This window comes from Rhinolophus sinicus, linkage group LG09 (assembly GCF_036562045.2).
Source record: "Rhinolophus sinicus isolate RSC01 linkage group LG09, ASM3656204v1, whole genome shotgun sequence".
NCBI classification, from domain to species: Eukaryota; Metazoa; Chordata; class Mammalia; order Chiroptera; family Rhinolophidae; genus Rhinolophus; species Rhinolophus sinicus.
This window is the reverse complement of record NC_133758.1, coordinates 59,113,392-59,255,665: the sequence shown is the minus strand read 5'-3', so window position 1 is coordinate 59,255,665 and position 142,274 is coordinate 59,113,392. Positions and strand designations below refer to the sequence as shown.

Below are 142,274 nucleotides of genomic sequence, written 5' to 3'. Positions count from 1 at the left end.
ACGGTAGGCCCAGGGCTGCAAGATATTCTAAGGAGAAGTGGAAAAACAGTGTTTTAAATATGTAATCGCTTGTTTTGTTTTTTAAGCATTGGAATATTCAAAATTTAGATTAAAGAAAAAATTGCAAGAAGTAAAACAAAACACTTCTGCAGCTCAGGGTTGCCCCATAGGCATATTAGCAACTTTGGACTTTGTGCAGATTCAACCCTGTCTGCCCATGACCTTATTGAAACTTCATTTAAACACCCTGTGTGCAGATCCCTGGACACCCTTTTGCATGTGAATGGTGCCACAAAGATTCCTCCATGTTACTGGGGCTGTCTGCCCCATAAGTCTGTGAGCCCCCTGCCTTACTCAGTTTCCTGACATTGTTCTCCACTTCGTGAATGCCAGGAAACTTACTGCTGACCGGGGACAAGTGGCTGGCCAAAGATTCTTTACCAAACTCATCTTGCAACCCAGCCTGGAAGAAGATGCCCCATGAGAAGGAACCAGCCCTGAGGCCGGCCCCTCCACATCTGGGCCTCTTACCACTACGTGCCACTCAGCATTGCCAGGCTGACCACCAGGGTGCTCTCTTCTCCCTTTAACTTTCTGCCCCAGACTTGGAAGCAAACTTTCTCCAAGGCTTTTCTTGCACTTCCAAACCAAGAGATCAGGGGAGAAAGCAACAGTGTAGCAGTCTGTCTTCCAGTGATGCTCCTGGCAACTTCCACAGGTCTGGTTCACAGCTAGCTCTGACACTCCCAAACCCAGTGCCAAAAAGCTGCAACTAGTTCTTGGACCCATTTTTAATTGGCATACGTGCTAAGTAGCAACTGTCTTTGTTCATCATCCAGCACCCTACTCAAGTGCACCAGTGGTCAGCTCAGGGACCACATTGTTCGAGAGAGCCCTTGCCTCCTCCAGATCCAGCTGTGGCTTCCCAAAGGGATGTGACAGCCACAATTTCCTCCAGTCACCATACTCGTATGCACACAGTAAGGGGCATGTGAAGAGCAGTTCTGCAGGCTTCCCACCTTGATTAAGAAAGGAGAAGGGATTTCTCTTTTTCTACACAGAAATACACAAAGCAGAAATAGAAATAAAACTCTGTGCTCACTAATAGTTGTCTCTTGCCAACCTGTCATCTGACAGGACTATAGATGCTGGAATACAGTGACTCCAGCTACTTTCCTAGTTCTGTAAGGAGCCATGAACCCAAAGCTTCTGCATATTCACCACTATTCAAAAGCTTGGTTCTCAACCCCGGCTACACACTCAAATCACTGGGTAAGCTTTAAAGATACCACTGCCTTCTCCTAGGCCAATTAAATCCAAAACACTGAAGGCAGGGCCCTAGCATGAGGATGTTTTAAAATTCTAGCTCTCTAGGCATCCAAGGCATCTCCAGAGTGGAGAACGGCTGCCTTAGGACATGTGGAAATGTAGTTTTGGTAGCTTAGGCTCTGCTGTGTGGAGGAAATGAGCTCCAGGGGCTCCCAGTGGTCAAAGGGGCAAGCTTTCCAGCATCCCAGTTTCCAGAATGCCCATGATGGTGCGAGCCATTCCAATGGTAGTGAGGCTGGGAGAAAAGGGAAGGTGGGGGCACCACACTTTCCTAGACCGTTTCACAGGGAGGGAAGGGTGCCTGAGTGTCATTCTCTTTACCCCTCTGCTCCCAGCTCCTTCCAGAAGCAAAGCTGGTAGTCTTGCCCATAGGTTATCTTAAAGCAATAGCCAAAGAAATCAATCCCTCCTTACTCCTCCCCCCAAATATTGAAAATATCTCACACTTTCTATTCACACAAGGGAGTTGCAGTGGAAGGCAAAGCAGTCAGAACTCAGTAGCTCTCTCTACCCGGGTTGAGGTGGTCAGGTAGATGGAAGTCTCCAGCTGGGGAGAAAAACCTTGAGCCACATCCCCTGGCCAATAAGCAACAATGGGCAGACAGAACCAATGGGCAGGAGAGATAAACGGGACCAGGGAAAGTTTCTAAAGTCCTGCAGGCCCACTAGTTAAAAGAGCTGTGTGTGTGTTTGGGGGTGGGAGGGTGGGGCAGGAGGGGAGAGCTGTCCTATAGTTAACTCTAACTCATTATCATAATAAACACTTCCCTAGGCAGCGATTTAAGATGCCAATGAGACATGTGACACATGAAGTAGGTACGCTGAGTAGGCTCAGTGCAGGACCCAACTCAACATATTTTGGGGAGGGGGGAAAAAAAGAGGAAGTGGTGGCCCCCAACCCCAAGAGCCTATAAAAGCCATGGTACCTGTAAGCCTCTGAACAACACACCATTCTTTTTTGGAGTGTGCTCTTCTTTGGTATATCAAGCTTTCACTTTAATAAGCATTTCTCTTTGCAAAACTGTTTTGTCCACTCTCTTGATTTCTATCCTGACAGGGGCAAGGACCCCTGCGCTGCTAACAGAAGGATTTACAGTGGTATCTCGGTTTCTAACGTAATCCGTTCCGGAAGACCGTTTGAGTTCTGAAATATTCGAAAACAGCCGACAGTTAGGTCTCAGGATCTTACACTCAGCCGAAGCCGCATGACATGTTTGACTTCCGAAGCGTGTTCGAAAACCGAAGCATTTACTTGCGGTTTTACAACGTTCGTAAACCGAAATGTTCGTCAACGGAGACATTCGAAAACCGAGGTACTATTGTATATCCCTTAGTCTTGTATGCTGTGTGATTTTGAGCTGACACTGAAAAGGTGTCCATTCTGGGAAAAAGCACAGAGTATGGAGGAAGTTTGAGAGCAGTTGCAGAGGAAGCTGGGGTTTTATTGTGCGGCTAAGCCCTATTTTCAGGTTCATGGACTTTAGGAACTAATCGCCTTTGACCTTTTTAGATCAGCAGTTTCCTTTTTTTAAAAATAAATTGTACGTAACATAAATTTTACCATTTAAAAACCTTTTAAGTGTACAATTCAGTGGCAGTAAGTATATTCACAATATTGTGCAACCATCACTATTTATTTCCAGAACTTTTTCCATCATCCCAAACAGAAACTCTTTAACAACTAAATACTAACAATCCATTCCCCTTGCACCCAACTTCTGTTCTATTATTAGTCTCTTGTGATTTTTCCTATTCTAGGTGCTTTCATGGTAAGTGGAATCATATATTTATCTTTCTATGTCAGACTTATTTTACTTAAAATAATGTCTTCAAGTTTCATCCATATCATAGCATGATTCAGAATTTCATTCCTTTTTGTAGCTGGATAGTAGCATTCCATTGTATATATAGACCACATTTTGTTTATCCATTCATCTGTTGAATCTTGGATTGTTTCCACTCTGGCTATTGTGAATAATGGTGCTATGAACATGGTGTATGAGTATCTCTCTGAGTCATCAGCTTTCAATTCTTTTGGGTATATATGTAGGAGTGGAATTGGGTCATATGGTAGTTCTATGTTTAACTTTTTGAGGAATGGTACAACTATTTTCCACAGCAGCCACACCATTTTACATTTCCTCCAGCATGCACAAGTGTTCCAACTTCTCCACATCCTTGCAAACATGTTTGGTTTTTGTTTTGAATGATAACCATACTGATGGGTGTGAAGTGGTTTTCATTTGCATTTCCCAAGTGACTAATGACATTGAACATCTTTGCATGTCCTTACTGCCTATATATCTTTTTTGGAAAAATGTCTATTCAAATGTTTTGACCATTTTTGAATTGCATTGTTTGAATTTTTGGTTATTGAGTTGTAGGAGTTCTTTGCATATTCTGATATTAATCCCTTATCAGATACATGATTTACAAAAGTTTTTTTTAATTCTTATTTTTTTCAATTTTTTATGAATTAAAGTTTATTGGGGTGACAATTGTTAGTAAAGTTACACAGATTTCAGGTGTACAATTCTGTAATACATTATCTATATCTCACATTGTGTGTTCACCACCCAGAGTCAGTTCTCCTTCCATCATCATATATTTGATCCCCTTTACCCTCATCTACCAGCCCCCTCCCCCCTTACCCTCTGGTAACCACTAAACTATTGTCTGTGTCTGTGAGTTTTTGTTTCTCATTTGTTTGTCTTGTTCTTTTGTTGTTTTTGGTTTATTACCACATATCAGTGAAATCATATGGTTCTCTGCTTTTTCTGTCTGACTTATTTCGCTTAGTATTATAATCTCGAGATCCATCCAAGTTGTCAGAAATGGTACTATTTCATCTTTCCTTACCACCGAAAAGTATTCCATTGTGTATGTATACCACAACTTTATCCATTCATCTATCAAAGCACATTTTGGTTGTTTCCATGTCTTAGCCACCATAAGTAAAGCTGCAGTGAACATTGGAGCACACATGTCTTTATGGATAAATGTTTTCAGATTTTTTGGGTAGATACCCAGGAGAGGGATTGCTGGGTCGTATGGCAATTCTATTCGTAATTTTTTGAGGAACCTCCACACTGCCTTCCATAGCAGCTGCACCAGTCTGCATTCCCACCAACAGTGTATGAGGGTTCCTTTTTCTCCACAGCCTCTCCAACACTTATTACTATTTGCCTTGTTGATGGTAGCCATTTTAACTGGGGTGAGGTGGTATCTCGTTGTGGCTTTTATTTGCATTTCTCTGATGATTAGTGATGTTGAGCGATTTTTCATATGTCTATTTGCCATTTGTATGTCCTCTTTGGAGAAATCTCTCTTCAGGTCCTCTGCCCATTTTACAATTGGGTTGCTTTTTGTTGTTGTTGTTGAGATGTATGAGTTCCTTGTATATTTTGCATATTAGCCCCTTATCGGAGGCGTTGTTTGCAAAAATCTTCTCCCGTTCAGTTGGCTGTCTCCTTGTTTTGTCTATGATTTCTTTTGCTGTGCAGAAGCTTTTAAATTTGATACAGTCCTATTCATTTATTTTAGCTTTTATTTCCCTTGCCTTTGGAGTCAAATTCATAAAATGCTCTTTGAACCCAAGGTCCGTAAGTTTAGTACCTATGTTTTCTTCTATGTAGTTTATTATTTCAGGTCTTATGCTTAGGACTCTGATCCATTTTGAATTAATTTTGGTACATGGTGACAGATATCAGTCCAGTTTCATTCTTTTGCACGTGGCTTTCCAATTCTCCCAGCACCATTTATTGAAGAGGTTGTATTTTCTCCAATGTATATTTTCGGCTTCTTTGTCAGATTATCTGTCCGTATTTATGTGGGTTTATTTCTGAGTTCTCAATTCTATTCCATTGGTCCGTGTGTCTGTTTTTCTGCCAATACCATGCTGTTTTGATTATTGCTGCCCTGTAGTACAAGCTGAAGTCAGGGAGTGTGATAACCTCCAGCACTGTTCTTTTTTCTTAGGATTGCTTTGGCTATTCGGGGCTTTTGTGGTTCCATACAAATCTGAAGATTTTTTTGTTATATTACTTCAAAAAACGCGATTGGTATTTTGATGAGAATTGTATTCAATCTGTATCTTGCTTTGAGTAATACGGCCAATTTAACTATGTTGATTCTTCCAATCCATGAGCACAGAATGTCTTTCCATTTCTTTGTCTCTTCATTTTTTTTTAAAAAAATGTCATAGTTTTCAGTATATAGGTCTTTCACATCCTTGATTAAGTTTATGCCAAGGTATTTTATTCTTTTTGCTCCAATTGCAAAAGGAATTGTTTTTTTAATTTCTTTTTCTGAGATTTTATTGTTAGTATATAGGAATACAATGGACTTTGTACGTTGATTTTGAAGCCAGCAACTTTAATGTATTAATTGATTGTTTCTAATAGCTTTTTGGTGGAGTCTTTATGGTTTTGTATATATAGCATCATGTCATCTGCAAAGAATGACAATTTAACTTCCTCATTCCCAATTTCGATGCCTTCTATTTCTTTCTCTTGCCTGATTGCTCTGGCAAGGACTTCCAACACTATGTTGAAAAGCAGAGGTGATAGGGGACAGCCCTGTCGTGTTCCTGAACATAGAGCAAAGGGCTTCAGTTTTTCACCATTAATTATGAGATTAGCTAAGGGCTTGTCATATATGGCCTTTATTATGTTAAGGTATTTTCCTTCTATTTTATTAAGTGTTTTAATTATAAATGGATGTTGTATCTTGTCAAATGCTTTTCCTGCATCAATTGATATAATCATATGATTTTTGTCCTTTTTTTTGTTTATGTGATGTATAACATTGATGGATTTGAATATGCTGAACCATCTTTGTGCCCCTTGGATAAACCCCACTTGGTCGTGATGAATAATCTTTTTAATGCATTGTTGCATTCGATTTGCTAGACTTTTGTTTAGGATTTTTGCATCTTTATTCATCAGACATATTGGTCTGTAGTTTTCGTTTTTTGTGTTATCCTTACCAGGTTTTGGTATCAGGGTAATGTTGGCCTCATAAAATAAGTTAGGGAGTATTGTCTCGTCTTCAATTTTTTGGAAGAGTTTGAATAGGACAGGTATTAGTTCCTCTTTGAAGGTTTCGTGGAATTCACTAGTAAAGCCATCTGGTCCCGGACTTTTGCTGTTGGGAAGGTTTCAGATGACTGATTCCATTTCCTTACTGGTGATCTGTCTATTTAGATTTCCCAGTTCTTTGTGATTCAGCCTAGGAAGGCTATATGTTTCTAAGAACTTGTCCATTTCTTCTAGGTTATTGAATTTGGTGGCATATAGTCCTTCATAGTATTTTTGGATGATCCTTTGTATTTCTGTGGCATCCGTGATAACTTCCCCTCTTTCATTTCTGATTTTATTAATGTCTTTTGTCTTTTTATCTTAGTGAGTCTGGGTTCTCAATTTTAGAATACCACCACAAAGAAATAATGACAAGGGTTTGTCAATTTTATTAACCTTTCAAAGAATCAGCTCTTTGTCACATTAATTTATTCTAATGTCTTTTTGTTCTCTATTTCATTTAGTTCTGCTCTGACTTTTATTATTTCCTTTCTTCTGCTGATCTTGGGTTTCATTTGTTCTTCTTTTTCTAATTCTTTAAGGTGTAACGTCAGGTTATTTATCTGGGATTTTTCTTGTTTCTTGAGATAGGCCTGTAATGATATAAATTTCCCTCTTAAAACTGCTTTTGCTGCATCCCAAAAATGTTGCTTGGATGTATTTTCATTCTCATTTGTTTCTATCTATCTTTTGATCTCTCCTCTTATTTCTTCTTTGACTTGGTCATTCTTTAAATGGATGTTGTTTACTCTCCATATTTTGGGATTTTTCCTGTTTCTTTTTGCAGTTCATATCCAATTTCAAAGCCTGGTGATCAGAGAATATGCTTGGCATGATTTCAATCTTCTTAAATTTGCTGAGGCTAGTTTTATGTACCAATGTATGGTCTATCTTTGAGAATGTTCCATGTACACTAGAAAAGAATGTATAGTCTGATGTTTTAGGATGAAGTGCTCTATATATGTCAATTATGTCCATTTCATCTAATTTGTCATTTAGGGCTGCTATTTCGTTATTTATTTTCTGTTTGGATGATCTATCCATAGTTGTCAATGATGTATTTAGGTCCCCTTCTATAATTGTGTTTTGGTCAATTTCTCCCTTAAGTTCTGTTACTAGTTGCTTGGTATATTTCGGTGCTCCCTGATTGGGGGCATAAATATTGATGAGTGTTATGTTTTCTTGTTGTACTGTCCCCTTTATCATTATGAAACATCCATCTTTGTCTCTTGTCACCTTTTTTATCCTGAAGTCTGTTTCATCTGACATCACTATGGCTACACTTGCTTTTCTCTGGATACCATTTGCTTGGAGTGTCAATTTCCACCCTTTCGCTTTGAGTCTATGTTTCTCCTTGTAGCTGACATACATGTGTCTCTTGGAGGCAGAATATGGTTGGGTTTACTTTTTTAATCCAATCTGCTACTCTGTGCCTTTTTATTGGTGAGTTCAGTCCATTTACATTTAGGGTGATTATTGATATGTGAAGATTTCCTATCGTTCTATATTTGGTTCACTGGTAAGACTGTGTCTCTATTGTTTCTTTGCCTTTTGTTGTTTTCTGTTACTTCTATGTGGTGGTATTCTATGATTTCCCTCTCTGTTTCTTCTTTTATTACATTGTATATTTCAGTTCTAGATTTTTTTTTAGTAGTTACCATTAAGTTTATGTAAAAGAAAATTTCATATTTAGAATATTCCATTTTCTTCAGCACGCTTACTTTCTCCATTCCCATGTTCTGGTTCAGGCCTTTACTCTCCCCACTTTTATGTTTTGGTTGTCAAAAATTATCCCTATTTATGCTGGTCGAATACCTTCCTTCAGTATTCCTTGAAGAGCAGATTGCGTGTTAGAAAATTTCCTCAGTGTCTGTATGTCTGGAAAGGTCTTTATTCCTCCTTTATATATAAAGGATATCATTCTTGGCTCATAATTTCTCTCTTTCAACAGTTTTAATATTTGAGACCACTCCCTCATGGCTTGTAGAGTTTCTGCTGAAAATTCTGATGATAACTTAATGGGCTTTCCTTTATAGGTTACCATCTTCTTTTCCCTGGCTGCCTTGAGGATTCTTTCTTTGTTGTTATTTTTTGACAGCTTCAATACAGTGTGCCTTGGAGAAGGCCTGTTGGAGTTGAGATAATTAGGTGTTCTATTTGCTTCTTGGATTCGAGGATCCAGTTCTTTCCACGTTTGAGTTCTCATTGACTATTTGTTTGAATATCCTCTCTGTTTCTTTCTCGCTTTCTTCTCCTTCTGGTCTGACCATTATTCTTATATTACTCTTTCTGATGGATTCAGAAAGTTCTTGTAGAGTTCTTTCATTTCTTTTAAGACTCAAGTCTCTTTCTTCTTCCATCCGTGTCATTTCCAGATTTCTATCTTCATTGTCACTGATTCTTTCCTCCATCTCATCATGTCTACTACCTAAGCTGGCTATTTCATTCTTCATTTCTTTTATTGAGTTCTTAATCTCCAGACATTCTATTTGGTTCTTTTTAAAAATTTCAGTCTTTTTGGTAAATGTTTATTTTGTTCTTTGATTGTGTTTCTGAGTTCATTAAACTGCCTGTCTGTGTTTTTTGCATCTCATTGAATTTTTTCAGAACTACAATCTTGAATTCTCTGTCATTTAAGTCACATATTTCCATGTCTTTAAGTTGATTTTCTGCAGACTTTTCATTTTCTTCCTGAGCTCTTTTTACCTTGGTTATTCATGGCAATTAATTATTTATTATTTCTCTTCCTAGACATCTACAGGAGTTGGTTCTGCAACAGGGTGCTAGAAAGAGGTCTTTCTTTTGTTTTCCAGTAGGTGTTTGTAGAATGTTTTATTTTCTCTCTGACTGTAGCCTTTTATTCTCTCTCACACTGTAGTGTTATATTTTCTCTGAACTATTCCTGCTTCTCACTCAATGGGGGGATTCCCTGGAAGGCGGGCTTCTGCTCTGTAAATAGTTCGCGTAGGTCATTGGGTGCCCCCTCTGTGAGGAGCAGGTGGAGAGCTTTTGAAGTTCCAAAGCTCTTCCAGCTCCAGATTCAGAGCCCGTGTGTTTCAGCAGTTCTGTTTACTCCTGCAGGATCCGCCCAGATAGATGGGGATAGGGTCAGGGTGGGTTGTGAGAGGTGGCCCAGAGCAATGGTGGCAACCACCACCACAGTCAGTCCTGCTTCCACAGCTCCCTCCCCTTTGCTGGACCTAGTTGGGTTGCGAGTCCATGGCAGCAGACCATAGTTCTCAGAACTGTATATATTCTGTTCTTTTGATCTGACACTGCTACCATTCCGCTTCTAGCACTGGGCCGGTGGGGGCATGGCGAGCTCTGGGAGGATAGAGAGGGGGCAGCTAGGCTTCTGTTCTCTGCTTGGCAGTGAGGGCTTACACCATCGTTTTGAGCCTTCTTCCCTCAGTCTTTGCTCCAGGGTGTCTGCCGTGAGCGTTGCGTTCACCGTGTTATATGCTGTTCCTTCAGCCCTGTGGGCCATAAACAGAGCTCCAGCAGTCTGAGTTCTTCCCTCTCCCACAGCTGCGGTATTTCTGGAATGTAGGGAGCTCAGAGCTAGGTCTTTGTCCTGCACCTCTGCGGCTCCGTTTCCACACTTCTCCCTTCCCTCCTTTCTCCCGCTCGAGCAGTTTGCCCACCTTTAGATGATTTCAGTAGGCACCTCTTAGTTTTTTGCCTGTCTGCTGTGCAGGGAGTCCTTTGTTGAGTTATAGTTGTTCAATTTGTTGTAAATTCTTGGGGAGATTTCAAGGGGCTCACCTCATGTCACCATTTTTATGACATCATCGCCCTCTGATTTACAAAAGTTTTTAATTTTGATGAAGTCCAACTTACCAATTTTCTCTTTTGTTGCCTGTGCTTTTAGTGTCACATCCAAGAAATCTTTGCCAAACCCAGTGTCATGAAGGTTTCCCCCATGTTTTATTTCCTAATGGTTTGATAGTTTTAGCTATAACATTAGCTCTTTGATCCATTTTGAGTTAATTTTTTTATATAGTGTTAAATAAAGGTCCAACTTCATTATTTTACTGTGGCTATCCTGTTTTCCTAGCATTGATTTGCTGAATAGATTGTCCATTCTCCATTGACATTCTCCATCTTTGTCAAAAGTTGACATGTATGTGAGGGTTAATTTTTGGATTCTCTATTCTATTCTGTTAGTCCACATGCCTGTTCTTATGTCAGCACTACCCTGTTTTGTTTACAGTTTTGTATTAAGGTTTGAATCATGAAATTAAATGTGAGGTCTCCAACTTTATTCTTCGTTTTCAAGACTGTTTTAACTATTCAATGTCCCATGATATTCCATATGAATTTTAGGACAGGTTTCATCTGCAAAAAACATCATTGGGATTTTAATAAGGATTGCATTAAATCTGTAGATAGTTTGGAGTAGTATTGTCACCCCAAATAATGACTTTCAATCTGAACATAGGCTCTCTTTCCATTTATTTAGGTCTTTGTCAGCAATATTTTGTAGTTTTCAATTTACAGGTCTTTCGCCTGCCTGATTAAATTTATTCTTCATATTTTATTATTTTTTGTGCTATTATAAATCGGATTGTTTTCTTAATTTACTTTTTGGACTGTTCAGTTAGTATTTAGAAATGCAACTGTTTTTTGTATGTTGATTTGGATTCTGCAATGTTGCTGATTTAGTTTATTAGCTCTAATGGCCTTTCTGTATGGATTCTTTAGGGTGTTCTACATATAAGATTGTATCATCTGTAAACACAGATACTTTTACTTCTTTTCCAATTTTATTTATTTTTATTCCCTAATTGTTCTGGATAGAACTTCCAGTAATATGTAGAATATAAGTGATGAAAGTGGGCATACTTCTCTTTTTCCTGATCTTAAGGAAAAGACTTTCAGCTTTTCATCAAGTATGATAGTTTGCTGTGGGGGTTTTCATATACAGTCTTTAATATGTTGAGAAATTTCCTTCTATTGCTAGTTCATACAGTGTTTTTAGCATGCAAAAGTGCTGATTTTCTTTTATGATGACATATAACACATGATGATTTGCTTGTTTGTTTTGTTTTAACACAGGACACAGGTAAGTTTTAAGTGAGGTGGGTCCTCAATTACTGATCATTATGAGGAATTCAGGAATGAGATCACAGTGTTGCATTTTCTTTGAATTTTTAAAGAACAGCCAGAAAACTGGATTTTGTGGGGTATCTCCCAATATTAAAATATTGGGTGGATTTCTGTAGGGGAAGTGGATCAAAAAATATGGGCAATATTACAATTTAGTGGTGGAGGGGAGGGTTAAATGACATATTTGAGATCTTTAAGTTTTTTAAAAGGCTAAATCTCTTAGGAAACGACAGTAGGTCTTACACATAACTGTAGCTCATAAGATATATGGGGAAATATTTTTACACTAGTTCAACTCTGGCTGCACATTAGAATCACATGGTTTCAGGACAGGTTTTAAGAGCCTGGGTCCCACCCAAGTTATGTAAATTCAGCAAATCAGGTAGGGTCCAGGCCCTAAAATGATTCTAATATACAGCCAGGCTTAAGAGAAAGGAACCTTCTTCCAGCCAAATTTTGGCAAGTAATTAACTTATTCTCTCCTCCATTTTTTATAAGTGTATTTTTCTTATTATTATTAGTTTCGGGTGTACAAAACAATATAATGACATTTATACACCTCACAAAGTGATAACCTCAAAAAGTCCCATCTGATACTGTACATACACATAGCAATTACAATACCATTGACTATATTCCTTATGCTGAACTTTACATCCCATGACTATATACATTCCATGACTATATTAAGTTTGCATCCCATGACTATGTTAAGTTTGCAAACTTGCCACCACGTGCTTACATTGGCAGCACTGTACAAACAGCTCGGTAAGATTTCATAACCTTGGTATATCGGTGTCTCACAGCTGTGTTCGTGTTGATGTGTGGTGATGTCTTGCTGAGTGGCAGTCATTATTGTTGTTGCATGTTTTTGTGTGCCATTGAGAGAATGTCTGAGCTTGAATTTGAGCAATGAACAAGCATTAAATTTCTTGTTACACTTGGCAAGAGTGGGAGTGAAATCAGGGACATGTTAGTCCAAGTTAATGAGGGTAATGCCATGAAGAAAACGGCAATGTACAAATGGATTAAACATTTTTCTGAGGGGAGAGAACATGTCACTGATGAAGAGAGGTCAGGGTGGCCAGTAATGAGCAAAACTGACAAAAACATTGCAAAAATTCATCGAACTGTGCATCAAAATCGTCAGCTGACTGTGAGAAGCACAGCAGTCCAAGTAAACGTTGATAGAGAAACAGTTAGGAAAATCTAACTGAAAATCTTGGCATGAGAAAGGTGTGTGCAAAAATGGTCCCGAAGGAGCTCTTGCATCACGACAATGCACCAGCTCACACAGCACTGTCTATGAGGGAGTTTTTAGCCAGTAAACAAATAACTGTATTGGAACAGCCTCCCTACTCACCTGATCTGGCCCCCAATGACTTCTTTCTTTGCCTCAGATAAAGAAAATCTTGATGACATTCAGGACATCAAGGGTAATACAATGACGGCTCTGATGACCAGTCCAGAAAGAGTTCCAAAATTGCTTTGAAAAGTGGACTAGGCGCTGGCGTTGGTTCATGGCTTCCCAAGGGGAGTAGTTTGAAGGTGACTATAGTGATATTCAGCAATGAAGTATGTAGCAGTTTTTCTAGGATGAGTTCACGAACTTGTCAGACCTCGTGTGTGTGTGTGTGTGTGTGTGTGTGTGTGTATACCAGGGTTGCCAAAAAAATGTATACACATGACTTGTATTCATCTTTTGTTATCAGTATATATTGAGTATTACAATTTTAATACAGTTTTTTCCTTTCTTAAAATGTGTATACATTTTTTTGGCAACCTGTGTGTGTGTGTGTGTGTGTGTGTGTGTGTGTGTGTGTGTGTGTGTGTGTGTTTAATTATAGTTGACATTCAATATTCTTTTATATTAGTTTCAGGGGCACAGCACTGTGGTTAGGCATTTATATAATTTATGAAGTGATCCCCCAATAAGTCTAGTACCCACCTGACAGTATACATAGATTTTTACAAAATTATTGACCATATTCCAAATACTGTATTTCATATTCCTGTGACTATTTTGTGACTACCAATTTGTGCTTCCTGATCTCTTTACCTTTCTTACCCATCCGTCCAACAATTCTCCAATCTAGCAACTATCACTTTGTTCTCTGTATCTATGAGTCTATTCTGTTTTCTGTTCATTTATTCTGTTCTTTAGATTCCACATATGAGATCATAAGATGTCTTTCTCAGTCTGACTTATTTCACTTAGCATAATATCCTCTATGTCCATCCATGTTCTTGGAAATGGTAAGTTTTCATTGTTTTTATGGCAGAGTAATACTCCATTGAATAAATGTACCAAAATTTCTTTATCCAATTGTTTATTGATGAGCATTTCAGTTGTTTCTATAGCTTGGCTATTGTAAATAGTGCTGCAATAAACATAGGGGTACATATATTTTTTTCAAATTAGTGTTTGGATAAATACCCAGGAGTGGAACTCCTGGGCCATAAGGTAGTTTTATTTTTAATTTTGGGGGGACTCTCCATACTGTTTTCCATAGTGGCTGCACCAATTTGCAATCCCACCAACAGTGCATGAGGGTTCATCATTTATTGATGATAGCCATTCTGACAGGAGTGAAGTTGTATCCCATTGTGGTTTTTATTTGCATTTCTCTGATGATTAGTGATGTTGAGCATCTTTTCATATGTCTACTGGCCATCTGTAGGTCTTTGGAGAAATGTCTATTCAGGTCCTCTGCCCATTTTTAATGAGGTTGTTTGTTTTTTTGGTGTTGAGTTGTATGAGTTTTTTTTAATAAATTTTGGATATTATCCCTTATAAGAAGTATCACTGGCAAATAACTTCTCCCATTCAGTAGGATGTCGTTTTCTTTTGTTGATGGTTTCCTTTGCTGTGAAAAAACTTTTTAGTTTGGAGTCCCATTTGTTTATTTTTTGTTTTGTTGCCCTTGCATGAGAAAATATATCAGAAAAAATATTACTAAAGTTAATGTCTGCGAGTTTAGTTCCTGTATTTTCTTCTATGAGTTTTATAGTTTTGGGTCTTATATTTAAATCTTTAATCCATTTTGAGTTTATTCTTGTATATGGCATAAAAAGGTGGCCCAGAGTCCTTTTTTTTTTCATGTATCTGTCCAGTTTTCCAAGCACAATTTATTGAACAGACTGTCTTTACGCCAGTGTAAATTCTTGCTTCCTTTGTCATAGATTAAATGACCATATAGGCATGGATTTATTTCTGGGCTCTCTATTCTGTCCCATTGATCTATGTGTCTATTTTTATTGCCAATGTCATGCTGTTTTGATTACTACAGGTTTGTAGTATAATTTGATATACCTCCCACTTTGTTCTTATTTATCAGGAGTTCTGTGGCTATTTAAGGTCTTCTATGATGTCATACAAATTTTAGAAATATTTGTTCTGGTTCTGTGAAAATTGTCACTGGTGTTTTCATAGGGATTGCGTTGAATCTATATATTTAGGTAGTATGGACATTTTAACTATATTAATTCTTCCTATCCATGAGCATGGTATATGCTTCCATTTATTTGTATCTCCTTTAATTTTTCTCTTCAATGTCTTATAATTTTCTCAATACAGGTCTTTTACTTCCTCAGTTAAATTTATTCCTAAGTATTTTTTTCATGCAATTGTAAATCAGATTGTTTTCTTAATTTCTCTTGCTGACAGTTCATTATTAAAAATGTAACCAGTTTCTGAATATTAATTTTGTATCCTGCTAATTTACTAAATTTATTTAGCAGTTCTGTTTTTCGGTGGAATCTTTGGAGTTCTCTCTATATATATATCATCTGCAAATAATGACAATTGTAATTCCTCCTTCCCAATTTGGATGACTTTTCTTTTTCTTGTCTGATTGCTGTGGCTAGAACTTCCATTACCATGTTGAATAAAAGTGGGGAAAGTGGACATCCTTGTCTCATTTCTGATCTTAGGGGAATGCTTTAAGCTTTTCTCCATTAAGTATGATATTAGCTGTGGGTTTGTCATATACAGCCTTTATTATGTTGAGATATGGTCCCTGTAGCCCACTTTGCTGTTTTTTTTTTTAAACCATAAATGGGTTGCTAGATTTTGTCAAATGTTTTTTCTGCATTTATTGATATGACCATATGATTTTTATTTTTCATCTTCTTTACATGGTGTATCACGTTAGTTTGTGGATATTGAACCAACCTTGCATACCAGCAATGAATCCCACTTGATTCGGTCTGCTAATATTTTGTTGAGGATTTTGTATCTATATTCATTAGGAATATTGGCCTATAGTTTCCTTTTTTTGTAATGTGTTTGTCTGGTTTTGGAATCAGGGTAATGGTGGCCTCGTAAAATGAGATTGGGAGCCTTCACTCCTTCTGGATTTTTTGGAATAGTTTCAGGACAATAAGTTTTAATTCTTTTTTGAATGTTTTGTAAAATTTACCTGTGAAGCCATCTGGTCCAGAATTTTTGTTTGTTGGGAGCTTGTTGATTATTGATTCATTTTTGTTGGTAGTATCCAGTCTGTTCAGATTTTCTGTTTTTTGTTGATTCAGCCTTGGAGGGTTGTATGCTTCTAGGAATTTATCCATTTATTTCAGATTGTCCAATTTGTTGGCGCATAAGTGCTCATAATATTTTCTTAACATTATTTTTCTATTTCTGTGGTGTCCATTGCCACTCTCCCCTTTCATTTCTGATTTCATTTATTTGGATCTTTTTTTCTTGCTAAGGCTGGTTAAAAGTTTGTCAGTTGTGTTTATCTTTACAAAAAACCAGCTCCTGGTTTCAGCGATCTTTTGTATTTTTCATACTGTATTTTATTTCCACTCTGATTTTTATTATTTCCTTCCTTGTAACTCAATTTCGGCTTTGATTGCTGTTTTCTTTCCAGTCCCCTTAGGTGTAAATTAGGCTGTTCTTCTTGTTTCTTATGTAGACATTGGTATGAATTTCCCTCTTAGGACTGCTGTTGCTGTGTCCCATAAATTTTGAGTCATTGTGTTTGCATTTTTGTTTGTCTCAAGGTATCTTTTGATTTCTTCCTTGATTTCATGGACAGTATTCTAGGTAAATATAGTTTTTATACTGACAACCATTTTAATTAATATACGCCTTTTAGCTATGGTGGGTAAAATACATTATTACTTCAAATATGTTCTCAATCCCTTGCTTCTTCTCTTCACCTTCTGGTATTCCTATGATGCGCATGTTGTTGCGCTTGATGTTATCCCATAGGTCTCTTAAACCATTTTCATTGTTTTTTTATTCTTTTTTCTTTCTGTTGTTCTGTTTGGGTGATCTCTGCTAACTTGTCTTCTAAGTCGCTGATTCAATCCTCTCCTTCATCTAACCTGCTGTTAATTCTTTCAAGTGAGTTCTTTATTTCGGTAATTGTGTTCTAACTGGTTGTTCGTTATGATTTCTACATCCTTCTTTATGTCGTCTCTAAGTTCCTTAAACATTCTTATCATCAGTGTTCTGAACTCTGTCTCTGATATGTTGGTTACCTCTGTTTCGTTTGGTTCCATTTCTGGAGGTTTCTTCTGTTCTTTTATTTGGGACATGTTTCTTTGTTTCCCCATTCTGGCTGACTCTCTGTGTTTGCTTCGATGTATTAAGTAGAGCCCCTAGAGTTCTTAGTTCTTGCTGGGTTATCTTATGTAGTATGTGTCCTTTATATTTGACCTGCACTACTTCATTCTTCTCCTCTGCGTGTGCTCCAAAGGTGATTCTTGTGCTGTGTATATTGTCCTGTTAAAGAAGATCTTTATTTGCTTTTCTGCTTGTGAGTAGGTGGGGTTAACTCCTAGGCTGACTAATTGTGAGACTTGGCTTTGCCCACCGCAGGGTGTTCTGCTGCGTGAGGGTTGACCGCTTAAATGTGGTTTGGCCTCTATGGGCTCTTGTGCCTGTAGAGAATTCCCTCTGGGTGTGTCACTTGTAGGTCAAACCCGGTAGTACTCTGGTTTGGTCTGGAGTTGGCCTCTGAGTATGTTGAATCTTGTGCCTCTTAAGCTGGGCCCTGGTAGGGCAATTTCAGAACAAAGCAAATCACCAAGCACAACAACAACAACAAAGAAAAAATCAAATACATTCACATGTAAAAACAACCGACAACCCCCACTTAACACAGGCAAAGATATCAAATATATAAAGACAAAACAAAACAAAAAGCAGCACCAGCGTTGGCTTAAGCCCACCAAGTAATCTCCAGGTTGTCCTCTGCTGTACCAGATTCCCCTGCGCATTGTGCAGGCTGAGCCCGTCACCTGGTGCCCAGAGTGACGTTGGGACTGCAGATTTAGATGCATGGGGCTGAGGGGTCTGGATGGTAGTTTCTACAAAGTCAGTGCAGTTTCTGCCCTTGCCTGCACATATGCGCACTGAGAGTAGCACCATCAGCCCTGTGTCCAGTTCTGAGTCTTAGGGCACTTCTTCCGTGTGTGTGTGTGTGTATGTGTGTGTGTGTGGCGGGCGGGAGATTTCTGAGCAGCTGAAAGCCCAGAGCTGCATCTGCCACTTACTGCTGATCCCTGGGAGTGCCTCCGCAGTTATAATTGCCCTGCTATAGGCAGGCCAGAAAAGGTGGTGGCTGGGGGTGGAGGAGTCTCTTCTCTCCTAGCCCAGCAAAAATCACACTCTTCCCAGCCTCTTCCCTGGGTCAGAGCTACACACCAGTCTTCCCAGAGCCTGAGCACCAAGGCTCCTCTGCAATCTGACACGACTCCTCAGTTCAGGGGCCAGTTTAAGTCTCTGGAAGGGCAGGGGTAGGATTGGAAGAGTTGGGGGAGGGGCCCAAGGTATGGAGTTTGTGTCCTTTGTCTGGCCTAGGGCCCAACTGGAGGTCTCAGCTGAGGTTATTGCCTCAAATGCTGGATATGCTGCCCCCTTGGCAGGAGAGATCAGCTGTGGGATGCAGGGAAAGAGCCCACCTCCTGGATTTTGTGTCCTCTGTTCCGTCCTGGGATCCCCTGCGTCTCTGCAGTTGCGGATGCCGGCTGTGTTTCCACCGCCAAAAGTGCGGACCACGTTTCCACTCCTCTCCCTTCCCTCTTCCCCTGCTCGCTCAATTTGCCCACCTTCAAGTAATCCTTGCACGAGTCTCTTAGCTGTTCTGCGTGATGAGCAGAGTCCTTTGATGGGTTATATATGTCCCGTTTGTGGTAAGATTTGGAGAACTCAAAAAGTGCGCACCACTGCCGCCATTCCTATGACGTTCCCTTGTAGTGTATTTTTCATTTCAGTTATTGTAGTCTTTATTTCTGATGGTTATGTTTTCTGTCCTTTTTTATGCTTACTATTTCTGTTGAAATTCTCACCAAGTTCCTTAAGCATTCTTATAACCAGTGTTTTAAACTCTGTCTCTGGTAGGTTCATTGCCTCCATTTCATTTAGTTCTATTTCTGGAGATTTCTTTTCTTTGTTTGTTTGTTTTGTTTTGATTTGGGGATGTTTCTTTGTTTCCTCATTCTAGCTGCCTGTGTTTGCTTCTATGTGTGTGTCTGTCTTTGTTGCGTAGCCATATGTAGTGTCTCCTATGTCTCTCAGTCTTTGTTGAGTAGCCTTATGTAGTAGGTGTCCTGTATGGTTCAGTAGCACAGTCTCCCTGCTCACTTGAGCATGTGTTTCAAGAGTGTCGGTTGTGTGTATTCTCCTGTTGTAGTTGAGCCTTGATTGCTTTTGATGTGTCCGTGGGTGGGATTGACTGACTCCCAGGCTGACTATTGCCTTAGCCCAGTGTGTATGAGCTGCTATATGTGTGTGTATGTGACCCCTCAGAGGGGTATTCATCTCCATGGGCTCGTGTGGCTGTTGAGACCCCCCCATTGGGTGTGCAGAGTACTCTAGTGTGGTCTGAGGGCGGCCTCTGTGTTATTTCTGGTCTCTTGGGAGGGGCTCTGAAGCAGGCCAATTTCAGCCTCGTCTGTGACCAACCTGGTATGACCTACAAAGCTGTATGTGGTTGGTTGTTGCCTCTGCTGGACCTGGAGGTGTATGCATGTGGCCTCACTATAAACCGAGGCCAGTTGACACCAGTATTGTGCCTAAGGCAGCTTAGCAAAAGTTTCAGGGTTCCTCTAGGCCTGTTGCCACCTGCTGGCTGCCCATAAGGCATGGGCTAGTCTGTTTAACCTGGTGTTGAGTTTGCCTTTGGCGATGCATCACTCGTCAGGGTGGGGTCCGAGAGAGTCACAAGGCATGGACAGTGGTTTTTACCAGGTTAATGCAGATTCAATTTTTGTGCCAGTGCCTGACTACTTTGGAAAACACCCTAAGAACACTGTGGCTAGCCACTGTGTGCCTCAAGCCCAGAGATTTCCACAACCAAGACAGGTTGCGGTGCAAATTGTGGCTTACTGCCAACCCCTGAAAGTTCCCTGAGCCACAGTGGGCCCTCTGCTGCTGTAGGCTTCCACAGCCTGTGTGACAGGGCTGCCCACCTGGGCACCAAGAGTGCTCCTGGCAATGCAGCTCTAGGTGGGCACGCCATGGTCCCAAGGAGCTACAGGGGTGGGCGGTGGTTTTTACAGTTAATGCAGTTTTGGTTCTTGCACCAGTCCTGAGCCTGTGCCCACTTTGCAAAAACACCTTGAGAACACTGGTCAAGCACTGCTAGCATCAGGCCCACAGGTCCCTGAAAGCTGCCCAAGAAAGACTGTGACATTGTTTGTAGCTCACTGCCCAGCCCCAAAAGTTTCCCGGACCACTGTGGGCTGTCTGATGCTATAAAAGGCTTCCACAGTTTGTGGTATGCAGCTGGCGCCCAGGAGCCAGGAGTGCCTCCAGCGATGCAGTACTAGCAGTGTGAGGTGGGGCATCACAAAGGTCATGCTCACGCATGGATTTTACCAGACCAATTTGGTCTCAGATTTGGTTCGTTGGGTGAGGGTTCAACATAGAAAAGACGGCACCCTCCTGTAGGCTACACATGAGGCAGTCTCCATACAGGGACAATGGCTCCTGTCCCTCCAGCCCTTGCTCTGAGAAGCCACACAACTCGGTCTTTCACTGTATGTCTCTGGTGCCTCTCAAGTTGTCACCCCTCCACTGGAGCCCATGTGAGTGTTTGTAAGCAAGTGAGTCTGGGTGTGGGACCTTTTAAGAGGTGGTTTCCAGCCACCTTCCTTCTCGGTAGGACTGACAGTTCTCACTGATTTTTCCTGGGAACTCCCCTTTCCAGCACAGGAACTCCGGGCTGGGTAGGACTCCTCCTCCATCTTCTGGGGGAACTCCTGCCACTGAGGTGTTTCTCCCAATACTTAACCACTATCTGTGTTTGGGGTCAGCCAGTTTTACATCTCTGCCCCTCCTACCAGTCTCAATGTGGCCTCTTCTTTATATCCTTACAGGGCTCTGTTCAACTAGTCTTCAGATGATTCTTAAGGTTGATTATTCTGATTTATTTATAATTTTGGTGTGATCCTGGGAGACAGTAGGCATAGCATTTATGTAATCCACCATCTTGGACCTTCTCATCTTGTTTTCTCCTATTTATAGAGGGTCGTTTGTACCTTAAAAGGATTAAAACAAGGCAGTAAAGCTAGCATGAAGCCAGCTTTAAGAAATAAAGAAAAGGTAAAGTTAATGACAGACATTGGAGCTAATATGTAGATAGGATACGTTAAGAGCTGAATTGTGTCCCCTCCCAAATTCCTATGTTGAAGCCCTAACCCCCAGTACCTCAGAATGTGACTGTATTTGGAGATACTTTGTTTCCCCGAATACAAAACCTAGCCGGACAATCAGCCCTAATGTGTCTTTTGGAGCAAAAATTAATATGAGACCTGGTAAGACTGGGTTTTATATTAATTTTTGCTCCAAAAGATGCATTAGGGCTGATTGTCCAGCTAGGTCTTATTTTCGGGGAAACATGGTAGACTCCTTACAGGTGTAATTAAGTTAAAATGAGGTCATATGGGTGGGACTGGTGTCCTCGTAAAATGAGAAGATTGGATATACCTGAAACTAATATTGTGTCAATTGTAACTGAAAATAATTATACATAAAAAAAAGATTAGGGCACAGAAACACATAGAGGTAGGACACAGGAAGAAGATGCCCATGTACAAGACAAGGAGAGGCCCTCAGAAAGAATCAATTTGCCGATACCTTGATCTTGGACTTCTATCCTCCAAAAATTGTGAGAAAATAAAATTCTGTTGTTTAAGCCATCCATTAGCAGTCCTAGCTACTAATACAGGACTTATGTAAGAGAAGAATCAATGAAAAAAAAAACTAAGTGGGATCTGGATATGATAGTAGATCACAGATGATAGATGTAGTAGGATCAGGAAAAGGCCTCTAGAAGGACACATTATGGACAGGATCAGAGTCGGCATCTCGATAAATTCAACATGTGGCAATTCTGGTCAATTATCATTAGATTCATGATAAAGGTTAAGAGTATGAAGGTCAATTTTAAGGATAAGATCATTTCATTGTTGGTGTGGGTCGAAGAATGAATAATGGTCTGTAACCACAGGATTAGGATCAGGGTCAGTATAAGTTCAAGGTCAGAATGGGTCATTTTCAATACAGCGGCAGGATCAGTATGAAGGTAATGTTACTTCAAAGTCAAGCTGAGAAAAGTCAGGAAGATTGTCAGTGTCAAGGTGAGTAGAGCAGGGTCAAGGTCAGGTTTAAATGAAAGCAAGACAGTCAAAATGATAGGTCAGGGTCAGGATAAGAGTCAGATTCAAGAAAAAACTCAAATTCAAATTCACTTCAAGGTCAGCGTGGCCAAAGTAAGGAAGATTGTTAGTGTGAGGAAGAGGGTCATGCTAAGAAATAAGGTCAGGTTCAAGGTCAAGTCAAAACTTAGAGACAACCACGATGGTGTACTAGGTAAGCGCTGTGTTTACCTTCTCTCACAATCACATCAAAATTACAACTGATCTACAGAACAACCATTATTGAGAATCGCCTAAAATCAAGCTGAACTGAAGCCTTTCAACTAAGGACTTGCAAAAGCAGCCACCTTACTGGCAGGAATGTCAGCGATGCCGCGTGTGACCATTAAAGATCGGGAGGGCTATTTCGGCTGTGGGGGTCCCCCCACCCCCTAAAGGAGTGAGAGATACTAGTCCCACCCCAGCCCAGGGTTCCAGTGCAAGAAGTCCCCATAATGTTTGGTTGTGAAAAACAGCAGAGATTGTGACTGAGACAGCACCGCTGCACTCACAGGTGTTCCTCTTTAAAGGAACTATGTGCGGACTTACCCAACGGAATCACTCACTCTGAGCTCCAGCGATGGGGCAGTAGCTGGAGAGGTGGCAGGGAAAAATGGTAGGGAATTGAGTTGTCTGGCTTGGGATGGGGGCTGGAGAGGTGGCTTTCTCTTGGATGGAGGAACTGGCGAAAGCCACTGTTTCTTTGTTGAGCCCTCCTCTCTCCTGGAGTATGAACACAGGCAGCCACCACTTCTGAGTCTCCGCTGTTTGTTTGCCCCACCCTGGCAATTTGAGGCTTGGTCCTGCCCAACTTTCAGGCACACACAGGCTGCTTTCTGTGGCTTTTTCATGCAGACTGTTTGCCTTGGCTCAAGCTGCACTTTCCTAGGGTCTCTCAAAGGTTCATGGAACCCAGTTCAAGCAACATCTGGCCTGAGTGTGTCCTGTACCTCTAGCTGAGCAGTCCTAAGCTGGCACTAGTGGCAGCTGGCCTTGGCTTGTGACTTGGCTTCTCAAGGTGCTTCCAAGCACAACACGGTGGCAGACATCTGTGGGTATCTTTCTTGCTTCTGTTAGGTGGCCCCGGGTGGGGCACAGGCTATGGTTGAAGTAGATCCACAGCGGATCCCCTCCAAGGTGGTTCTGGGGCTGGCATGCCCAGTGGCCAGCTTTAAAACAAGCTAGAGCTTCATGTAGCGGTCTCCAAGTAAGACACACCCAAGGGGTAGGTTAGACAGGCACCAGAGTCCTGCTGAGGCAGATCCTGCTCTGTAGGATCAGCCCCTGCACAACTTCCACTATAGTCTAGGCCAGTCCTCACAACCCATGAGCCCAAGGGTCAGTCCCTCACATTGATGTGCAATTATCAACCAAGGCTCAACTATAAGAGGAGGACACACAACCCACACAGGGGCACACCTGGAGCACGTGGCTCAGGTGACCAGAAAGACTGTACCACTGAGCCACGCAGCACACCTACTACATAAGGCCACTCTACTAAGACTGGAAGACACAGCAGCCCTATCTAATACATAGAAACAAACACAGGGAGGCAGCCAAAATGGGGAGACAAAGAAACATGTCCCAAATGAAAGAACAGAACAAAGCTGCAGAAAAAGAACTAAGCGAAATGGAGAAAAGCAATCTATCAGACACAGAGTGCCAAACACTGGTTGTAAGAATGCTCAATTATCTCATATAAAAAATGGAGATGGAAACCATAAAAAATGGTTCTGAACCAGTCGGAAATAAAGGATACAAGGGGCGGTTGGATGGCTCAGTTGTTTAGAGTGTGAGCTCTTAACAAGGTTGCCGGTTCAATTCCGACATGGGATGGTGGGCAGTGCTCCCTACAACTAAAAATTTAAAACAGCTCCTGGACTTGGAGCTGACGGGCCCTGGAGAAACACACTGTTCCCCAATATTCCTCAATAAAGTCTTTGGAAAATAAAAAAGAAAGGATACAATAATGGAAATGAAGACTATATTACAGGGAATCAACATATTAGACGAAGCAGAGGATCCAACCAGCGACATAGAAGGTAGCAGAAAACACCCAACTAGAACAAAAAGAAAAAAGAATCCAAAAAATTGAGGCGAGTTTAAGGGGCCTCTGAGACAGTATCAAGTGTACCAACATTCGCATTATATGGGTTCCAGAAGGAGAAGAGATAGAGCAAGGAATTGAAAACCTGTTTGAAGAAATAATGACAGAAAACTTCCCTACCCTGGTGAAGGAAATAGACATACAAGCCCAGGTAGAACACAGAGTCCCAAATAAGATAAACCCAGAGGCCAACACCAAGATACATCATAATTAAAATGCCAAAGGTTAAATACAAAGAGAATATTAAAAACAGCAAGAGAAAAGCAGTTAGTTACCTACGAGGGAGCCCCCATAAGACTGTCAGCTGTATTCTCAGCAGAAACTTTGCAGGCAAGAAGGGAGTGGCAGGAAATATTCCAAGTGATGAAAAGCAAATGACATACTCTACCAAGACTGCTCTACCCAGCAAGATGTCATTTAGAATAGAAGGACAGATAAGGAGGTTCCCAGAAAAGAAAAAGCTGAAGGAGTTCATCACCACCAAACCAGTATTACAAGGAATCTTATTAGAGGGACTTCTTTTAAGATGGGAGGGGGTTAAGGACGGGTGAATGGGGAAGGGATGAAGAAGAACAAATTGGGTGTTACACAGTAGTCATGAGGATGTAGGTTATAGCATAAGGAATATAGTCAACAATATTGTAATTAACTAGGTATGGGGCCAGATAGGCACTAGGTCTATCAGGGTGATAGATGGGAATGGGGTTGGGGTCAGGGTGAAAAAGGTGAAGGTATTAAGAAATATAAATTGATAGTTAATAACAGTATGGGGAATATAATCAACAATGTTGTGTAAAGATCATGTGAGGTACCAGATGGGCAATGGACTTATCAGGGGGATTACGTCATAGACTGTGTAGATTCCTGACCAATGCACTATACACTTAAAAAGCTGAAGTAGAATAATACTGAATGTCAACTATAACTAACTATATAGGTATATATAGTCACAGGATGTGGAGTACAACATAGGGAAGATAGTCGATGGTATTGTAACAGCTATATGATGTCAGAGGGGTAGTAGCTTTGGGGGGTGGGTTATCATTTTATGAGGGTTTTAAACATCTAACTATTATACTGCTCTGTACACCTGAAAACTGAAAAGAAAAAAAAAAAACTTAGAAAAAGATACAGTCAGGATGCTGCTTGGCGTCAGGGTGAGGATAAAGTGAAACACTGAACAAGGCTAAGGATTAAGTCCAGGGTCAAAGTCATTTTAAGTTCAAGGTAGCTCAAAAATCAAAACTATCATCAGTGACAGGATGAGAGATTCAAGACCAAGTATAACCTTAGGGCATAACATGGCCAGGACAATTATCAGGATGTTTTAGATTGAGGTCCAAGGTCATGAAATGCATCTGTCAGTGTTTGAGTTCAGTATCACAGTCAACATCAGTTTCAAGGACTTAAAAATGAGGGCGAAATATGGTAAGAATAATGGATAGGGTAAGAACAAGGGTCAGAATTAGGGCCCGACTCAGGATGCTGATTGAGATCACTTTCAAATTCGAGGTTAAGTTCATGGTCATTTCAAGTTCAGAGATGGTTATGGTCAGGGTGCTTGTCAGTATGCAAGGTTCATGATCAATGTGAAATCATATTCACAATCAAGTTTTAAAAGGGTGAGACATGGTCAGAACATTAGTGATCAAGGTCAGCTTCCAGGTCAATTTCAAAGTTAATCTAAGGTCACTTCAAGGGGATAATCATCAGGATAACCAGTGTTTGAAGGACAAGTTTGGGGTCAAGTAATTCAAGGTTAAAATTAGTGACACAGTGTGAGACATTGGCAAGATGATCAGGGACAGGATAAGGGTCTATTTTAAGGCCAACTTCAAGCTAATATAATACAAGGGTAAGTTCAGCATTCACCGTGGTTAACATGTCAGCATCAGGTTGAAGGTCAATTTTAAGGTGAAGTCCAAGTTTATTTCAAGGATGTGATGAACATTAGTGTGTCATTTAGAGGCAAGTTCAAACTCAAAATAGGGTAATTCATAAGGAACATGATATATTCACAGAGTAACCGGACCAGGGTAAGGTCAAGGTCATTTCAAAGCCATGGTGGGTTGAGATCAGGTTCATGGTAAAGGTCCAGTTTGAGGTAAAGTACAAGGTCAACTTAAAATTAGGGTGAGACATGGTCAGAATCAGGATGAAGGTCATTTCAGTATCAAGTTCAAAGTCAGACAAGGTCAGAATGAGTTTTAAGGTCATTTCAAGGCCAGGAGGTGTCAAGGTCAATGTGAAGTCCAGGAAGACCTTCAGGATCATGATGAAGTTAAGAAGTTGATCATCAAAGTAAAGTTCCACATTCAAGGTCAGATTGGGGGCAAAATCATGGGTCTTTAGAGTGTATCTGGCTGAGCATCAGGGTCTGGGTTACGATTAGTGAAATGAGATAAACATAAACTCAGCAAGATACATTCACCTCAACAGCAAGATCTTATTGCGAGTTTGAAGCGATTAAGATGAGTCTAATTAGTGGTAAGCTCAGTCTCAATCATTCAATTAATGTAATTCCTAATTGCATGTTAGTGTACACTGAAATGGCCATAAGCAGTGCTACATACATTCATCTCTATAGCATTCTTACTGTGAGTAGGGTAAATTAGCATGAATCTAATTAGTGCTATTGGAAAGCTTCAGTATTAATGCAAACAAGCTCAGTCTCAGACATTCTTCTCAAAGGTAAAATCTTACAGCTGGTTAGTGTTAAGTAACATAAACATGAATAACACAACACATTAATCTCAAAGACATATTCTTACTGAGAGGTAAGAAAAATTAGGATCAATCTGAATAGGAGTTTGGATTAAGACCTCTTCCTGTTAGTGCAACAAACTCGGTCCTGGATTCCTCATAGCTTGTTAGAGTAATGTGAGATGAAAGTAAGCACAGTATTGTATTTCACATTCATAGTGTGAGACAGAGTAGGGATGAAACTAAGGAGTACTACTGAAATGAATTTGGACTAGTGCAACAAATTCATTTTCATTCTTCTCAAAAGTAACTTATCGTTAGAGCAAACTGAGATGAATGTTAACACAACACACATTCATCTCAATTCACATTCTTACTGGGAGGTAAGGCAAATTCAAATTAACCTGAGTATTACTGAAAAAAAATCCTTACTGCTTGTTGAAGCAAATGGACTTGTTTCTCTCAAAAGCTCATGCTTATGTTGAATCTAAGAATAATGTGGAAAAAGATATTATATTAGTGCAGAGTTCAGTTCGAGCCATTATTTCTTACCGTGGATAAACCAAACTTAGATGAACATAGTGTGTATGTATACAATTTACGTATATACAATGAAATCAAGATCAGCCAGACCCTGGGCTGATGGGATATTAGACTGGTTAGTCTCAGGTTGCAGAGTAAGTTTGTCAAAGTAGAGTTCAATGTTAACTTCAAAGTCAGAATTATGGTTAAGGTCAGATTTAAGGTCATTTCAAGGTGGCTATGTTTAGGATCAGAGTCAAGGTCAGTTTAAGATCAAGTTTAAAATTAGGGTGAGCTATGACTGGGATCAGGGCCACTTATAAGGTAACATTCAAGCTTATCTCAAGATACAGGTTAACGTCAGGAAGATCATCAGTTTTAGGATGATGGTTGAGATCAAGAGGTGAAGGTCCATTTCCATGTCGTGGTCAAGGTTAGGACCAGAGAAACATGATCAGAGAGGAATAGTAGCCTGGTTTGTAGAGGTGAACATCACACAGGGTCCATAAACCATGGCTCAGTCACTGGGCCCCTCAGTCACTGAGGACTCTGCTTCTCTAGAAGCCAAACACAATAACAATTAGACCCAGCTCAGGAAATGGGACCAGAGAAGATTAAAACCATACACCACTAGCCATGGTAGAACTGTAGTCATGAGTGTCTAAGAATGCTATTTTTTAATGCATGAAGTATGAGCCAAGAGCAGGCACAAGAAAAGAAACAAACTGAGGAGCCTTAGAAGTGGAAATGTAGAAAAGCATGGCAAAGTAGAATTGAAGAACTGAGTCAACAGGGCACTTCTGCAAAACCTATACCTAACACACTGACTGAAACACTGTTTCATAAAATTGGTTCTAGGTGGCATCTATTCAGTTCCAGTTGGTGGGTTAAATATGCTGGAATAAAGGGCCCCTGCTGCCAAATCTTCCTCTCCTGTGAAAAATCAGAGATCCAGAACTATGTAATATCTGAGTACCAGCAACTAGACCAATTAAAAAACAAACAAACAAACAAACAAAAAAACCAACACAAAGGCTAAGTTACACTCATAGGCTGTGGGTGGTCCATAGGTCACCAGCAATTTGTGGTTGCTCCTCTAAAGGGCCAATGTGTTCTCCACTCAGGGTCCCCATCAATACTGTGATTAAAAACAAAAAACAGAAAACAAACTAGGAATAGGTAACGCAGGGCTGGATTTGAGGCTTTCTGCCTCAAAGCACCACCACATGCCCAGTTACGGAGGGCTGTTTTGCTTGGTAAAGCATGGTTATGATTAGCTAACATGGTGTCTACTGAGCTAGTGGTATGGAAGAAGGAAAAACGACAGGGCAAAGGCAGACGATCTTTGCTCTCGTTACATTTTATTGGCATCACGTTCATTCTTTACAGAAGAACTTGGCCTACACTCTAGAATGTAGACCTTTGGAAAAGGGGGAAGTGCTCTGTTAAGCAAGCTATAGTGCAGGAGAAGATCCTAGAGAGGGGGCAGAACTTCCAGGATTCCACACCAAAGAAACAGGTTAATTAATAATGGGCAATATTGGGGAGTCAGTGGAGAAAAGGAGAAGGTTTGCTAACCTAAGGATACCACAACCCTGAAAGGAGTGCCTTCTATAACAAAGGTAAAATCACTAGACAGATCTGTTAGGATATTCCTTTTCCTCTTATAAGTAGGATGCTGATCTAATAGGGGAGTTTCAAAGTGTGGAGCAGGAAAAAAAAGGGGGTGGGGAATGAGAATTTTAACAGCCATTTATCTACTGCACACACCACTGTATTATGCAAATCAACCTTTTGGAAAATTTAGATACAGAAGGAAACTAGACAGTTTTCCCCCTGGAGAGATGAAAGGCTTTTTGGCTCTTAAGTCTTTGATAAAAGGCGTACATAATTCTTGTGTCTACTGTACAGAATACTGCCTCTAGCTGGATTTCTGAATTCTGAGTTGCTAACACTGCAATCCAGACAGGGTTCAACCCTCCATCTTACACTCCTGCATTACAGGACTTAAACACATAATCCAAGAACTTCTTACACTAATTTACACATTTTTAATTGGTTGCATATATTAACATGTACTATAAGATTCTTTTCTAAGAAGCATTACATAATAAATGGATACTGTAAAAAGATCTGATTAGTTAAAAGTAACAAGCATTAACAGATACATACAAAACTCAGCTTGATCAGACTGGGTGTGAGCCTGTAATGAAGCATGGGGCACCAGCCTTCCCAAGTGGTAGCCTTCACAGGAGGGGGGGTGGGGATGGGGTAAAAAGACCACAAGACCGTTAAAAAAAAATCAGATAACTAATTAGACACAGATTAACTGTAAACAGTTCTCTCTCCCTGGTGGATAAAAAGAATAAGCTTCGGATGCCAACTCTACGTCAGAATGATGTCTACAGCTGGCCCATCCTGCGGCCATACAACGGCTGATGTGGTGGGTGGGGAGACCATGATGGGGCCATCCCAGGCCTGGGCTGGAGTCTGCCTGGGCTTGTGTCAGGTGTGTAGGTGTAGGGGTGTGTGTGTGTGGTATGGGTGGGGGGGTGAGTGAGTGTATTTGGTGGGATTTCTTTTGGCAACTGGATCCAGAGAAATCACATTATGTTTTTTTCAGAAGAGGAGAGGGGGTCTGTGTTGGAAGGCCTAAGTGTGTTCTTGGTTTGTGAAGGACTCTGTGCTCTGCTCTCACTGCTCATTCAGCAACTGCAGCTTTCTGCTGAGGCCTTGGCCCGGTCATTCTTATCCAGTTTGATCGGTTCAGGAAATTCATTGTACAGCTCCACCTCTGTTTCCTGGGCAGGGAGAGAGAAAGAAAGGTTTGTCACTCAGGGCACAGGGGAATTCCTATGTTCAGGTCTGGCCCTTAGAAGGGCACTTCCACCTGGGCACAATGGGTAGGGAGCAGGGACAGACCTAGCAGTGAAGGAAGGGCTCTTGCAGAAGGCACTCAACCCTCAAAGACCAAGCAAGAAGAAGACAGGTTTTGTAATAATTCCAGGACAGTGTGAAGAGAGAAGTTAAGCAGGAATAGTAGCAATTGACACTGAGCAGTCAGGACAGAAGCTGATTCATTCTCTAAATCAGATCGCAGGGGCAGCTGGTTGGCTCAGTTGGTTAGAGCTCAGTGCTCAACACCACGGTTGCTGGTTCGATTCCCCCATGGGCCAGTGGGCTGCATCCTTCGCAACTAGATGGAAAACAACAGCTTGACTTGGAGCTGAGCTGCGCCCTCCACAACTAGGTTGAAAACAAAAACTTGACTTGGAGCTGATGGGTCCTGGAAAAACACACTGTTCCCCAATATTCTCCAATCAATCAACCAATCAATAAGAAATAAGTAAATAAATAAATCAGACCACAATCTGGTGGCCTGAGGACCATAGCCACCTCACAGATGCTTTCAGTATGGTCCATATAGTCACCAACACTTAAAAAGAAGTTATACTTTACATGGCTGGATTTTTGGCAACTCTTAGCATTTCCACAAGGCAAACAGTGTGCTGAAAATGAGTGCTAGCTGTCTCTCAGTCCCAAAACAGTCCTCAATTTTCCTATATGCCACTAATTTTTCTGGATTTAGGGTCTATTTTCTTTTTCATCCAAAGGTTTAGGAGAGTTTTGTCTTCAAATACTGCAAACCAGTTGTGGATGAATTTTATCATCATCTGTGGTGAGAGATCACAGGAGATGGACTGTGGTCAGTTTAGTGGGATTTTTGCTGAATTAACATTTTCCCAGTGAGGAGGTTTCTACTTCCTGGTGTAGGAAAATAATTTGTCATTTAAACACTGAGTACCCATGTGCCAGGAACTGTTCTAAGATTTGGAGATAAAGCAGGGAATGTTTCTATTAATTAAAAGTTCTCTAGGAATTGGGGAGACCAGTTCAGGGATGCTGCAGATGCCTGATCATTGCTCTGTACACCTGAAGCTGAAGCTGAATAATAATGAATGTCAACTACAATTTTATATATATATATATATAAATATCTCTCTCTATATGTATATATATATATATATAGATATATGTGTGTGTATATATATGTATATGTATTATGTATGTGTATACATATATATTCACAAGAAGTGGAGCACAGCATAAGGAATAGAGACAGTAGAAATGTCACGGCTGTATGCGATATCAGAGGGGTAGAAGATTGGGGGAGAGGGGTTATCACTTTGTGAGGGGTATAAATGATAAATGTCTAACTATTACAGTGTTTTGTACACATGAAACTGAAAAAAAAGTCCTCTAGGAGAAATTATTCCATTCACAATAGGTATATATAAAAGTGAAGACCTCTGTGAAAGCATGGATGGACTTAAGAGGGTATTATGCTAAGTGAAATAAATCAGACAGACAAATCCATGTGATCTCACTTTTATGTAGAATCTAAAAAACAAAATAAAAGAACAAAACAGAAACTGACTCATACAGATACAGAAACACTGTGATGGTTGCCAGAGGGGAGAGGGGTAGGGGAGCTGGGTGAAAAAGGTGGAGGGATTAAGAAATACAAATTGGAAGTTATAAAATAGTCATGGGGATGTAAAGTATAGCATAGGGACTATAGTTAATAATGCTGCAACTATGTATAGTACCATGTGGGTACTTGACTAATTGGGGGGATCACTGCATAAATTATATAAATGTCCAAACCAATATGCTGCACACCTGAAACTAATATAAAATAATACTGAAAGTCAACTCTAATTGAAAAAAATTATTTTTTTTAAAGGGTAAAAACCTCTAGGAATACATACTTAAAAAAATTAGCTTCCCCAGTCCTTTAGTAATCACTTACCTATTCTCTGTTTTGCCTATTTTGGACATTTGCCTATTTTAATAGATTTGCCTATTTTGGACATTTCATTTGATGGATGTTTGTTTGGGTTGTTTCTACTTCTTGGCTATTATGAATGTTATGAACATTCATATAAAAGTTTTGTGTAAACATATTTTCATTTCTCTTGGGTATATACTTAGAAAAATTGTTGGGTCTTACGGTAACTCTTATGTTTAACTTTATGAGGAACTGCCTGTTTTCCAAAGTGGCTACACCGTTTTACATTCCCACCAGCACCTAGGAATACATTTAATAAGAAAGGCAAAGAATCTGAAAAATTATAAAATCTTACTGAATGACGTAACGGAAGACCTAAAATAATAGCTATTATGGACTGAATGTATCCCTCCAAAATTCGTATATTGAAATTCCAACTCCTAGTGTGATTCGTATTTGGATTAAGAAAGTAATTAAGGTTAAAATGAGGTCATAAGGGTTGGGCCCTGATTTGATAGCATTAGTATGTCCTTTTAAGACTACAGAGCTAGCAGGTTTTCTCTTTCTCTCCTCTTTCCCCACCTCTGCACGTTCCCCCAGAGGAAAGCCCACGTGAGGACACAGGAAGAAGGCAGCAGTATACAAGTGAGGAAGGAAAAATGAATTTGCTGGCACCCTGATTATGGACTTCTCGCCTCTAGAACAGAGAGAAAATAAACTTCTGTGTTTAAGCCACCCCCATCTGTGGTATTTTATGGCACCCAGAGGATAGTAATACAATAAGTATAATGCAATTCCAATCAGAATCTCAAAGTTTTATTTTAGGGGAGGGTGAGGAAGAAATAAGGTGGGACTAAAATAAAATCTCTAGGTCTTAAGTCTAAATGGAAAATGCACCAATTAAAAAATAGCCAATTAAAAAAAGAAGAAAAAAATATTTATATATATGAACAGGACTAGTGAGGGGAGAGGGAGATTTGCCTTATCAGAAGTCAGATCATACGATAAAGGCAGTAAAATCAAGATGGTCCAGGTAGGGCATTCGTAAGTCGCCAGAACAGATTGGGGAGACCAGACATAGATCCCAATACACACAAACATTTACTATAACAAAGGTAATGTTTCAACCCAGTGGGGCAAATGGTTTATTTAACAACTAGCTAATATCTGAAACAATTGGTTATCCTTTTGAACAAAAAAGATGAGTCCCTATTTCGGGCCATAAGCCAAAGTAAATTCCAGTTGAATTAGACAACATGTAATCTAGACACAGGAAACCCAGAAATTGAAAATGACATACCCGACTAAAAAATTACTTTTTTCCTACAGCCAAAGAATATCTATCTAATCTATCTATATCTATCTGTCTATCTATCTGTCTATCTATCTGTCTATCTGTCTATCTATCTATCTATCTATCTATCTATCTATCTATCTATCATCTATCTATCTAATCTAATCCATCTAATCTATCTATCTAATCTAATCTAATCCATCTAATCTAATCTACCTATCTATCCATCCATCCATCCAGACAGCAGAGTTGGAAAAATCACTTGCAATACAGGAGAAGTTAATTTCCATTAACAAAAAGCTCATGAGAACTGACAGGTGCCCAGGCAAATACTTATATACTGGTTATCTGCAGTAGAGAAAACCCAAAGAGTGGCAGTGTCAGCGGAGTTACAGATGATGCCTACCACTTACTGTTAGGGAGGTAAGAGAAAAAAAGACCTGCATTGCTGGTGGGAACTGAAGTGTTACTGCCCTTGCGGAAAACGATCTGGCACTATCTCTTAAAAATACACATACTTTTCAAAAATCTTAAAAAAAAAAAATTCCTTCTTTGGGAAAAAAAAATACACGTATCTTTCAATCTAACAATCTTACTCCTGGGAGGCTAGCTTGTAGAAATAAAAGCATTATAATAAGGCAATAGGGACAGCAATATTTGGAAAGAAAAACTCCAACAGTGATGGCAGGGAATTGCTGGAAAACAACTCCCCATATGTATTTAGATTTGCATGCAATTATGTGAACATTAGGAAAAACTAGGTTATTAATCTAGGTGAGAGGGTGGGTTAAAGGTAGGGGGAAAGAGGGAGGCAAAAGGTCTTACATCTGAATCCTTGTCAGTTCCTTCCCACTGTATCAGTGTTTTTCAGCGGGGGCTCTCCTGGCATTCTGGGTGGACCAATTCTTCACTGGGTAGGGCTGTCCCTTTTCATTATGGAACACTCAGTGCAGCCCCCAGCCCTTGGAACAACCCATTCCAAATATCTCCTTGCCCACAGGTCCAGATGCCCTGCCCTGCTGAGAACTGCTGCCTTCTATATAGACACTGTTATTTGGAGCGAAGAGAACCCACCTGGCCCTTTACAACCTCTATGTGCCCCCACAAATGTTCTCTGCATCCCTGAAGTGCATCTCACCTCTGACATCCATTCCTGTATCTGACTACCACAGACCACTGATAATGCCTCATGACTTACCTTAACTCACTGGCCCTAACAGAACTGCTAAATCAAAAATAACCTCCAACTCCCCATGTCAACAAGTACCTTTTTTTCTGTGAACAGTTGAGTAAACAACACAAGAAAGAATACAGGAAAATTTTATTCAAGGAATATAATTCCTGAGCTTCTAGTTAACATTTCTGGTGGTCAAATATAGCCATTTATGAAAACAAGTATCTCATTTAATCTGCACAACCACTGTGCAAAGTCAGTATTCTCATTTTACAGATAAGGGCATCCTTATCTGTAAACAATTGGTTATCCTTTTGAACAGCTCATATATGATTAAAAAAACTAGATCTAATGATGGCTAGCAGAACTAGGATTCGAATTTGAGTTTATCCCCTCCATAAACAGGAGCAATGTGACCAGGGGCCTCCTAGTATCCTGATCTCCTAATAGCATGCCAAGAGAGTAAGAACATGCCCAGTCAAACAAGGGTAGCCTCAGCTAAAGTCGTCACTGCCCCTGCTTCGTGTAGGTTATTCACAAACAAGTAGAATTTTTAGAAGCTTTAGCAGAATGTGTAATTATCTTCCCAGATAAACATACAAGATTTTCTGGCTACAAAGAAAAGAGTCAGCTAAGAAACAAGATTAAGAACAAGTAAGCCAGGCAGAGGCTGGGTCAATGGTCAATCACCAGAGGGAGCCAGACAGCTGCTAGAGACCCACCTGTTTAAGTGCATTCCGTGCAATTGTCTGGAACGCCTGCTCCACATTGATGGCCTCCTTGGCACTGGTCTCGAAGTAGGGAATGTTGTTTTTGCTGTAGCACCAGGCCTGTGCTCGCTTCGTGGCCACCTGCAAGAGGAAGCAGGGTGCATGTGTGCTCATAATAGAAGCAGCTTGCACTGACTCAACACTTCCCAGAAAGGATCATTGTCCCTAGTCTACAGTTGAGTTAGCAGATTTCAGGAAGGTGGGCGGGGAGGGACAGTGACCTACAGACCTGTCCAAGGTCACCCTGCTAGTTACGTATAATATAGCTAGGAATCAAACCCAAAGCCCATTCTCTGTCTACATACCACAGCTTTAGACTCGTAGCTAATACATAAAAGCAGCTTGTGAAGGGAATAGAAGCCCACCCAGAAAGAGACGAATCGTCTCTGCTGAGATTTCAGAGGTCCCAGCATAGGAAATGCTTGACAGCTTGATCTTAAGGATTGCAGTTCCTTCCCCACTACTGCTCATTTTACATCACCTGTGCCACACACCCAAGTGCTATAGAATTCTGCAGCTCTCCACACCACCCTTGCCTCTCATATCCTAATTCCTTACCCCACCTCAGCCCATTTTCAGTCCTTTAGGAAAGGGAGAAAAAGAGAGAGTCTGTGTTCCCTAGAGGAATGCTTTTTGAGAGTAAACCAGAACAATTTTACTCAAAGCTCAAAGCAATCTTCTGCACCCATGAAGATCCAGGCGGGTCCTTGAGGCATTGGGAGAGTACTTGAGAACAACAAAATCTAATCCCTTCTTTTCAAGTGTAGAAAGGCAACTCAAGATCAGAGGGCAAGGGCAATGGCCCAAAGTGACATCCAGCTGGGGGCAGCATGGGGATTTAAACCAGATCTCCTGGGCACTGGTCCTCAAAGGCAGCTGGCCTGAAGGTCGTTCACACTCCCACATGCACCTTCTAGAGCTATTCCGGGCTCAGCACAGAACCCTTCAAATTTACGCGGCACCTTAGAAACAGGTGTCTCTAGTAGGAGAAAAAAATAGCAATGGGACCACTAGAAAGTCACCATTTCCCAAGCTCCTCCCGGATGCCAGGGCTTTCACGTGCACTGTTATCTGATCCCAGAGTGTTCTTGTTATATTAGTGAAGACTCAGATTCTAAACAATATTCCCAAATTAAGAGTGCATGAGCCAAGTTTTGAATTCAATTCTGCCTTTAAATCCAAAAGATCAAATGCAGAATACCACATCTCCTCAAGTCAAATTATTTCACTGGGATGGGCCAAGAGGAGTGACCAGTACAGGCAGCTCCACGGAGCAGACTTGTTGCTTTGCTGGCATGACTTCCAAGGGAACACCACTGCAGATTTCACTGTCCCTGTTTTGCCACAGTGGAAGCCAAGCTGGTATGCCTTTACCAGGTTAGAGACCAAAGCCCCACTCCAAAGGCCGGGCAGGTAACTTGTTAGTTATCCCTTCCCCTTCCCCCACCATGGGGGCACAAGACATACTGGGTATTGGTCCTTGAGGCATGTGGCTTTATACTAATCAAAGCTAAAAACAGCACTTGTCATTCCAAACTTAGCTGTCACTTTTAAAAACAAGGCCGTTACTATGATTCAATAGCTATACCCTACACGAGGTTAGGTTCATAAGCCTCCACATTCATGATTCCCACCATCTTTTAGCACTTACTTGTCTGTTTTCAAGGTCAATCTTGTTTCCTAACACCACGAAGGGAAAGTTTTCAGGATCCCGAGGACTGGCCTGGATGAGAAATTCATCTCTCCAACTATCAAGGGTTTTGAACGTGTTGGGGGCAGTCACGTCAAATACCAGAACGCAGCAGTCTGCGCCTCTGTAGAAGGCTACACCAAGAGACTGGAATCGTTCCTGTCCTGCAGTGTCCCAGATCTGTGAGAGACAGACAAAACATTTATTCCTTGGGGTCAGAGGACCAGGAGTGGCAGGATGCCGGAGGAAAAGGGATGATTACAGGGCCACCAGAGACAAGAGAATTCAGAATTCAGGAAACAGATTTCAACACCACTATATACAAAACAGCCCTGACAATAACGCATGAGTGAGTGTGTGTGTCTATGAGGGGTGACATGAGTTTGAACTTGGGGGTGCTAGAAAATTTTTTTAATTTAATTTGACCCATGTGGTGGTCACAATGGTAGATATTTATGTAAAATTTACACTATAAACTTAACATTTATGTACTCTGGGAACTTTCTGGGTGTGATTACTCACTGAATTGTATATATAAACCTAAGCATTTCACCTAAAAAAGTTTTTAGTTTACTTAAAAAAAAAAAAAATCAGTGTTTTATTTATAGTATACCTCAATTAAAAAACAAAGAAAAAGTCCTGAGAGAGAGATAAAGGAAAAGACAGAGAACATTGTAGAGCATAGATGAAAGTCAGCTTTTAATCAGAAGAACACCAGATACTAGTGACCAGCTCAAAGAACTTCACACCAGTCTTTGCCATGCCAGGCTGGATTTCCTCACTGCCCCGGGTCCCCAACAAGGCCACCCTGGTCAGCCTGGAGAGATGACTAGTGTTCTGAGGAATGTCCCACACCCCCAAGCAAGGCACCTGGTTTAAGAGAGTGCCTGAAAGAGCATGCAGTTATTTCCAGCTGACAGGAGTCTTCAACTGATGGATCTACTGTCTGTTTTCAGGAAAACCACTTAGCTTCAGAATATGAGAACTTGGACCAGTCTCATAACCTAAATAAATTCCAACTTTATGTCCAAAACACCAGCCAATTCTCCCAAAAGCCCAGGGTTTGGACCAAAATGGAGTAGGGACTGGGCCACTAGAGTTTTATATCCAGAACCAGATTTTGCAGGACAGTCGAGTTCTTCTGTGAAGGCCTCTCAGGTAGTCAGTCCTGTCTCCTTATTATTCAAAACACTTGGGGAACATGTCAACTGCACCCAGGCCACAGACTAAGCTCCCAGTTGAGGTAGGATGAGCCTCATTACATAAAATGAGGGTATGATGCTTGGTTAGAGTAAGTAAATATGCACAAAGGCAAAAAAGTAGGACAGGACAGTATTATGGGATCTTTCCAAGGTAAACAAAGTTTATGATATTCTAAACACAATACCTCCCAATATGTTCTTCAGAAGGAGTCCTAAATCATAATATGCAATTCCAGACAGCTAGTTTATTCTTGGGAACAGGCTCAAATGCCACAGTGGCAAAACAGGAGCAGAGCCAGGACTTAAATACTACCTAGAAGGCTGGAAATGGCAGCACTAAAACCCCCTAGAGAAGCTTCAATAAAGAAACATGACGACACAGGCTGAGCTCTCACTCACAGATGAGCCAAAAATATCCCAGGTGAATGGATGGCATGTTGGAAGGGGCTACCGTGGTAACCAGTATTAGTCCCGGGCAGACAGCACACCTCAACTTTCTGTCTAACAATAATTCCCAGGAGCCCAAGGGTTGCTCCTATGAGGGCCTCAGCCTTTTCCTCTGAGGCGTGTGGCCTCCACAATCAGCAGTACATGACAATGTGGTCGACTAGACTCTCGGCCACAACTCTGGTAGCACGGAGCCTGATCTTGGCAGCCCACTCCATTCCCAGGCAACTCCAACCAATACACACACTACTCACTCTACGAAGACCTTTTCTAAAATAGGACATGTCCTATCAGCTGTGGAGGTTGGCCCTGATTGCAGGAATGGAGTTAGGAGGCTGTCGTGAATGTCTGCACGTGGCATACGAGTGCTCAAACCACTGGGAAAAGGAAATAGCCACTCAAACAGGATGAGAAGAACGTGATGATGGCAAAGATATAGGGATAAAGGGCAATAAAGACAAACTCAAATCGAACTATTCTACCTGCCTCTCAGCAGGGTAGGGAAATAAATGCTGCCTGCTCCAAATATAATAAGCAAAGTACATCTATTTGGCAAAACAGGATCTCTATCGATAGTAGATAACCAGTAGAGGGACTGCTGATGATGTTTGCCTTTGTGGTTTTCTGGTTGTCCATTGTTCCACACTGAATATGTATCTCTTGAGAGTGGAAAAAGTGAGCTGTTTCTCATAAAGGGGGACCGAGGTGGAGGGGAAATAAAGAACGTGGTCATATAATAAGTAAAGCAGAAAGAGACAATTACTCCTATAAAGAAAAAGTAGAAAAGAAAAATTTTAATCTGGGCTTGGACATTTTTAAGAAAATATCTTTCATTAGAGAAATAACATCGTTACTATGTAATTTGGATAAGCAAAAGCAAACAAAACAAGCAAAACTCAAATACTTGACATCTTCCCAGAGACTGTCTTTACTAGCTCATGTCTTATTCTAGGTACCCACATTGTAGGGTTTTATGTAGCTGAAACCTTGTGCCACCCATCAGTCCACACTCTCTATCACTCCTCTCTGTCCTTCAAAACACCACAACATACATCCCAGCAATAGCTCCTATCTTTATTGTTGCTCAACAAACTCAGAAAATAAACTCAGTGAACAAATTCATTCCTGTTTTTTACAAAAATATTGCCGCCAATTTTCCATAATTGTAAATAACTCAATAATAAACATTAACATACAGAGCCTTTTCTGTATCAGATTGCTTTTTTAGGATAGAATCCCATGAGGAGAACTATGTAAGAATTCTTGGGTGGAACAAAATGGGTAACTAGGTCTCAGATACACAGAGAAGGAAGGCAAAGTAAGGAATTAAAAAGAATAATCAAATACGTTGGGGTTATTATTAGCAAGTTTCCAAAATTAATTTAACTTCAAACTTAGGAAAGAACAGTTCTATGGCTGTGATCTTTTAAAATTTTAAATATTTTAATTAAAATATTTTATTTTCTACATTCAAAATACACCTAGTACTCTAAAGTAACAAATGCTAACACTGCCATTTTAACGTCATTTAAAAAAAAGAAACAGTTAACCCTTCTTCATAGCATTCCCTTTCCTTCCTCCCCAGAAGTAAACAGTTCCTGAAGATTTGTCTTACATAAATAGTATGATCCTGTACATCTTTTTGCAACTTGCTTTCTCCTTTTCCCAAAGTTAACCACTATATAGTATTCCATTGCCTTAATATACTGCACTTTATTCCTTGGTCATCGGAGTTATTTTGCAGTTTTTTTGTTATTATACACAAGGCTGAAATGAGCATTCTTAGTACACTTCTCTTCTTGTGCCCAGAGGTAAGTTTCCATAGGCTACACACCTGTTTCTCTAGGATATATACCTGTACACAGAATTGCTAGACTGCACATGCTTAACAATGGAGAGCAAAATGGTAGTCTCTCTAAAAAGGCTACACTAATGCATTTCCACCACCAGCTTGAGAATATTCTACTCCCTATATTCTAGCCAAAACTTGATTTAGTCGGTCTTTTTACCCCCATAATTGTACATTTATAGTAGTAACATGCTTCAGTAACTTTAAAATATAACAAATTACTGTTAAAATACAATAAAGAATATCTGTGTTGTACATTTCAGTAACTTTAGTGACCCATATCTGAATCTTTATTTTCTACATGATGACTCTCATTTCTAAAATGTCATAATGTGATATCCTTATACTTTTATTGATGACTAAATAATATTTGGTGCTATTTAGGATCAACAATTCAAATGATAAGATACTGAAATAAGATACTTACTGAATTTTATTTTACTTTAAGTCTAGTTTCAGTTCCAGAGAAGGCAGTGCTGTCTTAAAGGCTTGGATAAAGTTTTCTTTTTCTCTTATTCGAGGAAGATCACTTAACAAATACTTAAGGTTTCTTAAGTGATGCAAATGATGCCTTTGTCTGTGATATTCCCACATGAAATTACTTCCAACAGGCTTTTGGGTAAAGTTTCAATTTCGCCAAGTCTGTCTAAACAGTCATCCTTGATATAATGACACTTGCATAGCTTTAGCTTTTCAACATGCTGTAGGTCCTCCATGTGATCAAATCTAATGCTCATGACACAAGAGTCGGTGGCATCAACCGCCTTAATCTTGTATTTTTCCAGAGGGCCAGTTGGGGAGTTGCTGTAGTCCTTCTGCCATGTCTCCTGGCCATGGCAGCACACCATGGCCCTACAGTACAGCAGCCTCTCAGATGCTGCCCTGTTGAGGGTAACAACCCTGATGTGTTCATAATCCATTTTTTGCATAATCCATTTTATGAAACATGATCTAATCAGCCCCAGAAGTATCTGGAGTCACATGGCCATGGGAGTTTCTTTAAGCCACACAACTGCTGGAAAATTTTTCCAAACAGCATCATAAGGGGAGAGGGAGGGAAAGAAAAAGGGAGGGATCGAGCAAGGGTCCCCTGTGCCTAAGGTGGCACTAGCCTGTCCAATCAGCCTTTTGAATTTGTTATCACCTGAAGTCAAGCCACTGGATGTTAAGGTTTCTTTTGAGAGCTGCCTGTTGAACTCTTTGCCCAGTTGTCTGTCGCCTGGATACTATTATGCATTATCAACATTTTTTTCTTGTTCTATGGTTTTTGTTATTTGGGAATCTTGTTCAGATGTTTAATTTAATGTGGTTTACTATCAATCTTTAACTTTTTATGATTTTTAATTTCTCTACTTTAAAAGCTGACGGTAAAAAAAACTCTCTATTTTCATTATTAAAGTTTTCATTTTGTACTTTCACCATTCAGATCTTGAACCCTCTGGCTACTCCTCACCTAAATGGAAAGCCACTGGTCCAGCCTTGTTTACTGTTAACTCCTCCATCCCCTAGTCTTCTTCCAAGTCAGCTCTCTATCCAGTGTCTACCTTGGTGTGCCCTGTTTCTGTGTCCTATTCCCTGATCTGTTTATCTCTGTGACAATATCATACCATTTAAATTACTATGGCTTCATAATAAGTTACCTTTAAATTTTTCATGCATACTTGACTCCATCTAATGTTTAATATTGATTGACTTCTAGCTTCTTCCAGAACAATGTAAGAAATTTTTATAAACCCACAAGTCACTAATCCTCCCCTACACATTAAATTACACAGTTCCAATCTTCATTTCCTTATACTAGTTTGGAAGTCACATGCTCTTATATTAGGATTATAATTCTAAAAATAGATACATGCATAAAATCAATCTCGGGCCAGCCCGGTGGCTCAGGTGGTTGGAGCACCATGCTCCTAACACCGCGGTCGCTGGTTTGATTCCCACAAGGGCAAGTGAGCTGCACGCTCTACAGCTTAAGATTGTGAACAGCGGCTCTCCCTGGAGCTGGGCTACCGTGTGTAGGCAGGAGCAGCCGGTGGACAGCGTGAGTAGCCGGTGGCCAGCGTGACCTGCTGTGAGCGTCTAATTGCCAACCGACTGCCTCAGCCGGGGGGGGGTGGGTGGGGGGAGCGCAAGGCTCATAATACCAGCATGGGCCAGGGAGCTAGCTGTGTCATACACAACTAAACTGAGAAACAACAGCTTGAACCAGAGAGGGGGGGGCGGGGGGGGGGCGGAAGAAGGGGAAGGAAAAAAAACAAGTTTATCTCAGTTTAGCTTATGTCAGACCTTTCCAAATGAAATCACTTTCCTTCTGCCTAAAGTACATACTTTAGAATTTTTGCCACTTGAACTTAAGGATGTATGCTTTCATTCTTGGAGGATTATTTTCAGTAGGGACACAATACTATGCTGACAGTTTGAGAATACATTACATTACCTGTTGATTTTCATTGTTACTTACCATTGACAGTAAACCTCATTATTGCTCCATTTAAGGTCATCTTTTTCCTCTGGCTGCTTTCAAATTTGTCTTTTCTTTTTTCAATTTCATTATGATTGAGGTAGATTTTTTATTTATCCTTCATGGAATTTGGGCTTCCTGAATCTGTGCAATGGTGCCACAGCAGTTCTGGAAAATTCTTGGCAAATATCTGTCATCTATTCTGTCTTCTGAGATTGATTAAAAATAGGTCCAACCTACTCACTGAATCCTGTGTTTACCTCTTTAATATTTTCCACTATTTTTCTTCCTTTCAGCCCTTTTCTCATGTATCTTACCTGCTGCTAAAAATACTGACTATTGTATTTCATTTATACAAGTTCTATTAACCTAGTTTCTTTTCTTTTTAAAGATTTTTACTGGGGAAGGGGAACAGTGTGTACTTCCAGGCCTTTTTTTTTGTTCCAAGTCAAGTTGTTGTCCTTTCAATCTCAGTTGTGGAAGGTTCTGTTCAGCTTCAAGTTGTTGTTCTCTCAGTCTTAGTTGTGGAGGTCACAGCTCAGCTCCAGGTACAGTTGCCGTTGCTAGTTGCAGGGGGCACAGCCCACCATCCCTTGAGGGAGTTGAACCGGCAACCTTGTGGTTGAGAGGATGCGCTCCAACCAACTGAGCCATCTGGGAGGCAGCTCAGCTCAAGGTGCCGTGTTCAATCGTAGTTGCAGGGGGCGGAGCCCACTATCTCTTGCGGGACTCGAGGAGTTGAACTGGCAACCTTGTGGTTGAGAGCCCACTGGCCCATGTGGGTATCGAACCGGCAGCCTTCGGAGTTAGGAGCATGAGCTCTAACTACCTGAGCCACCGGGCTGGCCCCCCTAGTTTCTTTTCTGAAGATATATGATTGTCTTACTTTTTTAAATATAAAAAAATACTCTAAAATTACCATTTCCACTGGTTCTTGTCTTGTTTTCTTATATGGATAGTAAGCTGCTGAAAGTCCCTGAAAAATATGTGAGGATTCCTCAAGATCTAGGATGACAGTGCCTTTGTCCAGAGATGATGGGTTTTCATTAACTTCTAGTCTTTTAAATTGGCTGCAAAAGCACAAGGTCAGCCTTTTGCTTCAACCTCTCAGGAACCTAGGCTCATTCCCACTCTTTCCAGACTCCACTCAGTGCCCTGTGGTTCTTCAGACGGTGCTTACTTCAGAAGTGCAACACTCCAGGGTCCCAGCTTAGTAGTGTGTGTGTGGGGCTTTAGTATAATGCCCCCAACCCAGGAGGGGCTAGGCTCTGACTTCCAAATCAGCCCACAAGGCTATCAAAACCATAGCTTGGTTCCACAGATCTGTTTCTCCTTGTATAGAAGGCAACTTTTAATCTGGTTGGTACACATGTAAAATCTTCAGGTGGTACTTTACCTCAGCACCCGGAAGGTATTCCATTCCCTTCTGCCTTCTGTTGCTGCTGAGAACTCATCTAACTATTCTTCCTTTATAAGCAATCTGTCTTTTCTCTCTAGTTGCTTTTGTGATTTTGCTTTTTAGTGTTCTGCAATTTTGAGTTTTCTTTGAGGTAATTTGTTCAGCTCTTACAGTTTACTGTTTTCTTCAGCTGTTTAACCTGCAGTTTAACTGTTTATTTAGTTTATTTCAATGACTATTTTTTCACTTCTTAAAGTTCTAAGTTTTCCATATCCTCATTTTTATAGTATCCGTTTTCATTATGGTTTCTATTCCTTTTTCAAAAGTCTCCAGTCATTGTGAACATTTTTTGTGGTACACTATTTCCTCATGTGGCTATGAGCTCATATTCTGTCCAGGGGTTGTAAGTGTCCCTATAAAGTAGTCTTAATCTTTGTTTTTGCCAGAAGTGACAGGGATTTATTTTAAATTCTTCTAGACAAAGACTTGTGTGCAGAGTATACACTCAGAATCCACACATGAGCATAGTGGGATTCTCTAACAAGGAGGCAAAGCCCCAAGCCTATACTTCACACACAAGCTTTGCCACTTCCTTTGGTTGAGGTATTTGACCCATCTTCACATCTTTCCAAGGCCCTAGACAAGTATGTTTGTGCATGTGTGTCTAAGGGGATGCTCAGTTCTAGCTCCTCCACCTTGTGCAGTCACATATCTTCTCTCTGATGATTGATAAAACTCTACAGTCCTGGTTATAAATTTGCAAATCGCATGGCAGGAGCCCCTGAGCTTATCACTAGCTTTCAGTTCCCTCTTCTTTCCTGTAATCTGGAAATTTCTCAAGCTTGGCCTCATTAGTAACTTTTTGAATGTCTCTATGTGCATGTGGTGGGGCGGTGAGGAAGGGAGATCCATATTAGTTCTGTCCTGGATGTGTAAGTCAAGGAAGTATCAAGAGTCATCCTCTGGGAGGTTGTCTCAGCTCAAGATCGACACATGTAAAAACTTCTACCTGTAACCTGTAGTAGTCAAACATTTCAGTGAGTCTGGTGCTTGCTAGTACTATAATGGGATAAAAATTTTATTTGTCTCTAGAGGCTGAGTCACCCAGGGACGTCATTTTAATATAAACACAAACAACTGCTATGGAGGTAGGTGTTTCAAAAGACAACATTTGGATTAAAAGTTGGAGACTTCAGGATAAGTGCATATGTGACAAAGGGGCCTCACTGGCAGCAGAGTCATGCGCAAAGACAGGTTTGTAAGAACAGCACATGATTTAGAAGAACTGGCAAGAATGAAGAATATTTTGTAGCTACAATGTGACAACTTTCAAAAAGCCATACAGAGGAATGCATATTTTATCCTAACTGTTGAAAGGGAAGACCATGGAAGATTAAGCACCGATACATGAAAACACCAGACTGGCTTAATAGAAACACAACTTTGGTGGCTACAGATAGGATAGATTAAAAGGAGCCAGAAAAACAGGGAAACAGTTTTAATGTCTGCTGTAAGAACCTAGGAGAGACACAGGTTTTTTTCTGGCCTAAAGCACTAGGCAAAGATATTAAGGGATGAATTAGACATTTTGGAGACATAAGACAGGGATCTGTAGGTTGACAAATTTAGCAAAAAAAAGAAAACAACAACAAAAAACAAAGTCCAGTTAAATTTTTAGTATATCTCATGCTATATTTGGGACATACTTGCTGTCTTGTACTTTATCTAGCAGTTCTACCTGCAGCCAATTATCAATGAATGTAACAGTGGGATCTGAAGAACAGGGAGGGAAAATGCATGGGAATGAAAAAAGGTTTACGACTGAATGAACCAACAAGGCTTGGCTGGCCAAGTTCAGACATGTGCTTACCTGCATTGTTACTAGTCTGTCATCCACCATCACCTCCTTTGTCAGAAAGTCTGCTCCTATTGTGGCTTTGTACTGATTACTGAATTTCTTGTTCACATACTGGTTCATGAGTGATGTCTTACCGACTCTGAAATTGAAGAAAACCATGAATATAAATCAAATAGAAAGGAAGTGAAAGCTGATTCTGACATTTGCAGCTCTGAAGGAACCTGCCTGTTGTGAAGAACAAGGAGCTACCCTCACAACAGAGGGCAGCCAGCAAACGTACCAGCATTACTCATTTGAGATTGTTCTTTCTCCTGGGATAAAAATACAGGGTATAGATGTGGGCCAGACATTAAAAACTGTAAGTTTTGGTACAGGAAACTAAGATGGTAGAACTTTTTTTTTTTTTTCCGTCAAGAAGGATGCCAGCAAATACTCACCGTCTGAAAGAAGCTTCAGCAATAAGACTGCTCCACTATTCCAAAAATATATCTGCTGCCTTGGGTGTCTCTCTATTTAGTGGTTGCTATTTAGTCCAAGAAACTAATAGCAAGAGAAAGCCATTGGCTTCGAGAGACACATACGCCAGTCAGCCAACCTGCTCCTTCAGTTTCAAATCAGAAGCAGAAAAGGCACCAATATTCCACCAAACCAGGATCTACCTCAAAGTATGCTCCCTCAGTAAGAAAATTCAGCAAGAGACAATGTGTGGGGGCCAACCCGGTGGCTTAGGCGGTTAGAGCTCTAACTCCGAAGGATGCCGGTTTGATTCCCACATGGGCCAGTGGGCTCTCAACCACAAGGTTGCCAGTTCAATTCCTCAAGTCCCACCAGGGATGGTGGGCTCCACCCCCTGCAACTAAGATTGAACAGGGCACCTTGAAATGAGCTGCCTCCCAGTTGGCTCAGTTGGTTGGAGCGTGGGCTCTCAACCACAAGGTTTGCCAGTTCAATTCCTCGAGTCCCGCAAGGGATGGTGGGCTCCGCCCCCTGCAACTAAGATTGAACATGGCACCTTGAGCTGAGCTGTCGCTGAGCTCCCAGATGGCTCAGTTGGTTGGAGCGCGTCCTCTCAACCACAAGGTTGCCAGTTCGACTCCCTCAAGGGATAGTGGGCTGTGCCCCGTGCAACTAGCAATGGCAACTGGACCTGGAGCTGAACTGCGCCCTCCACAACTAAGATTGAAAGGACAACAACTTGACTTGGGGAAAAAAGTCCTGGAAGTACACACTGTTCCCCCAATAAAGTCCTGTTCCCCTTCCCCATTAAAATCTAAAAAAAAAGAAAAAAGAAAGAAAGAGACAATGTGTGGTTTTTCTGGTGATGAGTTTATTGGGACAGGCTGAAGATAATGCAAAAGGCTTCCTCATGGCCAGTAATATCACCTTCCTTTCCCACAAAATAACATATTCATACGCAGAGGACCTGAAAGTACAGATACAGCCTAAGGCAGTGTTCTCCAATCCAGGCCACCTGAATCAGAACTTCCTGGGGAGATTGGTAAATCTATCATCAATAATTGAAGAAGTTATTGTTCTTTTAAGGCAAATGTGGGTAACACAGGCCTAAAAGCAGTAAGTACCTTTCAACCCTGACAGCATACCAGAATCACCAGGAGAGTGGGTGTGTGGGTGAATGAAAGAGAGAGAGACAGACAGAGACAGAGAGACACAAGGGTAGGGGGGAGGGAGGGAGGAAGAGGGAGAGGGAGAGGGAGAGGAGAGAGAGAAGATTTAAGTTATTACCCCACTAGTCTGGGCAAATGCTAACTTTAAAAGGCTCCGCAGGTAATTGAAAAAACCCAGCAGGGTAGGAAAATTGCTGCCTTTTTTAAAGGACGGGCAGGGAACTTTGGAATAAGATTTTTTATTTTAAAAAACCCTTATTTTATTATGGTTGTTTAAAATATGTAGCCTCCAGTAGATATAAGCTTTCACAGGTCACTTCAGAAGCCAAGTCTAAAAGAGCCTCCCACAGAATCTTAACAGCTACTAAAGAGTAAGCTATTTGGTTTGTCGCAGATCGCAGATCAGAATCCAGTTCTCCAGTACCAGGCTCTTTCAAATATAGACCCGAATCAGGCATAGCAAGAGTAGGATACTTCAGTGTACTCCAGAGACACATCTGGGAGGCACAATGCCAGTGGCAACAATCTACATACACAGGGCTCCCTAGATCTAACCAGCTTGGAAAAAAGAGATTTCATGAAAGTACTATTAGCTGAGTTCAAATAGCCACCTTTTTCCCAAAATCATGGCAAAAATCAGGGAACAAAAGGGTTACATAATGAGGAATAATTCAAACTTCTGCTGTATTCCAAAACAGCAGGGAGACCTAGGGCCCTAATGTCACCGCCATTAGAGAAATGATAAATGTCAGTACAAAAGGGTTCCAAGGAGTTGAAGTTTGAGTCCAAACCAATTTGTTAGCTCAAATTTATGAGAAACACTTACCCAGAATCTCCCAGGATGATAACCTTCAGCAATACTTTCTTCCTAGAGGTCATTCTTCAAACTGAAAAAAGGAAGGAGAAAGCACTGTGAGTGGGATGGAGACACCAAGGTGAAGCATCTCCCTTAGCACAAACATCTAAGTGCCCTGAGCCTTCCTGCTGGCTATTTCGCTACCATCTAGGGGCTGTGACAGAGAGCAGTACCAGTCATTACAACTCTGCATTCCAAACTTAGGCAAAACAGAATGACAAGACCACCCTGCCCCTGGGAGTAGTCTGAGAAAATGGATTCTCCCGCGTGGATACAGGATTAATTTGGGTTAATGTTCCAACTTACTCAGCTCAAACCTGCTTTTTTCAGGTCTCTGCTCAAATATCACTTCTTCAGAGAGGTAATCACTTTATCTAAAGTAGCACACTGTTCTCTACTTGCTTTGTATTCCTTTACTCTGTCTTATTTTTCTTCAGAGCAAAGAAAACTTACCACTACTTGACATTTTTTACATATTATATTTGTCTGTTTTCTCCCTTTTCTAATAATAATCTCCATGAAGACAGTTTTATTCCCCACTGTATCTCCAGTGCCAAGTAGAGAATTATCAAATATTGGGTTAGTGCGTGAATAATACTTGACTTTGAAACTCTCGGGACCACCTTTTATCAGAAAACCTTTCAGGCAGCCTTCCCTACCTTTGACCAGACAATATGCAAGATGCCTAATCTTTGCTTAACTCTCTTCTACAACTGGCCACAGCATGGTCTATTTATTTATCAAGACAGTGCTCCTGTCTTAAGTCTCAGTCCCAGAGCCTGACTCAGTGACTTTCAGAAAATGAGCTGCTTTCAGAAAAGTAGGAGTCCTAAATTCTGGATCCCAATATGCAACTTTATCTAAAGACTGCTGGAGAAGCACTCCTCCTCAGATGCTGGAATCCCCACTGGGAAGCTTTGGTTCTCTAGAATCCAGATTTCAAGATTGAATGTGACTGCCCTCAAAAATGGCACCTATGCCTTCTGAGAACCCCTAACTTTGGCCCATTATCCTCAAGACATTGAAATAGGCAGGGTAGGAGACTATGAGTAATAAGGTAACCTCCAACTCCTGGCTTCAGCAGAACTGGGGGAAAAGTGTTTCTACATAAACAAACGGGAAGGAAATGGGTTCTATACAGCCTGGTGTTATTCTTCTATAGTTTGGGAAAACAAAACAGTCAAGAATGGGTCTCAGAAAAGGTACTTCTTAGTTTCATCTTTAACCACCTAGCTTCCTCGAGGATGAGCTGATAGTACTGCCTACAGTGGGAGTGGCTTAATCATGCACATTCTAATTCCAGAATGCCTAGATTTTTTTCTGGCTTTGCTACTTATTATTAGCTGTGTGAGCTTGGGCAAGTCATTTAACCTCTGTTGGGATAGTGATACAGCGATAATAGTTCTTAAGTCCTAAGGATGATGTGAAACCTGAATGAGTAAAATGTTCAGGACAGTGATTAGAATATAGTGGTTAGTAAATGTTGGCTGCTATCATAAGGTGTGCCAAATAGAGATGAATAAATAACAGAACACAGAGTCCAGAAGACAATGAGAGAACCAGTAGGATACAGAGCACAGGCAAGGAAATTAAGCTACACTCTGCTGTTTCCAGATGCTTGGCTGCCAACTGTTATCTTTCAAAGGGGTACTGCACCAAAAACCACAAACTGAAAGGCAATATTAGACCTAACTACTGCTCCATAGGGCAGGATTAGATAATGAGTCCTACGCTACTGAAAGTGGCATTTTCCATGGCTTCAGAAACAGTGTTGGAATGGGCCCAGACTACAGGTAGTTTACTAGGCACTTAAACCAGGCCCCATTACATACCATGAGGTGTCTCAGTGCCCAAAGCCTTGTGCCCATGGCTGGTCTATGAAGACACCATATCTCAGCTTCCCAGTATTTGTCTATAAAGCTCCCACTGGTGCTAGTTAGAAAGCAGTATAAGATGAGGGGGAGTTGTGCAAAGCCCATTTCCTTTATCTTCCATCATATCTAGGTTTTTTTGTTTGTTTTCCTATAAGCAGTGAGAGGTAACAGGCATACCTCAGAGATATTATGTGCCTGGTTCCAGACCACCACAATAAAGTGAATATTGCAATAAAGGGAGTCACATGAATTTTTTGGTTTCCCAGAGAATATAAAAGTTATGTTTTCACTATACTGTAGTCTATTAAGTGTGCAATGGCATTATATCAAAAAAAAGCAGTGTGTACGTATTTTAGTTAAAAATATTTTATAGCTAACAAATGCTAACCATCATCTGAGTCTCCAATGACTCATAATCATTTTGCTGACAGAGGGTCTTGCTTCGATGCTCATGGCTGCTGACTGATCAGAGTGGTAACTGCTGAAGGCTGGGGGTGCTATGGCAGTTTCTTAAACAAGACAACAACAATGAAGTTTGCTGCACCGGTCGACTCTTCCTTTCATGAACAATTTCTCTGTCGCATGTGATGCTACTGGATAGCATTTTAGCCACAGCAGAGCTTCTTTCAAAATTGAAGTCGGTTCTCTCAAGCCCTGCCACTGCTTTATCAACTAAGTTTATGTAATACTCTAAGTCCTTTGTTGTCATTTCAAAAATCTTCACATCATCTTTATCAGGAGCACATTCCATCCTAAGAAAACACTTCTTTTGCTGATCGTAAGAAGCACCCCCTCATCCATTCAATTTTATCCTGAGATGCAACAATTCAGTCACATCTTCAGTTTCCACTTATAATTCTAGTGCTCTTGGTGTTTCCACCACATCTGTACTTTCTCCACTGGAGTCTTGAACCCCTCAAAGTCATCCATGAGGGTTGGAATCAACTTCTTCCAAACTCCTATTATTGTTGCTATTTTGACTTCTTTCTGAATCACAAATGTTCTTAATGGTATCTAGAATGGTGACTCCTTTCCAGGTTTTCAATTTACTTTGCCAACATAGATCAGATAAATCACTATCTATGGCAGCCACAGCCTTATGAAATGTATTTCTTAAATAATAAGACTTGCAAGTTGAAATTACTCCTTGATCTGTGTGCTGCAGAATGGATGTTGTGTTAGCAGGCATGAAAACAACATTCATCTCACTGTACATCTCCATCAGAGCTTTTGGGTAACCAGGTGCACTGTCAATGAGCAGTAATATTTTGAAAGGAATCCTTTTTTTATGAACAGTAGGTCTCAAAAGTGGGCTTAAAATATTCAGTAAACCATGCTGTAAACAGACGTGTTGTCATCCTAGCTTTATTCCACTTACAGAACATAGGCAGAGTAGATTTAGCATAATTCTTAAGGAACCCGAGGATTTTTGGAATGGTAAATGAGCACTGGCTTCAAATTAACATCACCAGCTGCATTAACTCCTAATAACAGAGTCAGCCTGTCCTTTGAAGCCTGGCATTGACTTCTCTCTACTGTGTTTCCCCGAAAATAAGACCTAGCTGGATAATCAGCTCTAATGTGTCTTTTGGAGCAAAAATTAATATAGGACTGGGCATAATAATATAATAAATATAAAATAATATAATATAATATAATATAATATAATGTAATGTAATGTAATGCAATACAATACAATACAATACAATACAATACAATACAATACAATACAATACAATACAATACAATACCAGGTCTTATATAATATAATGTAATATAAGACCGGGTCTTATATTAATTTTTGCTCCAAAAGATGCATTAGAGCTGATTGTCTGGCTCTAATAGCCAGACATAGAAACACGGTAGCTATGAAAGTCCTAGATGGCATCTTTTTCCAATATAAGGCAGTTTCATTCACATTGAAAGTCTGTTGTTTAGTGTAGCCACCTTCATTAATTATCTTAGCCAGATCTTTGGGTAACTTGTTGCAGCTTCTACGTCAGCACTGGCTGCTTCACCTTGTACTTTTACGTTGTGGAGATGGCTTCTTTCCTTAAATCTCATCAACCAACCTCTGCTAGCTTCAAACTTTTCTTTTACAGCTTCCTCACCTCTCTCAGCCTTCATAGAATTGAAGAGAGTTAGGGCCTCACTCTGGATTAGGCTTTCGCTTAAGGGAATGTTGTGGCTGGTTCGATCTTCCATCTAGACCACTAAAATTTTCTCCACATCAGCAATAAGGCTGTTTTGCTTTATCATTCATGTATTCACTGAAGTAGCACTTTTAATTTCCTTCAAGAACTTTTCCTTTGCATTCACAACTTGGCTAACTGTTGATTTAGCACAAGAGGCCTAGCTTTCGACCTATCTTGGCTTTCAACATGCCGTTCTCACTAACCTTAATTATTTCTAGATTTTGATTTAAAGTTAGAGAACATGTGACTCTTCCTTTCACTTGAATACTTAGAGGCCATTGTAGGGTTATTAATTGGCCTAATTTCAATATTGTTGTGTCTTAGGGAGGCCTGGAGTCACCACAACAATTATAATACTAACGAAAAAGTTTGAAATATTGGGAGAATTACCAAAATGTGAGCAAGATATAAAGTGAGCAAATGCTATTGGAAAAATAGTGCTGAAAGACTTGCTGGAAGTAGGGTTACCACACCCCTTCAATTTGTAAAAACACAGTAAAGCTAGGTATGCCTGTATATCCCAAATCACCCCTTATTTGTAGAGTCCTACAGCTCCATCTTCCTCCCTGGAACTGCTTTGACCAAAGTTTAAGAGTCTCATCCCAAGGTCTGGTACCACATTTTGGACTAGAGATCAGATTATCACAGCTGAGACAAATTTCAAATCCAAAGAAGAGCAAATTAACGAAATGGATGTAAAGATGAGAAGCTTTGCACATTTTTTTTTTTTTGAGTAAAAACTTTATTCTTTGATCAAGGAATGGAGAAGCAAGAGTTCATGCTCTAATGGTACCTTCTCTTAAGAAATTACTGAAGAATATTTTAAAAATTCAAGAATAGGAAATGGGATTTCCATAATTTGGTTGTGAGTTTCACCGGTATACTACTAGGAAGAAAAAAAAAACACACAAAAAACAAGAAATACACAAGCTCCCTGGTCCCACATGACAGATTTCATGTTTGTTTCCTTTGTATTTCTGCTTACACAGGCTGCAGGTGTGCCTGTGGGGCTGTCTTGTCAGGCTGACCCTCTTGGACAGCAGAGCACAACGCCTAAATCTCCTTCCTCATCTGCAAACCCAGTCATAATAATCCCCGAAAGCAGCTGAGGATGCGGTACAGAAGTCCCCCACATCCTTAGGAGAGCAGTCCCACAGCCTCAGCATACAATCTGGTATTTTATTCCTTCTGCGTTATCATTTATCCTTATTTCTATTATAGTCTTAATGTCCAATATTCCTTCGAGTGAATTAAGTGTTTAAATAGCCATTCCTGCCTTTTATTTAATATATGAAAAATTATAGAAAAGTAATGCTGCAAGAAACATCTTTGAACTTCCATTTGTGGGCTCATTTCCTTGGGACAGGGCAAAGCCCATGGGGTGGGGGGGGGAGGCCTTCTCAGACTCAGACCCACAAGATTGTCACAGGCCACACCTTGTACCCATTTACTGAGGACTAGCACAAGAACAAAACTTGCTGGTTGTACTTGCAACAGTCCACATAGGAGATAATGTGGACTTAACACCCTGACTTAGAGCCCTTATTCCTAAGGGGAGCCAATATTTTGATAGCTCCTTTGGTTCCCCATAAGGGACACATCTAGCACAAAAGCCACTGTGTTCCATGAAGCCCAACTATGGGGGTCATCAGGTACTCACAGCCCTCCGTATCCAGATACAATTACCAACTAGGAGTGAGTTTGCCACAAGCAGTGCTGCCCAGCAACAGAGATGACAGTCTGCTTTTATCGGGGTCCCAGGGAAACAGCTAGAAAGTTAACCAAAAGTCAAATTCTCATACAGGGGAAAAAGTGTTCTGTTAATCTTAACTCACAGATATTGTTTAGGAATGGGATTACTACGTCGAAAGTATTAACATTTTCATAACTTCTGCTAATTCATTTTCCTAAAGGACATTCCAAATTTATACTGCAGTGATTAACAGTATAAATGAGAAAGATGACAATTTTACTGAGACAAAGAAAATCTGAATGAAAAGATATTTCCAGTAGGAAGAGGTATGTAAAGGTATAAATTCTTCCCTATTTAAGCAATTCCAAAAATTTGGGGGCAATTTGATGAAATAATTCTAACTTTAGTCATACAAATAAACACATAATAGTCCCTCCCATTCCTCCCAAAGAAAAGTAATGACAGGGGACTTGCCTTAACAGTGTGGGGCTGGAATAGGACTAAACAGAGACTTTGTAAATGAACAATCTGGACAAATATAGCATATAAAATTCAATGGCAAAAAAATGAACAATTCCTAAGTGGTGGAAACCAGAAAAATTTTGGTGAGAATTAACATCCCTACACCTCATCTTCCACAACAGATTCCAAAGGAGTAAAAACTTAAACACATAAAGGCTATGCATGAAGTTGAAAGAGATACACAATATTAGCAGGTTTTTCCTGGGTGGTGGTGTTAAGTACAAGTTATTAGGTTGGTGCAAAAGTAATTGCGGTTTTTGCAATTATTTTTTAACATTTTAAACAGCAATTACTTTTGCACCAACCTAATAGAAAATGTAGGTAGGAGAAAGAGGCGGTATAAAGCCTAAACAGCAGTATAAGGAAAGAAGAGATATTTCCAGTAGGGGTGGAAAATCTGAGGGGTGGGAGGGAGTCCATAGTGCCCACAGAAAAAGCTCAAAACTAGCTTTGATTAACTGCCTCCAGCCACGCATCTGTTTTTTGTAACAACAGATGACAAGAGGTGGTCTGCAGCAAGATAAGGATCTGAGTCAACAGACCTCATGTGGAAGAGCATGCACCACTTCTTCCACTAAATCAATATGTAACTCCCTCACCTCACCCAGCAAACTAAGTCCTCAGGACAAGAGAGCTCTCGCTCTCGTGCTCTCTCATTCTCTCTGGCCCTCACTCTCTGTCTTTCTGTTTCTCTCTCTCTCTCTCTCTCTCTCTCTCTGTCTCTGTCTCTGTCTCTGTCTCTGTCTCTTTCTCCCCCTCTCCCCAACCTCGGCTAGGCCCGTTCTCTTCCCCGAGCACGTATCACTAATACCAGGGGCCTAGGCTTCTCTCTCTCTGCCTCTCCCATCTTGGCTAGGCCCGTCATCTTCCCTGAGAATGCATCACTAATAAGCCCTGCTTGCATATTAATCAGCAATGCTGACCTTTGATTCTTCACTGCTTTGGCAAGAAGAACCATGACTCCAGTAACAGTGGGATCACAAATAGTTTTGTGTTCTTTATACTCACTTATTATAATCTTTAGAGGGGCACATTACCTTTAAACTCAAAAGGCTATTTCCATTTTTGAGAAATATGGTAACCTGTTGATATTGCAAATAAGTTTTATGATTACAAAAATATTCCTTGCTCATCATGAAAGACAAACTACACATCAATGTAGATTTTCATTTTCACTTAGGGCTTGCTAAACAGTCAGGGGTTGCTGCAAATGGTACTCAACAGCTGATCTGAAGAAATCCCACATCAGGTCTCACCAGGACGTTGATGGCTTTAAACTGGCAAAAGTTAAGAGCTATGTTTTTTTTGGTTTGTTTGTTTTCTGGTTTTGTTTTTTTTTGGTTTTTTTTTTTTTTTGTACTAAATCTTGTCCAGGATCAAGAATGGGACACTTGTTTCTAGAAAAAAGCAAAACTTCTGCAGAACTTTTGTTACAAGAAGCTGCCCAAGCAGTAGAGCTGTTAAAATTTCCACTGGCAGTTTTTGCTTTCTGTTACCCACTTCTATCACCATTTTCATGGATTTCTGAAGACTGAAATTACCTCTTTAAATTCTACAAAGTTAGAAATTTCTAACTGGAAAACAGTTCTCTAATGCACAGACCACTTCTTTTTACAGGAGAAAACGAAGCAGGCAGAGCAGAAATAAAGAAACAAGTTGCTGTATACAAGGCCCCTGACCCATTCCTTGGAAATGAACATTTCAGATAACATCCATTAATCTGGTTACATATGAGTATCTCCTAAAACCTTTCTAGAATAAGGTATATTCATGACAAATTTCCTTCCTGTTAGCTCTCTCAATGTTAGAGACCTCGACTTAATGTTAGGTCTCTGAATGCTAGGTCTCAGAGACCTTGATTTACAGACAGAGTCTGCTGGCCTGCACCTGCAGACAGAGCCAAACTTGCGATAACAGAAAATGCCACAAAACAGCTACTGGCTTGCAGGCAGTCAGCATTTTCTGTCAGCACAGCTCCTATAAAATCCTCCTCACCCCCTCCTTCGGGGCTGCAAGTCTCCTTTAGGTGTGCAGCCTGCACTGTAGGGGTCTTTGCTCAGTCCAATATACTTTTCTCTCTTACAATAAAAACTTCCACGCACGTTCCTTGACCAACTGACCTATCACTTCTTTCTGGTATCACATCAAACCTCATCAGTGTGCTCTAGATTGAGTTCCTTGGAAGAACAAGTATTTTTGGAGCAAACACTAACAGTATTCTATGCTGAATTGATTTTTTCCCTCAAGGATGTTTCTTGTGTAATAAATCAAAACCTAGAATTTCCCTCCATTATCCCGGAGTTATCACTTTCCTTATTTCTGAAGCAGAGATGCCAAATGACCACATAGGCAAACATAATAGGGAAACATCAAGCAGGTAAAAAGGCCAGGGAAAATGCTGTGCAAGGGTCTAGGCTGGGCATGGTTAGTGAGGGAAGAAAGCACCTGACAGAGAATGCAAATGGGGCAATGAGAACAAAGGACTGATGTAGGAAAAATGAGAAGAGTCGGGAAGTGGTAGGAAGTTCAAAGTTCTGGGCCAGTGGGGCCATTTCAAAGTCTGAATTCTTGGAGTAGAACAATTTTGCATGGTAATCAGAAATACACAATGACTATGCTCAAGTAGAAGTCAGGTTCTATAGGGAGTTGCAGTATCAAGGAACTGAAAGCAAAGTTTTTGCAAAGTCATCAAGATAACAGTGTAAAACACAGGGAATTAAACTGAACCAGGTGTTTATCATGTCCAAGGTCACACAGCAATTCAGTGGCAGAGCTGGAATTATCAGGTGTCAGTCCAGGCCCCAACAGTTAACCATGCCATTCTGCAATACCAGCTCTCACCACAAAGTGGATTCTGATTCACCAGGTGTGGGGAGCAGAACTCCATTAGGCATTTTTAAAAGTTCCCTCTGGCAACTGAGGCGCATGCACCAGGCTTGGAAACCACTAAGAGAGATCAATAACTGCTGTTCTGATTTACATGTGTGTCTAATGTGCATATGTAACGATGGTACTAAATATCTGAATAAACGCTAATGGTTCAACAAGGCTGAGGCAGTTAAACCAATTGCCTTTCTACAGTCCATTAACATTTTTCACTTGCTTGGTGTTTCCAAGTTGCCTACCTATGAACACCTAGATCTTAACCAAAACGATGACTTTTCTGTTGCCATGCCCCCCATCTACCACCTCCAATTAAAGTACTGAATTTTAGAAAGTTCATGTAAGTACTAAGGAATGAAGCAAAGACAAAAAGCCACTCACAATTTCATCTCCTAAGAAGCGATCACTATTAGCATCAGGGTGTAAGTCCTTCTAGTTTTCCTGCAAGTGACTGAGATTATAGTGTTTAAATTTTGCATTGTTTTTTCTACACTGAATATCTTCCCATGTTATTAACACTGAGGTTGCATGATATTTCAGCATATGGTTAATTCCACTCCTTTCCTTGTTATATAAGCACACAGTTGTTTTTAATTATGAGATGAACCTATGTATATCATCTGTTATCATAATCTGATCAGATTCACAAATGTGCTATTACTCAGCTAAATAGTACAGATATTTTAGAGGCTCTTGAAACATACTGACAAATAATTTTCCAGAATAGTTTCCACCCCTATCAGCAATGAACTCGTATTTTCCATTTCACCATACTCCAGCTATCATTTGCACAAGTCATTGTTAATCATATACAGACACATCTCAAAGACATTGCAAGTTCGGCTCCAGACCACTGCAATAAAGCAAGTATCTCAATAAAGTGAGTGTGGGGGCAGAGCCCCAGAAAGTAGTTTCCAGGCTCTCGGCCTCACATAGACAGGTGCTGGCTCAGGTAGTAAATGGCCAACTGTGATTGCATGGCCATCAGCTGTGGCTAGTTGGCCGTCAGCTGTAACCAGTGAGCCATTGGCCACTAATATAACTGCTGTGGCTATGCTAGGAAGAGAGGGAGAAGAGAGAAAGAATGGGGGCTAGCAAGAAGATGGCGGCTGTGCTGGCAAGTGTGGATGGCGGTTTGCGGACAGTGTGGATCCAGCCTCCATTGAGAGTATAGTGCCGCCAGAGAGAATATAGTGGTATGACTCCCCCATCTATGGCTCCGTGGGTGTTCCTTTTTGGCCTCACCATATCCTGTGTTCTTGTGTAGGGAGCGGGAGCAGAGACCCTGCAGGCCACCCTGTATGACGCCCTGCATGACAAATGGCGCAGCGAGCAGGGTCTCCCGCATGACAGTGAGTAATAATCTTTTTGCTGGTTGAGGATCTGGCCTTCAATTTGTAAAAAACACATCTGTCAGGCACAATAAAATGAAGTATGCCTGTAGGTAGAAATGAGGGTTGACTGGTTCCATCTGCGCTTCTTAAGATAAGTAGTCAAACATTTTAAACATGTATCTTTCAGTTGTCTAACGGTCTTGCCGGTTTTATCTACCAGAATGTGATTTACTGCACATTCTAACTATAGCATTGGGAAGGAAGCATGTGGGGACAGAGCCCCAGAAAGCAGTTTCCAGGCTCTCGGCCTCACATAGAAAGGTGCTGGCTCAGGTAGTAAATGGCCATCAACTGTGAACTGCATGGCCATCAGCTGTGGCTAGTTGGCCGTCAGCTGTAACCAGTGAGCCATTGGCCACTAATATAACGGCTGTGGCTACACTAGCAAGCAGAGATTGCTGGTAGAAAATGGGGGCTGGCAAGAAGATGGTGGCTGAGCCTGCAAGCAGAGCAATGAGGGTTGAGAATTGTGTGGCTCCTGTTTCCTGTGTCTCCAACCCAGCCGCCAGCGAGAGTATAGTGGTATGACTCCCCTATCTATGGCTCTGTGGGTGTTCCTTTTTGGCCTCACCATGTTTTGTGTTCTTTGTGGGGAACGGGAGCTGAGAGCCCACAGGCTGCCCCGCATGAAAAAGCATCAAAGAGACACAGATTTCAGAGGTAGCAGGCTTCTGAGCAGATTCAAAGGCACCATTCTAAACTTTTAACTAGTATGAAACATCTCCAAGGCTTTTTCTTCCAAGATTCTGTGCTCTGTACCTGAACATTACAGAAGACCCAGCAGTCATCTTGCCTTCAAAACTGATGAACTTCAAGGCTCAGACTGAGGTAGGCAAGCAACACTGGCTGATGAAGTTTTGGGTGTTACAGGGGTGAGACCAGGAAGGCATTTGAAGTCATACACACACACACACACACACACACACACACACACACACACTACTATGCTGGTTGTCAAGCTGAACAGTAGTATCTGTTGTAGGCAGATCTTTTTTTTTTATAAAATTTTTATTGGGGACTATTGGGGAACAGTGTGCTTCCCCAGGGCCCATCAGCTCCAAGATGTTGTCCTTCAATGGCAACCTTGTTGTTGAGAGCTCGCACTCTAACCAACTGTGCCATCCAGCCACCCGGCAGATCTTTTTTTAATTTTCCAAAATGAGGAATCAGATTAGGGGCCAAACAGTGGACGAGCACAGCCTATTAAACAGCAAGAAATAAACACCACTTAACTGAACACGCTCTGTGCTAGGTAATGCACTACAGATTTTACTGAGGTCATTCATTTAATCCCCACAACAAGCCCAGAAGATCAAATTCTCATTTAACAGACAAGAAAATAGAAGCTCATAAGTGGTCACTAGGTTTCTAAAAATATTCAGATGTGAGACTAGAGCCCTAGACTGATTACAAAGACCCTCATCTCAGCCACTACGTTGGGTGATCACCAAGATCAAAAAAGGCACTTCATGCTTCAAAATAAAAGATGGTGAGATGATGAGCACAGAAAAAACAAGACTGGCAGACGAGTTGATAACTAAGGCTGAGTGACGCGTACGTAACACTATTCTATTCTTACTATTGCACATATTTGTACATATTTGAGATTTTACATAAAAATTGTAAATGCAATTCATACTTTTAACAAACTCAGAATATTTGTAAGAAAAAATCAAGACTGTGTAAGTTTAGGGGCGGCCGGTTAGCTCAGTTGGTTAGAGCGTGGTGCTGATAACACCAAGGTTGCCGGTTTGATCCCCGTATGGGCCACTGTGAGCTGTGCCTTCCTTTGAAAAAAAGGGAATGTATAAGTTTATTTCCATTAATAAAAATACTATGACAAACGTACTCCAGATTAACGCTTGATAAGCACCTTTGGTTATCTGTAATAATCTGCCTCTGGTGGGAAGGCAAGCAAGATTAAGTCTTGCCTCCATAGAAATCTGAGGTTAGAAACACCTAGTTAGAAACACCTAAAAAGAGGGCCTTTCTGATCATGAAATGAATAGAACTCTTAAAGCCCCAGGACTACCAACCAATTAGAGTCACATTAATCTTATATTCATTCATTAAATAAATATCAAGGGCAAGAACAGACATTAGACGATAAGCAGAAATCACATAAACTGCAAAAGTAAAACATGACTGTGATAAAGACATGTTAAATTTATTTTAAGGGTAAAACCTTGGCTGGGAGTTACGGAAGAATTCTTCCAGGAAGAACTGACTGAACCTGGATCTGAAGGAGGAAAGAGAGCAAAAGAGTTTTCCTGGCAGAAAGGATAGCACATGCAAAAGCCTTGTTGTAGGAGGAACAAAAATCTGGAGGAGGTTATGAACTGATCACACGGGTAGGTCAGAGAAAGAGGATTTTCATGCAGTGGTGTCCGTACTGTGAGCCCTGCCTGCCGTGGGTGGGGAGATGGTGCTAGAACAGAAGGAGACCCTATGGTGGACCTGAGGGGAGGCTGCTATAAATTTCAGGCAAGGATGAGTACTCCAGAGTAGTGGTGAAAGTGGAAGCAAATGGATGCGTTTTAAGGTGTGAAGTAAAGACAGACAGCATCAAGTTACGGATTGGATTGGTGAGGGTACAGGCAATGAGGAAAGCGCCGAGGAAGTTGCGTAGGTCTATGTCTCATGCAACCAAAGGGTCTTTTGGATTAGGGAATCCTAAAAAAGAGCCAGGAGTTTTTTTGGAAGGGAATTACATTTGAAGTGACCTTGACACACAAAGAAGACATGGTCTTTACTCAATTAAATATGTGTTTTATTTTGGTTAATGTTCAAAATGTCTTTGAATGGTAAATGTATAACTGAGTAGAGGATAGATATGGACCAAAACACAAATAAAGGATCTGAGTAATAGGTACCTTTCACTGTAGGAAAAACCCAGTAAAAGCCAAGATATTTTGGGTGGGGCTAAGCTGTGACAAACCCAGAGTGGAACCTGCCAAAACAGGGAACTCATACCTGGAACATAGGTGGCTGCAGACAGAGAGCAAGTCCTGTGGCATTTCTTGTCTTGCTGAAGCAGTTTGTACTCTGGAAAGTTCAAGAACCAGTGCTTTTACAGACTCAAGGATGTGGTATGGAACATGTATTTTGAAATTCACATTCAACTACTTCCCTCTTATAGTCTACAGGGATTTCCAATACTAGGAAAAATATGAGCTCAGTTAAATTTTATCATATTCCCCTTTCCTCCAATACTTGAAGGCCTGGAGTAATCTTGCAATCAAATCTATTTTTAAAAGATACGATTGTATTTAGTTATATCTTGTTTCACTGTTAACTGAGGGAATGCTTGTCTGTGCTAGGATTTCATGACTTAGGTTTAGATGCCTGTGCTAAAACGGGAATGTCAGCTTTCACCAGACATGGAGGGCAGTGCAAAGAATAACAGATGGCTGACCTTGCCTTCCAGAGGTTTGCTGTCTGGTAGGCAAGAAGACATAATCACTGCACAGGGAAATATAAATACAGAGTACTTTAAGAGTAGCAGAGCAAGAGAGAGAACACTATCAGCAGAAATACTGACAGTTTTCAAAAGTAAGACTAAACACCTGTACATGCAATGCCTAAAGAGCACTCAGTGTGTCAAAACAAATTGGTTAGGGGGCCGGCCCGGTGGCTCAGGCTCCGTTAGGAGCTCCATACTCCTAACGCCGAAGGCTCTGAAGGCTGCCGGTTCGATTCCCACATGGGCCAGTGGCATCAAGCACAATGTTGCCAGTTCGACTCCTTGACTCCCATAAGGGATGGTGGGCTCCACCCCCTGCAACTAAGATTGAACACAGTACCTTGAGCTGAGCTGCCGCTGAGCTCCCGAATGGCTCGGTTGGAGCGTGTCCTCTCAACCACAAGGTTGCGGGTTCGACTCCCACAAGGGATGGTGGGCTGCGCCCCCTGCAACTAGCAACTGCAACTGGACCTGGAGCTGAGCTGTGCCCTCCACAACTAAGACTGAAAGGACAACAACTTGACTTGGAAAAAAATCCTGGAAGTACACACTGTTCCCCAATAAAGTCCTGTTCCCCTTCCCCAATAAAACATTTAAAAAAACACTAATTGTTGAGGATGTTTCACTTGTTTTCAATTTCTTACAAACTTGAGAGGAGTTCCTAGGAACTGAAATGAGAAAAAGCAAGAGTGGAATGTCAGGTTGGGGAAGCAGTGGACGTCAGAGAGACGAGAAAGAGTTGTCTGGGGCCAAGATAGTGGGGATGTGGGAGAAGCAAGAATTCACCAAGACTGGAGGCCTGAGAGGGCACACAAAAGCTAAAGCCCAGGCTACCATGGGCATGCCAGACAACCATGCGAGGGAGTTATGTAGTCCAACCTTGCAACACTTCTCCAGAATGTGCCTCATTTCCACCCCTCCTCCTTTGTACCCAGAATCCTGCTCATCTGGGAGGGGGTGAAGTGTAGGTAGTCTTGAGAGCCTGTCTTCCTGGACACCACTCCCACAAGCCCCAGAGCATCTGGGAGTTAGGGTGCCTTTTTAACATACTGAATCATGACTACCTGTTTATCTGCCTGTCACCCAGCTGGGGGAAGAGGAAGAGGCCAATTCTCCTTGAAGGCAGCCTTTCCTTCATCTCTGAATCCCCAGTTCCAGCAGTGCCTGTCACATGTCCCGGCTTGGTAAATAACTAGTGCTCAGACAGTGCACTCTTGGAGGCCAAGGAAGGGACCTGGAGCACAGCGCTCTTTCCTGGTTACATACACAGCTCTTGGGTGCTGATGCTCATTGTCTTCTTACAGGCTCCGCCCAGGACTTAGCACACGGCTAGTTAGCTCTTATTCAAATGAAGACATTGAGTCTCTTGCCCATCATGACACCTCATGTATGTCAATTAGTAGGAAAGGCTGGCTGAGTTCTGACCAGGGCAAAGCCTCTGAAGCAGACACAGTACTAAGTGTTGCCTATGCTCTCACTTAAAAGGTAGAGCCAGGCAGCCAGTTAGCTCAGTGGTCAGAGCGCAGTGCTCATAACACCGAGGTCGCCGATTTGATTGCCACATGGGTCAGTGAACTGCACCCTCCACAACTAGATTGAAAACAACAACTTGACATGGAGCTGATGGGTTCTGGAAACACACTGTTCCCCAATAAAAATTAAAAAAAAGAAAAGAAAAGTAGAGCCATTACTTCTTTGTGTGCAGTAATCTGTGGTCCTTAGCAATAAAGGCTAAAGGGAGTAAGCAAAAATCTAGAAGGATTATGCAAGACATGAAGAAATGCCTTTGGTACTCTCTTTTCCTCACGAAATTTAGATAATTTTTGTGGAAAGCCCTGCATCTCACTAGAGTTTACCATGGTCAAAAAGGGAAATTGGTACATGTTCACATCAAGGAGTGGCTAGACATCAGAATGCAGTTATGCTTGCTGTTACTTACCATAGCACAACTCAGTGCTATTAAAGCACTGCTGTCCCTTAGGTCTAGCCTGGTTGTAAGGCAGGTGAAAGGGAGCAGGAAGCAGATAGCAAGTTTCCCCACCCACCTGGGTATCAGCTTCTGCCACCAAGGGAGAACTGTCTGGCAAATGCAATGTTTGTCCATTCAGCTACAGCTCAGATGGCAGCCTCTTTCTTATAACTCAAGATAGACACAGAAAAGTAAGGTAACTTGTCTAAGGCCAGGCAGGCTAGTCATCTGCAGATCCAGGATTTGAATTAGGCAGTCAAGCTCCAGTGTTCTTGCCCTTAAATTGTTTTTCAACAAGAATCACTGGCTACTTTTCCAACATTCAAGTGTTTGCTGGGTATCTAAGTGCAAAGTACCAGGCCACATTCTACTTTATAGTTCTGCTTTGACTGTCTCATTCAAATTTGCTTAAGGAACTTGAGATCACAGCCCCCACGAAATGATAACCAGAAGCAGATACTCCCAAACTCTCAAAGAGGTGGCTAAACGGTATACTGAATACGAGGAAGAGAAGGATGGCTAGAAATTGCCTAAACAAGGCAATTTAAAGCCTACTCCCCTTCATGGGGAATTGCTAGAGCAGTGGGAAGACCACAGACTTTGGTGTCACAGCCATGGGTTCAAATCCCATCTCAAACACATTCAGTTGTGTGAACTTAAACATGCCTCTGCTTTCATGTGAAAAATGAGGATTCTTTACAAATGAGATAATGAGGAGAAAGCTCCTAACATTCCATCTGGCACATGAAATATATTCAGTAAGTGGTTAATATTACATGATGGCTTTTCTAACTGTGATGAAAAACTTGTACCTAGTCAACTAGTATTATTTCACCTTCCAAATCTCATTACTGCAGTCTCTTATATTAACTTTATGATATCTGCTATATCTATATGTCAACTCATTGAAATGTACCTGAGGTCCCAGCTATATTTCTTATATCACACATTCACTTATCATGTACTACCTGAAATTATAATGTGTATCAGCACATTGTGCCATATGTTAACAAACAACGCAGTGGAGAATCATATTTAGGATATGACTCTTATCAACTGAGGAAGATATATGGCCAATGCCAACAGCAGAAAAAGCAGAACTGAGAGGTGGGCATTGGATCACTAAGTGACTTACTCCCATACACCAATTTGAATTCTTGCCTCCACTTTTATTGTTTTGCAGTGACAGTATAGGCACATGAGTCCTAAGAGCATGGGTTACTGCTCACATGATCCTAACCCATGTTGGTTGGACCACCTCAGACAAAAATATCCTATGTTTTGACATTTTCTATGCCTTAATCAATTTTAAACATGTCCAATCACGGGTCTCAACTTTTTCAGGAACAGTGGTCACTAACTATGAACTAGGGGGTAAGCACACCTAGTTCAGTTCTAACACTTACTGAGTGTCCATTAAGTGTCAGTTACTGGACTGGATGTCGGGCTGAGCTACAGATAACTGCAAATACTTTTTACATCAAAGGAGATCATCAATTCGCTATAAGCTAAACAAAGCATTCTGTTTTGTAGCTTTTTAAAGATTAAACTAGAAAACCTCACTGGCCAAATTAAGCTGGCTATTTCACAACTCCCTACTGGACAAGGGGTTCTATATAATTCTACAGACAGTGAGGCCAGTTACAGAACAAAATCAAAGCACCTTAAATTCAACCATAATAGGTCCTTTAAAGTCACTTAATCTCGACTTTTTATTAGGAGAGATACTTCTTCCAGAACACTGATACATCCATCATCCAGTTTCTGCCTGAACACTAACAGTGATTATGAACTACCTTCTGTGCAGTATTCAATCTTCAGAAGCTGCAAAGTGACTTAGAGACACCCAGTCTCTCCATCACCAACCCCAACATCTTTGATTTTTCTCCACTCCTCTCCATGCAACATGGTTTCTAGACCCCTCAACTTACTGGTTACCTACCTCTGACTGGATTAAATTCAGTATATCTCTTAAAATGTCTGCCTCTTTGTACAAGTATCACCTATTACCAAAACATGTTGATGCCGTAAGAATATCACCCAAGGACAAAAAAGGATGACTGATTTTTTTACAAACCTCTAAAAACTTACACAGCTTTGAAGTTCTCATTTGCACTTGTAGGTACCATTAGCCTTAGTAGTCATTATAATTGTCCTGGTACTGTACTGACATTGGGGTAAGCTTCACTATAATGCCAACCCTCAACTGGTTAAGACCATGCACTCCCAAAGGGGTGACATTAACAATGGTTAGTGGCCCTTTAGAAGGTACACTATATAAATGGATATACACAATATATTTGTGGTATTACAGTTTCACTGGGGCAGGGAAGACAATTAAGGAGAAAATGTCTAAAAAGGCCCAGGGGGGTGGAAGGGAGATGCAGTAATGAAAAAAGGTTGAGAAATGCTGGTCTAGAGCTGTGCTGACCTATACTGTAGTTACTAGTCACAGATGGCTATTTAAATACAATTAAATGAAATCAAGTACAGTTCGCCAGCCATACTAGCCACCTGTGCAGATATACAACATTTCCATCCTTACAGAAACTTTTAGTGTATAGTGCTGGTATAAACAATTCTGAAGCATTTTACTAGGATTAAAATATAGTCCTCAAACATTTCAAATCTCAATTTATGGCTAATACTCATTATCCAGTCTATCCTCTTTCATTCTTGAAAACACAGTAAAGATATTGGTTCTTCAATGGCAAATGTTAGGTATTATGTAACATCTAAATTTTTCATTAGACTACTACAGCACAGCAATGATATCATAATTATTTAAAAATATTTGTAGCCATTTGCCTTAGCAGAACAGAGGACTCCAAACACTATACTAGGTCTTTTACAACCCACTGAGACTGAGGTTCAGTTAACTATTTACAAATCACTGGCTTACAGGAATGAGGTAAGCACAGGAACAAAGGACGTTGAAATTAAAGCACGCAATATTGTTAACAATATAATGAACACTAAGGAGCACAAACTGATCGCACTGATCAACAGGAACAGTGTTTAGAGATTCCTTGCCCGAGTGAAGTGTAGTAACAAAGAGTTAATTAAAATTAAAATCCTTCTCTGATTAGGTGCTAGTGATAGTTTAGATGGTTTCATCAGATTGGAGAAGGTCCTCTTTAGGAATTGTATGCAATTTTGTAGGGCAGTTCCATGAATTTTATCTTAAGTACTCTTATAAGAACCATGGTGCACTGAGGTGTTTCATATGGCTACATTTATATTCCAAAACAATTTCTTCCTGATTACTTCCTGAAACAAAATGCCAAAATAAAAGAAATCCAGTCAGGTAAATAATAATGTCTCCATACTTGGAATTTTTTTAAAGCTCCAAAACAAGCATAGCAAATAATGCAAAATGTAGTATCATGCCTGCCTAGGTTAGATGCCAAAAGTTAATTCACACCATTCAAGGAGTACATTAACAGAGTGTTCTCAAATAGGGAAGTACAGGTAATGTGGTATAGTACTGCTGCTAAGAAAAAAGGAAAGAAGTCAAAGAGGCAAGGGTTATGAGTTATGAGGTGTGAACAACAAATATGGTGAATGCTGCTGCCAAGTGCCATCCAATGGAAAGGCAGGGATCTTCAATACGCAAAGCGGCATGTTGAACCTTAGTAACAGTGTAACAAGTTTCAACTTGTTCGGTGCAGTCAGTTGGGTGTGAGCTATGGTTGAGGTGTGTGAATTACAGGTCATGAACAACACATTAACATGAAATGGGCAAATGGTTTCATCCTCCATCATGACAATGCTCTGTGTCATACATCACTTCTGGTATATGGCAATTTCTGTCAAATAAAAACATTACAGTGTGTCCTCATCCACCTTATTCACTGGATCTGGCACCGTGTGACTTCTGGCTCTTCCCCAAAGTCAAAATGACCATGAAAGGTAAACATTTTGAATAGATTCAGGACATTGAGGCAGACACGACAGTGCAACTAAAGACACTCATGAAAGAGGACTTCCAGAACTGCTTCAGAAAGTGGCAAGAATGATGGGATAAGTGTGTTCAAAGTGAGGGAGAGTATTTTGAGGGGAATTAATGGCAATGTATCTTTTACTGTAATGAATTTTTTAAAATTTAAACATTCACCGTATTTTTTGATCACACTGTGTATTAGTAGGAAAGCAAATGTGTCTTTTCCCCTCCTAGGGTAAAAACAGTGAAGACTAATGGAAGACAGATTCAACAAGAGCTCAGCAAGTCAAACAATGTTCAAATGAGGGTAAAGTGGAGAGCCTTACTAAAGCCAGGCAGACTACCAGTTGCCATCTTAACACAAGTTGAGGCCAAAGGCCAGGCTACAAATGTCAAGGCTGCATTACTGCCACCTCTCAGCGCCAGCACTCCTGATAATCTCTAATCAACAGGCCCCAACCAGGATTTTCCCTGCATGGCACCTATCCCTCAAACTTTTAAATGAAGGGCATAAAAAGGACTTTCAATGCCTGCTGGGTTTCCAGGGTATCCAAGAGCCATTTCGTCCCAAAGGTGTTCCAACTGTAAGACTGAATTGTTTCTTCAGAAAGGTGAACTGCAATTTAGACTTCTGCACCATCACTCCACCGCAACTGCCCTACCCTCTTCAAATTATAAGGTCAAGGAATAATAGTTTCAGGTCAAGATGGTTGAACAGGTAAACGCTGTGCTTGCCTCCTCTCATTACAACATCAAAATTACAACTAAATTACAGGACAACCATCATTGAGAATCGCCTGAAGTCTAGCTGAAACTGAAGCTCTACAACTAAGGATATAGAGAAGCCACCTTGAGACTGGTAGCAAGAGTGGAGACATGGAACAGCTGGTCCCACACCTGTGTGTGACCATTAAAAAGAGAGAGGAATATCTTGGATGCAGAGGTCCTCCCTGAAGAGCGAGGATTCCCCAGCACAGGGTTCCACTGCTGTGGAGAGCAGCAGTCCCCCTAACTTCTGGCTGTGAAGACCAGCGGAGATTGTAGATTAGTGAGAAAAAGGATGGCTGGATTCCCTGGCACTCCTCTAAGAGCCCACACACCACATTAGCTGACAGAGTCACGCACGCTGAGCTCCATCATGGGGGTAGCAGCTTGAAAGTTACCAGGGACACACAGGAAAAAACTGAGTTATCTGGCTTCAGGGCCAGAGCTGGAGGGGCAGCTTTCTCCCAGATAGAGGAGCTGGAGGAAGTCATTGTTGCTTTGTTGAGCCCTCCCCACTCCCAGTGGGCAGACAGAGGCAGCCACCATATCTGAGTCTCCATCAACCTGGCAACATGGTTCATTTATCCCCTACCTTCCATGGTCGTGATCCTGAGACCCTGCCAAACTCAACTTTTAGGCATGCCCAAGTTGCTTCCTGTGGCTTTTCCTACAGTACAACCAAAGGCTCATGCTGCAGACTTTCTGAAAATCTCTCAAAGGTTAAAATAATCCAAACAAGTAGAATCTGGTTTTGGTGTGTCCCAAACCTCTTGCTGAGCCTGGCATTAGCAATAGCTGGTCTCAGTTCGTAGCTTGGCCTCCCGAGGCACCTCCAAGCCCAGAGCAGGTGGTGGCCGCCTGCAGATTGCTTTGTGGCTCATGCCAGGTGGCACTGGACAGGGCACACCTGAGGCTAAACTTGGCCTGTGGTAGGGTCCCCTGCAGAAGGCCAGGGGCTACCATGCGGTAGCCAGCTTTGGACAAATTAGAAGTATCACTCGGCCACCTCCAAGGATGAAACGCCCAAAGAGCAGACTCAGCAGGCACCAGAGCCCAGCGAAAGCAAATCTTGCTCTATACAGTCAGGCCCTGTACAAGAGCTCCTCCACTGTAGTCACAGCCAGTCCTCATAACCAATCAGACCGAGGGACAATCCCTTCCATTGACATGCAAACAGCAACCAAGTCTCAACTACAATAGGAAGGCACAAAAAATCCACACAAGAGATACACCTGGAGCACCCAGATCAGGTGACTAGGGAGACTATGCCACTGGGCACCCCAGGACACCTACAACGTAAGGCCATTCTACTAAGACCAGGAGGCATAGCAGCCCTATGTATTATATAGAAACAAACACAGAAAGAAGTAAAAATGAGGAGAAAAACATGTCCCAAATAAAAGAAGAGCACAAAACTCCAGAAAAAGAACAAAATGGAGACAAGCAATCTACCAGACTCAGGGTTCAAAACACTGGTTATAAAAGGAAGCTCAATGATCTCAATGAGAACTTCAACAAAGAGATAGAAAACATAAAATGGAGATGAAAAAAAAAAAAGACCACATAAAAATGAACCAGTGAGAAAGAATATGATAACTGAAATTAAGAATACATTAGAGGGAATTGACATTAGATTAGATAAGGCGAGGATCAAATCAACGATTTAGAACACAAGGAAAGAGAAAACACCCAATCACAACAAGGGGGAAAAAGATATTTTAAGGGACCTGTGTGACAACAGCAAGCGTATCAACATTCACATAATAGGGGTACCAGAAGGAGGAGAGAGACAGCAAGGAATTGAAAACCTATTTGAAGAAAGAATGACTGAAAACTTCCCTACCCTGATGGAGGAAATAAACATATAAGCCCAAGAATTGCAGAGAGTCCCAAACAAGATGAACCCAAAGAGGCCCATAAAAAGACATTGTAATTGAAATGCCAAAGGTTCAAGACAAAGAGAGAATCTTAAAAGCAACAAGAGAAAAGAGCTCGCATGAGGCAGCTGATTTCTCAACAGAAACTTTGCAGACCAGAAGGGATTGGCATGAAATATTCAAAGTGATGGAAATCAAAGACCTACAATCAAGATTACTCTACCCAGCAAAGGCAACATTTAGAATCAAAAGACAGATAAAGATCTCGCCAGACATGAAAAATGTAAAGGAGTTCATTACCACCAAAACAGTGCTACAAGGATTGTTAGGAAGACTTCTTTGGGGGGGGGGGGGGGTCCAAAATATAAACAATAAGATGGCAATGACTATCACCAATTACTTTCAATGTAAATGGGTTAAATATGCCAATCAAAAATAGGGTGGCTGAATGGATAACAAAGAAAAAAAAAAACCCTTACATATGCTGCCTACAAGAGAGTCACTTCAGATCGAAAGATAAAGACTGAAGGTAAGTGGATGAATATTTCATGAAAATGGGAATGAAACAAAAAGCTGGAGTAGCAGCACTTAACACCAGACGAAACAGACTTTAAAACAAATGCTATAATAAGAGACAAAGAGGACCCAGTAATCTCACTTTGGGGTATTTATCTGAAGAAACCCAAAACACTACTTGAAAGGGACACATGCATCCATATGCTCACTGAAGCATTATTTACAATAGCCGAGATATGGGTTAACCTGGGTGTTCATCAATGGATGAGTGGATAATGATGAGGTGGTCCATATACACAATGCAATATTATTCAGCCATAAAATAAAGAAATCGGGGTGAGCCAGGTGGCTCAGGTGGTTGGAGCGCCTCGTTCCTAATACCGAGGTCGCTGGTTCGATTCCCACATGGACCAGTAAGCTGCGCCCTCTACAGCTAAGATTGTGAACAATGGCTCTCTCTGGAGCTGCCATGGGCTGCTGTGTGCTGCCATGAGTGGCCAGTGGTCAACCTGAGTGGCCGGCGGACAGCGTGAGTGGCCAGCAGCCGGCAAGAGCTGCCGTGAGCAGTCAACCGACAACTGGCGACTGACTGCCTCAGCCGGGGTGAGTGCAAGGCTCATAATACCAGCATGGGCCAGGGAGCTCTGTCCTACACAACTACACTGAGAAACAACAGCTTGAACCGGAGTGGGGCGGGGGAAGGCGGAAGAAGGGGGGAAAACAAAAAAACCCAATAAAGATAGTTTAACATCAAGTGTAACAACATTCCCATAACAGCAGTACCAAAAGAAGAGAGAGAGCAAGGGATCAAGTACCTATTTGAAGACACAACGACAGAAAACTTCCCTAACCTGGTGAAGAAAATAGACATACAAGCCTGGGAAGTGCAGAGAGTCCCAAACAGGATGAACCCAAAGAGGCCCACAAAAAGACACATCATAATGAAAATGACAAAGGTTAAAGACAGACAGAAAATCTTAAAAGCAGCAAGAAAAAAGCAATTAGTTACCTACAAGCAAGCTCGCATGAGACTGCTGATTTCTCAACAGAAACTTTGCAGGCCAGAAGGGAGTAGCAGGAAACATTGAGTGATGAAAAGCAAGAACATACAACCAAGACTACTATAACCAGCAAGGCTATCATTTAAACGAGGAGAGATAAATAGCTTCCTAGACAAGAAAAAGCTAAAGGAATTCATTACCACCAAGCCAGTATTACAAGAAATGTTAAGGGGACATCTTTAAGAATAAGGGGAACAACAAACAAAAAAAGATAAAAAAATACGAATAAAATGGTAATGACTATGTACCTATCAATAATCAATTTAAATGTAAATGAATTAGATGTTCCAATCAAAAGACATGGAGTAACTGAATGGATAAGAAAAAAAGACCCATATATATGTTGTATACAAGAGACTCATCTCAGATCGAAAGACTCACAGACTGAAAGTAAAGGGATGGAGAAAGAATTTCAAGCAAATGGAAATGAAAAATCAGACAAAACAGACTTTAAAACAAAATTGTAATAAGAGACAAAGAAAGACATTACATAACGATAAGGGTTCAATCCAAAAAGAGGACATAACCCTAGTAAACATCTATGAACCCAATATAAGAGCACCTAAATATATAAAACAAATATAGCCTGAAATAAAGGAGAGATCAACACCAACACAATTACTGTGGAGGACTGTAACACCCCATTGACACCAATGGACAGATTTCTGGGCAGAAAAATCAAAAAGGAAACAGCAGCCTTAAATGACACACTAGACCAGGTGGATTTAATTGATATTTGTAGAGTATTTCACCCCAAAGCAGCAGAACATACATTCTTTTTAAGTGCATATGGAAAAATTTCCAAGACAGACCACATGTTGGGCCACAAAACAAATCTCAATAAACTGAAGAAGACTGAAATCATATCAAAGCTTCTTTTCTGACCACAATAGCATGACAAAAGAGAACAACTACAAGAAGAAAACAGAAAAACACACAAAAGACATTGAGGCTAAATAACATACTACTAAAGAATGAATGGGTTAATGATGAGATCAAGGAAGAAATCAAGATACTTTGAGACAAATGAAATGACAACAGAATACCTAAAATATATGGGATACAGCAAAAGCAGTCCTCAATAGAGAAATTCAGAGTAATGCAGGCCTACCTGCGTTAAAGAAGTAAGAAAATCTCAAGCAGACAATCTAAATTTACAGCTAAGGGAACTTGAAAAAGAACAGCAAACAAAGCCCAAAGTGAGTACAAGAAAGGAAATAGAGGCTAAAAAACAAAACAAAACAACAAAAGATCAATGAAATTAAGATCTGGTTCTGGGGCGGTCAGTTAGCTCAGTTGGTTAGAGTGCGGTGCCCTTAACAAGATTGCCGGATCAATCCCTACATGGGCCACTGTGAGCTCCGCCCTCCACAACTAGACTAAAACAACTACTTGACTTGGAGCTGATGGGTCCTAGAAAAACATTTAAAATAAAAAGTTTGAGACGTCATCAAAATGGTGGCGTTAAGCGAGCCTCTGTAAAGCTCCCCTGGAATTTACAACAAATCGAACAACAATAACTCCACAAAGGACTCCCTGCACAGCAGACAGGCAAGACGAAGAGGCCCACTACTGAACTCACCTACAAGTGGGAGAATCACGCAAGAGGGGGAGGGAAGGGAGAAGTGAGGAGACGGAGGGGGGAGCGGGCGCATGATGCAGACCTAGCTCAGTGCTCCAGGCTCGCTGCATCCTGGAACTACCGCAGCTGCGGGAGAGGGAAGAACTCGGACTGCTAGGGCTCCGCCAGGGCTCCACAGGGCTGAGGGGACAGCATATAACACGGCTGAACCCAACGCTCACGGCAGAGACTTCGCAGAAAAGACTGAGGGAAGAAGGCTGAAAACGGTAGTTTAAGCCCTCACTGCCGCACAGAGAACAGAAGCCATAGGCACTGAGACTAGCCGCCCCCTCCTTACCCTCCCAGAGCTCGCCCCACCCCCACCTGCCCGGTGCTAGAAGCAGAACAGTAGCAGTGTCAGATCAAAAGAACAGAATATTTGCAGTTCTGAGAACTGTGGACCGCAGACACAGATTCGCAGCCCAACTAGTTCCGGCAAAGGGGAGGGAGCTGTGGCAGCAGAACCCGCTGTGGTGGTGGTCACCGCCATTGCTCTGGACCACCTCTCACTACTCACCCCGCCTCTGGCCCCACCTACCTGGGCGGATCCCTGCAGGAGTAAACAGAACTGCTGAAACACACGGGCTCTGAATCTGGTGCAGGAAGAGCTTTGGAACTTCAAAAACTCTCCGCATACCCACACGGACACTGCGCCCTGTGACCCAGGCGAACTATTAACAGAGGAGAAGCCCGTCTCCCAGGGAATCCCCCCATTGTGTGAGAAGCTGGAATAGTGCAGAGAAAACATAGCACTACCATGTGAGAGAGAGAAAAGAAAAAGGCTGCAATCGGAGAAAAAAAAACACATTCTACCAACAAGTACTGGAAAACAAAAGAAAGACCTCTTCCTATTAACCTGTTGCAGAAGCCACTCCTGTAGATGTCTAGGAAGAGAAATAATAAATCAGTAATGGCCATGAATAACCAAGGCAAAAAGACAGCTCAGAAAGAAAGTGAAAAGTCTCCAGAAAAGGAACTTAAAGATACGGAAATATGTGACTTAAATGACAGAGAATTCAAGATTGCAGTTCTGAAAAAACTCAACGAGATGCAAGAAAACACAGAAAGGCAGTTTAATGAACTCAGAAACACAATCAAAGAACACCATGAGCATATTATGAAAGAGATTGAAATTTTAAAAAAGAACCAAATAAAATTTCTGGAGATTAAGAACTCAATAGAAGAAATTAAGAACGAAATAACAAGCTTAGGTAGTAGAGTTGACCAGATGGAGGAAAGAATCAGTGACATCGAAGATAGAAACCTGGAAATGAGATAGATGGAAGAAGAAAGAGACTTGAAACTTTAAAGAAATGAAAGAACTCTACAAGAACTTTCTGAATCCATCAGAAAGAGCAATATAAGAATAATGGGCATACCAGAAGGAGAAGAAAGAGAGAAGGGAACAGAGAATATATTCAAACAAATTGTCGATGAGAACTTCCCAAACTTGTGGACAGAACTGGATCCTCGAATCCAAGAGCAAATAGAACACCTAATTACCTCAATCCCAACAGGCCTTCTCCAAGGCACATTGTATTGAAGCTGTCTAAAATCAATGACAAAGAAAGAATCCTCAAGGCAGCCAGGGAAAAGAAGACGGTAACCTACAAAGGAAAGCCCATTAGATTATCATCAGATTTTTCAGCAGAAACTCTACAAGCCAGGAGGGAGTGGAACCAAATATTCAAACTATTGAAAGAGAGAAATTATGAGCCAAGAATAATATACCCAGCAAAGATATCCTTTAGATATGAAGGAGGAATAAAGACCTTTCCAGACATACAGAAGCTGAGGGAATTTTCTAATACACGACCTGCACTACAAGAAATACTAAAGGAGGCTATTCGACCACCATCAACAGGGACAATTTGTGGCAACCAAACATAAAAAGGGGAGAGTAAAGGCCTGAACCAGAATATGGGAATGGAGAAAGTAAGCGTGCTGAAGAAAATGGAATACTCTAAATATCAAACTTTCTTTTACATAAACTTAAGGGTAACCACTCAAAAAAAAATCCAGAACTGAAATATATACTGTAATAAAAGAAGAAACAGAGGGAAACATCATAGAATACCACCACACAGAAATAAATAGACAACAACAAAAGGCAAAGAAACAATGGAGACACAGCCTTACCAGAAAACTAAAGATAGAATGACAGGAAATCCTCACATATCAATAATCACCCTAAATGTAAATGGACTGAACTCACCAATAAAAAGGCACAGAGTAGCAGATTGGATCAAAAAACTAAACCCAACCATATGCTGTCTGCAAGAGACACATCTCAGCTACAAGGACAAGCATAGACTCAAAGTGAAAGGGTGGAATTGACACTCCAAGCAAATGGTACCCAGAGAAAATCAGGTGTAGCCATAATGATATCAGATGAAACAGACTTCAGCGTGAAAAAGATAACAAGAGACAAAGATGGACACTTCATAATGGTAAAGGAGACTACACAACAAGAAGCCATAACAGTCATCAATATTTATGCCCCCAATCAGGGAGCACCGAAATATACCAATCAACTACTAACAGAACTAAAGGGAGAAATTGACCAAAACACAATTATACTAGGGGACTTAAATACATCATTGACAGCTATGGATAGATCATCCAAACAGAAAATAAATAACGAAATAGCAGCCCTAAATGACACATTAGATGAAATGGACATAATTGACATATATAGAGCACTTCATCCTAAAACATCAGACTATACATTCTTTTCTAGTGTACATGGAACATTCTCAAGGATAGACCATATATTGGGACATAAAATCAGCCTCAGCAAATTTAAGAAGATTGAAATCATACCAAGCATATTCTCTGATCACAAGGCTTTGAAATTGGATATCAACTGCAAAAAGAAAGCAGGAAAAAACACAAATACATGCAGATTAAACATACTTTTAAAGAACTGGGTCAAAGAAGAAGTTAGAGGAGAGATCAAAAGATACATAGAAACAATGACAATGAAAATACATCCTACCAAATTATTGGCATGCAGCAAAAGCAGTTTTAAGAGGGAAATTTACTCATTACAGGCTTATCTCAAGAAACAAGAAAAATCCCAAATAAGCAACCTCATGTTACACCTTAAAGAACTAGAAAAAGAGCAAGTAAAACCCAAGGTCAGCAGAAGAAAGGAAATAAGAAAAATAAGAGCAGAACTAAATGAAATAGAGAACAAAAAGGCAATAGAAAACGTTAATGTGAAAAAGAGCTGGTTCATGAAAAGATTAACAAAATTGACAAACCCTAGGCTAGACTCACTAAGATAAAAAGAGAGAAGACACTAATTAACAAAATCAGAAACGAAAGAGGGAAAGTTATCACAGACACCACAGAAATACAAAGGATCATCCAAAAATATTGTGAAGGACTATATGCCACCAAATTCAATAACCTAGAAGAAATGGACAAGTTCTTAGAAACTTAGCTGAGATGTGTCTCTTGGAGACAGCATATGGTTGGGTTTAGTTTTTCATCCAATCTGCTGATCCAAGACTGAACCACGAAGAACTGGAAAATCTAAACAGACCGATCACCAGTAATGAAATTGAATCAGTCATCCAAAACCTTCCCAAAAGCAAAAGTCCGGGACCAGATGGCTTCACTAGTGAATTCTACCAAACCTTCAAAGAGGATCTAATACCAATCCTGCTCAATGTCTTGCAAAAAAAATTGAAGAAGAGACAGTACTCCCTAACTCATTTTATGAGGCCAACATTACCCTGATACCAAAACCTGGTAAGGACAACACAGAAAAAAGAAAACTACAGACCAATATCTCTGATGAATACAGATGCAAAAGTCCTAAATAAAATTCTAGCAAATCGAATACAACAATGCATTAAAAAGATTATTCATCACGACCAAGTGGGGTTCATCCCGGGGCACAAGGATGGTTCAACATCCGCAAATCCATCAATGTGATACATCACATAAACAAAATAAAGGACAAAAATCATATGATTATATCAATTGATGCAGAAAAAGCATTTGACAAGATACAACATCCATTTATGATTAAAACACTTAATAAAATAGGTATAGAAGGAAAATACCTTAATATAATAAAGGCCATATATGACAAGCCCTCAGCTAATCTCATAATTAATGGTGAAACACTGAAGCCCTTTGCTCTATGTTCAGGAACACGACAGGACTGTCCCCTATCACCTCTGCTTTTCAACATAGTGTTGGAAGTCCTTGCCAGAGCAATCAGGCAAGAGAAAGAAATAAAAGGCGTCCAAATTGGGAATGAAGAAGTTACATTGTCACTCTTTGCAGATGACATGATGCTACATATAGAAAACCCTAAAGACTCCACCAAAAAGCTATTAGAAACAATAAACGAATACAGTAAAGTTGCCGGCTACAAAATCAATGTACAAAAGTCCATTGCTTTCCTATATACTAACAATGAAATCTCAGACAAAGAAATACAAAAAACAATACCTTTTGCAATTGCAGCAAAAAGAATAAAATACCTAGGAATAAACTTAACCAAGGATGTGAAAGACCTATATGCTGAAAACTATAAGACATTTTTGAAAGAAATGGAAAGACATTCCGTGCTCATGGATTGGAAGAATCAACATAGTTAAAATGGCCTTATTACCCAAAGCAATATACAGTTTTAATGCAATCCCCATCAAAATCCCAATGGCATTTTTAAAAGAAATAGAAGAAAAAAAATCATGAGATTTATATGGAACTACAAAAGACCCCGAATAGCCAAAGGAATCTTAAGAAAAAGAACAATACTGGAAGTATCACACTCCCTGACTTTAGCTTGTACTACAGGGCTACAATAATCAAAACAGCATGGTGATTGGCAGAAAAACAGACACATAGACCAATGGAATAGAATTGAGAACCCAGAAATAAAACCACATAAATATGGACAGATAATTTTTGACAAAGAAGCTAAAAACATACAATGGAGGAAAGACAGCCTCTTCAATAAATGGTGCTGGGAGAATTGGATAGCCACGTGCAAAAGAATGAAACTGGACTGCTATTTGTCACCATGTACCAAAATTAATTCAAAATGGATCAAAGACTTAAGCATAAGACCTGACACAATAAACTGCATAGAAGAAAACATAGGTACTAAACTTATGGACCTTGGGTTCAAAGAGCATTTTATGAATGTGACTCCAAAGGCAATGGAAGTAAAAGCTAAAATAAACGAATGGGACTATATGAAACTGAAAAGCTTCTGCACAGCAAAAGAAACCATCGACAAAAATAAAGAGTCAAATGGGAGAAGATTTTTGCAAACAGTGCCTCCGATAAGAGGCTTATATCCAAAATATACAAGGAACTCATGCAACTCAACAACAAAAAAACAAACAACCCAATTGAAAAATGGGCAGAGGACCTCAAGAGACATTTCTCCAAAGAGGACATACAAACGGCAAATAGATATATGAAAAAATGCTCAACATCACTAATCATCAGAGAAATGCAAATGAAAACCACAATGAGGTATCACCTCACCCCAGTCAGAATGGCTATCATCAACAAGACAAATAGTAACAAGTGTTGGAGAGGCTGTGGAGAAAAAGGAACCCTCATACACTGTTGGTGGGAATGCAGACTGGTGCAGCCGCTATGGAAGGCAGTGTGGAGGTTCCTCAAAAAATTACGAATAGAATTGCCATATGACCCAGCAAACCCTCTCCTGGGTATCTACCCAAAAAATATGAAAACATTTATACATAAAGACACGTGTGCTCCATTGTTCATTGCAGCTTTGTTTACGGTGGCCAAGACATGGAAACACCCAAAATGTCCTTTGATAGATGAATGGATAAAGAAGTTGTGGTATATATACACAATGGTGTACTACTCGGCAGTAAGAAAAGATAATATAGGAACATTTGTGACAACATGGATGGATCTTGAGAGTATAATGCTAAGTGAAATAAGTCAGACAGAAAAAGCAGAGAACCATATGATTTCACTGATATGTGGTATACAAACCTAAAACAACAAAAGAACAAGACAAACAAATGAAAAACAGAAACTCATAGACACAGACAGTAGTTTAGTGGTTATCAGAGGGTAAAGGGGGTGGGGGGTGGGGGGTGGGAGATGAGGGTAAGGGGGATCAAATATATGGTGATGGAAGGAGAACTGACTCTGGATGGTGACCACACAATGGGATTTATAAATGATGTAATACAGAATAGTACACCTGAAATCTATGTAATTTTACTAACAATTGTCACCCCAGTAAATTTAAAAAAAAATTGAAAAATAAAAAATGAAAAGTTAGAAAAAAAACTGCATAGTAAATTATTTTTAAAAAAGACTCAAAGAACAGCAACTTGAAGCTGAACGGCACCCTCCACAAGTAAGATTGAAAGGACAACAATTTGACTTGGAAAAAAGTCCTGGAAGTACACACTGTCCCCCAATAAAGTCCTGTTCCCCTTCACCAATTAAAAAAAAAAGAATCTTAAAAAAAAAAAGAGTTTAATTGTACACGTACCATATGCCCCATCCATCCCCTTCTAAGTATTTGCCCAAGATAAATGAAAGCATATGTCCAGAAAAGACTTGTACATAAATGTCACAGCAGCCTTACTTGTAATAGCCAAAAACTGGAAACGAATGTCCATCAACAAGAAAATGGGTACGCAAATTGTGAAATATCTACATAATAGAATACCATTCAGCAATAAGAGGGAATGAGCTATTGATACATGCAACGTGTGATCAATCTAAAAATAGTGACGCTGAGTGAAAGAAGCCAGACACCTCTCCTTCAAATGTACATATACAGTATGTACATATATGTAAAGTACATACACAGATTTCATTTATATAAAGTGCCAGAAAATGCAAACTAGAGCAAGCAGGTCAGTTGTTGCCTGGGGATGGGTAGGGAATGAGCGGCAGGCAGAAGGGTGGAATTACAAAGGGGTATTAAGAGACTTGGGGGTAATAGATTTTTTCATTATCTTGATTTCAGATACTATATACATATGCATATATCAAAACTCAAATTGTATAGTATGAATATGTACAGCTTATTCTATGACAATTATACCTCAATTAAGCTGCTCTATATTTTAGAAAGGTAATCAGAAGCTATCTGAAGATACATGAGGGGATGACATGAAAGAAACAGTGACCTTGTGTTGCTTCAGTTCTCACTCAGGATACCAAGTTTGGGTTACACTTTAGGCTTTTCTACTGTATACATGTCTGTGATGTGTTCTGTTAACACCTAAAGTCACATTACACATAGAAATCTTCCACCCACCCAAATCTGTCCTTACCAAGGAGAACATTCTCTCCTGTTCTCAGACTCAAAACTATTTCCTCTGTTCCTTTACACCAATCATCACTTGGCCTTGTCCTACGAATATTAATCTCCCCCAAATCTCTTCTTTCCATTTGAACAACCCCAGTTTGAACCCTTATTATTTCCTGACTCTATTTCCTTATCCCCAGACTCCCTCCACTCTACTCTGGCATGCTTTGCTATATATATTATTAACTACCAAAGACAGAGCTCCTTGGGCTCACTCTTCCGGCCCTCCCAGAGCATGGCACCAGCTGCCTTTTGAGGTACCACAACACAGATCTATTTGCTCAACCATATCCAACTTCCCCTTCTACCTTAACCTGCCTCTCCCCGTTTTGCCAGTTCTCAGTTCCTAGAAGGAGCATCCCTGTTGCGCTCTGTGACTCAAACCCAGTAACTCCTGATTGGACTAGAGGTAAACACCCAACTGAAGGGAAAACTCCATCCACAGTAGGGGCTAGAACCACTCAGATTCTCAACGATATTATTTGATTGCCAACAAAAATGATTGCATGGCTGCAGCAAGAGATGGTGTCAGGTAAGTCAGACCCAGGTGTAAGTCAAAAGAAAAGAAGAACCCACCAGGATGACTATAATCAAAAGGATACGCAGTAACAAGTGCTGATGGGAATGTGGAGAAATTGGAACCCTCATACACTGCTGGTGGGAATGTAAAATGGTGCAGCCATTCTGGAAAAGTCTGGCAGTTCCTCAAAAAGTTAAACATGGTTTTACCACATGACTGTTCCCAGATATTTCTCAATTCCATTCTAATACCACTCCTAGATATGTTCCACTCCCAAAATAAGTAAAATAAAACACACATCTGCACAATAACTTGTATACAAATATTCGTAACAGCATTGTTCATAACAGCCAAAAAAAGAGAAACCACCCAAATGTGTATCAACGGATGAACAGAGAACAAGCTAAGAGTAAGCAAAATAATCTGAACTAAAGAGGTCAAAAAGAGAGAAGACAAGAGAAACCCTGAGATGTCCCACAGAGATGACAACATTCCCACTTCCATTAAGCTGGCTTGGAAACGAATTCCTTAAGGTTCTCCTCAGTATCCTTCTGGGAACTCTTGCCACCCAATGTGAGCGATAAGTAGAGCACTGAAGAGTCCTGACTGCACACCATGTTCCTGCCCCCGTCATAAAGAGCTCTTCTAGTTACAACGTTCTCACTTTGCCAAAATCAGTCCTTTTCCAGTACCTTACTTTTCTACCTCTGACTCTGCCAGTGACAGTATTTTTAACTTGAATGACCTACTTGCTCCTCCTCACCATCCCTGTTTTTCACTCTTACCTACCTACCCTCCCTAACCCCACCTCAAGTAACACAATTAAATAACACCTCCTGAAATAAAGAAATCTCTGTCTTCGGTTGGCCCCTCTACCTATACATGCACATATACAAAAAATTAATATTAACTCTGCCATTGCTCTACTGAATACAGAGACTCAAACATGGCAGCCTCAGTATACAATAAATTAATGTTTCACAAATTGTATTGCTCCAGAGGACACAATCTGAACCAGCTGTTTAACAAACAAGTTTTGAATCAAAGAGTAACTACCAATTGCTCAACAATAAAGCAGGATACACCAAGAAGTACTGGGTAAACACTGTCATGGGAAGCAGAAGATAGATCATTAATCAGGGCAGCAAGTGTAAGATTGGACTAAATGTACCACGTGATTCCTTTCTGGCTTCATGATTTTATAATCAGCTTCCAAAAATGTTACAAAGCATAAATTCTAACAAACAAGATTATTTCATTAAAGATGAGTATCTCATATAATAATTACTCACTCAGAAAATCTGCAATTAGGGGAAAACAATTAATGTAGGGTGCCTTTTTAATAGGAATTGTACCAGCTGACAAGCAGGGGAAAAAATTTTAACAGATGAATGCCAGTAGAACTATAGAAGCAATGACTGAAACAAAAAAAAATCATTTTGCAACCCTAATGAAAACAAAAGATTATCAACGATGTTAATACCACAGGTGAAAGATGAGTGGGGAACTAGAGATCTACATCGCTCCAAAATATCACCGTATAGATCACGTCCTAATCACAGAGGTTAGGAATAAAGAGCAGTAATATGGTGGTGACCATGTCAGTATACAAGTCAAGTGCTGCTTAACAATGGGGATATGTCCTGAGAAATGAGTTGTCAAGCAATTTCATCACTGAGCGAACATCATATTCTTACACAAACCTAGATGGTACAGCCTACTACTGTTATTTATATGTGCTATACTTTTACAAAACTAACAGAGCAGTAGGTCTGTATAACTAGCATTACCTACCACATGTGACTAATGTGTTGCACTACAATGTTACGACAGCTACCACCCCACTAGGTGATAGGAATTTTTCACCTCCATTATAATCTTATGGGACCACTATCATATGCAGCCCATCATCAACAGAAACGTCATTATGCAGCACATGACTGTAGTGACTAAACTTATCTTCACTAATATTGGGACATTCAGACATTATGTATAAACCTAAACTTATTCAAGCTTTTAGATCTAGCTTCTAATTCACAAGAAATACCAGGGATAAAAGAATATATTAAACATCAAAGGATGCAATCAGACAAACCTAGAATGTGGAAGATTCTGTTAAAATAACTGGCTTGACCTTTTCAAAGTTAAAGGTAATGACATAAAAATGGGGAGAGGAAAGGAACACACCTAGATGAACGGACTTTATGGGTAAAGTGTCATGATGTCTAATTTACTTTGTGTTGGTTCAACCAAAAGAGCAGATGAAGCAAATAGATAAAATGCTAACTGCTGAAATTAGGTAGGAGTGTATGTGTGTTCATTTACTGTATGACTCTATTTACTTTGTGTATGTTTGGAATTGTTTTCATAATAAAACATTTTAAAAAGAGATGGCTACTCCACATTAGAAGAGCGACTTCCTGAAGCACTGCTGATAGGGCATCATCTCTAATCACATCATAACAGAGCTTCTGATACTTGCCTCCAGGGTCCCTCACCAGCACCATGGGCTGTTAGACACCCCCATCTGCACCCCACACACACAAAGAAACTTCAACATGTAGAAATGCCTCAAGCCAAACTTTCCAAAGTACTTCAGGTGTGCTTAACAGTAAACACCCACCACCTCCACAAACAAGTAGGCACTCACTTCCTAATCACAGAGGTTAGGAATAATTCAGATTCAAGCCATCCTCTTGTGGATTTTTTTTTTTTTTGTAAGGGCGTGTGATAAAACTTCACAAAGTTAAAAAAAAAAAGTGTGTGTGTGGGGGGGTACTGTAATAGAGTAAATAACATGGTTTGTGTAGTTTACTGCATGGGGGAGAAGAGCTTGTAAGGGAATGAACATTGGTACACATTCTTTTGAACTTGTGGGGAACACAGCAGAAACCCTTCAATTTCCCTTTTTTTTCATCCCTTGTCCCTCACCCTTAGCCTTTTTCATCTTTGATCTTCACACAACAAAACCTATTTACAGCCTAGAACAAACTGACCTATAACTTTTAATTTTTAGCTCAACATTGCGTATTTCCACCCCTCACCCAGGTTTTCAAATTTATTAGCATAGTTATAGAAAGCACTCTTGTTTTAATTTATATATTATAGTTTACTGTGGTAAAATATACTTAAAACTTACCATTTTAACCATTTTTAAATGTCCAATTAAGTACCATGAAGTTTATTTTTATTTGTCTTTTTATGAAGTTTATTTTTAACAACAGATTTTAAATTTCACTTGAAGGTAACTAGCAAAACATGAGCTTATATATGGTGCCAAGTCCAGGGGAGGAAAATGGTAAGGCAAAGGCTACATACTTACTGTACAGGAAGAGCACAATAAATGTCTGTCCACGAGATGATGCCACAGATTGACAGGCATCAACATAAATGAAAATACTAAATGTCCAATTGCTTTTCAGTAATGCCTAAAGTAGTCAGTTATTCAGGTTACCATTTCAACATACTAATTCAATTCAATATAATCAGAGTCTGTCCCTGCAATTTGACTAAAACTCAAAAATTATTATTTTTTTAATTTTATTGAGGAATATGGGAGGACAGCGTGTTTCTCCAGGGCCCATCGAGCTCCAAGTCACTGTCCTTCGATCTAGTTGTGGAAGGTGCAGCTCAGCTCTAAGTCCAGTTGCAGTTTTCAATCTTTAGTTGAAACATGGGAGGGGGCGCAGCCCACCATCCCATGCGGGAATTGAACCAGCAACCTTGTTGTTAAGAGTTCATGCTCTAACCAACTGAGCCATCCAGCCTCCCCTCCTGCAGCTCAGTAGCAGCTGGTTGTCTTCAATCTAGCTGTGGAGGGCACAGCTCACTGGCCCATGTGGGAACTGAACCGGTAACCCTATTGCTCAGAGCTCGCGCTCTAACCAACTGAACCACCTGGCTACCCCATCAAATTATTTTTTTTAAACAGGATTACTGTTGACAGCTATTACTCTAGAGTAGATGTGCCTCATTTTTCCAGAAGAGGAATCTATTGTATAGAACTACCATGTTTCCCCAAAAATAAGACCTAGCCGGACAATCAGCTCTAATGCTGATGGTGGGGCAAAAATTCCTGTAAGACCTGGTCTTACATTATATTACATTATATTACATAAGACCTGGTCTTACAGGAATTTTTACTACAAAAGACACATTAAAGCTGACTGTCCCACTAGGTCTTATTTTCGGGGAAACACGGTACGTCTTAAAGATCTAAATACAGAAAGGACGGCTAGCTTAGAGGTCATGCCAATATGGATGGACAGGCTTTGGCATAGCAGTCCCCCCTTATCCTAGGGGGCTAGGTTCCAAGAAACCTAGTGGGCGTTTGAAACTATAGATGGTATATATACTGTTTTTTCCTATATATACATACGATAAAGTTTAATAATCTCAGGAACAATTGTATTTACTTATTTATACTTATGGAATGCATTTGGGGGTTAGAAAAATCTGACTCCTAGGTTCTCTACTTATAGTTTTATAAATAAATTCTCTCATCTGCACCTCAATTTCCTTCCACATTTGTAAGAAAGACTTTCCTGCCTACCTCTTAAGGTTGTAGGGAGAATTCCATAGGTAAATAGGTAAAGAAGCCTTGTAACAATAAAACACTTTACATAGGTCCCTAGGCAACTTACCTAAAGTTGCTGTGGACTGGCAGTTAGGAATGACAGTTTTGCCTTGCTCCCCATAAACAGAGGATTAGACTAGAGATTTCAAAGTTAACACTAGTCCCATAAGTTTATCAGTCAGTAAACATAGAGACTTGAGTATTTTCTTACAGCAATCAGTAGCCAAAACATTACATACCTTTCACTTCTACATCTCACTTCTGTTACGGTTGCTGGATGAACTCCCTCACTTCTACCCAAAGACTGACCATCAAAGGCCTGTTGGCTAGGTCGCTGAACTGACCTTTTTGCCAGTCAGAGTACAGCTAGGTATTTACAAATCAGAGATATGGAAAGGATCAATATAAGGATGCTCTGGGACCTATCTCTAGAAAAGACTGACATTATTAATGCTGGGAGTTTTAGTCAAGAGCTATCCAGATAAACAGAAGCAACAGAACAATTAGAATGGAGGGACAGCACCTAACAGTTCTGTTGGCTCTGACAATTAAGTTTGCGAACTCATCCTAGAAAAAGTGCCATATTGCTGAATATCACTACGGTTACCTTTGAAGTACTCCTCTTGGGAAGCTATGCACCGACGCCAGCGCCTAGTCCACCCTTCAAAGCAATTTTGGAACTCTTTGTCTGGAATGGCCATCAGAGCTACCGTTGTATTACCCTTGATGTCCTGAATGTCATCAAAATGTCTTCCTTTCAATATTTCCCTTATCTTCAGGTAAAGAAAGAAGTCATTGGGGTCCAGATCAGGTGACTCGGGGGGCGGGGGTGTTCCAATACAGTTATTTGTTTACAGGCTAAAAACTCTCTCACAGAAGTGCCGTGTGCATTGTCATGATGCAAGAGGCAAGAATTGTTGGCAAAAAGTTCAGGTTGTCTAAATTTTACACATAGCCTTTTCAGCACTTCCAAATAGTAAAGTTGGTTAACTGTCCAGATGGCACAAATTCATAATGAATAATCCCTCCGGTATCAAAAAAGATTAGCAACATCGTTTTGACTCTTGATTTGGACTGACGGAACTTTTTTGGTCACGGAGATTTGACTGACTTCCATTGTGCACTTTGACGCTTTGTTCCAGGGTCATATTGGTACACCCATGTTTCATCACCAGTGATAACATGGCCCAAAACATCGTCTTGCCTCTCCAAAAGGTCTTGGCAAACTTCGACTCTCCTTCGCTTTTATTCATCAGTGAGCTCCTTCCAGACAACTTTTGCACACACCTTTCTCATGCCAAGATTTTCAGTGAAGATTTTCCTGTTTCTCTATTGATGTTTACTTGGTCTCCTATGCTTCTCACAGTCAGCCAACGATTTTGACACATAATTCAACGAATTTTTGTAATGTTTTCGTCAGTTCTGCTTGTTACCGGCCACCCTGACCTCTCTTCATCAGTGACAAATTCTTTCCCCTCAGAAAACGTTTAATCCATTTGTACACTGCCATTTTCTTCATGGCATTATCCACATAAACTTGGACTAACATGTCCCTGATTTCACTTCCACTCCTGCCAAGTTTAACAAGAAACTTAATGCTTGTTCGTTGCTCTAATTCAAGCTTAGACATTCTCGCGATGCGACGGCATACAAAACACCCAACAATGAACGCCACTCAACAAGACATTGCCACACATCGACACAAACACAGCAGTAAGACACTGATACACCAAGGTTATGAAACTTGACTGAGCTGTTTGTACAGTGCTACCAATGTAAGTGCATGGTGGCAAGTTCGCAAACTTAATTGTCACACCTTGTAAGCCTCAGTGAGATTTAAAATCTGTTGTTAAAAATAAACTTCATATATATGACATTTATATATATAACAATGTATCAGTATATAAATGTATACGTGAGATTATAAGGAACTTACTCACATGATTACAGAAGTTGAAAAGTCCCAGTATCTATAGTCTGAAATATAAAGGCCTGAGAACAAGGAGAGCTGATGGTGTAAGATTCAGTCCGAGTCTAAAGGCAAAAATATTCAGATAGAGTCCCTCGTACCTTGTTTTATTCAGACTTCCAATGACCGGATGAGGACAATCTGCCTTGCTGAGTCTACAGATTCCAATGTAAATATAATCCAGAAACACCCTCATAGAGACACCCAGAATAATTATCTGGGTATCCCAGGCCCAGTCAAATTGACACAAATATAGATATGAAAACCTAACAGTCCTCACCCATTTGAGGTTTCAAGTAATATGGGGAGCTGTAATGCTCGAGCACAAGTCCAGCTCTTCAGGCTGAGGAGGAAGTGCTAAAGAACGGAATGTTTTAGAACAAAAATTTCAAAACACATTACTTCCATTTCAAAGGTGACTTTATTAAACAGTAGGTTTACAGGGACTCAAAGTTTGCTTGCAAGATTTTGGCAAAATAAAGATCTGCCTGCCTCACAAGATCATCTATGCTCAGCCTGCTTCAGATAACACTTAAGGATATTACTGCTATATACTAACTATAAAGATGGAAATGCACCACTACCACATTAAAAAGGAAAAGGGACGAACATTCCCTAACTACTAGCTTAGGTTCCTGTACTTTTCTACCAAATCACAATGCAATGATGAGTACCACTAAGAGGTGATATTACATAGTTGATGATTTTATTCCTCTTGGTTACTGTAATTGCTTTAGAATAGAGGTTCTGTTTCCCTGTTGGTATTTACCAACCTCAATGTAACTATGAAATCACATTTCAAGGTCAGAGATCTGTCAGTTAAGATGCAGTCTGGCTTTAACCTGGAAGACTTTGAAAAGATAGTGATCTTAAATTTCCTCATTTGTAAAACATCACACTATGGTGCAACCTTCACGACTATCTATTTACAGAACTTTTTCTAAACAGCAAACAGAAACTCTATACGGATTAAGCAGTAACTCCCTATTTCCTGCTCCTCCAGCCCTTGGTAATCTCTATTTTACTTTCTGTCTCTATGAACTTTCCTTTTCTAAATAACTCATGTAAGTGGAATCATACAGTATTTGTTACTTTTTGTCTAGCTTATCGTACCATGTTTTCAAAGTTCTTTCTATGCTGCAGCACACATCAGAACTTCATTCTTTTATATGCTGACTAATATACTATTGCTTGTATATAGCATTTTGTTTATCCATTTCTCTGTTGGACATGTGGGTTGTTTCTACCTTTTGACTGTTGTGAATAATTCTACTGTAAACAATATTATATACCTGTCTGAGATGTTTTCAAAGCTTTTGGCTATATACCTAAGAGTGAATTTGCCAGGACATATGGTAGTTCTATGTGTAACCTTTCAAGTAACAACCAAACGGCTTCCCACAGCGCCAGCACCATTTTATATTCCCACCACCAATACAAGAGTTCCAATTTCTCCACACCCTTGCCAACATGTTTTTTTGTGTTTTCTTAATAGTCATCACAGTTGGTGTGAAGTGGTTGGCACCTCATTGATTTGTATAATATTTTCCTAATGACTGATGTGCACTTTTCATGTGTGGATTAGCCATTTGTGTATCTTCTTTGGATAAATGGCTATTCAGGTCCTGGGCACATTTTTAATAGGGCTCTTTCTTTGTGGTTGTTGAATTGCAGTTCTTTAAAAATTCTGAATATTAATCCTTTATCAGACGTAAGACTTACAGGTATTTTCTTCCATTCTGTGGACTTTTACTTTCCTTTATAGTGTCATTTGAAGCATTTGAAGATTTTTAATTGTGATGAAGTCCAACTTATATTTTTCTATTGTTGCCTGTGCCTTTGGATTCATACCCACTAAATTGCTGCTAAATCCAATGTCATGAAAATTTTCCCTATGTTTTCTTCTAAGAGTTTTGTAGTTTTAACTGTCAAAGATTTAGGTCGTTCATTAGTTTTGATTTTTCTTTTTCTTTTTTTTTTTTTTTGTATACAGTGATATTAAGGGTCCTACTCATTCTTATGCACATGGATGTTTTCCCAGCACCATTACCATTTGTTGAAGACACTGTCCTTTCACCGGTGAGTTGACTTGGCACTTTTGTGAAAATTCAATTGACCATGTATGTCAAGGTTAATTCTATTCCAGTGGTCTACACATGTATCCTTATGACAATACCACACTGTTTTGATTTCTGTAGTTAAGTTTTCAAATCAGAAAATGGGAGAGCGTGAACTCTGTTCTAAGCTTCCAAGACTGTTCTGACTGTTCAGGGTCCCATGATTTTAGGACAGGTTGTTCTATTTATATAAAAAAAAGTCATTGGGCGTGACGTCATAGGAATGGCGGCAGCGATGTGTTCCTCTTGAGTTCTCCGGAACTTACCACAAATTGAACAGCCAAAACCCATCAAAGGACTCTCTGTTCATCACACAGAACCGCTAAGAGACTCATATGAGGATTACTTGAAGGTGGGCAAATTGGGCGAGCAGGGGAAGAGGGAAGAGAGCAGAGTGCAGATACTGCCCCGCACTGGCGGGTACGGAGACACAGGGGGTTCCAGGACAGAACAGAGACCACAAGAGCCAGGAGGTGGGCTCTTTCCCTGCGTCCTACAGCTGATGTCTCCTGCCAAGAGAGCAGCATATTCAGCATTTGAGGAAGTAACCTCAGCTGAGACCTTCAGCTGGGCCTTAGGTTGGACAAAGGACATAAACACCATACCTGGGCCCCTCCACCCACTCTGCCAATCTTACCCCCGCTCTTCCGGAGACTCAAGTTGGCCCCTGAACTGAGGAGTAGTGTCAGATTACAGAGGAGCCATAGCACTCAGGATCTGGAAAGACCTGGCTTGCAGCTCTGACCCAGGAAAGAGGCTGGGAAGAATGTGACACAGCTGGGCAGGGAGAGAGAAGACCCCTCCATCCCAGCACCCACCCTTTCTGGCCTGCCTAGGGCAGGGCAATTACAACTGCGGAGACACTCCCAGGGGTCAGCAGCAGGCAACAGACCCAGCTCTGGGCTTTCAGCAACTCAGAAACCTCCCACCCTCCACACACACACACACACACACACACACACACACACACACGGAAGAAGTGCCCTAAAACTCAGGAGACCTGGGCACAGGGCTGGTTGAGTTACTCTCAGTGTGCATATGTGCAGGCAAGAGCAGAAACTGCACTGATTTAGTAAAAACTACCATCCAGACCCCATAGCCCCACTCATCTAGAACTGCAGTCCCAGGGTCACTCTGGGGTCCAGTTGGCCGACTCTGCCTGCACAAGAGGCACAGGACTCTTTGGTACAGCAGAGGACAACCTGGAGATTACTTGGTGGGCTTAAGTCGAGACTAGCGCTGCTTTTTTTGTTTTGTTTTCGTATTTTTGATATTTTTGCCTGTGTTGAGTGTGGGTTATCGGTTGTTTTTACATGTGGATGTATTTGGTTTCTTCTTTGTTGTTGTTGTTGTGCTTGGTGATTTGCTTTGTTTTGAAACTGCCCTATACCAGGGCCCAGCTCAGGAGGCACAAGATTCAACACACCCAAGGGCAATTCCAGAGAGTCAGCAAGACTGGGGAAACAAAGAAACATGTCCACCAAAAAAGAACAGGAGAAACCTCCAGAATTGAAATCAAATGAAATAGAGGTAACCAACTGTGGGGGCAGAGCCCCAGAAAGTAGTTTGCAGGCTCTCGGCCTCACATAGACAGGTGCTGGCTCAGGTAGTAAATGGCCATCAACTGTGATTGCATGGCCATCAGCTGTGGCTAGTTGGCCGTCAGCTGTAACCAGTGAGCCATTGGCCACAATATAACTGCTGTGGCTACGCTAGCAGAGAGGGAGAGAAGAGAGAAAGAATGGGGGCTAGCAAGAAGATGGCGGCTGGGCTGGCAAGTGTGGATGGCGGTTTGCGGACAGTGTGGATCCAGCCTCCAGTGAGAGTATAGTGCCGCCAGAGAGAATATAGTGGTATGACTCCCCTACCTATGGCTCCGTGGGTGTTCCTTTTTGGCCTCACCATATCCTGCGTTCTAGTATGGGGAGCGGGAACAGAGACCCCGCAGGCCGCCCTGCACGACAAATGGCGCAGCGAGCAGGGTCCCCCGCACAACACCAACCTATCAGAGACAAGGTTCAGAACACTAATAAGAATATTTAAGGATTTAGTGACAACATAAAGGATAGAGAAATCATAATGAACAAGCAGTTAGAACTAAAGAATACCATAAGTGAAATAAAGAACTCACTTGAAGGAATTACCAGCAAGGTTAGATGAAGCAGAGGATTGAATCAGTGACTTAGAAGACAAATTAGCAGAGATCACCCAAATGGAACAACAAAAAGAAAAAAGAATAAAACACAATGAAAATGGTTTAAGGGACCTCTGGGATAACATCAAGTGAAACAACATGCGCATCATAGGAATACCAGAGGGTGAAGAGAGGAAGCAAGGGATCGAGAACATATTTGAAGTAATAATGTCCGAAAACTTCCCTAACCTGATGAAGGAAACCAACATACAAGCCCAGGAAGTACAGAGAGTTCCAACCAGGATGAACCCAAACAGGTCTTATAGTAAAAATGGCAAAGCTTACAGACAAAGCGAGAATCCTAAAAGCAGCAAGAGAAAGACAGTGGGTTACATACAAGGGAACTCCCATAAGACTATCATATGACTTTTCTACAGAAACAGGAGGGAGTGGCAGGAGGTACTCAAAGTGATGGAAAACAAAGGTCTACAACCTAGATTGCTTTATCCAGCAAAGCTATCATTTACAATTGAAGGAGAGATAAAGAGCTTCCCAGAAAAGAATAAGCTAAAGGAATTTATTACCACCAAGCCAGAATTGCAGGAAATATAAAAAGGGCTCCTGTAAACAGAAAAAAGATGAAAACAATCTAACTGCAAATAAAAAAAAAAAGGCAATAACTATCAATCATCACTGTAAATGTAAACGGTTAAATGCTCCAATAAAAAGATATAGAGTGGCTGAGTGGATAAGAAAGCAAGACGTTTGTATATGCTGTATACAAGAGATTCACCTCAGATCAAAATTCACACACAGGATGAAAGTGAAGGATTGGAGTAAGATATTTCATGCAAATGGAAATGGGGAAAAAACGAGTTGCAATACTTATATCTGACAAAATAGACTTTAAAATGAAGACTATATTAAAAGACAAAGATGGGCACTACATAATAATAAAGGGATCCATCCGACAAGAGGACATAACCCTAGTAAACATCTATGCACCCAACATAGGAGCACCTAAATATATAAAACAGATATTGACTGACATAAAGACAGAGATCAACAGTAACACTATCATAGCAGGGGACTTCTGCACACCACTGACAACAAGGGACAGACAAGTCTTCCAGTCAGAAAATCAATATGAAAACAATGGCATTAAATGACACATTGGAGCAGTAGTTTGCAGTAGTTTCCAGCAGACTCTGCCCAACCAACCCTCCTCTTACTTTGATAAATCTTCCTTCTATATTAAAAAAAGAAAAAAAAAAGACACATTGGACCAGTTGGATTGAGTTGATATTTTCAGAGTATTTCACCCCAAAGCTGCAGAATACACGTTCTTTTCACGTGCACATGGAACATTTGCCAAAACAGATCACATGTTAGGTCACAAAACAAGTCTTGATAAACTTAAGAAAATTGAAATCATGCCAATTGTCTTCTCCTACCACAGTGGTATGAAGTTAGAAATGAACTAGAGGGAAAAAACTGGAAGACACACAAATTCATAGAGGCTGAATAACATGTTACTAAATAATAAATGGGTCAACCAGGAGATCAAGAAAGAAATCAAAAGATATCTCGAGACAAACGAAAATGAAAATACGATGACCCAAAATCTACAGGATGCAGCAAAAGCATTCCTAAGAGCAAAATTCATAGCAATGCAAGCCTACCTAAAGAAACAAGAAATATCACTATCAACAGTTTATCTTCACACTTAAGGGATCTGGAAAAAGAACAGCAAAATAAGCCCAAAGGGAGTAAAGGAAGGAGATAATAAAGATCAGTGGAAATCAATGAAATAGAAACCAGAAAAACAATACAAAAGATCAATGAATCCAAGAGTTGGGTTTTAGAGAAAATAAACAAAATAGACAAACCTTTAGCCAGACTCATTAAAAAAAAAGAGACAGAGGACCCAAATAAACAAAATCAGAAATGAAAGAGAAGTGACGAAACCACAGAAATACAAAAAATTATAAGAAATTACTGTGAGCAACTATATGCCAACAAATTAGACAATCTGGAAGAAATGGACAATTTTCTACAAGCAAATAACCTTCCAAGGTTAACTCAAGAAGAAACAGAAAACCTGAATAGACTGATTACCACCAGGGAAATTGAATCAGTAATCAACAAGCTCCCAACAAACAAAAGCCCTGGACCAGATGGCTTTACAGGTGAATTTTACAAAACATTTAAAAAAGAATTATCACCTATTCTCCCCAAACTATTCCAAAACATCCAGAAGGAGGGAAGGCTCCCAAACACTTTTTATGAAGCCACTATCACCCTGATCCCAAAATCAGACAGACACTACAAAAAAAGAAAACTACAGGCCAAGTATCTCTAATGAACATAGATGCAAAAATCCTCAACAAAATATTAGCTAAGAGAATTCAACAATACATTAACAAGATCATACACCATGATAAATTGGGATTCATCCCTGGTATGCAAGGGTGGTTCAACATCTGCAAATCAATTAATATTATACACTACATTAACAAAATGAAAAATAAAAATCATATGCTCATATCAATAGATGCAGAAAAAGCATTTGATAAAATCCAGCAGCCATTTATGATAAAAACTCTTAAGAAAGTGGGAATAGAGGGACCATATCTCAACATAATAAAGGCCATATATGATAAACCCACAGCTAATATCATACTCAACGGGGAAAAGCTAAAACCATTCCCCTTAAGATCAGGAACAAGGCAAGGTTGCCCACTTTCTCCACTTCTATTCAACATAGTGCTGTAAGCTCTAGCCACAGCAATCAGACAAGAAGAAGAAATAAAAGGTATCCAAATTGGTAAGGAGGAAATAAAATTGTTATTATATGCAGATGATATGATACTATATATAGAGAACCCTAAAGACGCCACCAAAAACCTATTAGAACTGATAAATGAATTTAGTAAAGTATCAGGATACAAAATTAATATTCAGAAATCAGCTGCATTTGTATATACCAATAAAACATTAGAAGGGGAAATTAAGAAAACAATTCCATTTACAATTGCTCAAAGACTACAAAATACCCGGGAGTAAATTCAACCAAAGTAGTAGAAGATCTGTACTCAGAAAATTATAAGACACTGAAAGAGAAAATAAAGAAGATACAAATAGATGGAAACACATACCATGCTCATGGATAGGAAGAATTAATATCGTTAAAATGTCCATACTGCCTAGGGCAATATACAGATTCAACGCAATTCCTATCAAACTACCAAGGACATTTTTCACAGAAATAGAACATACAATCCTAAAATTTATCTGGGACCATAAAAGACCCCGGATAGCCTCGGCAATCTTGAGAAATAAGAACAAAGTGGGAGGTATAACAATACCTGACATCAAATTATACTACAAGGCTACAGTAATCAAAACAGCATGGTACTGGCATAAAAACAGACACACAGATCAATGGAACAGAGTAGAGCACAGAAATAAATCCAGGCCTATATGGTCATTTAATCTACAAAAATGGAAGCAAGAATTTACTGTGGGGTAAATACAGTCTATTCAATAAATGGTGCTGGGAAACCTGGACACACACACGCAGAAAAATGAAGCTGGACCACCTCCTTACACCATATACAATAATAAATTCAAAATGGATTAAAGACTTAAATGTAAGATCTGAAACCATAAAAGTCCTCGAAGAAAATGTAGGAAGAAACTTTACAGACATTACCCGGAGTAAGATTTTTACTGATATATCTCCTCAGGCAAGGGAAGTAAGAGGAAAAAATAAATATGTGGGATTACATCAAACTAAAAATATTTTTCACAGCAAAGGAAACCATCAATAAAACAAAAAGGGATCCTACTGAATGGGAGAAGATATTTGCCAATGATATATCCGATAAGGGGTTAATATCCCAAATTTGTAAAAAAATTAACTCCAAAAACACAATCAACCCAATTAAAAAATGGGCAGAGGACATGAAGAGACATTTTTCTAAAAAGGACATACAGATGGCAAACAGACATATGAAAAAATACTCAACCTCACTAATCATTAGAGAAATGCAAATAAAAACCACAATGAGATACCACCTCACCCTTGTCAAAATGGCTATCATCAATAAATCAACAAACAACAAGTGCTGGCGAGGACAGGGAGAAAAGGGAACCCTCGTGTACTGTTGGTGGGATTGCAGATTGGTGCGGCCACTATGGAAAACAGTACGGGGGTATCTCAAACCTCTGAAAATTGAACTTCCTATGATCCAGCAATTCCACTCCTAGGTTATCTATCCAGAGAAATCCAAAACTCTAATTCAAAAAAATGTATGCACCCCTACGTTTATTGCAGCACTATACACAATAGCCAAGACATGGAAACAACCGATATGCCCATCAGTAGACGACTGGATTAAGAAACTGTGATACATTTATATAATGGAGTATTACGCAGCCTTAAAGAAGAATGAAATCTTACCAGCTGCAACAATATGGATGGACCTAGAGAACATTATGTTAAGTGAAATAAATCAGACAGGGAAAGACAAATACCTGTTATCTCACTTATATGTGGAATCTAAAGAAATGAATGAACTAATCAGAAACAGTCTCAGAGACATAAAGGAAAAACTGAGGGTTGCTAGATGGGCGGGGAGGTGGGGATAAGGGGGAAGGTGAGAGGATTAGAAAGCACAATCAGTAACCACAAGATTGCCACGCGGTTACAAAAGTCAATTTGGGGAATGTAATCAATAATGTTGTAAAGATTTTGTAGGGTATCCGATGGACATTTGTCTCATTAGGGAGACCACCTCAGGGATGATGTAGATGCCTGATCACTGTACTGTACACCTGAAGCTGATGTTGAACAATAATGAATGTGAACTATACTTTTATGCATATATATATAAAAGTACAGTTCACATTCATTATTCAACTTCAGCTATATATATACACACACACACACATCCATTTACAAGAAGCAGAGTACAGCAATAGGAATAGACAGTGGAAATGTAATGGCTATGTGTGATATCAGAGGGGTAGTGGATAGGGAGAGGGAGGTTATCACTGTGTGAGGGATATAAATGATAAATGTATAACTATTATTACATTGTTTTGTGCACCTGAAACTAATAAAAAAAGTTAAAAAAAAACAACCCTTGCAGTTAGTAAATATTCAACATTTCCAAATAAATAACATTCAGGGTCTAGTCAGACAGTGACAGGCATGATATTAAATTAGTACCATACATTATAATTCAAACTAAGAGTCAATAAAGTAAGCATATATTTTTTAGTTGTACTTCAGGGTAAAAATTGTAAAATTATTACCTGTAAATGACTGCCTTTAAATTGATGTTTAATGAAACCCATAATAAAAATGCATCTATTTATGCAGCTGCTATATTATAAAAATACAAAAACTTTTATTTATCGGTTTTTTATTGAGAATAATTTCACTTAAATTTTTACCCATTACCTTGTCAAAAATGTAGATATTTCAGCTATCCCATCATCCTTCCCGCCTCTACAGTGTTATTAAAACACATAATAAGGACTAGGTCTGGATGCCAAAAAAAAAAGTCAGTGGGATTTTTGATAAGGATTGCACTGCATCTGTAGGTGGCTTTGGGTAGTAACGTAATCCTAAAAATAATGTTTTCTAATCCATGAACACTGGCTGGACGTCTTTCCACTATCTGTATCTTCCTTAATTTCTTTCAACAATGTTTTAGTTTTCAGTTTACAAGTCTTTCACTTACCAAGTTAAATTTATTCCTAAATAGTTTATCTTTTTTGATGCTATTAAAAATGGAATTTTCTTAACTTCCTATTTGGATTGTTCATTAGTATATAAACATACCAAATGGTTTTTGAGTGTTCATTTTCTATCCTGTAACTTTGATGAATTAGTATATTAGTACTACCGTGTTTCCCCGAAAATAACTCTCTAGCCGGACAATCAACTCTCATGCATCTTTTGGAGAAAAAATTAATATAAGACCTGGCCTTATATGAGATCAGGTTTGTATTATAGTAAAATTAGACCAGGTCTTATATTAATTTTTGCTCCAAAAGACGCATGAGAGCTGATTGTCCGGCAAGGTCTTATTTTTGGGGAAACACAGTAACAGGTTTTTATTGTTTTTATGGTATGAAATCTTTAGTGTACTCTACATACTATAAAATCATGTAATCTTCAACAGAGATAGTTTTACTTGTTCCTTTACAATTTGGATGCCTTTTACTTCTTTTTCGTGCAGAACTGTTTTGGCTAGAATGTCCAGTACTATGTTAAATAGATGTGATGAAAGTGGGCATCCTTGCCTGGTTTCAGATCTTAAGAGGGAAAGCTATCGGTCTTTCACCATTGAGTGTGATGTCCACTGTGAGTTTTTCACATATGGTTTTTATTCTTTTGAGGTAATTCCCTTCAATTCCTAATGTTTTGAGTGTTTTCATCACGAAAGTGTGTGAATTTTGTCAAAGGCTTTTGCTGCATCAAATGAAATAATCATGTGACCTTTTCCCTTCATTCTGTTAATGTGTCAAACTATAACACTATTTTGAATGTGGAACCATCCTAACATACCAGAAATAAATCCCACTTGATCATGGTATATAATCCTTTTAATATGCTGCTGGATTTGATTCGTTGGTATTTTTTTTCTGGGTTTTGGCATCGTTGTTCTCAAGGTGTACTTCTGTGGTTTTCTTTTTTTGTAGTGTTTGTCTGATAGAATGAGTCAGGAAGTGTCTCCCCCCCACCCCTTTTGATTTTTAGGAAGAATTTAAGAAGGATTGGCGTTAGTTCTTTAAAAGTTTGTTAGAATTCACCAGTAAAGCTATCAGGTCCAGGGTTTTTGTTAGGTTTTTCATAACTGATTTAATCTCCTTACTTCACAAGTAGGATTTTCTGTTTTATACTGAAGCAGTTTGGATAATGTTTCTAGGAATTTGTCAATTCCATCCATTATCCAATTTGTTGGCATTCAAGTTTGCATAGAACTCTTATCATCCATTTTACTGGTGTAGAATGGGTAGCAACACCCCCATTTTCTTACATGATTTTAGTAATATGAGCCTTTTTGTTCCTTAATCCATCTAGCTAAAGGTTTGTCTGCTCTAACCTTTATTATTTCCTTTCCTTCTACTAGCTTTCGGTTTAGTTGTTCTTTTTCTAGTGCAGTAGAAGTAAGGTTGTTGATTTGAGATCTTTGTTCTTTTTTTTTTTTTTTTGTCAAGTTGTTGTCCTTTCAATCTTAGTTGTGGAGGGCGCAGCTCAGCTCCAGGTCCAGCCGCCGTTGCTAGTTGCAGGGGGCACAGCCCACCATCCCTTGCGGGAGTCGAACCGGCAACCTTGTGGTTCAGAGGACACACTCCAACCAACTGAGCCATCCGGGAGCTCAGCGGCAGCTCAGCTCAAGGTACCGTGTTCAATTTTAGTTGCAGGGGGCGCTGCCCACCATCCCTTGCGGGAGTCGAGGAATCGAACTGGCAGCCTTGTGGTTGAGAGCCCACTGGCCCATGTGGGAATCGAACCGGCAGCCTTTGGAGTCAGGAGCACGGAGCTCCAACCGCCTGAGCCCCTGTTCTTTTTTTATGTTGGCATTTATAAGTATAAATCTCCCCAACCCTTAGCACTACTGCTTTGCTGTGTCCTGTAAGTTTTAGTATGTTGTATTTTCATTTTATTTATCTCAAAGTATTTTTAAATTTGCCGTGATTTTTTCTTTGGCCCATTAGTTCTTTAAGAGTGTGTTCTTTAATATCCATAAATTTGAATGTTTTCTAGTTTTCCTCCTGTTAATTTGTCACTTCATCTTGCTGTGATTGGAGAAGCTAGTTTGTACATCTACCTTTAAAAAATCTATTTAGACTTTTAATTTGTGGCCTAACGTATGCTCTTATCTTAGAAAATGTCCGTGTCCACTTAAAAATACGTATTCTGTTGTTGGATAGGGTCCTGTGTATGTCTGTTATATCTAATTGGTTTGTGTTTCTTGAGTCCTCTATTTCCTCACTTATCTTCTGTCTGGTTCTACACACTCTCAACTCTTATTGTAAAACTGTCTATTTCTCCCTTTGGTTCTGTTAATTTCTGCTACGTATGTTTTGATTGCCTGTCCTTAGGTGTGCAAATATCAGTTTTATCTTCTTGATGTATTGAGCCTTTTATTAATATATATAGTCTTTCTTTGTGTCTTATAACCTTTTCTGATTTAAAGTCAATTTTGTCTGATATTAGTACTGTCACCCCTGCTATCTTCTGGTGACTATTTGCCAAGTCTATCTTTTTCTATCCTTTCATGTTCAACTTTTTTGTGTCACTGGATCTAAAGTGAGTCTCTTACATATAGCAAATACTTGGATCGCGTTTGTCTATCCAATCTGCCAATCTGTCTTTTGATTGGAGTTAGTCCTTTTACATTTAAAGTAATTAATGATGAAGAAAGATATGTCATTTTGCTGTTTGCTTTCTATACGTTTTTATAGCTCTTTGTCCCGCATTTCCTGCATGAATGTCTTCTGCATTTAGTTGACTTTTTATAGTGAAACATTTTAATTCCCTTCTTATTTTCTTTTGAGTATATTTTATAGCTTTTTTTTTTTTTTCTGGTGACCATGGGATTACATTTTACATCCTACAGTTATAATACTCTTATGTGAATTTATATTAGCTTAACTTCAATAACATATAAAAACTGCTCTTACAAAATTAAATCTTTATGTGTGTGTGTTCAAAAACAGACTAATCATTTGGTTTTTAAATACATTTGTCTCTCAAATCAAGTAGAAAAGAAAAAATGGAACTACAAACCAGTTACAATAGTACTAGCTTTTATAAAAATCATTTGTGTATTGACTTTTAGCAGACATCCTTATTTCTTCATAGGGATTTGTTTTCGTCCAACATCTTTTCATTTGAACCTGAAGGACTCCCTTCATGCAGAACAGGTCTAGTGGTGAAGAACTCTCTCGGCTATGGTTCATCTGGCAATGTCTTAATGTCTCCCTCATTTCTGAAAGACATTTTTGCCAGATACAGGATTCTTAGTTGACAGCTTTTTTCCTTCAACACTGAATGCATCAACCTTCAGGCCTCCAAGGTTTCTGATGATAAATCTGCTCACAAACTTATTGGCAAAACTATGATGAAAGCTATCTCTCTCTCACCTTTACGGATGTTAATAGTGTACCTTATCTTAATTTATGCAACAGAACATTATTAAGAGTCAGTAGATCTCCAGCCTCCAGGGAGTTTTGTGTGAAGTCCACTGTATGAAGACCTTGAATCGCCCTAATAAGTAAGTTATTTGAGGTGATTGACACTGAGAAAACATTATTCCTCATGCGGTGAAAATATGTTTGATTAGTTATAGGTCCATGGCCGCGTGACTAGGAATGAGGCCTGAGGCAAATTCTGGCAGCTACTATCAGCTGTGCAGTACTGCCATCAGAGGGGAATCATACATAGGGGCCTGAAGCCAGAGAATGTGCTTTTTGATGGTGAGGCGAATATAAAAATTACAGACTTTGGCCTCAGCAATGAGTTTATTGGTCACAGGCTGAATACATTCTGTGGCAGCCCCATTTATGCTGCCCCAGAACTCTGCCTGGGCCAAAACTTCGATGGCCCCAGTGGGTGTGTGGAACCTGGGAGTTGTTCTGTATTTGATGGTTACTAGGAACCCGCCTTTTGTGGGATAAGACTTTTGGGAGCTGCGGTGGCAGATACTGAGTGGGCATTACCACATACCCTATTTCATGTCTTTAGAGTGTGAAAAGCTTGTAAAGAAATTGATGACCCTGGACTCCAGTGAGACAGAAACTTCAGAAGAAATAATGAGGGACCTGTGGCTAAAACATGGGCCAGGAGGAGGAACTTAGAGTGAGCTGCCCTGTGACAACAGGGACCCCCAAGTGACAGAGGTGATGATGACCATGGACTTTGAGTGGGACAAGATCCAAGATATCATTAACAGGTAGGAGATACGACGACAGAGTGATGGCCACGTACCTGACCTTGAGCTCTAAGAAACCCAAGGTGCAGGGCCACACCATCATGGTCAGATCCTCCCTGACCCCTGACCCCCAACAGCTGCAGTCCTTCCCCAACCCACGAGGTTCACCTAAGGTCTTTGCACACCCAGTGAAACACAGCTGTAGTGAGCCTGCTTTTCCCACTTGGTTCTACAAGGCAGAAAATCAGCAGCCTGAGGAGGACCAAGATTCAGGGCAGAAGACCAAAAAATCTGTCAGTCCCCTACACAACATGGAGTCGAGGACACCCCCCCCCCCAAGCCTAGCCCCACTAGCATGCTCCTGGGGCCTCCCACGCCTCCTCCAACAGCATCAGCCACACCAACAGCAGCAGTGGAGCCCCAGAGGAAACCAAATGCCCCTAGGGTGTGTCCTACAACAAAAATTCCCTCCACGCTGGGCATTCTGATGGTGTGACCTCCCAGCCTCTCCCTCTGGCCAGTCAGGGCTGGCAGGGGTTGGCTAGGGGTATCTGAACTTTATTTTAAGACATCTCTGCTGTAGGGCATCCAGCAATAAGCATCATGGCAAATGGACCAGAGTAAAGCCAATGTAATTTTTAAAATTGTCGAGGGCCAAGGCAGGGCTACAATCAAAGACTCTGGGGAGGTCAACACACTCCCTGAATTTTAAATGGAAAACAAGAAGATGCTGAGCTCCAGCGAGGCCAGCAATGTGGTACAGGAGATCAGTCAAGAGGCTAGACACAAACAGCTGCGGGTGGGAGCAGTGCAACACGTAAACACTGTGTGTGAAGGAACCCCAGGCAAAATGACTTGGTCCATTGGATGCCGGAGGTGTGCAGACTCCTCAGCGTTATCTGCCCAGGATTCATATCAAGTGGGGGTATCCAGCCATCTCCATAACCTTCAGAAGCACTGTATCCAAAATACCTGGTGACCAAACTCATTCAAGCCCTTGAATCGCTGCTCATTCTCTCAACAGAAAGCACCAAGTATGTGCATATTATAGTCTTAGGACATAAGGTATGATTTGTTTTCTAGGTTTGATAAAGAATCAGGAAAGGTCACTCCTTCCTTAAATCTCAGTGACCACAGAAGACTACCACAGAAAGGATTCGACATGTGGCGGAAGACAAAGATAACCTAATATATAATAGCACAGACTCAATACATCAAACTAGTGGCTCCTGGGTTTAAGCATTATTGTATTAAGTGAAATGCAGTAGTATTAAGAAATGATGATAAGAAGCATGACATAGAATATATCTCAAGAGTCATTTTAGGAACAAGTGCCCAGTGCTCTGAAATTGCAGCTGGAGTTAATACTTCTCTGTGCCCAACACACATTTAGAATTTGAATGTTTCCTAAAATATTCAGCTTCCTTTGTCTTGATAGAAGCATCTTTCTGGAAGCATACATAAGGAAGGATACAAACAATACTTCATGCAGAGAAAGTACTTAAATCTCACTCCTGAAAACTTCTCTCTCTAAAGCATACCTCTTTTGAGACAATTAATTTGTATTAGTAGGATAAGTGAGGAGTTACAATGTTTGGGAAGTTGATTATTCTAATGGTCAGCAATTTCCACCAAACAAGTTCTTCCTCCAAAAACAGCCAAACTATATCAATTATATGGTCTAGTGGCCATGACTATGATGTGATCATTGGTGAGCAGCAAGAGGGTTAGACCTTCTGTATCACCAGAAATTGCTACAAACATCATGCCAGAACTGCCGAGGTATCTTTGGTTAATCCTGTTTTTCAGGAATTAGCCCTGTTTCCTCTTTCACAGATTCTGCTGCGCTTGCCCAAGCCCAAGCGCACCTCCTATCTGTGCAAAGCCTGTCAAACAGGCTTCCTTGCTTTTATAGCCACAGCCATCATTTTAGACCAGGCTTGCACACGTCATTTTCATCTATTCTGGTTGCAAATCGTTTCAACCAGAAGAATCTCCCCTGTATTTTCCTGTCATTTCCTTCAAATATGTAAACATGGACAGATGATCATGATAAAACGTGGCTAATGTAAAAATGAAAGCACCACAAAGCTGCTTTGACCACATCACAGTACTTCCTACCTGGGCACTTGAATAATAACATACCTGAAAAATGCAAAGCCCACCACACCTGAAATCACCAGAGTGGTATTACATACCACACTAGCTTTCTTATTGTACTGAGTCTCAATTCCTCCTCCTCATTTTCAAGCCTATCACCATCTCAAATCAATCACTGCCAAGAATCTCGACAGCCTCTGCCAGATTCTGCCACATTAACACATTTGGAAGATAATAAGTCCACTTCTCTCCTCCCCTTGATGCATCTCTTTTAGCCAAGAAAACCCAAACCCAAGTGAGGGAAAAACTGCCCCTACTTCAAAATACATATTCAAAACACCAGGCTGACTCGCATACATTATTAAACATTCTAAAATGTAGTTCGATTTTTTAAAGTAAGGCACAAAACAAGTTATGCTCTCATTTGTGTTTATTAGGTTAAGTTCTATGAAAATGTTATTTTCATAGATCAAAGCCAAGCAATTTTATGGGGTTCATCGTTATCTCTAGGTGGGACAGACTGAGGTGATACAAAGCCTTGTTTTTAAGGTTTCCTTTTGTACAACTGGGTTTGTCAAGTACATCATTATCTATTCACACACACAAAAAATGAACACCTGTCCAGAAAGCCACTATTAAGTCTTTTTTCATACTACATCAACCCCTTTTGTAGCTGGCTCTTCGCGTGTCTGTCACATAGCCAAACAGAATTCCTCCAGGACAGGAACTTTCTTTACTCCTTTGGCATTTCCTGGAATAGTACCCAGCACATTGCATCCTTTGGGTGCCTGCATGTCTGACTGACTACACTTCTACTTCCCGTGTACCACCAGGGGCAGAACTCGTGTTCTCTACCACTGCAGTCGGAAGCATAAAAACCAACTGACTTCTCTGATTCTGACATGCATTGTTTGATTTTGGTCTGTGAACAACACAGGTGAAGTTACTCATTAACTGTGTACACCATCTGCCCAAGCAGAAGGTACATTACAGGGATGGGCAACACGAGCTCCTAGCTCCTCATTAACCCCCTCAGCACCTTCACCCATCCCCAAGCGGAATCTTTAAAGTTCTGCCTCACCTCTCCGAATGGAACCTGGCCACAGGTTCCACCCTTCACACAGATTGTGGAGGCTGTACAACTCCAGGCGAAATTATGGGCTCACAGAACAGCAAGCCACAGAAGACTGCCACTTCGCAGGGGAAGCTGGTCAATCACATGTAGACAAAATTTCATATAACAACATACAGAAATGATTAGCTACATCTTTACAAGATAACTAAGATTTTTAAAAAAGGAAAGAATTGGCTGACCTAGTGTACTTTTTTCCTACCTAAAGAGCATCATTTTTCCCAATTCAAACTGCTGATCGTCCTTTAAAAGCCCTGAAAATTAAGACTGGCCCAACAGTCTCCTCTTTCTTTACCTGTGAAAATTAACCTCCTCTTTATCTGTTATAATTAATTAATAAAGAAACATTTTTAATGAATGCCTAGCCTAGGACATTCCTATGTAATCTGCTATTAATAACCTTCCACCAGGAGTGACAAATCTAATTTGTCAAAAGTTAAACAAGAACAATTAACTGTAAAAATCCATCTAGAGTGCAGATTACGAAGTAACTATGTATGTTCAAATACTGCAAGAAAAGACCAAAGAAGGCAAAACATGAAATGCTTAAAAGCTTCATGAACATAATTTAAAACCTAATACTTTCTTTTCAAATTATTTTTCCCACCCATTACACAAAGCAGGATACAAGGATTAAAAGATATGTACCACTACCCCACCAAACCCAAGGCTCCTTGGTAGTGGTGGGGTGGTCAGGAACCAGGTTTTCTATTGTTTGTACCACTTCTGCCTCGAATGAAGCTTGGGACATGATAGGTACTCAATAAAACCTGACTGAATAAGCAATTACACAGTATCTGTCCCAGATACATGGGGAGTGGGGATAAGGGGAGATTTAGCTTCTTCCCTATGAAAGGGCACCTTAGACAAGCCTACGTCTAAATTTCTTGATGAATGAGTCTGCCGGACAAATTGGACCAGGAGAAGGGGTAGAAAGAGCACCATTTCATTAAACGCAAACTTGTATTTGAGCCTAACTTCAACAAAGTTCAGTGAAAAGTGAAAAACTGCCTAGATTATCAAAATGTTTTATAAAGCAGAAGCAAATAAGACAGTGAGGCTGTCCCAGAAACAAAGAATGGAACAAGAGTTTTTAAAAAGATGCATGTAGGTGGGAAATTAGTGTGTGATAATAAATTTTCAGTCAGTGAGGAAAGGATGACAATACAATGAAATGCTGAGACAATTATGCATCTGGAAAAAGATTCTGACATTACATCAGGCAGAAGAATTTCAAGTGTGCTAAGTACTAGAAAAAAATGTTTGTATTGTCCTAAGGATGGGGAAAACCTAAGTATAAAATGAAACCCAGAAAAGAAAACACATTCACAGATGGGACTAAAGAAAAGTTTCTATACTACAAAAACATCAACAAACCAAGCCAAGAGAAATAAGCCAGAAACGTCTGCAACAAGAAAAAGGGTAAATATTCTTTCTCTATAAAAAGTTTAGGTTTAAAAAGAACAAAACGCACGTTCACTGGGCATTAGAGAACAAATGGCAACTCACAAAAGAAAAATAAATGGCTAATATATTTTAAAGGCTTAATTTATCAAAGAAATGGAAATGTTAAACAATGAGGCAGTATTTAAATTTTTTCCACTAGTTCAACTGGGAACCATTAAGAAAATTGACAATTGGCAACTACATATATAAAATTCTCAAACTATAAATGTTAAAAACACAACCTTCCAAGAGGCAATATGGCAATAAACACCAAATTTTAAATATGTATAACCACTATATCATAAGGAAATGATTCAGTGGACAAACATTAAATAATTTGTTAAAGAGAAAAGTTAGAATAACTGAATTGTTCATTTAGAGGATGGTGAAACTATAGTAAATATTACAAAACCTTTAAAAACAGTATGTACTGACAAGGAAAGGTGTCTAGTATATATATATATATACAGGGAAATTGTTAAAAAGCAAGTTACACAAGTGTGTTGCATGATCCCATTTAAACATAAAAATGTAAGTTTGGAAGTATAGTTAATAAATTATCCAGAGGATCATAGAGAACTATTCAATATTAAGACTACTATATTGCTTCTGTAAATAAGGAACACATCCATTTTAGGAAAAAAAATCTAACCACCTAGCAGTGAGGTCACCCTTGACCCTCAGAAAAAAGTGAATGAGCAGGGCTCCATGTAGGTGAGAGCTTTTAAAATGGCCAAAAGGGTCCTTTAAGTTTTAGATGATGTCATCTTGCCAGTTTGGATATTGCAAAAGCCACTGCAGTATGACCAAGAGCCAAATAAAGTCAAAACATGAAAGGATCTTTATGATAGCTAATCTACTCGCATTTTTCAGAAGTGGAAACTGCTTTAGTAATTCACTTGAGAGCCACACTGTGACCCTAATTAATAAAGCCTCTATATACTGTAGCATCTGGTATATTGATTTCTTTTTTTCCCCTCTTTTAAAAAGTTTTATCTTTACTTCTGTATTTTAAATTTTTTTTATTTTTCACTTACAGCTGACATTCAGTATTATACTGAATGTCAGGTACACAGCAAAGTGGTCAATTATGTAACTTACAGGGTGATTCCCCCCATAAGTATAGTATCCACCTGACACCATACATAGTTATTACTACATTATATTATTGACTTCACTTTACATCCCTGTGACTATTTTGTAACTGCCAATTTGTACTTCTTAATTCATTCACCTTTTTCACACCCCCGAACCTCCTCCATCTGGCAGCCATCAGTTCTTTCTTTGTTCGTTTTTCTTAGATTGCACATGTGAGACCATATGGTATTTATCTTTCTCTGTCTGACTCATTTCACTTAGCATAATATCCTATAGGTCCATCCATGTTGTCATAAATGGTAAGATTTCATTCCTTTTTAATGGCCAAGTAATATTCCATTGTATATATATAATGCACCACCTTTATCCATTCATCTACAGATACACACTTAGGTTTCTTCCATATCTTGGCTATTGTAAATAATGCTGCAATGAACATAGGGGTGCCTATATCTTTTTGAATAGTGTTTTGGGTTTCTTCGGATCAATACCCAGGAGTGGAACTGCTGGGTCATATGATAGTTCTATTTTTAATTTTTTGAAGAACTGTTTTGCATAGTGGCTGTACCAATTTGCAATCCCACCAAAAATGCATGAGGGTTACTTTTTCTCCACATCCTTGCAAACAATTGATTTTTTTCTGATGATAGCCATTCTAACAGGTGTGAGGTGATATCTCATTGTGGTTTTAATTTGCATTTTTCTGATGATTAGTGACACTGAGCATCTTTCATGTCTATTAGCCATCTGTATGTCTTCTTTGGAGAAATGTTTATTCGGTCCTCTGCCCATTTTTAAATCGGATTGTTTGTTTTTTTGGTGTTAAGTTGTATGAATTCTTTATATTTTGGGGGTATTAACCCTTTATGAGTTGTGTCACTGGCAAATAACTTCTCCCATTCAGTAGGATGTCTTTTAGTTTTCTTGATGGTTTGCTTTGCAGTACAAAAACTTTTTAGTTTGATGTAGTCCTATTTGTTTATTTTTTCTATCATTTCCCTTGCTAAAGGAGACATATCCAAAGAGACATTACTAAGAGCAATGTCAGAGTTTATTACGTATGCTTTCTTCTAGGAGTTTGACGGTTTCAGGTCTTACGTACATGTAAATCTTTAATCCACTTTGATTTTATTCTCATACATGGTAAGAGAAAGTGATCTAGTTTCTTTCTTCTTCTTCTTTTTTTTGCACCTGCCATTTTCCGAAAACCATTTATGGAAGAGACTGACTATACCCCAGTGTATATTCTTGCTTCCTTTGTCACAGATTCATTGATCATATATTATTCCTGAGCTCTCTATTCTGTTTCACTGACCTATATATCAGTTTTTATGCCAGTTTTATGCTATTTTGATTATTATAAACTTGTAGTATAGTTTAATATCAGGGAGCATGATACCTCCAACTTTGTTCTTCATCAAGATTGCTATGGCTATTCGGGGTCTTTTGTGGTTTCATGTAAGATTTAGAACTATTTGTTGCAGTTCTGTGAAACGCCACTAGTATTTTTATAGGGATTGCACTGAATCTGTAGAGTGCACTGGGTAGTATGGACATTATAACAACATTGATTCTTCCTATCCATGACCACAGTATATGCTTCCCTTTATTTGTACCTTCTTCAATTTCTTTCTTCAATACGTAAGAAGTTTTCTGAGTACAGGTCTTTTACCTCCTTGGTTAAATTTATTCCTAGGTATTTTATTTTCATTTTTTGATGCAACTGTAAATGGGATTGTTCTCTTAACTTCTGATAGTTTTTGTTATCAGTGTATAAAAATGCAACCAATTTCTGAATATTAATTTTGTACCTTGCTATCTTACAAAATTCATTTATCAGTTCTAGTAATTTCTTGGTAGAACCTTTAGAGTTTCCTCAACACACAGTATCATGTCATCTGCAAGTAATAGCAGTTTTATTTCCTCCTTTTCACTTTGAATGCCTTTTATTTATTGTCTGACTGCTGTGCTAGGATTTCCAACACTATGTTGAATGTAAGTGGTAAAAGTGGACATATTTGTTCCTGATCATAAGGAAAACACTTTTAGCTTTTCCCCAGAGTCTGATGTTAGCTGTGGGTTTGTCATATATGTCCTTTATCATGTTGAGGTATGTTCCATCTATTCCCACTTTCCTTAGTTTTTACAATAAATGGATGCTGGATTTTGTCAAATGCCTTTCTCCATCTATTGATATGATCATATGATTTTCCTCTCTCATTTTGTTTATGTGGTGCATCACGTTAATTGATTTGTGCATATTGAACCAATCTTGCATACCAGCAATGACTCCCACTTGATTGTGGTGTATGACCTTTTTAATGTATTGCTGAATTCAGTTTGCTACCGTGTTTCCCCAAAAATAAGACCTAGCCAGGCCATCAGCTCTAATGTGTCTTCTGGAACAAAAATTAATATGACCCAGTATTATATTATATATTAAAATAAGACCGGGTCTTATATTAATTTTTGCTCCAAAATACACATTAGAGCTGATGGTTTGGCTAGGTCTTATTTTGGGGGAAAGAGGGCATTTTGTTAAGTTTTGCATCTATTCATCAGGGATATTGGCATGCACATAATATATATATATATATATATATGTACTTTTTTTTTTTTGTAGTTTCTTTGTGTGGTTTTGGAATCAGGGCAATGATGGCCTCCTAGGATGAGTGAAGCCTCCACTTCTCTTGAATGTTTTGAATGTTTCGTAAAATTGACCTGTGAGGCCATCCAATCCCAGACTTTTGTTTGTTGGGAGTTTTTTGATTACTGATTCAATTTTATTAGTAATCTTTCTGTTCAGGTTTTCTGTTTCATCTTGATTCAATCTTGGAAGATTCTATGTTTCTAGGAATTTGTCTATTCTAGCTTGTCCAATTTGTTGGCATGTAATTGTTCATATTTTCTTATAATCCTTTGTATTCTGTGGTGTCAGCTGTCGCTTGTGTTTCAATTCTGATTTTATTTATTTGGGACCTCTCTTTTTCTTGATGAGTCTGGTTGAAGGTTTATCTGTTTTGTTTATCTTTTCAAACAACCAGCTATTGGCTTCACTGATCTTTTGTATTGTTTTTAAGACTCTATTTCATTTATTCCCGCTCTGATATTTATCTCCTTGTTCTGCTCACTTTAGACTGCCAGCTGTGTGGGATAAAGCTCAACAAGGGAACAATGGTGCCTGCCAGCAGTCCCTGAGAGAGCCACCCCTCCAGCCCTCGCACTGCAGCCATACTATTCAGCTCCTTTTTGTATGTTCTTGGCACTTTTAAAGCTGCTGTCCATTCACTGGACCTTTGGGCCATTGTTTGTGAGCAAGAGAGTCTGTGTGTGGGCCCTTTAAGAGGACACCTGGGTCTACAGCAGCCCTCTGTCTCACCCCGACAGAATTCCTGCTGATTTTAATAACCAGATGTTGTGGGAACACCTCTTTCTGCCACTGCTAATCCTAGCTGGGGAGCCCAGTGTAGTGCTTGGATCCCTCACTCCTCAGAGGAAACCTCTATAGCTGAGATATCCCTCCAGATTCTTAACCAACACACGTGGGTGTGGCACCAGACTGTTTCGTGTCTCCACCCCTCCTGTCTCCATGTGGCTTCTTTAAATCCTTAGTTACAGGGGTTCTAGTCAGCTATTCCTCAGGTGGTTTTCATGGGTGGTCTGTAATTTAGTTGTAATTTTGATTTGGTCACTGGGAGGAGGCAAGCACAGCATTTATCTACTCCACTACCTTAACTGGAATCCCAATGATTTCAAACAATGTGAGGAATTTACAGTTATTTCTTTTTTCAGCTGGGGAACACACAGATGTACATGTATATGCATCTATCAAAAGTCACTTGGGGAATATATTTTTAGCTTTCTTTCAAATAGTTAACTTTTGGAAGGAAACAGGTAATTCATTCTAGGATCTACCCGGAGGACCCTCTTTTATGGTAAGATATATATATATATATATATATATATATATATATATATATATATATATATATATATATATATAATGTGTGCAACACACATAAATAAACTGCAGATCACAGGGATCCAGTGAATGGTGAAAGTAGAATGGGCCAGGAAATACTACTGAAGTGGCCAGGAAAAGCTTTAAAATGGAACCGGCAATACTAGAGTTAGCCAAGAGATAGAACATAGAAATGAAGGAAAATAGCAGAACGAAGCTGCAGGAAGCTGGGAATAAAGTTTAGTAAGGAAAAAGTAAGTAAAGCAACTAGGGGCAATATGGGATATGCATCAAAGGAAGAACAAAGACAGAAAGACAAATTAAAGACAGGTGTGGAGGGCCACAACCAAGGGCAATGGGAAAACATTTAAGTTCTGTGGACAAGTATTAAAAAAAGACAAGTCCCCAAATGGAGTCACTTGTACTAAGCTCCATGTCAGCAAACCAAGACTTAATGCCTACCTTAGTTTCAGCTTCCCCCGAAATGGAATCTTAAACTAGCCAATCTGGAATTACCTGGTAAGTAGTAGTAAGGAACAGTGCTTGAAAGACATCATCCCCTAAAGGAAGGTGACCTTACTACAAACAATCCACTCTTTGCTAGTTAAGTTCCCTGTTCTGCCTAGTTCTCCCTATAAAAGTCTCTCATTTTGTACAGCTCTTCCTATCTGCTAAATGGGATGCTGCCTGATTCATGAAAGGTTGAATAAAGCCAGTAAGTACGACCTTTAAAATTTATTTGATTTTTGTTTTTTTAAAACGGGGAAGGAATAGGACCTAAAGAGTACTTTAAAACTATCTGGTAGCACTTTACAAAAAGGAGAGCAGGGGTAGGAGGTGAGGAATCAAGAAAAAGACAGGAAATCTTATATTAGGTGGGACAACTAAGTTCTCGAACTCCTCCTAGAAAAGTACTACATACCTCATTGCTGAATATCACTATGGTCACCTTCGAAGTACTCCCCTTGGGAAGCTATGCCATCGATGCTAGTACCTAGTCCACCCTTCAAAGCAATTCTGGAACTCTTTGGCCATCAGAGCTGTTGCCATATTACCCTTGATGTCCTGAATGTCATCAAAATATCTTCCTTTCTTTATATTTGGGTAAAGAAAGAAGTCATTGGGGGCCAGACCAGGTGAGTAGGGAGGGTGTTCCAATACAGTTACTTGTTTACTGGCTAAAAACTCCCTCACAGAAGTGCTGTGCGAGCTGGTGCATTGTAGTGATGCAAGAGCCATGAATTGTTGGCAAGAAGTTCAAGTTGTCTAACTTTTTCACACAGCCTTTTCAGCACTTCCAAATAGTAAACTTGGTTATCTGTTTGTCCAGTTGGTACAAATTTATAATAAATAATCCCTCTGATATCAAAAAAGGTTAGCAACATTGTTACAATAAGTTCACTAAATTGTCAAACCTCATATAATATCAACACTGAAAATATGGAAGGCAAGGGAGGGCTCAGAGTCAATCACTTCTTTCACACCTACTTCACGCAAAGAACCTTTCAAGGCACGTGAACTGAGGTTATCACACCTATCATTTAAAACAAACAGATTTCTTAGGATTGGATGGCTATTTACGAGTAATGATGGTGGGCAGCATATTATACTTTTAGCATTTAAATTACCAGCCAACTAAAACAAGAATTTACAAATGAAGCATTCTTTTCCCCAATAGTTATTAGCTATTAAAACAAGTCAATGTAAAACTAGTACCATTTCCCCCCATTTTTTTTTTTTTCAGTCTTAGTTGTGGAGGGCACAGCTCAGCTCTAGGTCCAGTTGCCGTTTTCTAGTTGCAGGGGGCACAGCCCACCATCCCTTGTCGAACCAGCAACCTTGTGGTTGAGAGGACGCATTCCAACCAACTGAGCCATCCGGGAGCTCAGCCGCAGCTCAGCTCTAGGTGCTGTGTTCAATTTTAGTTGCAGGGGGCGCTGCCCACCATCCTTTGCCTCCCTGGCAACCTTGTGGTTGAGAGCCCGTGCTCCAACCAACTGAGCCATCCGGGAGGCAGCTCAACTCAAGGTGCCGTGTTCAATCTTAGTTGCAGGGGACACTGCCCACCACCCCTTGCGGAACTCGAGGAGTTGAACCGGCAACCTTTGGAGTTAGGAGCATGGAGCTCTAACCGCCTGAGCCACCAGGCCGGCCCCTCCCCAAATATTTTAACTCTGCTTTCCAAGTCCATGGTGGAATCACAGTTCTTGGTCTCTTGTGCAATGTGGCTCATTCTGGCCAGTGAGTTCTAAGCAGAAGGGATTTGTAATTTTTAGGTTGGAACATTTAACTGCAGGAGCAAGACCCTCCAAAATCCTTTTTCACTTTGCCAAGAGAATGAGCAATATTCCATATCATGGCTGCTCCTTCAGCTGAAGTAAAATGATGTAGAGCCCCTGGAAAATCCATACTGAACATCCTGCATAAGCAGAAAATAAACCTATGTTGTTTTGGGCCATTTTGAAGTTATTTGTTACTACAGAATAATCTAGTCTATTCAACCGACAATGCTTGAAAATTCATTACCTAGAAATTTACATTCCAAAAGAAACACGACAGTCAAAGCATCATTGATAAACAAATACATAAAACTGTACAATAATGGGTATCTACCCAAAAAATCTGAAAACATTTAGAAATAAAGAAACGTGTGCTCCAATGTTCATTGCAGCTTTGTTTACGGTGACCAAGACATGGAAACAACCAAAATGTCCTTCGATAGATGAATGGATAAAGAAGTTGTGGTATATATACACAATGGAATACTATTCGGCAGTAAGAAAAGATGATATAGGAACATTTGTGACAACATGGATGGATCTTGAGAGAGTAATGCTGAGCGAAACAAGTCAGACAGAAAAAGCAGAGAACCATGTGATTTCACTGATATGTGGTATATAAACCAAAAACAACAAAAGAACAAGACAAACAAATGAGAAACAGAAACTCATAGACACAGACAATAGTTTAGTGGTTGCCAGAGGGTAAGGGGGGCGGGGGGTGGAGGGTGGGAGATGAGGGTAAGGGGGATCGAATATATGGTGACGGAAGGAGAACTGACTCTGGGTGATGAACATACAATGGGATTTATAGATGATGTAATACAGAATTGTACACCTGAAATCTATGTAATTTTACTAATTGTCACCCCAATAAATTTAATAAAATAAAATTAAAAAAACAACAACAAAAAAAAAACTGTACAATAAAATTTACACAGACGATGCTATTCTTTTTCTTACCACTATTAATTCAAGAATCCTACCAACTGGGGTTTCCGGTCAAGATTACACAGTAGGTGAATGCTGTGCTCACCTTCTCATGATCATATCAAAATTACAGCTAAACTACAAAACAACCATCATTGAGAATCACCTAAAATCTTGCTGAACCAAAGCCCTACAACTAAGGACACACAGAAGCCACCACCTCAAGACTGGTAGGAGGAGCAGAGACACTGAACAGGCTGTTCTCACACCCATGTGTTACCATTAAAAAGTGGGAGGGATATCTAGGCTGTGGCGGTCCCCCCAGAGAAGCGAAGGGTCCCAACTCCTCCCCAGCCCAAGAGTTCCAGTGCTGGGGAGAGAAGTCCCCATAAATTCTGGCTGTTAAAACCAGCAGAGATTGTGACTGAATGAGACAGAGGATGGCTAGAGATCCTGGTACTTCTCTTACAGGGACCGAGCAAGGACTGAATCACCAACGGAAATCACTGGCCATGAGCTCCAATGCTGGGGCAGCAGGTGGAGAGGTGGCATGGACGTATGGTGGGGAACTGAGCTGCCTAGCTTCAGGACGGGGGCTGGAGAGGCAGCTTTCTCCTGGACGGAGTTGCTGGCGGAGGCCATTGTTTCTTTGTTTAGCCCTCTTCCTTCCAGTATGCAGGGGCAGGCGGCTGCCATAACTGAGTCTCCATCAAGCTAGCTAATGCCCTTCACCGGCCACGCCCTAGAGATTCGAGACCCCGTCCTGCCCAAATTTTGGACACTGCCACGCTGCTTCCAGTGGCTTTTTTGTACAAACCGCCTGCCTTGGCTCATGCTGCAGACTTCCCCAGGGTCTTTCAAAGGTTCACGAAACCCAGACAAGCAGCATCTAGCTTAAGCATATCCTGTACCTCTGGCTGACCAGCCCGAAGACTGGCACTAGCGGCACCCGGCCTTGGTTCGCTGCTTGGCCTCTTGAGGCACTTCCAAGCACGGCACAGGCTGTGGCTATCTGTGGATTTCTTTGTGGCTCCAGCTGGGTGGCACAGGGTGGGGCACTGGCTCTGGCTGAACTTGACCTGCAGTGGGTCGCCTCCCAGGTGGCCCAGGGGCTGGTGCTCCCAGCAGCAAGCCTCTAATGAGGTGGGGCAGCACCCAGCTGCCTCCAAGGAGAAAACATCCAAGGGGCAGATTGGGCAAGCACCAGAGCCCTGCTGAGGCAGATCCTGCGCTATAGGGTCAGCCCCTGCACCACAACTCCTCCTCTGTAGTTACCTCCAGTCCTCACAAACAATGAGCATGAGGGTCAATCCCTGCCACTGAAGTGCAAATAGCAACCAAGGTTCAACTACAAGAGGAGAGCACACACAACCCACACTATGGACACAATCGGAGTGCATGGCTCAAGTGATCAGGAAGACTGCGCTACTGAACCCCACAGCACAACTACTACATTAGGCCATTCTCCCCGTCTACTAAGACCAGGAGATATAGGAGCCCTATCGTATTAATACATAGAAACAAACACAGGAAAGCAGCCAAAATTCAGAGACAAAGAAACATGTCCCAGATAGAACAGAACAAAGCTCCAGAAAAAGAACCAAACAAAATGGAAACAAGCAAGCTAACAGAGACAGATTTCCAAACACTGGTTATAAGGATGCTCAATGATCTCATGAAGAACTCCAACAAAGAGACAGGAAACATAAAAATGGACAGAAAACATAAAAAACAACCAGTCTGAAATAAAGGATACAATAATATTTTACAGGGCATCAACAGTAGATTAGATGAAGGAGAGGATCCAACCAGCGATGTAGAAGATAAGGTACCAGAAAACACCCAATCAGAACAGAAAAAAAGAATCCAAAAAAATTCGGGAGAGTTTAAGGGGACTCTGGGACAGCCTCAAGTGTACCAACATTTGCTTTATAGGCTATCAAAAGAAGAAGAAAGAACCGCAAGGAACTGAAACCTATTTGAAGAAATAATGACAGAAAACCTCCCTAACCTGGGAAAGGAAATAAATATACAGGCCCAGGAAGAGCAGAGAATGCCACACAAGATGAACCCAAACAGGCCAACACCAAGACACATAATGAAAATGCCAAAGGTTAAAGACAAACAGAATCTTAAAAGCAGGAAGAGAAAAGCAGTTAGTTACCTACATAGGAGCTCTCATAAGACTGTCAGATGATATCTCAACAGAAACTTTGAAAGCCAGAAGGCCAGAAGGGACTGGCACAAAATATTCAATGTGATGAAAAGCAAGGACCTACAACCAAGATTATTCTACCCAGCAAAGCTATCATTTAGAATCGAAGGACAGATAAAGAGTTTCCCAGACAAGAAAAAGTTTATAACCACCAAACCAGTATTAGAAGAAATGTTAAAGGGGCTTCTTTAAGAAGAAAAAAGATAAAAAATATGAATAACAAAATGGCAATAACTACATATTCATCAGCAATTACTTTAAATGTGAATGGATTAAATGCTCCAATAAAAAAACATAGGGTGGGGCAGGCCCGGTGGCTCAGGGGGTTAGAGCTCCATGCTCCTAACTCTGAAGGCTGCTGGTTCGATTCCCACATTGGCTAGTGGGCTCTCAATCACAAGGTTGCCAGTTCAATTCCTCGAGTCCCGCAAGGGATGGTGGGGAGCACCCCCTGCAACTAAGATTGAACACGGCACCTTGATCTGAGCTGCCGCTGAGCTCCCGAATGGCTCAGTTGGTTGGAGCGCGTCCTCTCAACCACAAGGTTCCAGTTCGACTCCCACAAGGGATGGTGGGCTGCGCCCCCTGCAACTAGTAACGGCAACTGGACCTGGAGCTGAGCTGCGCCCTCCACAACTAAGATTGAAAGGACAACTTGACTTGGAAAAAAGTCCTGGAAGTACACACTGTTCCCCAATAAAGTCTTGTTCCCTTTCCCCAATAAAATCTAAAAAAAAAAATAGGGTGGCTGAATGGATGAGAAAACAAACCTTTCACATACTGCGCAGAAGACTCACTTGATTGAAAGACACATACAGACTGAAAGTAAAGGGATGGAAAAAGATATTTCATGCAAAAAAAAAAAAAAAAAAAAAGCTGGGGTAGCGATACTTATACTATACAAAATAGACTTTAAAACAAAGGATATAACAAGTGATAAAGAAGGACCCAGTAATCTCATTTCTGAGTAGTTACCCAAAGAAACCCAAAACACTATTTTGAAGAGACATGTGCATCCATATGTTCATTGTAGCATCATTTACAGTAGCCAGGATATGGAAGCAACCTGGGTGTCCATCAATAGAAAAGATGGCATATATATATATATGTACATATATACAATGGAATATTATTTCACCATAAAAAATAATGAAATCTTACCATCTGCGGTAGCATGGATGGACCTACAGGAGGGTATTGTGCTAAGTGGAGCAAGTCAGACAAAGACAAATGCCACATGATTTCACTTACATGTGGAATCTAAAGAACAAAATAAATAAACAAACAAAACAGAAACAGACTCGTAGATACAGAGAACATTTTGGTGTTTGCCAGATGGGAGGAGGGTTGGGGAACTGGGTTAAAAAGGTGAAGGGATAAAGAAGTACAAATTGGTAGTTACAAAAGTCATGGGGATGTAGAGTATAGGATAAGGAATATAGTCAATAATATTGTGATAATTATGTATAGTGTCAAATGGGTACTAGATTTATTGGGGTGATGATGTAAGTTATATAAATGTCTAATCATTATGTTGTACACCTGAAACTAATGTAACATTGTACATCAACTGGAACTGGAAAAAAGGAAGGAAAGGAAAGGAAGGGAAAGGGAAAAGGGAAAAGGGAAAAGGGAAAAGGGAAAGGGAAAGGGAAAAGAAAAGAAAAGAAAAGAAAAGAAAAGAAAAGAAAAGAAAAGAAAAGAAAAGAAAAGAAAAGAAAAGAAAAGAAAGCTGCCAACTGGGAATACTGAGTCTGACTACTCCAGGACTCCATGACAGTGAACATGTACTTTCAGGCCATTTTCCCATCTGAAAAAAAGATGGTGACAACTTAAATTCTGCTTAGTTTGAACTCTGAAGTGAAGTTTAAACAAGGTAACAGTTGAGCTCTATAAAATAGAAAGAGATCGTTTATGTATATATATACTTTGTTCCAGGCATCACATTTATGTAGGGAGGGAAAAAACAAAGGCAACTTTCACAAAGAAGCAACTTGCTTGGAAAGCAATTCTTGTTAAGAGGATTCTGAAGTCCAGATGAGTATATTCGTAAACATGATACTCCCACTGCCTTTAAACTTTCTAAAGGCAGGTACCAAACCAAGAGCTAAGAGTCTTTTAATAAGAAGCCATGAAGATGGTGTCCCTTTCCCTCTTCGTTTTGGTATAGGAAACTGGAAAGTAGAGAGCTACAGTAAAACAGTTACACAGCACTATTAGTATTTTCAATAGCTTACAGCTTTTGATATCAACCCTAGATCATCTCAGGCATTTATCTCGTAAACAGTAAAATACATTGTCTTTAAAGTGCTAAGAGGAGCCCACAATGGGCTGGCTGGCTAGAGGAAAACCAAACTGCTCTCTTCCTCTACCCCATCACCCAAACCAGCTTCTACACTTTTAATCGGTATTAAAGGTACTGCAGAGGAAGCACATCTTTGAAGGTTTGAGCATAACATTTGTACTTCAGGCCTAGCCCCATCAATTTCTAAATGTGTTTGTTTAGTGAATTATAACAAACACTAAAACCATTCCTCATCCATAATTGGGATACCAAAATCTACCCTATCCTAGCATTATCCAGTGAAATATTACCTTGGGTGATACTTTAAAACACCAACCCTTCAATGTGGCACTGAAGTGCCTATCTTCCCTTAAGCCCAATCTGGCCCCCTATACATATAATCATTCCCAAATTGGAGACAATGCAGTCCCTCCATCTGCCTTACCATTTCCTGACCTCCATTCATTGCTTATGCCGCCTTCCCTCTAACTGTAATTGCTTTCTAAAGTCTATCCTCCACATCAATTTATCCAAAATCCACTCAGCACCCACCTAATCCAGCCACTGGACACCTCTAGCATTTTCTTTAAGCTATTTTTATGACTCTCATCTGCCTTGTTCTCACAATTTCTAAACCTCTGGTGTTCTTTATTTTATACTCCCCATAGCTGCCAGCAGTGTTTTCTTAATAGCAGACAATAAAAATCTGTCAAGTGAACACAGAGCACATAGTTTATCATTTAGGAAAGCCATACATATTAATCACTGGCCCAGAAGCATAACTGACATGCTACAAACAGTAACTAATTGTACAAAGTTAGAACTGGAAAATATCTTTAAAGTTGACTAATATTTCAACATTCATCCCTGCCCTCAAGGAGTTTAGAATGGGAGCCCTCTCATTCTATTATTACAAAGTCATGTAATAATATTCCAACAAAACTAAGCTCTATAGTAGATGTACAAAGCTCAAAATCACTCAGCCAAAAAACTGTCAAACACTAACTGATATCTAAGTAGTCAGAATATGTAAAAGAGAACTACTTCTAGCATGTGTGTGAGGGCATACATATTTTAAGGACTAAAGTGTCAGACCAAAGAAGAGTTTGAATGAAAGCACTTAGTCTACTAGGTTGGCTAGATTTATACCCCATAGATGATACTTTGGGGCCAATTCTACCACTGGCAATGTGTCCACATTATAAATGCAAAAACTAATCCACAATGGGAACTATTTAGGGCTATTTGCCTACTAGACTGAAGCCATTCTGCTTTTCTAACCCCAATGAATTTAAGAAGCATTTACAAGACGTAGTCTCAAACGATGGCACATTTTGCTCCAGAAATAACTTCCTCACCCCCTCAAGGACTGCCTACACTGGTACTAAATGGCGCCATAAAGAAACAGGCTCCTACCAGAGCAGCAAAATTAAGAGACAAAAAAAATAACAAGTGTTAGCAAAGATGTGGAATTTGTGGAACTCTCATATACTACTGGTGAGAGTGTCCACTGGTACAACTTTAGAAAATTGGCAGTAACTACCAAAATATAATAAGACACTGTTATGGCCTGAATTGTGTCTCCCCCCGAAATTCATGTTTCAGTCCTAATCACTAATACCTCAAAATGTGACTGTATGTAGAGATAGGGCATTTAAAGAGGCAATTAAGGTTAAATGAGGTTACGAGGATGGGACCTAATCAATATGACTGATGTCTTGATAAGGGGATATTAGAACACAGACATCTGAAGAGAAAAAACATCAAGTGAAAACACAGGTAGAAGAAGATGGCCATCTGCAAGCCAAGGAGAGGCTTCTAAAAATATAGTGACACCTTGATTTTGGACTTCTTAGCCTCCAGAATTATGAGAAAATAAATTTCTGGTATGTTAGTCACCCAGTCTGTGGTATTTGTTACAGCAGCCCTAGTAAAAGAATACAGATACATACCCTAAAATTTAGTCTTTCCGTTCCTCAGTATTAACCTAATAGAAATGTGTATATGTACCGTGTTTTCCCGGTATTATTTTCAGGGAAACATGGTATTCAATCAGAAAACAGACACACAAGACTATTCATACAGCATTATTTGTAATGGCTATAAGCTACAACCGACCCAAATGCCCATCAGTAAGTTAATGAATACATTATGGTATATCACATAATGGAATACTACTGAGCAATGAAAATCAAGTTACAACTACACTCAACACAAAGTCTCACAAACAATACTGAGTCAAAGAAACCAGACACAGAAGAGTACATATGAGATGTGATCAAAACATAAATAGTTAAATTTTTAAAAAATTACTACAGTAAAAGATATATTGCCATTAATCCCCCTCAAAATACTATCCCTCACTTCAAACACACTTACCCCATTTGTTCTTGCCACTTTCTGAAGCAGCTCTGGAAGTCCTCTTTTGTGTCTTTAGTTGTGCTGTCGTGGCTGCCTTGAAGTCCTGAGTCGATTCAAACAGTTTACTTTTCATGGTCATTTTGACTTGGGGAAGAGCCAAAAGTTGCACAGTGCCATATCTGGTGAATGTGCATGAGGACACACCATAATGTTTTTATCTGACAGAAACTGCAGTAATAGAAAAGATGTGTGACATGAAGTCTTTCTGTTGTGATAAAAAAAATATGGTGAATGGCTAGTGAATAAAAAAATATGGTTGGATGGCTGCTGTCGAGTGCCATCCAACAGAAAGGGAGGGATCTTCAATACAGGAAGTGGTGCATCAAACCTTAGTAACAGTGGGTGACAAAGTTCAACTTGTTCGGTGTGAAATATGGTTGAGAGTAGGTGTTTTAAAGTGTGTCATAAATCATCCTCCATCATGACAACGCTCCGTGTCACATATTGCTTCTAGTACACAGCAATTTCTATCAAATAAAAACATTACAGTGTCCTCATCTAACTTATTCACTGGATCTGGCACCATGTAACTTCTGGCTCTTCCCCAAAGTAGACTGATTCAGGACACTGAGGCAGCCATGACAGTACAACTAAAGACACTCACGAAAGAGGACTTCCGGAACTGCTTCAGAAAGTGTAAGAACAATGAGATAAGTGTGTTCGAAGTGAGGAGGAGTACTTTAAAGGGGATTAATGGCAATGTGTCTTTTACTGTAATAATTTTTTTTAATTAAGCATTCACTGTATTGATTAATCACACCTCGTGGTGTATGATTCCATTTATACAAAGTCCAAATCAGGCAAAATTAAACTACAGTGTTAAAAATCAGGAGACTCATTATCCTGGGAGGAGGGGATGATAATGACCTGAAGGAGGCACAAGAGACTGAGTTTATGGAACTTCTCCAAGTTCACTTATTTGTGTACTTTTCTGTATGTATGTTCTACTTCAAATTGAAAGTTTAATAAAATAATGACAAATCACTTAAAAATAAGGGCAACACTTTACTTATCCAGTGTCACCAGGGCAAACAAACCTCATTCTGGAACTGGATGCATCAGGTTCTTTACTCACTGCCATTAAACATTTGAAAAATACAGCAAGTCTCATGATCCCCAGGAGATATCTCCAACTTCTCATCACTGAGTCTTTATTAGGAGAAGTCCCACAGGTCAAAGGATCCAAGAGTGTCCAGTGCCCTCCACAGTTAAATTCTTACACCATATTTTTACTCAATTTCATTAAAGGAAAGTATTAAGGTATACATTCATAGAAAGAAAATAACCAGTTAACACCTTGGTCTTCCTCTGGGTAGTGAATGTAATTTTTCCTTCTGTATTTTCCTAGCTATTTTTTTATGAACTGACTAATTTAAGAATCAGCAAAAGAAAAATGTCACTTAAATAAAAGATAGTGGAAGAAAGATACATTTTTATAAGCAGTCAAATGCTGAAGCCTTTATGGTGATCACATGTAATAAAAAAGACAGATGATACATCAGAAAAAGCAGTGAGCAATGTTTCCACAGACTTAGATTAGCATTCTCCTAGCTGGGCCCCCTGAGCATCCATCCAGTCTCAGCCTCAGCTATCTCAGGCAGAAATACAGAAATGGCTCGCTTCTGAAGCCGACACAGTTGTTATGAGCACCAAATGAAATCCTATGCAAACTGTAAGCACTATACAAATACTGAAAAGCATTTAAAGACAACTACTGGGTAGGAAATTTCTACAAAACATTAATGCTCCTTAGCAACTATTAACTGAATGGCACAGGTCAGAGGACTTAAGAGTGGCTCTTAACCTGTGGGCTGCTCAGATGACCCAGAGCTATTTCAGGGAATTCCCAGATCTGTAACTGCACAGAGAATTGTTGGTAGACAGATTTAATACCACATGTAAGAGGCACTATTTTTCATAAACTCTGTGTTGTTACAACTCAGTTTTTTAGAGGTTAATTCATAGCCACTTTGTCATACAGTCTCAAATAACTCAAACTAGAAGTTTTGTCAAATGGAAATAAAACGTTTTAATTAAAATTCCATACAAAGATTGGAAACCAATGTTTTAACTATTTACTTCACAATATTTAAAGGATTCCCAAACAGAGCTAGGTAAGCCGGTAGTAAAAAGCAAGCCATCTTTACTTGAAAGGGTAGGGAAAAACTAAAGATGCTCCTTCACTTTCTCAGCAGCAGTCACACAAACAAGCCCACTTGAGAGCCATGCAAGGTTACAGAATTCCTAACACTGCTCAGGTGCCCAGGCCTCCCTTAACAGTATGCTTCCTCAAACTTGCTCTGTCCTGACAGCAAGCAATCCTAGGTAACCAGAAAATGGAAAACAGAAGCAGTCAGACTGATCTCTCCAGCAGTGATGACATCAACAGAACAGAGAGCCTCAGGCAGAGGCTTGAGGTCCCCTGCATTAAGTACTGCATCTTCAGGCAAATGAACAAAGCCAATACCATATGTCACCACTGGAACCAACACCCAAGGTTTCTTCCTCCCCCACAGACATTTTGCAAGTAGTTATTCTTAAATTTGTTTTTGAAATCACAGCCTGGACTACTAAAATTGAAACTAGTCAGAAACACTGCTAAAAAGCCTGTTCTAATTTCACCCACCACATCACTTTTACCTTTGATTCACTGACCACAATCACCATTAACAAGTTTTAAAACATAAATACAAACTATTTTTCTGAGTTTAATGCCGTATGTGGCAAGGAAAAAGCAGAAAATAGAAGATATGAAAGAAAATAACTGAAGAGACAGACACACTGCAAAATGTTGCTGCAGCAAACTGCAGACAGAGAAGCATAGAGATCTATTAGATAGCATTAACAGATAAGTGTTTGATAACACATAGGAACGTATGTCTGAGAATACAATGGCCAATTTTTTACATGGGAGATCAGAGTCAACAGAAAGCCAGCAGCCACAAAAATGGGGTGGGGGGAGCAGTTAATTTCTAGAACTTCAGTCTCCTTCAGAGAATATTAGTGCCAAGGGGAACCACTGTTTAGCTTTACTCAGGAGGACTCCTCTCTTTACTTCCATGGAAGACCTTGCATCTGTAACTCCCAGCCCAATATCTGGTCAAATCCTTCTTAGCCATATGTGTTGAATTATATAGACGGAGAGTGAAGACAATTTATCACAGGAATAATGGTAAACATGTCAAATTTCAGAGAGGAACAGTACATAAGATGACTGTCATAGATGTGTGATCTGGGTTTGCTACACCTTTGCATCAGAAGGCTAATACTTAATGTAAGGGTGAAAATATTATTAGTGCAGATCTCTTCGGAGATTTATTAATAGCTAATCAAATAACCAAAACCTTTTTACTTCACTTGGCTGTGGGGTCAGGAACTGGATTCAATGCCACACTTTACTATAAAGCAATGCCCTTTGATTATGAGGCTGGGACTTACGCCCGGTTGGCACCAAAAAATAAAAATATATATATATATATTGTACCAAGTGGTTGCTAAGAAGTACCTGGAAGGATATACTAAAAAACCTGTTTTTTGAATGCCTTCTGCTACACTCCACCCTTCTGTTTGTTTACTCATGCAGTTCTACCACAAATGCAAAACTCACATCCCCTTTTAAAGAAAGGGAGCCATTACAGTTGTGGCAGATAGATGGCGTAAGGTTTTACCTAGGATGATACTGGTACTATGACTAATAGGCACTACGTTAAACTTTCTTCATCAGCTGAAGAAAAATCCAGCATGCCAAATGTACCTTTGCGCAAAGAGCATGCAACAGCTAACATTTGCAGTGTAAAATGGCAGTGACATGAACTCCCTCTTGCATGAACAAAAAATGCCACCAGAGCAAAAGGAGAAATAAGTTTAGTGTTGAAGGTTACTGTTCAAAAGAATGATCATTCAAAATGTAGTATTATTTTCCATACTCTCTTCAGGAACAAACCGTACAAACGTTGTTAAAAGTAACAAAGCCTTCAAGTTAGCCAGGACAGCATACTGTCTGGATTACTGCAGATTCACTTGCAGGCATGAGAAATGAGAAACAACTCCTCTTTCCAAAAGCCTCAAGTTCTACCACCATTCCACCACACAATTCCAGGCAATGATCACTCACCATCTTTAAATTCCTTGAGGACAGAAAAAATGTCTATCTCCCTGAGTCAATATCCAGCAATGCCTGATACCATGTTTCCCTGAAAATAAGACCTAGCCGGACCATCAGCTCTTATGCGTCTTTTGGAGTAAAAACTAATACAAGACCCAGTATTATACATTATATTAAGATTTGGTATTACATTATATTATATTATACCTGGTCTTATTTTAGTATTAATATTAATTTAATATTAATTATTATATTAAAATAAGACCGGGTCTTATATTAATTTTTGCTCCCAAAATTAGAGCGGATGGTCCGGTTAGGTCATATTTTCGGGGAAGAACAGTACTCTAAAAACATTTGATAAATGAATGAAAAGGTGCTCGTCATTACTCTCCCCTAAAATTAAATATTATTTAAAGCTACCATACTGATTACCCACTTAAATAACAAGCTGGGTGGTAAAGTTAAAAAAGAAAAAGAATATAATAGGGCTGCGAGTTTTAAGCTTTACTCTTTGGCCAGTGTCTTCAAAAGTACTCACAACCTCACTTTCCAGTTCTTAGACTTAAACCTGAACAAACTCTCCCAAGTCTGAAAAGATAAACACATTAATAGATTTTATTGATCCATGGATGAGAAGTCATTTGACTAAATCGGCTGCTTAAGGAAGAGACAAGAGCCTGTTCTATTGAAACCTAAAGAGAAGATACAGTATTTTCAACAGGAAAGAACCAACTGGCTGAAAACCTATGTACTAAAGTTTTATGAAGGTTGTTCTGAGAATTAAATATAATAACCTGTGCAAAGGTCTTGCCAGGCTGTCCAGCATACAATAAGGCTCAAATGTTTGCTATTATTATTCTCGATTTTCCCACTTTTTGGAATCAGTATGCAGTAAGAGATGGTTGGAATTCAAACACAGCTCTACAGTCAACCACCACCTTTCCCACAATCTAGTTTTAAAATTTCTTTCAGCATTTACCATTAAGTTTATGATAAAAAGTTCCCCGTCTCCCAGAGCCAAAGGCGTATCACATGTATACAAGTGTTTGAAGCCAGCCCAGTGCACGTGACCTGACTCACTGCCTTGATTTAGTTGCCGTCAGGAAACCTCTCTCACTAACAGGGTCAGGCTGTTCAACTGAAGAGACAGATGGGAACGTGGCTCAGCCCTGGGCGCCTTTTACCAATGCCCGCGCGGCTGGTGGCGCCTGGATCGCGTCCACCGCCAGACACCGCACCGGGGGGTCGGCTTCGACATCCTCCACCTCGCCGCTCCAACGAACTCAACCGGCTAGCTCTTTTCGCCGCAGCACAGGGTCCCCAGTGCCCAGCGGCCACCCAAGTCAGGACACTTTCCCGGGTGGCCGGTTTCGGCAACCTCTGACCTCTCCCCGGCCAGGCGCGGTCCGGGCCTGCTCCTGGGCCCTTAGCAACAAGGACATTCCCCGCGAGGTCGGGGCTGGGCCCAGGGCCTACCCAAGAAAGGGATGACGCGAAGCCCTGGCGACCGAGGGGCTGAGGAGGGGGATGGGGCTGGGCCACCCGCCAGGCTGGGCCCGCTGCTTACCGCTGCCGCTCCGCTGGGGGCTCCGGGCTGGGCGCGTCACAGGACTCCCACCGAGGAGACGCAAGGGAGGACAGGCGCAGAGAAGTCCAAGTTCCGGTTTGAAAGGCCTCCTCGGCGCTCTCTAAACCTCCAACGCCGCCGCAGCCGCCGCCTCAGGCTTTACGGCCAAGAATCTGACTCCGCTCCCACTTCCGCCACCGCCGCGACCCCGAGCGGAAGTACCTGTCACGAGTCGCTACACGCCAAGGGTGCGGGGGAGGAGCTCCGCCTTAACCCCGCGTCACGTTTGGCCTCCTTTGGCCTAAGCCTGGATCACGTGCTACAAATATGTCTGCCCCCGGAAGGTTGTCGCCATCTTTGAGTCTTGTGCTAGGTGCAGGACGGCGCTATGTTGAACCCCAAAACCGATGTTTCAGTCATCCCCCTTTCCCCTGGAATAAGAGTGCTAGGGGAAGAAAAGAGAGGATAAATTGAACCTTCCATTAGTGTCACTTTCCAGGAGACACTGATCAGTCAACCAAGTAGTCCTGTGTGCCGAGCATTTCAGCATCAACAAAGTTTGCTCTAGGAAGGGGGTTTTCCCAGGGAGACAAGGCAGAAGTTATTTCACAAATTTACAGAGGGAGAGGAAGGGCATCCATATTTACTGAGCACCTACTGTGCACCCATACTACACCTTTGGATTATCTCTATTTGTCCTTACTTTAACCACTTTAAGATTATTTTAACCGTTTTGGAAATAGAGAACTGAGACCCAGCACAGGTACCTTGACCTACCTCACACTAAGTGGTAAAGCAGGGATGTGAACCAAATATGTCTGATACCAATGTGTTTGATCTTTCTAGTAAACTGGAAATGACTGTACCAATGATGTAGCAAGGTGGTAGAGACACAGGAGAATTACACATTAACAGAACACTTTCTCTTGCAGAAAAGTGAGGATTTAAGAATATAAGAATATTAATTTCATAATTTGTGGCGCAATATTTGGATTTTTACAGCTTGAGCTCTGAAGCTGCTTGCAGAGCATAACGTTGCCCTTCTGGGCTCCAGATGGGCCTGAAGAGCCAACAGCCCCCTTGTGTTGATTGTATTGTTTGATTGTACTCCTGTATCAATTGATTGTACTGCTGTATCTATCGGTTAAATAATACTCCCCGTACTATTGTCAACGTAAAAACATCCAAACCTGTAGAGAATTTTTATAAAAGTTTATTTGAGCCTAACTACATATGCCAGGGAGCAAGATCTCAAATGCTCTGGAAAATAACAGTTTTGCAACTTCTTTTATGCATTTGAAATTAAGGAGGGGATGTAGGGAAGATTGCAGAAAGCAAATTGAGGATAGGATTGCAGGATAGTTAACAAAATTACATGCTCTCTTGAGAATTAATACCCCTTTTAAGGTGTATTCTTTTGGCATTAAAAGGTGTGTTAACCTAGATGCACAAGAACAATGGACAGGGCTGGCTTAAAACCTTTCAATAAAGAACATATAGGCCTGGGGTATGACTACCCCTCATGACCTGCCCAACAGGGAATTTATAATCAGATCACCCTTGAGGTTACTTTTCATAGAACCGCATTTTTCATCCATACAATGTGTGATCAAAGACACCCTTTTTGTTCTACAGGCCTGGGCTGAAACGAGGACTCGATAAATGATTAACCACATATTACCTATTTTTCTCACCTCACAACCCCACTTACTTGATCACTGAGTCAGCCAACCATTGAATGAATGTCCAGTTGCCCCCACCAATCAGCAAACAAATGTAAGTTTATGGTCTTATTTCTCCTAGTACCCATTTCTTTGATCAATAGCTTGCAACTTTTGCCTTTATAAACCCTGCCCTATCCCCTCCATTTTGGAACATATTCTTGGTTCATACCAAGAGCTATGTTTCCTGGTTTGCAAGTCATTATCTGAATAAACTAAATTTATTTTGAAAAAGGTATCTCTGGACTTTGTTTACATGAATGGTGATGAAGATGGGATTTGAAGCAGCTCCCTAATCTCCCTTTGTTGTGGAACTCACTACATTAGGCATGCCTTCAAAGCCCTTTGAGCTCAAGTTGCCTTCCCCCACTGTGGGGAAGCATGCATGGTTGAGTCCTCTCAAATCCTCCATCCCCCATGCTTTTGGTTGAGATCTGAGGGTTTTATTCTGACAGTTGTATTCTTACGGGAAGGACCCCTCTATAAGGCTTTTCATGGAGGGACGAGGCGCCTCCATAGGGGTCACAAGAGTCTGAGTTACCTGTAAAATATTAGATAAAAATCTTCTCAAGTTATGCTGCTAGGGACGCCTTCACATAGTAAATAATTCTAGTTCTAAAATGACCTCTGCTGGCTAGCCGCCATCCAGCAACCCTACAAGATTTATGTTAAAAAAAACTTGTGGTCCTGATAGTTGAAATTGGTTTCATCTCTGAACAAGAATTACACGGGACAATTTTAAACATTTTTTGGCCAAAATGGGGTACCTTTGAAATTTCCAAATTAGCTTATTTGAGATCTCAATTCAAGTGCCAAGGTTTTCAAAACCAACAAAGAAAATGAGAGGCTTTCTTTAATTGGTATTTTGAGGCCTCAAAACCAGAAGAAAACCATTGCCTCCCTCCAAGAAAATAATTCTAAACTTAATAAATACCTCCAGAAATTAGAAGATAAGGCATGTGTAAGTGACATCCCTCCCTTACTCTCAAAATTCCTTACACCTTCTTCTCTTCAAAGCCCGTCAGACGCTCCTTCAGTTGCTGTCACATATCCCTCCCTATCGTCCGATCTACAGGAGTTTCCCTGATAGATGACTATTCTCTATGTTTAGAAATTTTAAGTAAAAGTCTAATAGGAAGTAGAAGTAGATAACCAAAAATGTAAACACAGCCCTCAGCTGCCTGAACTAACCCCAAAGAAAACAGAAAAAAATGGAAAAGAAAGCTCTTTTTAAAAATACAAGTCGCTGAAAGCCTCCTTTCCCAAGCAGACCCCTGCCCTGCCCAGTCTCCTTAAAACTTGTTTATCAAAGAGAGATGAAAATCTTAAAGCCTTAGCCACCTGATGAATAAACTTAACTTATTCCAACTGTTATAAATTAATGGCTTTTTCTCTTTAGCCTTATAAACCTGTCTCATTGCTAAATTTTTTAGACTGAACTATCAGGTCTCTGCATGTCTCTGTCTATACGAGGTCTGACAATTAAATTTGCAAACTTGTTGCAATGATGTTGCTAACTTTTTTGATATCAGAGGCATTATTCATTACTAATTTGTACCAACCAGACAGTTAACCAAGTTTACTATTTGGAAGTGGCGAAAAGTCTGCATGTGAAAGTTAGACAACCTGAACTTTTTGCCAACAATTCATGGCTCTTGCATCACGACAATGTACCAGCTCACACAGCACTATCTGTGAGGAAGTTTTCAGCCAGTAAACAAATAACTGTATTGGAACACCCTCCCTACTCACCTGATCTAGCCCTCAATGATTTCTTTCTTTACCCAAAGATAAAGGAAACATTAAAAGGAAGATATTTTGATGATATTCAGGACATCAAGGGTAATACAATGACAGCTCTAATGGCCATTCCAGAAAAAGGAGTTCCAAAATTGCTTTGAAGGGTGGACTAGGCACTGGCATCGGTACATAGCTCCCCAAGGGGAGTACTTCGAAGGTGACCGTAGTGATATTCAGCAATGAGGTATGTAGCACTTTTTCTAGGATGAGTTCGCAAACTTAATTGTCAGACTTCATATATGTGTATGTATACTCATATCTACCTCTGAGGAAATTACTAAAATTAGTTTATATAAGAGCTCTGTTTAAATGGCTTAAAAGAAATTAAGCACTTACGTAGATTAAGAAGCATAACAGAAAATAACCCAAATACTTTTCAGGATCACACTACCTGAAACTATATTTAATATTGAAACTAATTTAAGTTTAGTTTAATGAAAACAGACATGTCTTTAAATTTATTAACATCTAATATAATATTTCATTTTTATCTAGGTTTATGAAAAAAAGTTCATGTTATTTCTGTTATAGGGTTTGTCAACAGGAAGATAGTTATAACAATTGGCTCTGTTTAATGTCTCATAAAATTTTTATGAGTAATGTAAACATATTTTTTGGGGAATTAATAAATTAAAAGATAAAAATGATTGAATATCTAGATCTATTTCCAAGTAAGAAGAAATACTGAAACATTAATTGTTAAGTGAATCTAATTTTACCTACTTTGGGCTTTTTAATACAGAAAAACTAAAGATGTTTGGGTCTATTAGTAAAAAATGCCTTATACTCTATTAAGAAAATACATGATTTTAAAAAATTGTAAAATATATTTACCAAAAAGCATATGTTTCTAGAGGTTATGAAATGTATTAATAAATTTGCCAATCTAAAGAATGCTGATTGCTTCTTTTGGTTGTCACAAAAATTAAGATTTCTATGGATTAAGAATTCTAATTAATATGAAAGAAATTGATACATGTTTTCAGTTAAAAAAAAGGTATAAAATATGGAGATATGTTTTCATTAAGGGAAATGGAAATAATTTTGTTCTGGTTATTTCAGAATGGAAAGAAAGATAATTTTACCTCATACATAAGCTGGCTAAATTTAAATTATTATTATAACGGCTAAAAAATTAAGCTTTAGTATCAATGATGTGTTTATGCAAAGCTAAAGTGTTATGTTATTTCTCTGCTGAAAGAATGAGATATTTCCTGTGCTATTAGTATGCTTTTAATAAGAGATTACAAAAGAAAAACAAAGATATGTTTTAATAAAATGATTTCCTGTACTCTTTATCATCAAGTCTTTAGTTAAGTAAACTGAGTCATCTTAATACTAAAAGACCTAAATTTTGCTTACAACTATTTAACTTTCTGTATTTGTCCACAAAAGCTTGTTTGTCACCATGTATATGGATAAATTAAGTATTGTTCCACAATGACCTATTATCTTACTTGATCAAATGTTTTAGAACTTCTGATATGTTTGATGAGCTTCCGAAGATTCAAAAAATAGTCTTTTTCTTAACCTTTTTAAAGAACTTTGGTGTTTTTCAGAAGGACCCTTGAAATACCTCAAATATTTGTTTCCTCTCTTTATAAAAGGAGGAAATTAAATTAATTAGGAGTATTGGGTATGTGTAAGTCACATGGGAAACATTGTCAAATAAATAATACTGAACCTTTGATTATATTTATGTTTATGAAATAATATAAATGTTAAAATACTTAGTTTTTCTCTGTCTCTGAAAGTTGTGACTCTTATCATGTCTGAGAAATGTAAACAGCCAGTAACTAACCAAAACACTGCCCACATAGACTAAAGTTAAAAAAAAAAAAAGAAAGTGGCCTTTTGAAAACACAAACTGCTGTATAAGTTCCCTTGTCATCAGGCTACAACTATGACCAAAGCTAAAATCTTGCTAGAAAAGATTATACCAACTTGAGTCCCTCCAGAACTATTCAGTGATTAAGGAGCTCATTTCATGACACAGATTGTCCAGGTCATTTGCAAAATGTGGCCTATTTACCAACACTTGCATTGTGCACACCACCCCTAATCTTCCCGTTTGGTAGATGCACAAACATCACAATTAAAACTCAACTGGCCAAGATTTGCATGGCATTTGGACTCTCATGACCCATAGCTGTCACCTTTTGGTTCTTTTTCATCTTTGCTCCACTCCACTTGGTAAACATAAATTTTCTCATTTTGAAATATAACAGGAAGACCTATACATTTGACTGAAGGACTTTATCCACAACCTCTTATAAAAGGAGACCTTTTATATTATTGTCAACGTTAGTTAGTTAGTACCTTGCAAAATAACTCCAACCTTGTTCAAGATTCCTTTCACAGTGCACTCCTAGAGATGAAGACCAGCTTCTCCATTTATAACCAGGAGAGTTTGTCTATGAGAAAAGATATCAACTCAAAGACTCCCTCCAACCTCATTGGAAAGGACCTTATCAGGGGTACTTTTAACCAATCTTTGTGCTGCCAAATTATAAGGTATTGACCTTAGATTCATCTTTCTCATTTAAAGAAGGCTCAGACTCCAGGCAAACATTGGACCTCAAAACCTATCTCCGAAACCAGATTACACCTGACAAAGTTGTCTCTAAGACAAGAACTTTGTCTTAGACAATCCCGAGAGTAAAGAAACTGACACCTAATGCCTAATCCTTTATCAGAAATGCCCAACGTTAGCAATTCTGCTTTTACTCTATTCCTTACTATTTTTACCCTCTTTTATCTAGCTGACAGCTCCCAGACCCTCAAGATCTACTGGAAGTAGCCTGGGATCTCTGTTTTTTTACCCCTGGTATAAATTCATAAACTCTTTATAATCTCCATTAGCTCTATACTTCCTGATCCCCTCTTTGTCCCTTACATTAATTGTTAAAAGTTTACTCTGCTTTTCCCACTTTTTTTACTGTTTATGCTTTCAACTGTTACAATGACAACGAAATCAAGCATCCTTTTCTTCTTATCCCTTTTCATAATCATTTATGCTTAGAAAGATAATGTCTTGATAAAGCTTTCCCAAAGTACAGCTAAAAGAGGCAACCTCTTTGATTGTTGGATATGTCACCAAATCTCTAAGTCAATAGAGAACCAATATTAGTAGTTCCTGTCACCAATTTTTTTAAGTAATTTATTTTATTTTATTGGGGAATATTGAAGAACAGTGTGTTTCTCCAGTGCCCATCAGCTCCAAGTCATTGTCCTTCAATCTAGTTGTGGAGGGCGTGGTCAACTCCAAGTCCAGTCGCCGTTTTCAATCTTTAGTTGCAGGAGGCGCAGCCCACTATCCCATGGGGGAATTGAACCAGCAACCTTGTTGTTGAGAGCTCGCATTCTAATCAACTGAGCCATCTGGCCGCCCCTCTGGCAGCTCAGCAGCAGCTTGTTGTCTTCAATCTAGTTGTGAAGGGTGCAGCTCACTGGCCCATGTGGGAATCGAACTGGCAACCCTGTTGGTTCCCTGTTGTTCAGAGCTTGCGCTCTAACCAAGTGAGCCATCCAGCTGCCCCCGTCACCAATTTTGATACTGTTCCTGATCCTATTGTTTACCCAGACTTGCTCTCTTCAAACACTACCTTTCAAATAAATGTCATTAAGGGAGGAAAAATCTCCACTCCCTGATTATTACTAACTTGTTCTTGTCAATCCTGCCAAAACTAAGTTTAAATCTAAGTTTAACTTCAAACACAGCCCTCCTTGGTCCCCTCATTGTATATATATTATATACATATATATAATATATATTATATATATAAATACGTTTATATATAAATACATATATATTTATATTTTTACATAAATGTATATGGGACAAAAAAGAGAAATATGACCCAGTACATGACTTATTTAGCTGGTTACCTTCCAGAATAGGAAATTGATTCTGATTGATATTACAAATTATTGTCATGTTATTAATAGATTTACTGATCTTGTTTATAGCATTTAATTTTGTGGTCTACGACTTTCCTTATTATTTGAAATCAACTGCAGAGACTAAAATCATGGTAGCACATGAACTAGAAATGATTAATCAGGATATCACATTTGTTTAACTTTTATAATCCTGAATAAGTGTATAGTCTCTTATGTTTTAACTATTGCTTTTGCTTAAAGCCATGTTCTGCCACTCTAACTTCTTACATCCTAGTCATCCAGCCTTTATAGACTTTGGCCACTGGGGCTAAAACTCATGAAACTTTGGAATCATTTCCCTCCTCCATGGGACAAGAGGGACCCAGAGCAGGGAGCTATACCACTCTGGCAACAACAATGGGACTCAAGAACAGAGAAACTGGATTAATCACTGGATTCATCAGCACCATCGCATTCTGTGAGGTCTGATAAAAAGGGGGAAATGAGGACTTATAAGAAATTTAATTTCATAATTCTTGGCCCAATATTTGGATTTTTATAGTTTGAGCTGCTTACAGAGCACAACTTTGCCCTTTTTGCCTCCAGAACGGCCTGCAGAGCCAGACGCCCCCCTGCACTGATTATACTGTTTAATAAATTGCACTCCTTACATTGTTGTTGAATAATACTCCTTGTACTATGATTGTGTGATCAAAGACAGCCTTTTTGTTTAACGGCCTGGGCTGAAACTAGGACGTTGATAAAATGCTTAGTCATATACTATCCATTGTTCTTACCTCACAACCCCACTTACTTGATTGCTGAGTCAGCCAATCATTGAACATCCAGTTGCCCTCCCAATCAGAAAACAAATGATGTAAGTTTATGGCCTGGTTTCCCCTAATAACCTATCTCTTTGATCAACAGCTCCTTGCAACTGTTGCCCTTATTAACCCTGTCCTATCTCTTCCATTTTGGAACGTATTCTCTGTTCATAGCGAGGGCTACTTTTCCTGGTTTGCAAATTACTATCTGAGTAAACCCTCTTTAAATTTCTTTTCAAAAAGGTATCTCTGGACTTTCGTTTACAAGAGCTTTTAGGAGGGTGGGGCACCCTACCCCGTGTGAACACATTAAGATCAACTCAGAACTTCATCTTCAACAATACGTTCTTCTCATAGTCTTTTCCTATCTTAGTTCATGCAAACTTCATGCCTTCAGTTGCTCAGTCCAAAACTTTGTAATCATTCTTGACTCCTGTTGAATACTGACCCCCCAAGAGATATGTCCACATCCTGGATGTAACCTGTGAATGTAACCTGATTTGAAAAAAGCGTATTTGCAGATACAATTAAAGCTACTGAGATGAGATCATCCTGGATTATCCAGGTGGGCCCTAAATTCAGAGACAAGTGTCCTTATAAGAGACACACAGAATACAAATACAAAGAGAAGTCCATGTGAACATGGAGTCAGAGACTGGAATGAGTAGCCACAAGCCAAAGAATGCCAACAGCCACCAGAAGCTGAAAGAGGCAATAAAAAAGGCAGGGGGACACTTAGATTTTGGACTTTAATATTTGAAGTGTATTTGAAAAAATACATTTCTGTTGTTTTAAGCCACAAAGCTTGTGATGATTTGTTTCAGCAGTCCTAGGAAACTAATTCAAGTCCCCTTTCTATCTTTTGTACGCTTCATCCAAGCCTCCAAAAGATAATCAGAATGTGACTTGTTCCTATCTCTGCCACCACCTTGTCTGAACCTCCAACATTTCTTAGCTGGATTATTCCAACAACCTTGGTTTCCTGCTCCCACCTCATCTTCTACCAATTCTAAATGTACCGTAGCTGCCAGAGTAATTCTATAAAAATGTCAAACCATGTCATTCTTCTAATCAAATTCTTCCCATAGGTCAGAGCAAAAACTAAAGGCTTTCTGAGGTGTGATCAAACAATACGGTGAATGTTTAAGTTTTTAAAAAAGTTATTACAGTAAAAGACATATTGTCATTAACACCCCCTCAAAATACTCTCCCTCCCTCACTTTGAACACACTTATCCCATCATTCATGCCACTTTCTGAAGCAGTTCTGGAAGTCCTCTTTCAGGAGTGTCTTTAGTTACGTTGTCATGGCTGCCTTCATGTCCTGAATTGATTCAAAATGTTTTCCTTTCATGGTCATTTTGACTTTGGGAAGGAGCCAGAAGTTGCATGGTGCCAGATCTGGTGAATAAGGTGGATGAGGACACATTGTAATGTTTTTGTTTGACAGAAATTGCCGTACCAGAAGTGATTTGTGACACAGAGCATGGTCATGATGGAGGATGAACTAGACATTCACAAAAGAGGACTTCCAGAACTGCTTCAGAAAGTGGTAAGAAGGATTGGATAAGTGTGTTCTAAGCGAGGGGGAGTATTTTGAGGGGGATTACTGGCAATGTGTCCTCTACTATAATAATTTTTTTAATATTTAAACATTCACTATATCTTTTGATCACACTTCATACAAGCAAAAGGTTCTACCCCACCTGACCCCAAATAGTATTTTGACGTCATCTCCTTATAATGTCCCCTCTGATCAGTGTGTTCAAACTATACTAGTTTAAGAAAAGAGAACACACACATCTAACTCAGAATTTTGCAGTTGTATTTCTTTCTATCTGGAAGGTTCTTCCTTCAGGTATCTGTATGGCCATTCCCTCACTTTCCTCAGGTCTTGACTTAAATGTCATCTCAGTGAGAAAGAATGGTCTCCCTTATTTATTTATTTTTATGTCTTTCAACTTTTTAAACTCTTTTTTATTAGTTTCAGGTGTACAAAACAATGTAATAGACATTTATCATTTATATCCCTCACACAGTGATAATCCCCCTCCTCCATCTACTACCCCTCTGACATCGCATGCAGCCATTACATTTCCACTGTCTCAATTCCTAATGCTGTACTCTGCTTCTTGTAACTATATATAGATATATGTATCTACATATAGATATGTATATACATATCTATCTATCTATCTATCTATCTATCTATCTATCTATCTATATAAAATTGTAGTTGACATTCATTATTATTCAGCTTCAGCTTCAGGTGTACGGTGCAGTGATCAGGCATCTACATCATCCCTGAGGTGGTCTCCCTAATGAGACAAGTGAAGTTCCCCCTTCTATCACCACTGGATACAAAACATCCCACTGCTATCTCCCTTCCTTAGTTTCTTTATATTGCTTAGTTGTTTGCTTATTGTCCATCTCTCTCACTAGAATTGCAGTTCCATAAGGGCAGGGATTTTTGTCTGTTTCATTCATTACTATTCCTGATTTCTAGAACAGTGCTGGAACACAGTATGTGCTCAATGAGTACCAATTACATAGTATTCAGGGAAATGGAAATTGGAAATAGTCTCAAAGGCCAAGAATTATGATAATTCGACCCTATTCTACAGCCATTCAAAATGCTGTTTAAAGATAAAATAGCAACCAGAGAACACAAGAAAAAGCAGAGCACAAAAATAAAAAGAGAAAAATAGACTTGTGAATGCTCAGTCTTCCAAGAAGCAGACTGAGATGACTATTTAGATGTAAATGTACACTATTTCTTATGGAAAAGAAAGGAGGACTCAGAAGAAACCCATGAACCAAGAAGGTGGAGGCAACAGCTGCAAAGAATCATTCCCAGGAAGCAGGACTGGACCCTCATCAAAGAACTGCCAACTGTGCCTAACTGGATTTCAGAATTGCTATGACCCAGTGGTAACTATGTCACTCCTGTTTTTCCCCTTTTTGAACAGAAGTGTCTGCTCCGGTTATCTTATGTTTGTCAATTCTGTTTGTTGAGTCTGTGGAGAGCAGATAACATGTCTGTAGCTCACAGATCTTCAGATCAAGAGGAACAGTACTCAAGAAGCTGTTCTTGAGGAATCATAGCTGAGGAGCCTCATCTGCCTCTGGACCTGATTTATATGACAAGATCCATTATGACTCAATGATTTACTGAGATGAGACTTTTAGCGTCGTTGGGAGGAGGTGAGTATATTTTGCACATGAGAGAAACATAAATATTTATGTCCAGAAGGTGGACTATAGTAAATTAAAGATGGCAGTAAATTCTCTGCTCCTCCTTCAAGATGTGGAATCTACTTCCCTTCCTTTTGAATTTGGGTTGGCCTTACTGATTTGTTTGACCAATAGAATGTCGCATAAGTAATAACCTGTGATTTCCACTGCTAGATCACAAGAAGCCTTACAGCTTTTGCCCAGAATTCTTGAAATGTTCAGGCAGTAGAAGTTCTTCCTCAGAAACCAGCCTCCATGCTGTGAGAAGTCCAAACCATGCATATGTATTCTTACCAGCCCCAGCTGATCCCCCAGTAGGCAGCTAGCATGAATTGCCAGCCATGTATCTGAGCCATTTGGTATGTCCAGCCGTGTTAAACTTCAAATAACTGCAGATTCAACTAAAAGCTAATGGCAATCATACAGAGGCACCCAGTGAGAACTATCCAACTGAACCCTGCTAACCTAAAGAATCACTACATTTTGGATTGTTTTGTTACATAGCAATAGCTAGAGCCTATACAAAATGAAGGGGAAGGAAACAGTTATATAAAAGACATTTAGAACAGGTTTGGGGGTGGAGGGGATAGATCTCACAGACTTGTTAGTTAAGAGAATGACATGATCACAGCTGTTTTAAGAGTCCTCTAGTAACTTGCTGTCCGGCTGGAGGATGGACGGGAGGAAGCCTAAACTGGGGCTGTATGTGAGGCTGGGCGGGGAGGGAATGACAGGGATTGTGACTTATTGATCCATGCATACAACTCACTTAAGAAAGCTTGTCACACATATGGGACATGGACGGGACTTGATGCTATTTGGATGAGCTTAGAGGTTGGAGCCTAGGAGGGGCAGGTTGAGGTTAGGAGTGAGGAGTTCAGTTCTGGAAATGCTGACTCATAGACCTACATGGGACATCCAAGTGGAAATGTGGAGGAGGCAGTGAGATGCATTGGGCTGAGGAAGAGATGGGGTAGTTGGGTATGGGTCCCTCAAAGTAGCCTAGGCTAAAAATAGAGATTTCAGAGTAGCAATGGGTATGGATGTGAATAACATAACCCATGGGAAAAGTGTAGAAGTGCTGTATGCTTTCAATACACTATTTACTGAGAATAAATTATGTGCTAGGCATTGTTAGGTGCTGAGGATATAAGAAAAACAAGGCCTTTGGTCTCAAGAGCCTTACTATTTTTGGGGTAAATAACACATATGTAAGCGCGCGTGCGTGCACACATGAGAATTTAACTCAAATTTCCATCAAAGTGGAACTGGTTAAATAACGTATGGTACATCCAGTCAATGGAATAATATGTAGTAACTATAAAAAAAGAATGAGGGGCCAGCGCCGGGCTCCTAACACCGAAGGCCGTGGGTTCAATGCCCACAAGGGCCAGTGAGCTGCGCCCTCTACAGCTAAGATTGTGAACAACAGCTCTCCCTGGAGCTCGGCTGCTGTGAGCAGCCAGAGGTTGGCATGAGCTGCCGGGGGCTGCTGCGTGCCGCCGTGTGCCGCCATGAGCGGCCGGTGGCCAGTGTGAGTGGCCAGCAGACAGCGTGAGCTGCTGTGTGCTGCCGTATGCTGCCATGAGTGGCCGGTGGCCAGCGTGAGTGGCTGGCAACCATCGTGAGCGGCTGTGTGAGTGGTTGACCGACAACTGGCAACTGACTGCCTCAACTTGGGGGAGCACAAGGCTCATAATACCAGTGTGGGGACAGAGCCCCAGAAAGCAGTTTCCAGGCTCTCGGCCTCACATAGACAGGTGCTGGCTCAGGTAGTAAATGGCCATCAATTGTGATTGCATGGCCATCAGCTGTGGCTAGTTGGCCGTCAGCTGTAACCAGTGAGCCATTGGCCACTAATATAACTGCTGTGGCTACGCTAACAGAAAAAGAGAAGAATGGGGGCTAGCAAGAAGATGGCGGCTGGGCTGGCAAGTGTGGATCCAGCCTCCAGTGAGAGTATAGTGCCGC

General features: G+C 40.2%; 1 protein-coding gene and 1 pseudogene across 2 annotated transcripts; both read right to left on the bottom strand.

Annotated features, from left to right (window-relative positions):
- Window positions 1-28,839: 28,839 nt before the first annotated feature.
- Window positions 28,840-129,065, bottom strand: RAB7A (RAB7A, member RAS oncogene family). 2 transcript variants are annotated; one of them, XM_074340486.1, is made up of 7 exons: window positions 128,844-129,065; window positions 62,450-62,521; window positions 48,886-48,946; window positions 46,447-46,573; window positions 37,180-37,398; window positions 35,481-35,609; window positions 28,840-30,299 (listed from the first exon to the last, which is right to left on the bottom strand). In XM_074340486.1, exons 3-7 carry the CDS (start codon window positions 48,936-48,938, stop codon window positions 30,204-30,206), a joined length of 624 nt encoding a protein of 207 aa, XP_074196587.1. In that variant the 5' UTR covers window positions 48,939-48,946; window positions 62,450-62,521; window positions 128,844-129,065; the 3' UTR covers window positions 28,840-30,203. The 2 variants fall into 2 exon arrangements, with proteins under 2 accessions (XP_074196587.1, XP_019572749.1); XM_019717190.2 differs by lacking the exon at window positions 62,450-62,521 and having other exon boundaries at window positions 128,844-129,064.
- On the bottom strand, window positions 38,611-42,803 carry LOC109437768 (ATP synthase subunit s, mitochondrial; annotated as a pseudogene).
- Window positions 129,066-142,274: the final 13,209 nt, after the last annotated feature.

What these genes read in the sequence shown, in the direction of transcription:
- RAB7A (XM_074340486.1), bottom strand. Translation starts at nt 48,938, where the DNA reads ATGACCTCTAGGAAGAAAGTATTGCTGAAGGTTATCATCCTGGGAGAT. An exon ending in ACAGACTAGTAACAATGCAG is followed by an intron (nt 37,399 to 46,446) that starts GTAAGCACATGT and finishes TGTCTCTCACAG; the next exon opens with ATCTGGGACACTGCAGGACA. An exon ending in TTGACCTTGAAAACAGACAA is followed by an intron (nt 35,610 to 37,179) that starts GTAAGTGCTAAA and finishes TTCCTCTTGCAG; the next exon opens with GTGGCCACGAAGCGAGCACA.